Consider the following 144,179-nt stretch of genomic DNA (forward strand, 5'->3'; position numbering starts at 1 on the left):
TACAAATCCATTTGCTTTTCTAAGTATTTCTCACATACATTCTTCAAAGCAAACACCTGATCCACACATCCTCTACCACTTCTGAAACCACACTGCTCTTCCCCAATCTGATGCTCTGTACATGCCTTCACCCTCTCAATCAATATCCTCCCATATAATTTACCAGGAATACTCAACAAACTTATACCTCTGTAATTTGAGCACTCACTCTTATCCCCTTTGCCTTTGTACAATGGCACTATGCACGCACTTCGCCAATCCTCAGGCACCTCACCATGAGTCATACATACATTAAATAACCTTACCAACCAGTCAACAATACAGTCACCCCCTTTTTTAATAAATTCCACTGCAATACCATCCAAACCTGCTGCCTTGCCGGCTTTCATCTTCCGCAAAGCTTTCACTACCTCTTCTCTGTTTACCAAATCATTTTCCCTAACCCTCTCACTTTGCACACCACCTCGACCAAAACACCCTATATCTGCCACTCTATCATCAAACACATTCAACAAACCTTCAAAATACTCACTCCATCTCCTTCTCACATCACCACTACTTGTTATCACCTCCCCATTTGCACCCTTCACTGAAGTTCCCATTTGCTCCCTTGTCTTATGCACTTTATTTACCTCCTTCCAGAACATCTTTTTATTCTCCCTAAAATTTAATGATACTCTCTCACCCCAACTCTCATTTGCCCTTTTTTTCACCTCTTGCACCTTTCTCTTGACCTCCTGTCTCTTTCTTTTATACATCTCCCACTCAATTGCATTTTTTCCCTGCAAAAATCGTCCAAATGCCTCTCTCTTCTCTTCCACTAATACTCTTACTTCTTCATCCCACCACTCACTACCCTTTCTAATCAACCCACCTCCCACTCTTCTCATGCCACAAGCATCTTTTGCGCAATCCATCACCGATTCCCTAAATACATCCCATTCCTCCCCCACTCCCCTTACTTCCATTGTTCTCACCTTTTTCCATTCTGTACTCAGTCTCTCCTGGTACTTCCTCACACAGGTCTCCTTCCCAAGCTCACTTACTCTCACCACCCTCTTCACCCCAACATTCACTCTTCTTTTCTGAAAACCCATACAAATCTTCACCTTAGCCTCCACAAGATAATGATCAGACATCCCTCCAGTTGCACCTCTGAGCACATTAACATCCAAAAGTCTCTCTTATATATATATATATATATATATACATATATATATATGTGTGTGTGTGTGTGTGTGTATATATATATATGGATGGGGTGGCAGGATATGAAACCAAAAGTAGGAAAAGGTGGTGTCGAGATGGAGTGTGGCAGTGAGGTATGATGGCTAGTGGCAAGCCTGTTTGCTGATGATACTGAATGTTGTCTGAGAGTGAAGAGGAGTTGCAAAAGGTTGTGTTTTGTGATGTGTGTAAACATAGGCAATTGAAGGTAAATGCAAGTAAAAGTAATGTTGTAAGGAAACAGAGTGAAAGTATAGATTTTGCAAAACCGTATAGAGTGAAAGAAGAGTGTACCTACTTGTATTTTGGATATGGGGAGAAAGATTGGAAGAGCTGAGAGAATATAAGTACTTAGATGTCTTTGATAAGATTAGTGATATGGAAAAAGAGGAGGAAGAGAGCAGTGTGGGGTAGAAGAGTCACTGGGTCCCCAACAGAATAATAAAGGGTAAGGGTGAAATTATGGAAAAGAAGAAAGGAATTAAGAGTAAGCATAGTTATCCTTCCCTTGGAGTTATACAGCATTCAAGAATCCAGGCCATGGAAAATGAGCTATTTGAGAGGAGCATGTGGTATGACTAGATGGAATGAAGAAATGAAGAGGGGTATGAGAGATGTTTTATGGCAGGGAATGCAAAGGGAATGAATTGTGGACTGGTAAAGTGAGTGAAATGCAATACTTTTAAGGTGGTTTGGGCTTATGGAAAAATGCAAGATGGGAAATTTACAAGTTGAGTGTATGACAGTACAATAAAAGGGGTTGGTGTGAGAGGAAGACCACCTGTAACATGGGGGAAATAAAGTCAAAGAGTACTGGAGGGAAAGAAACAAGTGAAAGAATGCATGGAATGGTGTATGCAAGGGAGGCATGTAAGTACAGATAGGTGGAGACTCTTTTGCCATGGGAGTTCCTGGACGGAACGGGCATCAAAGATATAGACAGATACCTATGGTTAAGGAGCATTTCACATGTTTGTTTCAGTACTCCACTAGATTGTTACAACAGCCCAATCAGCACACTTGAGGAACCTTGCCAGGGAGACAGAGCAGTCTTAACCAAAGCTGACAGCTGGAATTTCCTTTGAATGCATTAACCATTCTCAGCTTGAAACACAAGCTTTCACTAATATACATTTTCTGCAAGAAACTCTGTCAAATACTCAAAAGAGGTGAAAGAACTGATTATCAAAAATTTACTATTCTGAAAAGGAATGCGAGATTATGATTCTGAAAATAAACATTACACTATAATCAAATAAATAATAGAAATCAAATAAAAGCAGAAAAGATTCTTTTAACTTAGTAGTGCCCTTTCTGTGCTGATAAACTGACACAGACTTCTCTTTTCCTGCTTTGTGGACTTTCTAAATCTTAACATCCAAGCCAGTGTTAGGCATTAAGTTATGCCTTGACTAGTCTTTTGGTTGCAGCATCTTACAACCAGCAAAACTACCCAAAAGATTTGTACATTTTTGGTTTTCTATTCAGATATTTCCATAATTTCCTTAAATTTTGTTATCTATCTGTCAAAAAGACATAGATATGAAGGTCATTAAATGATAAGCTGTTATCATAGAATATATTAAACAAGATTTTTAATTTGCATACAATTAGGTATGAAAGAATAATAAAGCACTGTACAGAGTAGGTATTCACATCTGAGAACAAGACAAATAATCTAGAGACAACTGCTTAAACTCAATGTGTTAGAGAGAAAGGCTTCAGGGAATAATAAATTTAGGTTTTACACCTGGTCCTCATTACCCAGTGACCCTTTATCCACTGATCCATTCATCTGTTGTTCATGAAAAAAGAAATAATGCTGCTGTTACAAAATCAAGTTTCAAAAACTGCATAAAGCAATAGATGGCAATCACTATTACATGGCAGCTTCCATCAATGAATATGAAGTATACAATAATATTGTTTTCTCTGATATATAGAATCCACCACATCTATGGTTAACAAGAGTAATATTTATGGTGGGAGGATGGAAGGCAGGAGTAAATACCACCGCTCAATTATTCATAACCTCTCCCTTCCACTTTTACTCACCACTACAGGCTCTCACCGCTGGCTTCTTTGATTGGTGAATACTGAGTAATCCTCTTCCCTTTTTTAATTTTACGTTTATTTGATGTGCTTCCTTTGTTATCATTGAACACCACAAACATGAAACACTCAATAACAGTTTTGATAAAAGATCTTGGACTTTCATGGTGTAGTGGTTAATGTTCCTGACCATAATGCAATCGTGAGCTGCCCAGGATCGAGCGCATAGGTTCAAATCCTGGTTGCGACAGTCGGTTCATAGTCAACCCAGCCATTCATCTACCCATTAGGGTTAGTCAAAAAAAATGGGTACCTGGCTCAGGCTTGGGTATATGTATGTATGTATGTATGTATGTATGTATGTATGTATGTATGTATGTATGTATATATGTATGTATGTATAGGTGGTACTTACAAGGAAGGAGTGTAAATAATTGAAAGATGTGTAAGAGAAAATGGCAGAAGGTCAAGAAGAAGGTGCAGGGGTTGAAAAAGAGGGCAAATGTTGGAGTGAGAGACTATCATCAAAGAATAAGATGTTTTGGAAGGGTGTACATAATGTGCAAAAGACAAAAGAACAAATCAGAACATCAGAGAAAGGTGCAAAAGGAGAAATTATAACAGGTAGTGATGGAATGAGGAGGAGATGGAGTGAGTATTTTGAAGGATTGTTAGATGTGTTTGATGACTGAGTGGCAGATGTAGGGTGTTTAGGTCAGGGTGGTGTGCAAAGTGAGAGAGTCAGGAAGAGTGGTTAGGTGAAAAGAGAGGTGATGGTGAAAGTCTTGCGGAGATGAAATCCGGCAAGGTGGCGGGATTGGATAGTACTGCAGTTGAATTTATTAAGAGAGGGGATGACAGTGTTGTTGACTGGTCGTTATGGATATTGAAGGGATGACAGTGTTGTTGACTGGTTGTTATGGATATTGAAGGGATGACAGTGTTGTTGACTGATCGTTATGGATATTGAGGGGATGATAGTGTTGTTGACTGGTCGTTATGTATATCTAAAACAGGCGACAATCAGGTGTGGGGAAAGAGAAGAGAATGTAAATGTAATCTCTTTTTTCCATTAAGCATTTGTGCTTTTCCTGTGGGGAAGGTTGGCGTTGGGAATAGATGAAGGCAAGGAAGCATGACTATGCAAGTGAAATGTATAAAAGAAAGAGGTAAGAGGTCAAGAGAAAGGTGACAGAGGTGAAAAAGAGGGCAAGTGAGAGTTGGGGTGAGAGAGTATCATTAAACTTTAGGGAGAATAAAAAGATGTGTTGGAAGGAGGTAAATAAAGTGCGTAAGACATGGGAACAAATGGGAACTTCAGTGAAGGGGGCTAATGGGAAGGTGATAACAAGTAGTGGTGATGTGAGAAGGAGATGGAGTGAGTATTTTGAAGGTTTGCTGAATGTATTTGATGATAAGAGTGGCAGATATAGGGTGTTTTGGTCGAGGTGGTGTGCAAAGTGAGAGGGTTAGGGAGAATGATTTCGTAAACAGAGAAGAGGTAGCAAAAGCTTTGCGGAAGATGAAAGCCGGCAAGGCAGCAGGTTTGGATGGTATTGCAGTGGAATTTATTAAAAAAGGGGGTGACTGTGTTGTTGACTGGTTGGTAAGGTTACTTAATGAATCTATGACTCATGGTGAGGTGCCTGAGGATTGGCGGAATGCTTGCATAGTGCCATTGTACAAAGGCAAAGGGGATAAAAGTGAGTGCTCAAATTACAGAGGTATAAGTCTGTTGAGTATTCCTGGGAAATTATATGGGAGGGTATTGACTGAGACGGTCAAGGCATGTACAGAGCATCAGATTGGGGAAGAGCAGTGTGGTTTCAGAAGTGGTAGAGGATGTGTGGATAAGGTGTTTGCTTTGAAGAATGTATGTTTAATGTATGTTAGAAATATTTAGAAAAGCAAATGGATTTGTATGTAGCATTTATGGATCTAGAGAAGGCATATGACAGAGTTGATAGAGATGCTCTGTGGAAGGTATTAAGAATATATGGTGTGGAAGGCAAGTTGTTAGGAGCAGTGAAAGGTTTTTATCGAGGATGTAAGGCATGTGTACAAGTAGGAAGAGAGGAAAGTGATTGGTTCTTAGTGAATGTCAGTTTGCATCAGGGGTGCGTGATGTTTCCATGGTTGTTATATTTGTTTATGGATGGGGTTGTTAGAGAGGTGAATGCAAGACTTTTGGAAAGAGGGGCAAGTATGCAGTCTGTTGTGGATGAGAGGTGTGGAAAGTGAGTCAGTTGTTGTTCGCTGATGATACAGCGCTGGTGGCTGATTCGGGTGAGAAACTACAGAAGCTGGTGACTGAGTTTCGTAAAGTGTGTGAAAGAAGAAAGCTGAGAGTAAATGTGAATAAGAGCAAGTTTATTAGGTACAGTAGGGTTGAGAGACAAGTCAATTGGGAGGTAAGTTTAAATGGAGAAAAACTGGAGGAAGTGAAATGTTTTAGATATCTGGGAGTGGATTTGGCAGCAGATGGAACCATGGAAGTGGAAGTGAGTCATAGAGTGGGGGAGGGGACAAAAGTTCTGGGAGCGTTGAAAAATGTGTGGAAGGCAAGAACATTATCTAGGATAGCAAAAATTGGTATGTTTGAAGGAATAGTGGTTCCAACAATGTTATATGGTTGCGAGGCGTGGGCTATAGATAGAATTGTGCAGAAGGTGGATCTGCTGGAAATGAGGTGTTGGAGGACAATATGTGGTGTGAGGTGGTTTGATCGGGTAAGTAATGAAAGGGTAAGAGAAAAGTGTGGTAATAAAAAGAGTGTGGTTGAGAGAGCAGAAGAGGGTGTTTTGAAATGGTTTGGTCACATGGAGAGAATGAGTGAGGAAAGATAGACCAAGAGGATTTATGTGTCAGAGGTAGAGGGAACGAGGAGAAGTGGGAGACCAAATTGGAGGTGGAAAGAGGGAGTGACAAAGATTTTGAGTGATCGGGGCCTGAACATGCAGGAGGGTGAAAGGCGTGCAAGAGTGAATTGGAATGATGTCGTATACCGGGGTGGAAGTGCTGTTAATGAATTGAACCAGGGCATAAGAAGCGTCTAAGGTAAACCATGGAAAGTTTTGTGGGGCCTGGATATGGAAAGGGAGCTGTGGTTTCGGCGCACTATACATGACAGCTAGAGACTGAGTGTGAACGAATGTGGCCTTTGTTGTCTTTTCCTAGTGCTACCTCGCGCACATGCAGGGGGAGGGGGTTGTCATTTCATGTGTGTGTGTGTGTGTGTGTATGTGGGGGGGGGCGACAGGAATGAGTAAGGGCAGACAATATGAATTATATATGTGTATATATATGCAAGGTAGTGCAAGGAAACAGATGAAAGAATGGCCCAACCCACCCACATACACATGTATATACATACACGTCCACACATGCACATATACATACCTATACATCTCAACGTATACATATATATACACACACAGACATATACACATGTATAAAATTCATAGTCTGCCCTTATTCATTCCCGTCACCATCCCGCTACACATGATATGACGACCCCTTCCCCCTGCATGTGCACGAGGTAGCACTACGAAAAGACAACAAAGGCCACATTCGTTCAAAGTCAGTCTCTAGCTGTCATGTATAATGCACCGAAACCACAGCTCCCTTTCCACATCCAGGCCCCACAAAACTTTCCACGGTTTACCCCAGACGCTTCACATGCCCTGGTTTAATCCATTGACAGCATGTCAACCCCGGTATACCAAACGTTCCAATTCACTCTATTCCTTGCATACCTTTCACCCTCCTGCATGTTCAGGCCCAGATCACTCAAAATCTTTTTCACTCCATCTTTCCACCTCCAATTTGGTCTCCCACTTCTCGTTCCCTCCACCTCTGACACATATATCCTCTCTGTCAATCTTTCCTCATTCATTCTCTCCATGTGACCAAACCATTTCAAAACACCCTCTTCTGCTCTCTCAACCACACTCTTTTTATTACCACACATATCTCTTACCCTTTCATTACTTATTCGATCAAACCACCTCACACCACATATTGTCCTCAACATCTCATTTTCAGCACATCCACCCTCCTCCGCACAACTCTATCCATAGCCCACGCCTCACAACCATATAACATTGTTGGAACCACTATTCCTTCAAACTTACCCATTTTTGCTTTCTGAGATAACGTTCTTGCCTTCCACACATTTTTCAATGCTCCGTGAACTTTCACCCCCTCCCCCACCCTATCCTTCTTGTTTCCCTTTTTAGAAATGCAAATACAAGGTGGGGGTTTCCAGTCCCCCACTCCTGCCCCCTTTAGTCACCTTCTACGACACATGGGGAATACGTGGGAAGTATTTTTTCTCCCCTATCCCCAGACCATGTGAAGTGTCTAGGGTAAACCATTGAAAGGTGTGTGGGGCCTGGATGTGGATAGGGAGCTATGGTCTTGGTGCATTACACATCACAGCAAGACATTGAATGTGAACGAATGGGGCCTTTTTGTCTGTATACCTGGTGCTGCCTCACTGAAGCAGAGGATAGCATTTTCTGAGTTATGGGGTAGCAACAGGAATGAATGAATGCAAGTATGAATACGTACATGTGTATATATGAAATGTCTTTATATGTGTATGTATATGTATGTATATGCTGAGATGTACATGCATGTATATGTGCATATATGGGCGTTTATGTACATATATGTGTATATGAGTGGATGGGCCATTCTTTTTCTGTTTCCTGGCACTAATGACTACTACTATCTAATGTTCCTACCTATTACTTCTACCTAATGTTTCTACCAAATGCTCCTCCCTAAATGTTCCTGCCTACTACTTCTACCTACTCCTCATACCATTTTGCCAAAAGGCAGGGCTAGCACATAGGGCTCATTGCAAGAAGATCTAATTACAAAGAATGAGCTGCATGAGTTAATTGTTGTCAAGTGTTATAATGATATGGAGAGATTGTATATTTGTGGATAGAATGCCAATAGTTCAAATGTTAGTGAGGCAGAAAGAAAAATCTAATAGCTTTGCATTTATTCACATTCACTCTCAACTTTCTCCTTTCACTCATTCAAACACTTGAATCAGCATTAATGGGATAATTAGAGCTTCAGTAGTCTGTGTCGTCTCAGCTAACATAGGAAAAAAATTTCTCATTCAGGCCCTCCCTGTTCTCTTGCTCCTCCAGCTTACCTGATGTACAGTACAGCTGTTATTATGTGAATCTCTCTCTTTTTTTATTTTCATGTTTGCATGTTACATGCTATTTCATTACTATACACCAAAAATATGAGAAAACCAATGTTAATAAGAGATAAGGGAGGATCTCTAACAAACTGGTAATTGCATGTTAGCTTTTGTAGTTTCATAATTTTACATTTATCACCATTTGAGTAATAAGAGGCACACTGTACAAATTTCCCTCTTATAAATATCATGAACAAGTGATAAAAATCGGTTTGAGGGCTGGTGGGATTAGAGTCAGGAATGTATCCTACTCTTACATATCATAGTGCTGAATAACTTAAATACAATATTCTGTGCTCTATTCTTTCTTAAAAACTCTGATTACTATTAAAGTAAATAAACTGCAGTATATATTTCCTGAGATTTCTCTCACCTTTTTGTGGGAAAAATAGGTTGAGAAATCCTTCCCAGGACCATGACCCCCCCCCTTATCTCATTGAATCCCATGGTATGATGTGATCCCACTAAGTTGTGATTTCAGGAATGCATCCTCAACTTTAAGCAGGGATCAGGTGCGGCAGCAAAGACAATATTCAAAAACGAAAAAGCAAAATGAACTGGATACTATTTTTCGTAGAAATGACGACAATTTGACTATTTGCATATACAAATCTGTCACCTGCAAAAGCTTTACAGGAATAATATAAATGTTTTAACAGCACAAACATCCAAATATTTGATGACCATAAAATCAGGCATTGAAATCACAATGAATTAAAGCCAATGCATAAAGATCCTTGAAGCACTAATCCTACCATCCACACAGCACTGATTTTCAGTCTATAATAGACTCAAATGATGCATTACAAAGCTTTTGTTCACGCTACCCTGGAGTTCAACATTTACTTTGCCACTAGATCATGCATTTGAACAACATGGATAAAAACATGTTAACCTAAAGCAAAAGATACTATATAAGCTGAATAGTGTAAGATCCATATATTCTACCGTATGGTAATACTTTATCCTTCGTTACCATTTCTTTATAAAATGCTACAATGACCATAAAGTTTTTCCTACAGTCAGTAAATTGACAGCTTGGTTTCCTTGTTAAAAATAGTTTCCATTAACAACATTCATGAAGCAGTATTTACATAATATGCATTAAAAGGTAGCAATGTCTAATCAAGAACATTCACCTTTAACCTCATCAATGCCATTTCATTGGCTCATCAATGACAGATGATAAGGTCTGCAATATATGCACAAGTATATGAAATCATTTTTTCACATTATAAAAGGTAATACCATACTTATGGTATCATGCAGTATAAATAACCTTCATTATCAACACCATACTTACAGAAACACTTTAATAAATAATATAATCAAAAGTATTCATCAATAAGTGCCAGTGTACTGTTACTTTTCTCAAACTTTTATTTATGGCTACAAACTTCTTCAATCACACTTCTAGTGCATAGTTTAATATTACTATATAACATTCTTTAAATTCTGCTTTGAGCAACTTGTTACCTCTACAAAAACAAAACAAGTTTAATAAAAGACTGTTTGGGAAATGGATGTCTAAAACTCTCCAGTAGGAAGATCATTAAATACTTCAAAGTTAACAGAACAAGCTTTCTTGAGTGCCCATTTTTCTAATTTTACAGCTCTCATTTCCCTGGAGCTGCTTTTAAATAATTTGAGAAAACAAGCAAACAGCACTGCATAAGGTATAGTTTTCTAATAATTTAAATTCTTATGGCTAGATCTCTTCAAAACCCTACTTATACATTTCTATAGGGATAATGTAACAAGACTGGACTGGAGTTATGCTAATGGTGAGACAACTAAAGATGCTTTACAGCCAATCTTTCCACTGCTCGTTTGATTAATGGTGACTACTGGACTGGCTGTGGCTGAGATGCAGACTGTGGATTGCTAGGGATGCCCTGGAAGGACTCAGGAGGTAGCGTGGCACTTACTGAAATATTACATCATAACTATATGCAAGGAATGGAAATCAAAGCTGACTATATACAACTCCTTTCAATAGTCATTTGAATCATCAAAGGTGTATGAAACAATCAAATTCTTCTCTAACTACTTCTGTTCCTATACTATCCACATTCATGGAATCCAAGAATAGTAATAGACATAACTGTTAAAGAGTTCTGCATTTTGCTTTATAAATGAAGTCATTAGTACAGTACAAAAAAAATATGGATGACTAACCCATTAAATAACTCAAATCTATTTCAATGAAATACAAAGGGATTTGTATGTAGCATTTATGGATCTGGAGAAGGCATATGATAGAGTTGATAGAGATGCTCTGTGGAAGGTATTAAGAATATATGGTGTGGGAGGCAAGTTGTTAGAAGCAGTGAAAAGTTTTTATCGAGGATGTAAGGCATGTGTACGTGTAGGAAGAGAGGAAAGTGATTGGTTCTCAGTGAATGTAGGTTTGCGGAAGGGGTGTGTGATGTCTCCATGGTTGTTTAATTTGTTTATGGATGGGGCTGTTAGGGAGGTAAATGCAAGAGTTTTGGAAAGAGGGGCAAGTATGAAGTCTGTTGGGGATGAGAGAGCTTGGGAAGTGAGTCAGTTGTTGTTTGCTGATGATACAGCGCTGGTGGCTGATTCATGTGAGAAACTGCAGAAGCTGGTGACTGAGTTTGGTAAAGTGTGTGGAAGAAGAAAGTTAAGAGTAAATGTGAATAAGAGCAAGGTTATTAGGTACAGTAGGGTTGAGGGTCAAGTCAATTGGGAGGTGAGTTTGAATGGAGAAAAACTGGAGGAAGTGAAGTGTTTTAGATATCTGGGAGTGGATCTGGCAGCGGATGGAACCATGGAAGTGGAAGTGGATCATAGGGTGGGGGAGGGGGCGAAAATTCTGGGAGCCTTGAAGAATGTGTGGAAGTCGAGAACATTATCTCGGAAAGCAAAAATGGGTATGTTTGAAGGAATAGTGGTTCCAACAATGTTGTATGGTTGCGAGGCGTGGGCTATGGATAGAGTTGTGCGCAGGAGGGTGGATGTGCTGGAAATGAGATGTTTGAGGACAATGTGTGGTGTGAGGTGGTTTGATCGAGTGAGTAACGTAAGGGTAAGAGAGATGTGTGGAAATAAAAAGAGCGTGGTTGAGAGAGCAGAAGAGGGTGTTTTGAAGTGGTTTGGGCACATGGAGAGAATGAGTGAGGAAAGATTGACCAAGAGGATATATGTGTCGGAGGTGGAGGGAACGAGGAGAAGAGGGAGACCAAATTGGAGGTGGAAAGATGGAGTGAAAAAGATTTTGTGTGATCGGGGCCTGAACATGCAGGAGGGTGAAAGGAGGGCAAGGAATAGAGTAAATTGGAGCGATGTGGTATACCGGGGTTGACGTGCTGTCAGTGGATTGAATCAAGGCATGTGAAGCGTCTGGGGTAAACCATGGAAAGCTGTGTAGGTATGTATATTTGCGTGTGTGGACGTATGTATATACATGTGTATGGGGGGGGTTGGGCCATTTCTTTCGTCTGTTTCCTTGCGCTACCTCGCAAACGCGGGAGACAGCGACAAAGTATAATTAAAAAATATAATAACAAAGGGAGATGATGGGTGAGGATGCAAAGATCCTAGGAGTAATGAGGAATGGGTGTAAGGAGAGGTCACTGTCTGTAAGGGTAAAGACGGGAATGTTTGATGGCACTGTAGTCCTAAAAACATTGTATGGGTGCAAACCTTGGGACCTGAATGCTAAAGAATGGATGACAGTGGATGTGACTGAAATGAAGCACCCAATGAAAACATGTGGAGTTAGTAGGGATGATTGTGTAATGAATGACAGGGTGAGAGAGATGTATAATAACAAGCAGAGTATGACCGAGAGTGGACCAATATGTACTAAAATGGTTTGGTCATGTGATGGTGCTGTGAAAGTTCTGATGAATAATTTGGGAAAGGCCAAACATTATCTATGGACAACTGGTATACTGATCAACTGCTTTTGCAGTTTCTCATTGAAAAGAAGACTCCTTTATGTACAGAAAAAAAGCTAAGCTACCTCCAAAACTATTCATTAAGTAAAGGAACATTAAAATAACCTATAATTTCCTGTTATGATGGCTGCGGCCTTTGACCTGACCCTGATAATTGCATTAACCCATACTGACACTCACCTGTAATGGGAGGCATGCCAGGCAAGTTGATTGGAGTTGTCACTGGCATTCCAGGGATAGACGGCATTGTTGGAGTTGCTAAAAAATATATTAATCTATGATTTGCAAGAGACATATGCATGTAATATATTCATATCTTAATATTCTTATGTTCTGTCTTTTAACAAGTGAATGTTCTTCATCCCTCTACGGCCTATATCATAATTTCAGGATATATTTGTAATGATATTTTGAATACAATGAACAAAATTTGGCAGTTTCATTTTCTAATAAAAAAATTTATCATATAAAAAGAGGTTAATGTACTACACAATTAACAAGGAGAAAGGCTTTACTTCAATATTCAACTGCCACAAAGTAACACAATAATAAGTATGTATCAAACAGTACCAAAATTTTCTAATGTACCTGTAAAAGTGGGAGGAGGAACTGGGGTAGGGACAACTTGAGAAGAGTAGAACTGGTTGAGTGGTGAAACTGGTTGGCTAGATGACACAGAAGCAATAGGGGCTATGGGTGCAATAGCTTCCGGGCCCACAGTAACCTGCAAAACACTGGAAACAACCGGAACAGTTGGGGTACCGCCCATTGCCAGAGGGCTAAGCTGAGGAACTGACACTGTAGGAGGATTTGGACTTGAGCAGGGAGAAAGTTTTGGAGCTTGTACTGGCACCTGCATAGTCTGAACTGGGGCCTGATCAGTTGTCTGAACTGGAGTTTCAATAGGAATCTGAACTGGTGAGTGATTTGTTGTAGGAGTATATGTACTAGTAAGAGGAACATGAGGAGTCATAGTAGGGACAGGAGAGGTAAAGCTGGCAGGAAGTTCAGCTGGAGGAGGAACAGATATTGGTGTAAAAGCTGCAGGAGGGGGAATGTTTGGGACCACAGTAGATGCAGCTGGTATAGCTGCAGTGGTAGCTGCAGTGGCAGTAGCAGTAGCAAATGCTGGATGAGAATCAGGGGCAGCAGTAAATGCAGTGGGTGGAGGAATGGTAGATCCTGCAGTCACTGTTGCTGGCGTATTTTCTGTGATGCTCATTCCTACTACACCAGATGCTACAGCCTCGATATCATTTCCAGTGGCCACCTAGAAATTAATGAATTTTCAGTATTACCTTAATCAGTCCAAAGAAAAACTAAAACATCCTTCACTATGTTTTCCCTGATTGGATATGGTTTAAAAACCAGTGGTATGTTGAACATCTGAATCTGGCTAATGTACTCATTTTTGTAACAATCATAAGTAAAAATGAAATGTAATTCCTGTTTCAGTACTTCACTACGTAACTGAAATATTATGTCAATTTACCAAGGAAGGCAAATGTAATTATACGCATAATCAAGAGAGTAAAGTGTGTATGTGCAAGTAGAAGAAGAGGGCAAGTGGTTCCAGGTGAAGGTGGGTATGCAGCAAGGGTGACTGATACCACCATGGCTGTCTAAACCTATATATGGAGAAAAACTGGAGGAAGTGAAGTGTTTTAGATATCTGGGAGTGGATTTGGCAGCAGATGGAACCATGGAAGCGGAAGTGAGTCACAGGGTGGGGTAGGGGGCAAAGGTTCCGGGAGCATTAAAGAATGTGTGGAAGGCGAGAACATTATCTCTGGAAGCAAAAATGGGCATGTTTGAAGGAATAGTGGTTCCATCAATGTTATATGGATGCGAGGCGTGGGCTATAGATAGGGTTGTGCGGAGGAGGGTGGATATGTTGGAAATGAGGTGTTGGAGGACAATATATGGTGTGAGGTGGTTTGATCAAGTAAGTAATGAAAGGGTGAGAGAGATGTGTGGTAATAAAGAGTGTGGTTGAGAGAGCAGAAGAGGGTGTATTGAAATAGTTTGGTCACATGGAGAGAATGAGTGAGGAAAGATTGACAAAGAGGATATATGTGTCAGAGGTGGAGGGAACGAAGAGAAGTGGGAGACCAAATTGGAGTTGGATGGATGGAGTGAAAAAGATTTTGAGTGATCAAGGCCTGAACATGCAGGAGGGTGAAAGCCATGCAAGGAATAGAGTGAATTGGAACGATGTGTATACCGCGGTCGATGTACTGTCAATGGATTTAACCAGGGAATGTGAAGCGTCTGGGGTAAACCATGGAAAGCTTTGTGGGGCCTGGATGTGGAAAGGGAGCTGTGGTTTTGGTGCATTATATATGACAGCTAGAGACTGGGTGTCAACGAATGTGGCCTTTGCTCTCTTTTCCTCGCGCTATGTCGCGCATGTATATATATGTATATATATGAGTATATGGGTGGGTTGGGCCATTCTTTTGTCTGCTTCCTTGTGCTACCTTGATAACGTGGGAGACAGCGACAAAGTATAATAAAAAATATCTATTTACTTATTTTACTTTGTCGCTGTCTCCCGCGTTAGTGAGGTAGCGCAAGGAAACAGACAAAAGAATGGCCAAATCCACCCACATACACATGTATATACATACACGTCCACACACGCAAATATACATACCTATACATCTCAACGTATACATATATATACATACAAAGACATATACATATATACACATGTACATAATTCATATTGTCTGCCTTTATTCATTCCTATCGCCATCCTGCCACACATGAAATAACAACCCCCTCCCCCCCGCATGTGTGCGAGGTAGCGCTAGGAAAAGACAACAAAGGCCACATTCATTCACACTCAGTCTCTAGCTGTCATGTTATGATGCACCGAAACCACAGCTCCCTTTCCACATCCAGGCCCTACAGAACTTTCCATGGTTTACCCCAGACGCTTTACATGCCCTGGTTCAATCCATTGACAGCACACCCACCTCAGTATACCACATCGTTCCAATTCACTCTATTCCTTGCACGCCTTTCACCCTCCTGCATGTTCAGGCCCCGATCACTCAAAATCTTTGTCACTCCATCTTTCCACCTCCAATTTGGTCTCCCACTTCTCCTTGTTCCCTCCACCTCTGACACATATATCCTCTTTGTCAATCTTTCCTCACTAATTCTCTCCATGAGACAAAACCATTTCAAAACACCCTCTTCTGCTCTCTCAACCACACTCTTTTTATTACCACATATCTCTCTTACCCTATCATTACTTACTCGATCAAACCACCTCACACCACACATTGTCACAAACATTTCACTTCCAGCATATCAACCCTCCTCCACACTACTCTATCCATAGCCCATGCCTCGCAACCATATAACATTGTTGGAACCACTATTCCTTCAAACATACCCATCTTTGCTTTCCAAGATAATGTTCTCGACTTCCACACATTCTTCAAGGCTCCCAGAACTTTCGCCCCCTCCCTCACTCTATGATTCACTTCCGCTTCCATGGTTCCATCCGCTGCCAAATCCAATCCCAGATATCTAAAACACTTTACTTCCTCCACATTTTCTCCATTCGAACTTACCTCCCAATTGACTTGACCCTCAACCCTATGGTACCTAATAACCTTGCTCTTCTTCACGTTAACTCTCAGCTTTCTTCTTTTACACACTTTACCAAACTCAGTCACCAGCTTCAGCAGTTTCTCACATGAATCAGCCACCAGTGCTGGCTGTATCATCAGCGAACAACAACTGACTCACTTCCCAAGCTCTCTCATCCACAACAGACTGCATACTTGCTCCTCTTTCCAAAGTTTTTGCATTCACCTCCCTAACAACCCCATCCATAAACAATTTAAACAACCATGGAGACATCACACACCGCTGCCGCAAACCAACATTCACTGAGAACCAATCACTTTCCTCTCTTCCTACACGTACACATGCCTTCCATCCTCGATAAAAACTTTTCACTGCTTCTAACAACTTGCCTCCCACACCATATATTCTTAACACCTTCCACAGAGCATCTCTATCAACTCTATCATATGCCTTCTCCAGATCCATAAATGCTACATACAAATCCATTTGCTTTTCTAAGTATTTCTCATATACATTCTTCAAAGCAAACACACATCCTCTACCACTTCTGAAACAACACTACTCTTCCCCAATCTATGCTCTGTACATGCCTTCACCCTATCAATCAATACCCTCCCATATAATTTACCAGGAATACTCAACAAACTTATACCTCTGCAATTTGAGCACTCACTTTTATCCCTTTTGCCTTTGTACAATGGCACTATGCAAGCATTCCGCCAGTCCTCAGGCACCTCACCATGAGACATACATACAGTAAATAACCTTACCAACCAGTCAACAATACAGTTACCCCCTTTTTAAATAAATTCCACTGCAATACCATCCAAACCCGCTGCCTTGCCGGCTTTCATCTTCCGCAAAGCTTTTACTAACTCTTCTCTGTTCACCAAATCATTCTCCCTAGCCCTCTCACTGTGCACCACCTCAACCAAAACACCCTATATCCGCCACTTTATCATCAAACACCATCAAGAAACCTTCAAAATACTCACTCCATCTCCTTCTCATCACCACTACCTGTTATCACGTCCCCATTAGCCCCCTTCACTGAAGTTCCCATTTGTTCCCTTGTCTTACGCACTTTATTTACCTCCTTCCAAAACATCTTTTTATTCTCCCTAAAATTTAACGATACTCTCTCAACCCAACTCTCATTTGCCCTTTTTCACCTCTTGCACCTTTCGCTTGACCTCCTGCCTCTTTCTTTTATACATCTCCCACTCATTTGCATTATTTCCCTACAAAAATTGTCAGAATGCCTCTCTCTTCTCTTTCACTAATAATCTTACTTCTTCATCCCACCACTCACTACCCTTTCTAATCTGCCCACCTCCCATGCTTCTCATGCCACAAGCATCTTTTGTGCAGGTCATCCCTGCTTCCCTCAATACATCCCATTCCTCCCCCACTCCCCTTACCTCCTTTGTTCTCACTTTTTTCCATTCTTTACTCAGTCTCTCCTGGTACTTCCTCACACAAGTCTCCTTCCCTAGCTCACTTACTCTCACCACTCTCTTCACCCCAACATTCTCTCTTCTTTTCTGAAAACCTATACAAATCTTCACCTTCACCTCCACAAGATGAGAATCAGACATCTCTCCAGTTGCATCTCTCAGCACATTAACATCCATAAGTCTCTCTTTCGCACGCCTATCAATCAACATGTAATCTAATAACGCTCTCTGGCCATCTCTCCTACTTACATACGTATACTTATGTATATCTCTCTTTTTAAAAGAGGTATTCCCAATCACCTGTCCTTTTTCAGCACATAAATCTACAAGCTCTTCACCATTTCCATTTACAACACTGAACACCCCATGTACACCAATCATTCCCTCAACTGCTACGTTACTCACCTTTGCATTCAAATCACCCATCACTTATAACCCGGTCTCGTGCATCAAAACTATTAACACACTCACTTAGCTGCCCCCAAACACTTGCCTTTCATGATCTTTCTTCTCATGCCCAGGTGCATATGCACCAATAATCACCCATCTCTCTCCATCCACTTTCAGTTTTACCCATATCAATCTAGAGTTTACTTTCTTACACTCTATCACATACTCCCACAACTCCTGTTTCAGGAGTAGTGCTACTTCTTCCCTTGCTCATGTCCTCTCACTAACCCCTGACTTTATCCCAAAGACATTCACAAACCACTCTTCCCCTTTACCCTTGAGTTTCGTTTCACTCAGAATCAAAGCATACAGGTTTCTTTCTTCAAACATACTACCTATCTCTCCTTTTTTCTCGTCTTGGTTACATCCACACACATTTAGACACACCAATCTGAGCCTTCAAGGAGGATGAGCACTCCCCGCGTGACTCCTTATTCTCGATGGGGTGGTGAGGGAGATGAATGTGAAGGTTTTGAAGAGAGAGGCAACTCTACAATCTGTTGGTGGTGTAGGGTTAAGGAAGTAAGTCAACTGCTGTCTGCTGAGGATATGACTCTGGTGGCAGATTTGAGCAAGAAACTACAGAAACTGGTTTCTGAGTCTGTGAGTGTGACAGAATACACCTGAAAGTTAATGTGAAAAAAGTAAAGCTGTTAAGTTTAGGAGAGGAGAGAAACAGGTCAGTTGGAGTGAGTCAGAATGGAGAGAACCTGGAGAAAGGGAAATGATTTAGACACCTGTAAGTTGATATGGTAAAGGATGTAGCAATGGCAGTGAAAGTAAGCCATACACCGAGTGATGTTGCTAAGGCCCTAGGTGCAGTGAGGAGTTGTGTGAAAAGAGATGTCACTGTTTGTGAGGGCAAAGACAGGTATGTTTCACAGCAAAGTGGTCCTGAAGGTATTGTATGGATACAAGACATAGGTCCTAGATAAAAAGTATGGAGGATGGTGAATGTGAAGGAAAATGACAAACATGAAGAAAACACATGGTGTGAGGTGGGTTCACCAACTAAGAAATGACAGGGTAAGAGAGAGGTGTGGAAGTAATTGGAGCGTGTGTGAGAGAACTGAAGAGGGTGTGCTGATATGGTCAGGATATATGGAGAGGATGAGTGATGTGAGAATTATTAAGATGTTATGCACATGAGAAGAAGAGGAACAAAGAGAAGGGGGAAACCCGAAAGCTAGAAGGATGGGATGAAAGATGCTTTGCAGGGCTGAGGCCGGAACATGCAGGAAGGTATGAAGCGCACTTGGGATACAGCAAAGAAATAATGTGGTATAAAGAAGGTAACAAGTTGTCCATGGGTAGAACCAGGGTATATGAAGCAGTCAGGGGAAACCAAGGAAAGGTCTGGAGAGCTAGACTAAAGATATGTGGACTCTGGTTTTGGTTCATTGTAAGTGAGCAACTAGAGACTGGATGCAAATAAACAAGACCACTCATTGCCTGTTCCTGGAACTATCTTGCTAAATGGGATATGGTGAACAAATATGAGCTAACTTGATGATTCAAGTCATTGGGTATTCTAAGAGGAGCAATGAAGAAATGATATTACTGTGTGGAAGACTGTTCAATCCAGCTAAATGGTCATCTATACCATATGAACATGTGTAAGTGATCTTATATAAAGGCTGACTGCAACAGAGTTTGCATAGTCAATATCATAAAATATTCATTTTCTTTTATAACCTTAGTTAGGTTAAATACTTCTATACAACCTTTTTAATTCCACTCTCATGCCTGACATACTTGGAGCAGAGGTTCAGTATCAGCAGCATCATTAGGTGACCGTTTGGGTGTGTCAGTAATTGGTCCAGAACGTTGCGTAGGAATGCGGTGAAGGTATCCATAGCCGATGCCGCAACCCAAGCTGAAAATATATCAATAGATAAATGAATTTATTATTTATTTATTTATAATACTTTGTTGCTGTCTCCCGCGTTAGCAAGGTAGCGCAAGGAAACAGACAAAAGAATGGCCCAGCCAACCCACATACACATGTATATACATACACGTCCACACATGCAAATATACATACCTATACATCTCAATGTATACATATATATATATATATATATACACACACAGACATATACATATAAAGAGAGACTTTTCGATGTTAATGTGCTGAGAGGTGCAACTGGAGGGATGTCTGATCATTATCTTCTGGAGGCGAGGGTGAAGATCTGTATGGGTTTTCAGAAAAGAAGAGAATGTTGGGGTGAAGAGGGTGGTGAAAGTAAGTGAGCTTGGGAAGGAGACTTGTGTGAGGAAGTACCAAGAGACACTGAGCACAGAATGGAAAAAGGTGAGAACAAAGGAGGTAAGGGGAGTGGGGGAGGAATGGGATGTATTTAGGGAAGCAGTGATGACTTGCACAAAAGATGCTTGTGGCATGAGAAGCGTGGGAGATGGGTTGATTAGAAAGGGTAGTGAGTGGTGGGATGAAGAAGTAAGATTATTAGTGAAAAAGAAAAGAGAGGCATTCTGACAATTTTTGCAGGGAAAAATGCAAATGACTGGGAGATGTATAAAAGAAAGAGACAGGAGGTCAAGAAAAAGGTGCAAGAGGTGAAAAAGAGGGCAAATGAGAGTTGGGGTGAGAGAGTATCATTAAATTTTAGGGAGAATAAAAAGATGTTCTGGAAGGAGGTAAATAAAGTGCGTAAGACAAGGGAGCAAATGGGAACTTCAGTGAAGGGCGCAAATGGGGAGGTGATAACAAGTAGTGGTGATGTGAGAAGGAGATGGAGTGAGTATTTTGAAGGTTTGTTGATTGTGTTTGATGATAGAGTGGCAGATATAGGGTGTTTTGGTAGAGGTGGTGTTAAAAGTGAGAGGGTTAGGGAAAATGATTTGGTAAACAGAGAAGAGGTAGTAAAAGTTTTGCGGAAGATGAAAGCCGGCAAGGCAGCAGGTTTGGATGGTATTGCAATGGAATCTGTAAAAAAAAGGGGGTGACTGTATTATTGACTGGTTGGTATGGTTATTTAATGTATGTATGACTCATGGTGAGGTGCCTGATGATTGGCGGAATGCACGCATAGTGCCATTGTATAAAGGCAAAGGGGATAAGAGTGAGTCCTCAAATTACAGAGGTATAAGTTTGTTGAGTATTCCTGGTAAATTATATGGGAGGGTATTGATTGAGAGGGTGAAGGCATGTACAGAGCATCAGATTGGGGAAGAGCAGTGTGGTTTCAGAAGTGGTAGAGGATATGTGGATCAGGTGTTTGCTTTGAAGAATGTATGTGAGAAATACTTAGAAAAGCAAATGGATTTGTATGTAGCATTTATGGATCTGGAGAAGGAATATGATAGAGTTGACAGAGATGCTCTGTGGAAGGTACTAAGAATATATGGTGTGGGAGGCAAGTTGTTAGAAGCAGTGAAAAGTTTTTATCGAGGATGTAAGGCATGTGTACGTGTAGGAAGAGAGGAAAGTGATTGGTTCTCAGTGAATGTAGGTTTGCGGCAGGGGTGTGTGATGTCTCCATGGTTGTTTAATTTGTTTATGGATGGGGTTGTTAGGGAGGTGAATGCAAGAGTTTTGGAAAGAGGGGCAAGTATGCAGTCTGTTGGGGATAAGAGAGCTTGGGAAGTGAGTCAGTTGTTGTTTGCTGATGATTCAGCGCTGGTGGCTGATTCATGTGAGAAACTACAGAAGCTGGTGACTGAGTCTGGTAAAGTGTGTGAAAGAAGAAAGTTAAGAGTAAATGTGAATAAGAGCAAGGTTATTAGGTACAGTAGGGTTGAGGGTCAAGTCAACTGGGAGGTAAGTTTGAATGGAGAAAAACTGGAGGAAGTAAAGTGTTTTAGATATCTGGGATTGGATTTGGCAGCGGATGGAACCATGGAAGCGGAAGAGAATCATAGGGTGGGGGAGGGGGCGAAAATCCTGAGAGCCTTGAAGAATGTGTGGAAGTCGAGAACATTATCTCGGAAAGCAAAAATGGGTATGTTTGAAGGAATAGTGGTTCCAACAATGTTGTATGGTTGCGAGGCATGGGCTATGGATAGAGTTGTGCGCAGGAGGGTGGATGTGCTGGAAATGAGATGTTTGAGGACAATGTGTGGTGTGAGGTGGTTTGATCGAGTAAGTAATGTAAGCGTAAGAGAGATGTGTGGAAATAAAAAGAGTGTGGTTGAGAGAGCAGAAGAGGGTGTTTTGAAATGGTTTGGGCACATGGAGAGAATGAGTGAGGAAAGATTGACCAAGAGGATATATGTCGGAGGTGGAGGGAACGAGGAGAAGTGGGAGACCAAATTGGAGGTGGAAAGATGGAGTGAAAAAGATTTTGAGTGATCGGGGCCTGAACATGCAGGAGGGTGAAAGGCGGGCAAGGAATAGAGTGAATTGGATTGATGTGGTATACCGGGGTTGACGTGCTGTCAGTGGATTGAATCAGGGCATGTGAAGCGTCTGAGGTAAACCATGGAAAGCTGTGTGGGGCCTGGATGTGGTAAGGGAGCTGTGGTTTCGGGCATTATTGCATGACAGCTAGAGACTGAGTGTGAACGAATGAGGCCTTTGTTGTCTTTTCCTAGCGCTACCCCCCACACATGAGGGGGGAGGGGGATGGTATTCCATGTGTGGCGAGGTGGCGATGGGAATGAATAAAGGCAGACAGTGTGAATTGTGTGCATGGGTATATATGTATGTGTCTGTGTGTGTATATATATGTGTACAGTGAGATGTATAGGTATGTATATTTGCGTGTGTGGATGTGTGTGTATATACATGTGTATGGGGGTGGGTTGGGCCATTTCTTTCGTCTGTTTCCTTGCGCTACCTCGCAAACGCGGGAGACAGCGACGATGCAAAATAAATAAATAAATACTTAATACATCTAATACGAACTGCTAAACACAAAGATCTTACCTTCCTGAGCCTCCCCACTGTGTGTCTGGTGTAACTGTAACTTCCCTACAAGAGTCAGTCTCCACATTGTAAACATAGAGCTTAAGGGGACGGCCTTCATGTGCCTCTATAAGAGAGAACAAATCTTCACTCTCGTGAAGGACAGAGTCTGCACCAATTATGTAATCCTTGTATGCTTGAAGGCCAGCAATATCAGCAGGAGAATTGGGTTCTACTTCCTGCAAAACATAAATGTCTACATTAAACAAAACTCTAAATACAGTAAAATTTGGTCAAGTTCTTTTAAGAAGCATAATAGCAACTTCAAATTACTAAGTACTTGCAACAATCAACCAGCTAATTTTCTAATCTTGTAGGCTATGAATGGTTTAGGAGGGAAGTGTCTAATACTGCTGCCTTTTGGCAATATGGTGGGAGCAAGAGACAGAAGAAGTAGGTAGGAGCATAAGGTAGTAGTAGTCAGTAGGAACACTGTACTAAACTTGCCCTCTGCCAGTGGCCTATCAAAGGGTGAGGCACTAAAGGCTAAGAAGCAGCATTAAGGTTTACTAAGGAGACTCTTTTGCCATGGTCACACCCTTGAGGGAGTTCCAGAATGGAAGAGGCATCAGATATATGATAGATAGATAGCATGTTGTGGTGCAATTTTATTAGTTATTTTTGTTTCACATGCAGGTGCTGAATTCTAGTGGCTGCCAAGCAACCAATGATTAGAACTCTAAAGATACACTGTTACATTACACATAATTTTCATGCTACCATATTTCTGTAACCTGAATCTCTAAAGGCAACAGTAACTTTTGACCAAGAAGAATCACCACAAAAAATATAGTGTCCAAATAGATACACAAAGTCACTAAGTGCTTTACCAGTTTTTGGAATGATTTCATATTGATATGCCATCATTGGATTGAACCAGGGCATGTGAAGCAGCTAAAGGAAACCATGGAAAGGTCAGTGAGGCCTGGGTGGGGATATAGGGTTGTGGTCTCGGTGCCTTGGACATAACAACTAGAGAATGGATGTGAGCAATTGCAGCCTTTGTTTGTCTGTTCCTGGCACTAACTCACTCATGTGGTAAACAGCAATCAAGTTTGGGGAAAAAACAAATCAAATAAAAATACAAAATATAGAACCTATGACCAATTTAACATAGGGAATCACGTGGCATTTCATTGGCTCCCACTATCATTCAAAATACCAGCTAATGTTTACTCCCACCAATGACCCACAGATGTCACAAGCAGTCTATTGCCACAACAGGAAAAAGTATCATGCATTTCAATCATCCATAAATCATCAAACAAAATACATATACAGTAACTATATCATTTGGGCATGATGCCACACATAGATGCTCACTACAGCACTGTTGTTTGTTTATGAATGAAAGGAAAATGAAAGTTACTCATTCATTCATTTAAGTAAATGTTTTGTCTGAGTAAATTACTCTTAAACACAAAAAATATGTGCAATGTAGAAAAAATACATACAAGATATAAAAAATATACCTAAAAAAAGTGTGTACTATGCTTACGTATATATAAAATGAAACCAGACCTTGAAAAAAGCCATAACTATAATACTCAACATTGATAAGAAGCCTCCATGCTGGAAAACTAGGCCCTCCCTAATACACTCCATCATCCTCTCACACCAACACAGAATATAGTATACTGTACTACTTTTTATGAGTATTTTCTTTCATAAAGTATAGTACAGACATATCTTAAAAAGGAAAATCTTTTTCTGTGGGGAAGGGGTGCACTGGAGAGGAAAATTTCCAAGGAATTATGCAGCTACTTAGATAATGCACTTTTTATATGCCTACAAAGCATCTCAGCCTCACCTTGTACAGTTTTCCATGTACATGTATACCTCATCTAAGTCAATTTCTCCTAGAGTTATGTTTTACCCTTGCATTCCATATCTTCACTACTTTTATCTTTCTTGTTTTTCATTCACACTTCTAGTCCTAAAGCATCCAAAATAAGAACTCCTAGATTCCATATTTCCATAATTTCAAAAGATATTTAGTAATTTCAGTTTACCTAACACAGCTGTTTCTGAATATACTTTAAATCAAATCTCACCAAAATATGCCAGACATTTTCATTGGCTCCTTCAAAGGAACAAAAACGGATGGAGACTCCAAGCAAACCCTGACCACCCCAAAGGTTGGATGGTGTTATGTTCACAGAGCGAATTGTCTGTGTCTTGCTACTATATACTGTCATCTTCAGTTCTTTCTCAATTGAGTTTTTGAGAAGCTCCTTGAGCGTGTCGTTGTCCTGGTCCTGCAAGAAGAAGGTGTCTAATACTAAATATTATTCAAACAATAACTAGTTACATATATTGGAAAGGAGCACAATTGAGCACATGATCAAGTATATTCCCACAAGTCCACGAGGAAATAAAACTCTGTAAGTCCTCAAATGCAATTTTGCATGGTAATCACATCATCATGGGAGATACAAAAAAGAAATATAACAATCAGTTGATATACAACGAGGACACGTAACTAGGACACCATTTGGTAAACAAGTGACTATTCAGTGTTGTGAATGGAAATGGTTTAGAACTTGTAGATTTGTGTGCTGAAAAAAGACTGATGATTGGGAATACTTGATTTAAAAAGAGATATACATAAGTATGCATAAGTGGGCAGGAGAGATGGTCAAAAGGCATTATTGGATTATATGTGAATTGACAGGCATGTAAAAGAGAGACTCTTGGATGTTAATATGCTGAAAAGGGCAGCCTAAGGGATGTCTGATCACTATCTTGAGGAAGCAAAGGTGAAGATTTGTAGAGGTCTTCAAAAAAGAAGAGAGAATGTTGGGGAGAAGGGAGCGATGATAGTAAGTGAGCTTGAAAAGGAGACCTGTGTGAGGAAGTACCAGGAGAGATTGAGTGTAGAACTGCAAAAGGTGAGAGCAAATGACGTGAGGGGAGTGGGTGAGGAATGGGATGTATTCAGGGTAGCAGTGATGGTTTGTGCAAAAGATGCAGGAGGCATGAGAAATGTGGGAAGTGTGCAGATTAGAAAGGGCAGTGAATGGTGGGATGAAGAAGTTGTTTGAGAAAGGGAAAAGAAAGGCCTTAAGACAATACTTGCAAGGAAGGAGTGCAAATGACTGGGAGATATATAAAAGAAAGTGGCAGGAAGTCAAGAGAAAGGTGCAAGGGTTGAAACAATGGCAAATGAGAGCTGGGGTGAGAGAGTATCATTAAGCTTTAGGAAGAATAAAAAGAAGTTTTGGAAGGAGGTAAATAACATGCGTAAGATAAGACAACAAATGGGAACATCAGTGAAGGGGGCAAGGGGGAACTAATAACAGGTAGTAATGAAGAGAGGAGTTGGAGTGAGTATTTTGAAGGTTCGTTGAATGTGTTTGATGACAGAGTGGCAAATATAGGGTGTTTTGGTTGGGGTAGTGTATGAAGTGAGAGGGTCAGGGAGATTGGTTTGGTTAAGAAACAAGAGGCAGCAGAAGCTTTGCAGAAGAAGAGATCCGGCAAGGTGGCAGTTTTGGATGGTATTTCAATAGAATTTGTTAAAAAAGGGGGTGACTGTGTTGTTGATTGGTTGGTAAGGATATTCAATATATGTATGGATCATGGTGAAGTGCCTTAGGAGTGGCAGAATGCATGCATAGTGCCACTGTCCAAAGGAAAACGGGATAAAGATGAGTGTTCAAACTACAGAGGTACAAGTTTGTTGAGTATTCCTGGGAAATTATATGGGAAGGGTATTCACTGAGAGGGTGAAGGCATGTAACGAACATCAGAATGGGGAAGAGCAGTGTGGTTTCTGAACTGGTAAAGGATGTGTGGATCAGGTGTTTGCTTTGAAGAGTATATGTGAGAAATACTTAGAAAAAACAAATGGATTTGTATGTAGCATTTATGAATCTGTAGAAGACATATGATAAGGTTGATAAGAGATGCTTTGTGGGAGGTCTTAAGAGTATATGGTGGGAGGAAAGTTGCTAAAAGCAGTGAAAAGTTTTTACCAAGGATGCAAGGCATGTGTAAGAGTAGAAAGAGAGGAGAGTGATTGGTTCCTAGTGAATGTCAGTCTGCGGCAGGGGTGTGTGATGTCCCCATGGTTGTTTAATTTGTTTATAGATGGGTTGGTTAGGGAGTTAAATGCAAGAGTTTTGGAGAGAGGGGCAAGTATGCAGTCTATTGGGGATGAGAGGGACTGGAGAGTGAGTCAGTTGTTGTGCACCAATGATACAGATGTATATACATACATTTATTTATTATACTTTGTCGCTGTCTCCCGCGTTAGCAAGGTAGCCCAAGGAAACAGACGAAAGAATGGCCCAACCCACCCACATACACATGTATATACATAAACGCCCACACACGCACATATACATACCTATACATTTCAACATATATATACATATACATACACAGACATATACATATATACACATGCACATATACTTGCTGCCTTCATCCATTCCCGTGCCACCATGCCACACATGAAAATGGCACCCCCTTCCCCGTGTGAAGTAACACTAGGAAAAGACAACAAAGGCCACTTTCGTTCACACTCTAGCTGTCATGTGTAATGCACCAAAACCACAGCTCCCATTCCACATCCAGGCCCCACAAAACTTTCCTTGGTTTATCCCAGACGCTTCACATGCCTGTTTCAATCCATTGACAGAACACTGACCCCGGTATACCACTTCGTTCCAATTCCTTGCATGCCTTCCACCCTCCAGTATGTTTAGGCCCCGATCGCTCAAAATCTTTTTCACTCCATCTTTCCACCACCAATTTGGTCTCTCACTTCTCGTTTCCTTCACCTCTGACATATATATCCTGTTTGTCAATCTTTCTTCACTCATTCTCTCCATGTGTCCAAACCATTTCAATACACACTCTTCTGCTCTCTCAACCACACTCTTTTCATTACCACAAATATCTCTTACCCTTTCAGTACTTAATCGATCAAACCACCTCACACCACATATTGTCCTCAAACATCTCATTTCCACCCTCCACCATACAACTCTATCCATAGCCCACGCCTCGCAACCATATAACATTGTTGGAACCACTATTCCTTCAAACATACCCATTTTTGCTTTCTAAGATAATGTTCTCGATTCCCACAAATTCTCCAACGCTCCCAGAACTTTCGCCCCCTCCCCCACCCTATGATTCACTTCCGCTTCCATTGTTCCATCCACTGCCAGATCCACTCCCAGATATCTAAAACACTTTACTTCCTCCAGTTTTTCTCCATTCAAACTTACCTCCCAATTGACTTGACCCTCAACCCTACTGTACCTAATAACCTTGCTCTTATTCACATTTACTCTTAACTTTCTTCTTTCACACACTTTACTAAACTCAGTCTCTAGCTTCTGCAGTTTCTCACATGAATCAGCCACCAGCTCTGTATCATCAGCGAACAACAACTGACTCACTTCCCAAGCTCTCTCATCCACAACAGACTGCATACTTGCCCCTCTTTCCAAAACTCTGCATTTACCTCCCTAACAACCCCATCCATAAACAAATTAAACAACCATGGAGACATCACACACCCCTGCCGCAAACCTACATTCACTGAGAACCAATCACTTTCCTCTCTTCCTACACGTACACATGCCTTACATCCTCGATAAAAACTATTCACTGCTTCTAACAACTTGCCTCCCACACCATATATTCTGAATACCTTCCACAGAGCATCTCTATCAACTCTATCATATGCCTTCTCCAGATCCATAAATGCTACATACAAATCCATTTGCTTTTCTAAGTATTTTTCACATACATTCTTCAAAGCAAACACTTGATCCACACATCCTCTACCACTTCTGAAACCACACTGCTCTTCCCCAATCTGATGCTCTGTACATGCCTTCACTCTCTCAATCAATACCCTCCCATATAATTTCCCAGGAATACTCAACAAACTTTTTCTTTTTTTTTTTTTTTTCAAACTATTCGCCATTTCCCGCATTAGCAAGGTAGCGTTAAGAACAGAGGACTGGGCCTCTGAGGGAATATCCTCACCTGGCCCCCTTCTCTGTTTCATCTTTTGGAAAAAAAAAAAAAAAAAAAAAAAAAACAAGAGGGGAGGATTTCCAGCCCCCCGCTCCCTCCCCTTTTAGTCGCCTTCTACGACACGCAGGGAATACGTGGGAAGTATTCTTTCTCTCCTATCCCCAAACTTATACCTCTGTAATTTGAGCACTCACTTTTATCCCTTTTGCCTTTGTACAATTACACTATGCAAGCATTCTGCCAATCCTCAGGCACCTCACCATGAGTTATACATACATTAAATAACCTTACCAACCAGTCAACAATACAGTCACCCCCTTTTTAAAATATTCCACTGCAATAACATCCAAACCCGCTGCCTTGCCGGCTTTCATCATCCGTAAAGCTTTTACTACCTCTTCTCTGTTTACCAAATCATTTTCCCTAACCCTCTCACTTTGCACACTACCTCAGCCAAAACACCCTATATCTGCCACTCTATCATCAAACATTCAACAAACCTTCAAAATACTCACTCCATCTCCTTCTCACATCACCACTACTTGTTATCACCTCCCCATTAGCCCCCTTCACTGAAGTTCCCATTTGTTCCCTTGTCTTATGCACTTTATTTACCTCCTTCCAAAACATCTTTTTATTCTCCCTAAAATTCAATGATACTCTCACACCCAAACTCTCATTTGGCCTCTTCTTCACCTCTTGCACCTTTCTCTTGACCTTCTGCCTTTCTTTTATACATCTCCCACTCATTTGCATTATTTCCCAGCAAAAATTGTCCAGATGCCCCTCTCTTCTCTTTTACTAATAATCTTACTTCTTCATCCCACCACTCACTACCTTTTCTAATCTGCCCACCTCCCACGCTTCTCATGCCACAAGCATCTTTTGCACAAGCCATCACTGCTTCCCTAAATACATCCCATTCCTCCCCCACTCCCCTTACGTTCTTTGTTCTCACCCTTTTCCATTCCGCACTCAGTCTCTCCTGGTACTTCCTCACACAAGTCTCCTTCCCAAGCTCATTTACTCTCACCACTCTTTTCACCCCAACATTCTCTCTTCTTTCCTGAAAACCTCTACAAATCTTCACCTTAGCCTCCACAAGTTAATGATCAGACATCCCTCCAGTTGCACCTATCAGCACATTAACATCCAAAAATCTCTCTTTCAAACGCCTATCAATTAACATGTAATCCAATAACGCTCTTTCCACCAAATTGGAGGTGGAAAGATGGAGTGAAAAAGGTTTTGAGTGATTGGGGCCAGAACATGCAGGAGGGTGAAAGGCATGCAAGGAATAGAATGAATAGGAATGACGTGGTATACTGGGGTCAACGCGCTGTCAATGGATTGAACCAGGGCATGTGAAGCATCTGGGGTAAACCATGGAAAGTTTTGTGGGGCCTAGAGGAAAGGAAGTACTGGTTTCGGTGCATTATACATGACAGCTTGAGACTGAGAATGAATGCGGGGGGGGGAAGGGGTTGTTATTTCATGTCAATGTGTATATATGTATATGTCTGTGTTTGTACATATATGTATACATTGAGATGTATAGGTATGTATATTTGCGTGTGTGGACGTGTAGGTATATACATGTGTATGTGGGTGGGTTGGGCCATTCTTTCGTCTGCTTCCTTGCGCTACCTCGCAAACGTGGGAGACAGCGACAAAAAAAAAAAAAAAAAAAAAAAAAAAATCATACTATTCGCCATTTCCCGCGGTAGCAAGGCAGCGTTAAGAACAGAGGACTGGGCCTTTGAGGTAATATTCTCACGTGGCCCCCTTCTCTGTTCATTCTTTTCGAAAATTAAAAAAATAATGAGAGGGGAGGATTTCCAGCCCCCTGCTCCCATATATATATAAATATATTTTTTTTTTTTTTTTTTTTTTTTTTTTTTTTTATACCTTGTCGCTGTCTCCCGCGTCTGCGAGGTAGCGCAAGGAAACAGACGAAAGAAATGGCCCAACCCCCCCCCCCATACACATGTACATACACACGTCCACACACGCAAATATACATACCTACACAGCTTTCCATGGTTTACCCCAGACGCTTCACATGCCTTGATTCAATCCACTGACAGCATGTCAACCCCTGTATACCACATCGCTCCAATTCACTCTATTCCTTGCCCTCCTTTCACCCTCCTGCATGTTCAGGCCCCGATCACACAAAATCTTTTTCACTCCATCTTTCCACCTCCAATTTGGTCTCCCTCTTCTCCTCGTTCCCTCCACCTCCGACACATATATCCTCTTGGTCAATCTTTCCTCACTCATTCTCTCCATGTGCCCAAACCATTTCAAAACACCCTCTTCTGCTCTCTCAACCACGCTCTTTTTATTTCCACACATCTCTCTTACCCTTACGTTACTTACTCGATCAAACCACCTCACACCACACATTGTCCTCAAACATCTCATTTCCAGCACATCCATCCTCCTGCGCACAACTCTATCCATAGCCCACGCCTCGCAACCATGCAACATTGTTGGAACCACTATTCCTTCAAACATACCCATTTTTGCTTTCCGAGATAATGTTCTCGACTTCCACACATTTTTCAAGGCTCCCAAAATTTTCGCCCCCTCCCCCACCCTATGATCCACTTCCGCTTCCATGGTTCCATCCGCTGACAGATCCACTCCCAGATATCTAAAACACTTCACTTCCTCCAGTTTTTCTCCATTCAAACTCACCTCCCAATTGACTTGACCCTCAACCCTACTGTACCTAATAACCTTGCTCTTATTCACATTTACTCTTAACTTTCTTCTTCCACACACTTTACCAAACTCAGTCACCAGCTTCTGCAGTTTCTCACATGAATCAGCCACCAGCGCTGTATCATCAGCGAACAACAACTGACTCACTTCCCAAGCTCTCTCATCCCCAACAGACTTCATACTTGCCCCTCTTTCCAGGACTCTTGCATTTACCTCCCTAACAACCCCATCCATAAACAAATTAAACAACCATGGAGACATCACACACCCCTGCCGCAAACCTACATTCACTGAGAACCAATCACTTTCCTCTCTTCCTACACGTACACATGCCTTACATCCTCGATAAAAACTTTTCACTGCTTCTAACAACTTGCCTCCCACACCATATATTCTTAATACCTTCCACAGAGCATCTCTATCAACTCTATCATATGCCTTCTCCAGATCCATAAATGCTACATACAAATCCATTTGCTTTTCTAAGTATTTCTCACATACATTCTTCAAAGCAAACACCTGATCCACACATCCTCTACCACTTCTGAAACCGCACTGCTCTTCCCCAATCTGATGCTCTGTACATGCCTTCACCCTCTCAATCAATACCCTCCCATATAATTTACCAGGAATACTCAACAAACTTATACCTCTGTAATTTGAGCACTCACTCTTATCCCCTTTGCCTTTGTACAATGGCACTATGCACGCATTCCGCCAATCCTCAGGCACCTCACCATGAGTCATACATACATTAAATAACCTTACCAACCAGTCAACAATACAGTCACCCCCTTTTTTAATAAATTCCACTGCAATACCATCCAAACCTGCTGCCTTGCATATATATATATATATATTTTTTTTTTTTTTTTATACCTCGTCGCTGTCTCCCGCGGTTGCGAGGTAGCGCAAGGAAACAGACGAAAGAAATGGCCCAACCCCCCCCATACACATGTACATACACACGTCCACACACGCAAATATACATACCTACACAGCTTTCCATGGTTTACCCCGGACGCTTCACATGCCTTGATTCAATCCACTAACAGCACGTCAACCCCTGTATACCACATCGCTCCAATTCACTCTATTCCTTGCCCTCCTTTCACCCTCCTGCATGTTCAGGCCCTGATCACACAAAATCCTTTTCACTCCATCTTTCCACCTCCAATTTGGTCTCCCTCTTCTCCTCGTTCCCTCCACCTCCGACACATATATCCTCTTGGTCAATCTTTCCTCACTCATTCTCTCCATGTGCCCAAACCATTTCAAAACACCCTCTTCTGCTCTCTCAACCACACTCTTTTTATTTCCACACATCTCTCTTACCCTTACGTTACTTACTCGATCAAACCACCTCACACCACACATTGTCCTCAAACATCTCATTTCCAGCACATCCATCCTCCTGCGCACAACTCTATCCATAGCCCACGCCTCGCAACCATACAACATTGTTGGAACCACTATTCCTTCAAACATACCCATTTTTGCTTTCCGAAATAATGTTCTCGACTTCCACACATTTTTCAAGGCTCCCAAAATTTTCGCCCCCTCCCCCACCCTATGATCCACTTCCGCTTCCATGGTTCCATCCGCTGACAGATCCACTCCCAGATATCTAAAACACTTCACTTCCTCCAGTTTTTCTCCATTCAAACTCACCTCCCAATTGACTTGACCCTCAACCCTACTGTACCTAATAACCTTGCTCTTATTCACATTTACTCTTAACTTTCTTCTTCCACACACTTTACCAAACTCCGTCACCAGCTTCTGCAGTTTCTCACATGAATCCGCCACCAGCGCTGTATCATCAGCGAACAACAACTGACTCACTTCCCAAGCTCTCTCATCTCTCTTTTTTTTTCTTTTAAACTATTCGCCATTTCCCGCGTTAGCGAGGTAGCGTTAAGAACAGAGGACTGGGCCTTTGTGGAAGGAAGGAAGGAAGGATATATATATATATATATATATATATATATATATATATATATATATATATATATATATATATATATATATATATTTTATCGAGGATGTAAGGCATGTGTACGTGTAGGAAGAGAGGAAAGTGATTGGTTCTCAGTGAATGTAGGTTTACGGCAGGGGTGTGTGATGTCTCCATGGTTGTTTAATTTGTTTATGGATGGGGTTGTTAGGGAGGTGAATGCAAGAGTTTTGGAAAGAGGGGCAAGTATGAAGTCTGTTGGGGATGAGAGAGCTTGGGAAGTGAGTCAGTTGTTGTTCGCTGATGATACAGCACTGGTGACTGATTCATGTGAGAAACTGCAGAAGCTGGTGACTGAGTTTGGTAAAGTGTGTGAAAGAAGAAAGTTAAGAGTAAATGTGAATAAGAGCAAGGTTATTAGGTACAGTAGGGTTGAGGGTCAAGTCAACTGGGAGGAAAGTTTGAATGGAGAAAAACTGGAGGAAGTAAAGTGTTTTAGATATCTGGGAGTGGATCTGGCAGCGGATGGAACCATGGAAGCGGAAGTGAATCATAGAGTGGGGGAGGGGGTGAAAATCCTGGGAGCCTTGAAAAATGTGTGGAAGTCGAGGACATTATCTCGGAAAGCAAAAATGGGTATATTTGAAGGAATAGTGGTTCCAACAATGTTGTATGGTTGCGAGGCATGGGTTATGGATAGAGTTGTGCGCAGGAGGGTGGATGTGCTGAAAATGAGATGTTTGAGGACAATGTGTGGTGTGAGGTGGTTTGATCGAGTAAGTAATGTAAGGGTAAGAGAGATGTGTGGAAATAAAAAGAGCATGGTTGAGAGAGCAGAAGAGGGTGTTTTGAAATGGTTTGGTCACATGGAGAGAATGAGTGAGGAAAGATTGACCAAGAGGATATACATGTCGGAGGTGGAGGGAACGAGGAGAAGTGGGAGACCAAATTGGAGGAGGAAAGATGGAGTGAAAAAGATTTTGAGTGATCGGGGCCTGAACATGCAGGAAGGTGAAAGGTGGGCAAGGAATAGAGTGAATTGAATCGATGTGGTATACCGGGGTTGACGTGCTGTCAGTGGATTGAATCAGGGCATGTGAAGCGTCTGGGGTAAACCATGGAAAGTTGTTTGGGGCCTGGATGTGGAAAGGGAGCTGTGGTTTCGGGCATTATTGCGTGACAGCTGGAGACTGAGTGTGAACGAATGGGGCCTTTGTTGTCTTTTCCTAGTGCTACCTCGCACACATGAGGGGGGAGGGGGATGGTATTCCATGTGTGGCGAGGTAGCAATGGGAATGAATAGGGGCAGGCAGTGTGAATTGTGTGCATGGGTATATATGTATGTGTCTGTGTGTGTATATATGTGTGTACATTGAGATGTATAGGTATGTATATTTGCGTGTGGGCATGTGTGTGTGTACATTGTGTATGGGGGTGGGTTGTGCCATTTCTTTTGTCTGTTTCCTTGAGCTACCTCGCAAACGCGGGAGACAGTGACAAAGCAAAATAAATAAATAAATAAAATATATATATATATATATGGTATTGCAGTGGAATTTATTAAAAAAGGGGGTGACTGTATTGTTGACTGGTTGGTAAGGTTATTTAATGTATGTATGACTCATGGTGAGGTGCCTGAGGATTGGCGGAATGCATGCATAGTGCCATTGTACAAAGGCAAAGGGGATAAAAGTGAGTGCTCAAATTACAGAGGTATAAGTTTGTTGAGTATTCCTGGTAAATTATATGGGAGGATATTGATTGAGAGGGTGAAGGCATGTACAGAGCATCAGATTGGGGAAGAGCAGTGTGGTTTCAGAAGTGGTAGAGGATGTGTGGATCAGGTGTTTGCTTTGAAGAATGTATGTGAGAAATACTTAGAAAAGCAAATGGATTTGTATGTAGCATTTATGGATCTGGAGAAGGCATATGATAGAGTTGATAGAGATGCTCTGTGGAAGGTATTAAGAATATATGGTGTGGGAGGCAAGTTGTTAGAAGCAGTGAAAAGTTTTTATCGAGGATGTAAGGCATGTGTACGTGTAGGAAGAGAGGAAAGTGATTGGTTCTCAGTGAATGTAGGTTTGCGGCAGGGGTGTGTGATGTCTCCATGGTTGTTTAATTTGTTTATGGATGGGGTTGTTAGGGAGGTGAATGCAAGAGTTTTGGAAAGAGGGGCAAGTATGAAGTCTGTTGGGGATGAGAGAGCTTGGGAAGTGAGTCAGTTGTTGTTCGCTGATGATACAGCGCTGGTGGCTGATTCATGTGAGAAACTGCAGAAGCTGGTGACTGAGTTTGGTAAAGTGTGTGAAAGAAGAAAGTTAAGAGTAAATGTGAATAAGAGCAAGGTTATTAGGTACAGTAGGGTTGAGGGTCAAGTCAAATGGGAGGTGAGTTTGAATGGAGAAAAACTGGAGGAAGTGAAGTGTTTTAGATATCTGGGAGTGGATCTGGCAGCGGATGACACCATGGAAGCGGAAGTGGATCATAGGGTGGGGAAGGGGGCGAAAATTCTGGGAGCCTTGAAGAATGTGTGGAAGTTGAGAACATTATCTTGGAAAGCAAAAATGGGTATGTTTGAAGGAATAGTGGTTCCAACAATGTTGTATGGTTGCGAGGCGTGGGCTATGGATTGAGTTGTGCGCAGGAGGATGGATGTGCTGGAAATGAGATGTTTGAGGACAATGTGTGGTGTGAGGTGGTTTGATCGAGTAAGTAACGTAATGGTAAGAGAGATGTGTGGAAATAAAAAGAGCGTGGTTGAGAGAGCAGAAGAGGGTGTTTTGAAATGGTTTGGGCACATGGAGAGAATGAGTGAGGAAAGATTGACCAAGAGGATATATGTGTCGGAGGTGGAGGGAACGAGGAGAAGTGGGAGACCAAATTGGAGGTGGAAAGATGGAGTGAAAAGATTTTGTGTGATCGGGGCCTGAACATGCAGGAGGGTGAAAGGAGGGAAAGGAATAGAGTGAATTGGATCGATGTGGTATACCGGGGTTGACGTGCTGTCAGTGGATTGAATCAGGGCATGTGAAGTGTCTGGGGTAAACCATGGAAAGCTGTGTAGGTACGTATATTTGCGTGTGTGGACGTATGTATATACATGTGTATGGGGGTGGGTTGCGCCATTTCTTTCGTCTGTTTCCTTGCGCTACCTCGCAAACGCGGGAGACAGCGACAAAGCAAAAAAAAAAAAAATATGGCAGCGGATGGAACCATGGAAGCGGAAGTGGATCATAGGGTGGGGGAGGGGGCGAAAATTCTGGGAGCCTTGAAGAATGTGTGGAAGTCGAGAACATTATCTCGGAAAGCAAAAATGGGTATGTTTGAAGGAATAGTTGTTCCAACAATGTTGTATGGTTGCGAGGCGTGGGCTATGGATAGAGTTGTGCACAGGAGGATAGATGTGCTGGAAATGAGATGTTTGAGGACAATGTGTGGTGTGAGGTGGTTTGATCGAGTAAGTAACGTAAGGGTAAGAGAGATGTGTGGAAATAAAAAGAGCGTGGTTGAGAGAGCAGAAGAGGGTGTTTTGAAATGGTTCGGGCACATGGAGAGAATGAGTGAGGAAAGATTGACCAAGAGAATATATGTGTCGGAGGTGGAGGGAACGAGGAGAAGAGGGTGACCAAATTGGAGGTGGAAAGATGGAGTGAAAAAGATTTTGTGTGATCGGGGCCTGAACATGCAGGAAGGTGAAAGGAGGGCAAGGAATAGAGTGAATTGGAGCGATGTGGTATACCGGGGTTGACGTGCTGTCAGTGGATTGAATCAAGGTATGTGAAGCGTCTGGGGTAAACCATGGAAAGCTGTGTAGGTATGTGTATTTGCGTGTGTGGACGTATGTATATACATGAATATGGGGGTGGGTTCGGCCATTTCTTTCGTCTGTTTCCTTGCGCTACCTCGCAAACGCGGGAGACAGCGACAAAGCAAAAAAAAAAAAATATATATATATATATTTTATTTATTTATTTATTTTGCTTTGTCGCTGTCTCCCGCGTTTGCGAGGTAGCGCAAGGAAATAGACGAAAGAAATGGCCCAACCCACCCACATACACATGTATATACATACATGTCCACACATGCAAATATACCCTACCTATACATCTCAATGTACACATATATATACATACACAGACACATACATATATATCCATGCACACAATTCACACTGTCCGGCTTTATTCATTCCCATCGCCACCTCGCCACACATGGAATACCATCCCCCTCCCCCCTCATGTGTGCGAGGTAGTGCTAGGAAAAGACAACAAAGGCCCCATTTGTTCACACTCAGTCTCTAGCTGTCATGCAATAATGCCCGAAACCACAGCTCCCTTTCCACATCCAGGCAACACACAACTTTCCATGGTTTACCCCAGACGCTTTACATGCCCCGATTCAATCCACTGACATCACGTCAACCCCAGTAAACCACATCGATCCAATTCACTCTATTCCTTGCCTGCCTTTCACCCTCCTGCATGTTCAGGCCACGATCACACAAAATCTTTTTCACTCCATCTTTCCACCTCCAATTTGGTCTCCCACTTCTCCTCGTTCCCTCCACCTCTGACACATATATACTCTTGGTCAATCTTTCCTCACTCATTCTCTCCATGTGCCCAAACCATTTCAAAACACCCTCTTCTGCTCTCTCAACCACGCTCTTTTTATTTCCACACATCTCTCTTATCCTTACATTACTTACTCGATCAAACCACCTCACACCACACATTGTCCTCAAACATCTCATTTCCAGCACATCCACCCTCTTGCGCACAACTCTATCTATAGCCCACGCCTCGCAACCATACAACATTGTTGGTAACCACTATTCCTTCAAACATACCTATTTTTGCTTTCCGAGATAATGTTCTCGACTTCCACACATTCTTCAAGGCTCCCAGGATTTTCACCCCCTCCCCCACCCTATGATTCACTTCCGCTTCCATGGTTCCATCCACCGCCAGATCCACTCCCAGATATCTAAAACACTTTACTTCCTCCAGTTTTTCTCCATTCAAACTTACCTCCCAATGGACTTGACCCTCAACCCTACTGTACCTAATAACCTTGCTCTTATTCACATTTACTCTTAACTTTCTTCTTTCACACACTTTACCAAACTCAGTCACCAGCTTCTGCAGTTTCTCACATGAATCAGCCACCAACGCTGTATCATCAGCGAGCAACAACTGACTCACTTCCCAAGCTCTCTCATCCACTACAGACTTCATACTTGCCCCTCTTTCCAAAACTCTTGCATTCACCTCCCTAACAACCCCATCCATAAACAAATTAAACAACCAAGGAGACATCACACACCCCTGCTGCAAACCTACATTCACTGAGAACCAATCACTTTCCTCTCTTCCTACACGTACACATGCCTTACATCCTCGATAAAAACTTTTCACTGCTTCTAACAACTTGCCTCCCACACCATATATTCTTAATACCTTCCACAGAGCATCTCTATCAACTCTATCATATGCCTTCTCCAGATCCATAAATGCTACATAAAAATCCATTTGCTTTTCTAAGTATTTCTCACATACATTCTTCAAAGCAAACACCTGATCCACACATCCTCTACCACTTCTGAAACCACACTGGGGATAGGGGAGAAAGAATACTTCCCACATATTCCCTGTGTGTCATAGAAGGCGACTAAACGGGGAGGGAGTGGGGGGTTGGAAATCCTCCCCTCTTGTTTTTTTTTTTCAATTTTCCAAAAGAAGGAACAGAGAAGGGGGCCAAGTGAGGATATTCCCTCAGAGGCCCAGTCCTCTGTTCTTAACGCTACCTTGCTAACGTGGGAAATGGCGAATAGTTTGAAAGAAAGATATAAAATAATAAATAATAATAAAATATATATATATATAAAACCTGACAAATACTGAAATATACAAGAGTGCTTTATGATGTAACATTTCCCAATTCTCTATCAACAGACTTAAAGGGCAATTTCATTTTTTTCATTTTGAAAATTCTTCTTACTTGTCCTCTATATGAAAATGAAATTATGAGTTGAAACACTAAATTCATTCTGTATTTCAGAACTTGAATGACACATGCTTTTAATTATCTAGTTAGAAAAGTTGAGAATTTGACAAAGAGCCCAGCTATCAAAAGGATGTACCAACACTCCTGCTAAGGATCAGCCTTCTATGGCCCTAGAAACAAATGAAATCCTTAATTCATTCTCATCCCAGCTAAGGTTAACAGAGAGCTGAAATATCAACCAATTGTTAAAAACCTACTCGCCTGATAGGGTCTGGTTCAATAGCACCATACACTTGGGTGAGTGGCAGATACCCCTAGATACATGCTTCATCTGTCACAGAGTAATGAATTATCAGTTTCATAGCTCAAAACCAGTTTTCTGACCTTTTCATAGCCTGGAGGACAAACGTGTTAGGAAATGCGAGAGCAATATATACAAAAGTTGATGGATACGACCTGTCCTACTGCCAAAGTGTCTTTAAGCATATCTTAGTAAAATCACTACAACTCACATCAAAAGTTAATGTTGAGGACTCATCCAACCCATTCTAATGTTGACATTTAGTTTAACTTTCTTATTATCTGGGCTGTGACTGGTTGACCCACACAAGTCAGTTAAGCCACATCAAATATTTTGCTTGGGCTTCCTTGGTTTAGGGTATCATGCACTGGAAGATATGACTGACCAGGGCTTAAAAGCATGTGTTTTTCAAAAGTTCTGTAAAGTGTAAAAAGGTAAGAATCTTCATAAGTACATTGTGGAACACTATAGATGCTAGGGCACACACCCACTATGTTGCACACCACAAAAAAGTCACATTCAAATACTTAACATTACATTTTTTTTCCAGTAATATCAAAATCCCTTGTGCATCAATGAATCATGATCCTGCATTTCAAAGGGGATTCATTCTTCAAACAAGGGCAAACACTATATCAATGCAACTACTAAACCAAAGCTTCTTAAACATAACAGCTGTAGCCAGGAATTACATGAAGTTCAGGGGATAAGCCATAAGAATGTAAAAGGTTTAGGGAACAACTATTTATTGGTATTACTACACACTGCATGCATTGTCATGGTAAGTTCCAAACTGAGATATTCTCAAATGGGAATTGAAAAAAAGGACTATCAAAAATTCATATTCTAGAGAATATTTACTAACCAGTCTTGTGTTGCCAATAGAGACAATAAAGTCAAAAAAAGCTTCCAAACCAGCAAGTTGACCGGGTGAGTTCTCCTGGACCTGTGAATATGTACATCAAGAAGTTACTGTAACTGTAATCTATTAAGACATAACATGATTCTCAAAGGCCATAACAATGAATCATTACTTGATAAGATGGACCTTGTGAATCGTGAATCTTGTATCAAATAAAACATAAACACCCTAAATCATTTATAAGGACCCCAAAATTGTCAGGACTGATATTACTTAGAAAAATGAAATCTTCATTCAGATATCCAGTAACCAGTTTGCAATTTTGCAAATAAAAATACTTTTGCATACAATAATTTCCTAAGATATGATACTTAAAGCCATTCTAAAGCTGACTGTGAAATATTCAGTTGTTTTCTTTCAGATGTTTTGGCATTGTACCAATTCTGCAAATTTAGCTGTCAAACTCAATGAAAAAATCTAAATTCTCTTCCAATAAAGTTTATAATGCAAAGGATTGTATTTCAAATTCCAAGAGCAGAACAGCTCCTTCTGCACTATCGAGCATACGCTGACAACTAACTGCATGTAAACATCCTCTTTAAGTATGAAATAAGATGCAGACAACAGCTACCTAAATAAGTATCAACATTTTGACTTTTAACAAAGGTGTCAGTGCAATTATGCTTCTGCAATCATTTATCGTGGCAGTACTGGGAGAGAGTTCTACAGTCATTGCATCCCATCTCCTGAACTTTTTTTTTTTTTTTTTTATACTTTGTCGCTGTCTCCCGCGTTTGCGAGGTAGCGCAAGGAAACAGACGAAAGAAATGGCCCAACCCCCCCCATACACATGTATATACATACGTCCACACACGCAAGTATACATACCTACATAGCTTTCCATGGTTTACCCCAGACGCTTCACATGCCTTGATTCAATCCACTGACAGCACGTCAACCCCGGTATACCACATCGCTCCAATTCACTCTATTCCTTGCCCTTCTTTCACCCTCCTGCATGTTCAGGCCCCGATCACACAAAATCTTTTTCACTCCATCTTTCCACCTCCAATTTGGTCTCCCTCTTCTCCTTGCTCCCTCCACCTCCGACACATATATCCTCTTGGTCAATCTTTCCTCACTCATCCTCTCCATGTGCCCAAACCACTTCAAAACACCCTCTTCTGCTCTCTCAACCACGCTCTTTTTATTTCCACACATCTCTCTTACCCTTACGTTACTCACTCGATCAAACCACCTCACACCACACATTGTCCTCAAACATCTCATTTCCAGCACATCCATCCTCCTGCGCACAACTCTATCCATAGCCCACGCCTCGCAACCATACAACATTGTTGGAACCACTATTCCTTCAAACATACCCATTTTTGCTTTCCGAGATAATGTTCTCGACTTCCACACATTCTTCAAGGCCCCCAGAATTTTCGCCCCCTCCCCCACCCTATGATCCACTTCCGCTTCCATGGTTCCATCCGCTGCCAGATCCACTCCCAGATATCTAAAACACTTCACTTCCTCCAGTTTTTCTCCATTCAAACTCACCTCCCAATTGACTTGACCCTCAACCCTACTGTACCTAATAACCTTGCTCTTATTCACATTTACTCTTAACTTTCTTCTTCCACACACTTTACCAAACTCAGTCACCAGCTTCTGCAGTTTCTCACATGAATCAGCCACCAGCGCTGTATCATCAGCGAACAACAACTGACTAACTTCCCAAGCTCTCTCATCCCCAACAGACTTCATACTTGCCCCTCTTTCCAAAACTCTTGCATTTACCTCCCTAACAACCCCATCCATAAACAAATTAAACAACCATGGAGACATCACACACCCCTGCCGCAAACCTACATTCACTGAGAACCAATCACTTTCCTCTCTTCCTACATGTACACATGCCTTACATCCTCGATAAAAACTTTTCACTGCTTCTAACAACTTTCCTCCCACACCATATATTCTTAATACCTTCCACAGAGCATCTCTATCAACTCTATCATATGCCTTCTCCAGATCCATAAATGCTACATACAAATCCATTTTGCTTTTCTAAGTATTTCTCACATACATTCTTCAAAGCAAACACCTGATCCACACATCCTCTACCACTTCTGAAACCACACTGCTCTTCCCCAATCTGATGCTCTGTACATGCCTTCACCCTCTCAATCAATACCCTCCCATATAATTTACCAGGAATACTGAACTTTTTATACCGTCAATTATTCGCATACTTACTAGACAGTTTAATCCAACCATCCACCACCACACAAAAACACTACAGTACTTCTTAACATTCTATCTTTTTGGTTAGCTTCTAGTCATGGCTCCTGATAACTCTGGTGCTGCACTTCTTGAAGATCTGTTCCCAATCAATATTGTTCAACTAATTTAGAAACTTCAAGGTTGTTATCAGGTCATCCCATTCTCCCTTTCCCTCCATCATACACAATTTTATAGTCATCTTCTCACTGTAACTCAGTCCTCTTAATTCAGGTACCATCTTAGATGCTCTTCACTACACCCTCCCAATCAAAGCTCTGTGCTTCTTTTGGTGACATGACCAGCCCTACATTGACAGTCCAATTTTGCCATACATTTTGATTAGCTTATCTTACCAAACAAATCTTTATCTATATACTTCACCATGATTCGGTTTTGGTGCATTGCATAAGACAGCTAAAGAATGGATGCGAACAAATAACGCCTCTCTTTGTCTTCCTGGAGCTACATTGTTAAGGCTGGAAACAACAATCAAATATGAAAAAAAAATTCTTATACATGCTAGCAAACAGTTCACCTTTCACAATTCTCCCTATGTGCAGCTCTGGCAACCGACTAGGAATAATGTCAACCCACTAGCTCTTTCCACAAAGATTCCTGTCATCTATTTCCAATTTAGTAATAATCCTCATTATCTAGAACAAAATTGGACTAAATTCCATCATCCATTCCTCTGATGAAGTGTGGAGTTTGTCTAGGTTTCCCTCTAAGCTGCTGCAATCATCATTATCATTTCTCTCATGACCTTAGCAGCATCTGCAAGCATGTTTAAGCAGAGTTCAAATACCAAGAGTAGCAATGTGCAAGTTCAGCAAAGGAGGGAAGAATATGTGTAAGTGGAATGTTAAGCTGATAAAGGAAAGCAAAAAAAAGAGTAGATGAAGATTTTGGAAGAAAGTTAAGTGAAAATACTTTAGGGAAAATAAGTAACTGTGCTGGAAGGAGGCAAAAAGAGGAAAGAGGTGAATGTAAGAGAGGAAACGTTAATGTGAGAAGTAGGGAATGACAGTTGCTGAATCAAGAGGAGAAAGTGAAAGGTAGATGGAGACTATTCTAATACACTGATAAATGTGAAAGAAGGTGAGGCAGCAGCTGTTGCATGCATGGGTATATGGGATGGGAAGAAGAGGATACATGTGCAAGGGCCTACAGCAAAAAGGTAGGTAAAAAGGGGCAACAATGATGAGGCTGCAGCTAAGAAAGGCACCTGGAGTGAATAGGATTTTGGCTGAAATGCTGAAGTATGGAGGAGAATGTGTGATAGAATGGATGCATATGATAAGCAATTGAGCATGGAAACAGGTTGTGTCCATGGATTGAGTGAAAACTACTACTGTTCCTTTATTCAAAGGAAAAACTGCTACGGATGTATGCAGAGAAGTATGTGGTATGACTAGATGGAATGAAGAAAGAAGTGAAAGGGCATATGAGAGATGTGGTATGACAGGGAATGCAAAGGGAATGAACTGTGGAGTGGTAGAGTGGGTGAAACATAATGCTCTAGGGTGATTTGGGCATGTGGAAGGAATGTAAGACTGGGAGTTTACAAGGAGAGTGTAGGATAGAACAGTTAAAGGGGATCGAGTGAGAGGAAGACCACCTGTGACACGGGCAAATAGACTAGAAGAATACTGGAGGGAGAGAAATGGAAGAACGCATGGAATGGTGCATGAGAGGAAGGCATGTAAGGACAGAAATATGTGGAGACTTTTGCTGTGGCCACCCGTGGCCACCCCCTAGGTGGAAGTCCCTCGGGGGGGAACAGTCATCAGATATATAGATAAAAAGATAGGTTTGAGCATGAGGAAAGCATGCAAGACTGAGAGCTTAACAGGGGAGTGTATGATAATACAATTAAAGGAGTTGGTGTGAGAGGAAGACCACCTATGAAATCGGGATATAAAGTAGAACAATACTAAAGGGAGAGCAACGGTGGAAGAATGCGTAAAATAGTGTATGCAGGGAAGGCACGTAAGGAGGGGGATAAAAAAAACTTTTGCTATGGCCACTATATCAGAGATAAAAATAGATAGCAATGTGCCCATGATGGAGCACTGTAGCACGCACTTGTGGCCCAAGCCCACATCGAGGATGCCTCTCTCACATGTCCTTTGCTTCATTCCACTAACATAAGCTTCTATGCAATGAAACAATCTGCTCATGGTGTACAGTGTTAGGGGTATAGATGTGACAGGTTTATTGCAGCTAGAATATTGTACATTATAATAAATCCTGTCCGTTAAGGAGGTAAGGTGTGGTTTTCATTTGTTCTGCTGATTTTCTACATTAATCAATACAACATTTTCCCTGATGTACTGCTATCGTCGTACTTATTATCGTTCAGTAAATATGCTCAAATTCATACTCAAGTGTTATTGTGTTCTCTACACATTACACTAGACTGTAGAACAAATTAATTCAATATCCAAGGCTAAATAGTATGGAGGCTAAACTAAACATAGATAACAGATTCTAAAAAAATATAGTGTCGGCGCTAAAATGAAAATGTACCAGCTTGACATTCGACCAATTTAGAACTAGATAATTCCTTTCCGTTACGGTAACAGTTACATAGCAATTATCACATATCACAGTCTTCATATGAGCTTATAAAAATGTAATATATTTCTAACCTTTTACGCGATGATATTAAGGCAACACAACAGCCAAGTCAAACACAGACCAATGAACCGATCAGTTGACTCCCAACAATGCAACTTCATATATGACTTTTCAACTTACCCTAAGCACATGGTAGCCTTCCATGCCTCCTCCAGGTATCTGAACACTCTGTGATCCTCCCATGGTGGCACCTACTACCTGGTGACCTTTAACTTAATTCACTCTTGTCTCTAGAACTAGTTTTGACAAGAGCATCCAGCAAGCCAAAACAGACGTGGCACCCGGGAATTGTGGGTAAACAGCTGATGTTTAAGATGTATGTACGGAGGAATTATATCCATCTTTATTACCTACTCAAAAAGTAAGTAATTCTAAATATTTTGATCAGATAACGGGTATTTTGGAGTAATTTAGTAAAAGTTGACATTAAACACAAAATGTATACGGTATTATGTTCTCCATTCTCTATCCTACATCATTTGATCCTCATAATGCTGAAGGAAATTTGTTAACTTATGGTGCTGTAAAGTGAAGTGTCTTTTACCAATTCAATTTAATAAGAATAGGACTTTCATCATATTTTTTTAGAGTTGTTTACAATAAATGTAATATGCCGCACTTTGGTTAGGTAATTCTCTTTTGGATCGATGGCAGGCTCCTTAACTAATTCAAATACCTTCTGACTGCCCTGAAGACATATTTATACATACAAAAATATCTAATCATCAAACTGTATCTGTCTTCTGTGCAATATCCCAGTTACATGAGATGACATGCATACATCCCAAAAAGACGTTGATCGCGCTTAAACTGACGGGGTAGTTTCTTGATTGTCATTACCATCTTTTAATGAGAATAACTCTACTATCGCGTTAACTTTCCTATAGATTATGATGCACAATAAATTTAGATCAACGCAGTGAAACGAAACAATTCAGAATTGGAATTACTATCTGAAGTATACCAAAAAAAAAAAAATACTCATAAATCCGGTATTCTTTTTCAATTATTTTGTGACTTTAAGTTCAATACATGTGTTATAACTTTAGTATGACTGAAATTAATCCTTAAAATTCTTAATAAAAACCTATTTTTTATTAGTTTTACTCTGAAGTTATATCTAGGTGATATTTTTTGTCTCCATAACATAACATTTATCTAAGAAGTCTGTTTACTACCACGCTACATCCCTTTAACGTTTAGGTATTACTGTGAACAGCATGACACCTCCGGTCCCTGACAGAATCCTTATAAGGAAGATTAAGAAGAGTCAGGGGAAAAAATTGAAGATGCTAAAGGCTAAAGAAAAGAGGAAAGAAAAGGACTTTACGGGTAAGATGTTTGCTGGAAGGAAGTGAGGACAGTCTGTCATCCAGTTCAGTCCTGTATTGTCACCACACTTTGATTTCCGAGTTTAAGGTCACCAAAATTTGTGATTTAGATGTTGATGCTTCAAGGAAAAGAATCCTTGCCATCTTCCACGACTCCGGTTTTTGCTTGGAAATTACTGTATTACAGGAGGGAAGGATTTCCAGCGTTCCTCTCCCAAATTTCTTTTCCTGCCATAGTTGGTAAGTAGATAGAGGTGAGGGCATTGAACATTAGGGAAAATATGGGTAAGGGAATGTTTGAGTTTTTGAATTTCTCTTTGATTTCAAGGGAACTTACGAAAACTTCCCTTAGCATCTCGCATACATCTTATCTTCAGTGATATCTGGAAAAAAGGTTATGGTTTTGTGCTTGCATCTAGTTGCTGATGCTAAAGCACTTTGTGTTTTCAGAATATGACAAGAGTCTGTTTATCTCCACATCACTATTAACTTTGGATATGTAGTGACTTTGTCCTGTAGTGTTAATGTGATGTTTAAGAGTGCAACAGCAGTTGAGGAGCAGAAAAATGAACATTTTATATGGTATTTTATTAGGGCCTGATCATACAGGAAGGTGAGAGGCATGCAAGGAATAGAGTAAATTTGAACGATGTGGTCCTCCACCAGGGTCGACATTCTGTCAGTGGACTGAACCAGGGCATATGAAGCATTTGGGGTAAACCATGAAAAGGTTTGTGGGGCCAGGATGTGGATAAGGAGCTGTGGTTTTGCTACATTACACACGACAGGTAGAGACTGAATGTGAACAAATGGGGCCTTATTGTCTGTATTCCTGGCGCTACCTTACTGAAGCAGGGGATAGTGATGCTGTTTTCCTGTAGGGCAGGGTAGCGACAGGAATGGATGAAAGCAAGCAAGTATGAATATGTACATGTGTATGTATGTAAAGTCTGTTTATGTGTATGTATGTAAAGTCTGTTTATGTGTATGTATTTATACAGTCCTCTGTTCTTAACGCTACCTCGCTATCGCGGGAAATGGCGAATAGTATGAAAAAAAAAAAAAAATTTATATGTTGATATGTGTATGTATGTATATGTATGTTTGTAGGCATTTATGCACATATATGTGTATATTAATGGCTGGGCAATTCTTCGTCTGTTTCTTGGCACTTCCACACTGATGCAGGAAACAGCAATTATACATAATAGAATATATATATTGTATAACAACCCTTGCACACTATCATGTGAATATCATGTTAATTTCTAGTTTCATCTTTGGAGGGATGCTGAAGGTTGAAGATCTCAGTATCATCATATACTACAAGAACAAGTAAACCAGTGACTACATTATGAGAAACAACCTTACACACAGTGCAAAACCTTTGCAGTCTGCCAATATAGTTTACAAGTATTCCTGACGAGCTTAAGGTTGTAAACTTAAAAACAATGTAAACTACATTGGTATGATTACATCACTCAACCAATGTTTAACATTTCATCTTTAAAGCTGAAGCCCCATACTTCATATGTAACAGCAACTTAGTATAAATCTCACCTGCCAGAGTCTTACTGAAAACATGATAATACTGAAACATTGTCATAACCTTACGAGACTTCAAGTAACAGAAGCCATGTACATAAGAGAGTGAATATAACCCCTTCATAAATTATCAAAGTACAGGACAAGCAAAGGCCCTACCATGATTATTCAAGACACTACCGTGCTAAGGCAGGTGAAAATCAGTTAGGATTTGAAAATGATAGATATGTAATTATACTAAAAGAATAAGTATGAAATTATACTATATTGTAGGTGAAATACGAAAATGAATCTGCTGTTGCCAAGATCCTGTTCTTAAAGTTAAGTATTTGCTGTGATGTGATAAAAGAATATTGAAGCATTTCATATTATTTAGTGAGCTTTAACCAACAGAAAATGGGTCTTATACAGATTTCATACATTGATTAAACCTTTAGCAGGATGGGTTTTTTAGGTGTTTGGAAGTAGAATAATTAGATGAACTGATAACCATCCTTACTTTCTTTGTGTAGACTAAATAGTATGCTATGATTCTCTCATTTGAAAGAATCCAGTGAATGTATTCTTGAATGCCAAGTGAAATATGGTATATCAGCATAAAATTTTATGAAATTTATTTGAGAATTATTTTTTTTTAGATTGCTATGCCCAATGCTGGTGTTTGAAAAATATTTTGTTAAAAAGAAATGAAATGTTCTGAATGAAGAACTAATTAAGGTAAATCTTGATTGCTGTGTTGTAGATGAAATACTAATAAGTTAACTCATAAATTTTATGCACTAATATGTGTTGACAGTGAAAAGATTCATGTGCATATTTTACTTTTCATTTAAACTGTACTGTAGATTTATGTTTACAATTCTCTTGCAGTAGAGGAACAGTTACCAGATGAAACTGAACAGTTGATTCACTGTCACCCAGCCCTAAGCAAATGCCTTACCGAAGATGATGAACCTATTCCCAAAAATAGTAAGAAATGTATATATTCTTTGTTTCATGTGAGGTTCTTAACCCTTAAACAGTGGCCAACATCAGTTGATGTTCTCATAGGGAATAGCAGGCAGCATCAACTGATCAAATGCCTCTTTGAATATTCAGCTGATTTATTGTACCAGCTGTATTTATTGTATTGTAAAGGTCTTTTTCAGTGCTGCTAAGAAGGCATCTCAGCTGGCAAAACTGTTCCTTTAGCAAGGAAAGTCAGTTAAGAAGCCATGCATGGATGAACACTGAAGTATACCAAAGTGCCAAAGTTGGCATTTTGAAGGGGGGGGGGGGACAGAAGGAGCGTGTGCCCATTAAAAATTAATAGATACAGTATAAGATTGCAGTTAGAGGGCCTTAAGGGGACAGAAATAGTGAAACTCTAGTGAAAGGGTTCAGAAGTATAAAAAGAGATCATGTGTGTTGTAAGAGTTGTAATGGGCAGGAACTCATGATGAGTGTTTGATTATCATTAGCTCCAGGTCTCTGTGGGCAGAGAAAGAAAAGGCTTCAGCTCAACTGGGATCATCCCAGGTAGAGCCTAAGCAGTCCTTGTGGTGTACATTTTAATCCCCTGCATAGAGGAATTCAGCATGTGGATGTGAAGAAAGCAACCAATAACCAGGGAGGTATTTCACCAGTACTCTCCTCATGGGTATCGGGAGGGTTAGTGATATCTGCTTAGTGAGCCAGCACTTCAATGGTTGTTGCACTCGTCAGACCGAGATGGCTGTCTTTTCTTTCTGCCTCACTAAAACATGGACTATTCACAGGAAATCATAGTTTAAGGAATTAGAGGGTAGATATGAAATATATCAACAATTGTATAGGTAGAAGAGAATTTTTAAAACAGATGGCATCAAAGTTAGGAGACTTAAAATGCATGAGGTGAGCAATGGGAGTTTTTGTATCACAGTAGGTGCCAATACCAAATTTGGAGTGGAAATATGGTAGATATTGAGGTTAAAGATGTAATACTGCACTGTAGATGTAGAGCAACCTCGAACAGTAGGGTTTTAGAGTGAAGATTGAGGGCAGAGTGAAAAGATGGTGGTAAATATTTTTAAGCTGTTTTTAGTTGTGGTGAAGTCACCTCTACATAGCACGGTTGCACATCTTTCATAATTATTGTCCATTTGAAGTCTGCAGGGGCTGAGATTGATTAATATTCTTGGCTTGTCATTTGCATGCTCAGAAACTGGCGTAAAGTGTGATCTTGTATGGATTTAGCTAATTTTGAGGAATAATTTTGTTTATATCCTTTGGGATTAAAGTCAAAGTGAGGGTTGTAGAGATTAAGTTATGCTTTTATCTTTACAAATATATAATTCTCTCTCCAGAAAAAAAGAAGTTGAAGGCTTTAGAAGAAATCCTTGATGCAGGAGCTGATAATGAAGTTACATCTGAATTTGATCAGAAAAAGTTGATGACTGTAAAGGAAACCATTGCTGCTGGAGCTGGTAATGAGGTTTCTCCAGATATTGAAGAAAAAGAGACAAAGGCAACGGATAAGAGGAAATTTGATGCTTCTGGTTTGTTACAAACAGAGGATATAAATAAAGCAGAAAATTCTGAAGAGGGAGAAGAGACTGGGTATGAAAGTATTGACATCAGAAATGGTTAGTCAAGAGTTTTTATTTTCAATGTAGTATTAATGTCAAGTAGGTAGTAGTCGGTAGGCAGCGAATGACCAGGGAGGTATTTTACCAGTACTACCCACATGGGTATCGGGAGGGTTAGTGATATCTGCTTTGTGAGCCAGCACTTCAGTGGTTGTCAAGTTGCTCTTGTCAGACCGAAGTAGCTGTCTTTTTCTTTCTGCCTCTCTAACACATGGACTGTTGGCATTTTGTCCACAAATGTACAATCTTTCCTTGTCATACTTAACACTTGACAAAACTTAACTCACACAGCTCATATTTCATAACTAGATTTTCCTGTGGTGAGCACTATGTGCTCTACCTGCCTTTTGGCAAAGTGGTTGGAGCAGTAAATAGAAGTAGTATGTAGGAACATTTAGACAGAGCATTAGGTAGAAATTATAGGTAGAAGTAGTTGGAAGGAGCATTAGATAGAAGTAGTCAGTAGGAACATTAGGTAGGGGCCTCAGCAAACACTGCAATAGAGTTGTCCTCTGCCTGTGGCTTGTTAAGGATGAGGCACTAAAGGCTAAGGAGAGGCACTAGAGTTCACTAGTTAAGGAAACTCAATTGCCATGACCACCCCTGTGAAGGATTTCCAGTTGGAACAGGTATCAGAGATATAGATGGGTAGGTAGATGATAATGCCTGGATTAGAATTGCTACATGAGAGTGACTGAGGTCTTCAGTTTGGATCATCATTAAATTCCAGCATGCTGAAATGGCATATGCTGATATTGGTCATGTATTGAAGCACTTCTGTGAAAAGGTTGTTATCCTTCCTTCGACAAATAGCACTTAAGTGAATTGATGATTTTTTTTGGAGGGAAAGTGGAAAATGCTGCTCAATTTCATAGACTGGCCAACCTTGAAAACTTATTTAATGTTTAACTAGTAGATATTCCAGAGTATTTTGCATTGTTAACTTTCTTCAGTTTGGTGGATCATCTTGTAATGGTAGCCAGAGTAAGCAAAGTTATCAGAAGGAAAGAGAAAAGATACAGTCTATTAATTGATGTATTCGCTGATTATGACTCAAAATTACAAGGATTATTCTCTTGCTTCTCTTATATGCATTAGCTTGCTAATAGTCCACCATGTTTTGCATAACCTCTTTTAACTTTGTCATATAGAGCCCATGCCACACATCAGTACACCACTCTTGGAACTGCTATGCAGTTAGAGTATCTGTCATCAGAAAAAATCGGGACCAAGAAACTTTCACTAATTACAGAAAATGAATACTGTCATGAACATGTGCCCAAGGAAAGTATGAGATAGATAAAAATACTTTTATCAGTTTGGTTATTTAGGGTGAGCCTTTATCAGCTTCTTAACATTCCTTTTCCATACTTGATATTCTTCCCATCTCCTTTGCTGAACTTCCACTAGTGCATTCCTATTGAGCAATCAACCATATGCCTTTTTCTTCTCTTCCACAGCATTTCCATTGTGTTCTGTCTACCATGCATTGCCCTTTTTATTCCTGTATCTCACTACATTATATCCAACTCCTGATTCTACAACCTTTACTTGGATTTCTCTAAAAATTTTAAAGATCTCATTCACACATGGCTGCATTCCTGCATTCACTGCACTCCCATCTAAGCTTTCAGTTACCCTCCTTTCATACTCTTCCCTGTACTTTTCCTGATTCATCTTCTTGCTTGCCAACACTTCTACCTCTCCATTCTTCCGTACACTATACCTCCACTTCTCCCTGATCCTCATCCCCGCAAGAACTGTGAAATGGTCAGAATCTCCAAACAATCCTCTCATGACTCTAGCATCCAGCACAGCCTTTCTCAATCTTTCATCCACTGCCACATAGTCAATCAAAGCCTTTTGCTTTCCTCATCCATGTATATCTGTGGATCATCATGTGCTAAAAAAAAGGTGTTTTCAAGGAATATACCCCTCTCAGCATAAATATCCATAAGATAGCTTCCATTATTATTTAGTTCAGGCACTTCCCATTTACCAGCTATCTCACCAATTTCACTATCCCACTTTCACATTCATATCACCAATACAACCATGTTTCTCTCATTCTCAAAACGGTTTACACAGTCATTCAAATTTCTCCAGAAAAGCTTCATTTCATCCTTACTTTGAACAGTCTTCATATTAACAAGTGCACATACACATTCCCATGCATACTTCACACTCATAATCTTTCCTTTTACCCATACTATTCTTGAACCATTCCATCTATGCTCAGTAACACCCTCCTGTACTCGTGGTGATAGCAGAATCACACAATCACACATCCTTCTTTTCTGCTTCCCTGATAATTTTCACGCATTTCCATCCATACCACACCTACCATGTCCTCTATAACTTGCATTCATCATTTCCATTTTCCCTCCACACACCCTGCCCAAGGATATGGGTTTCCCCAGTCCTTAGCACATCCACACTACAACTTTTGAACCTTTCCACAATCTCCCACCTTTTACTCTCACCTGTCATCCCATTCACATACAGTGCCATCACCCTCAATATCTCATTTCTTTTGACCCTCAGCATGACTGGTAGACTCCAGTGCCCTTCTTAGCCTTTTGTGCCTCACCCTTGACAGGTCGCTGGCAAAAGGCAATTCCGGCACAGTGTTTCCATAGGCAGTGAGGCTCCAAAATTGTGAAAAATGAAAAGTAACAGTACACCTCAGGCATTTGTCCAAATCTAGAAATATTGCCCTGATGTAATTGGGCAACACCTTCCCCTTTAGTTTCACCCCTAAGGGGTGTACTAGTGAGGTCACAATGAGAAGGCGGGGTGAGGCTTGGCTACTCCAGTAGAACTAGAGTATCACTTCAAGGTGTTGAAACTCAATACTTTTCTCAATTTCAAGCTTATTTACTTTCCACAGTAGCAGCTCCTCCTACCTCATTAGTTATGATACTGCCACTGAGTGAAACGAATCTAATTACTCTTCGTTCAAGTGTTTGTACAAAATGTGCATGCATTTCTCCCAACCATTTTTACACTTATTTTTCTGATTATATGAATTGTGTAGATAGACATTTATACAATGATAAGATATTCCGTATGATTTACTGACAGATAGAGATGCCTTGTGGAAGTCCTTATGAATATATGTTTTGGGAGGAATGCTACTTGAAGCAAAGAAGTTTTTATCAAAAGTGTTAGGTGTGTGTGTGCCAGTAGGTAGAGAGGAGAGTGAGTAATTCCAGGTGAAGATTAGTCTGTGGCAGGGTTGTGTGATGTCCCCATGGCTGTTTAAATTTTTTTGGATGAAGTGGTGAGAGAGGTGATTGCAAGAGTTTTGGAGAGCTGGACATGTATGCTGTCTGTAGGTGGCAAGGTGGCCTGGGAAGTGAGTCATTTGTTTTTTGATGATAACACAACCCTGGTGGCAGATTCTGCCGAGAAGCTGCAGAAGTTGGTGTCTGGGTTTGGGAGAGTGTTTGAAGGGAGGAAGTTGAAGGTAAATATTCATATGAATAAGAACAAGTTATTAGTTTAAGCTGGGCAGAGAGACAGGTAAGGTGGGATGTGAGTTTGATTGAAGAAAATTTGGAGGAATAGATACTTTATATACTTAAGAATGGACATGGCAGGAAGTAGAACACTGGAAGCAGAAGTGAGTCTTGGATGGGTGATGGGTTGAAGGTTCTGAAGGCACTGAGAAATGTGTGGAAAGATAAGTTGTTATCTGGGAGAGCAAAAATAGGTGTTTGAAGGTAAAGTGGTCCCATTGATGATGTATGGATGTGAGACAAGGGCTGTAGGGATGTGCTGAGGAGGGTGGATGTGTTAAAAATGTTTAAGGACAGTATGTGATATGAGATGGTTTGATAGATTAAGTAATAAAAGATTAAGAGAGAGATGTGGGAATAAGAAGAATGTGGTGGCTTGATAGATTAAGTAATAAAAGATTAAGAGAGAGGTGTGGTAATAAGAAGAGTGTAGTTGAGAGAGCTGAATAGGGGATGCTAAAATGGCTCGGGCATATGGAGAGAATGAGTGAGGAGAGGTTGACATAGAGGATATACTTCTCAGAATTGGAGTGGGACAAGAAGCGGAGACCATTTTGGAGATGGAAGGATGGAGTGAAAAATACTTTTAAGTGGTCAGAGCCTGAACATGCAGGTGTATGAAAGGCATCCTTGGGATGTAATGAATTGGAGCAGTGTGGTACACAAGGGGAACATGCTACCAGTGACTGAAACAGAGCATGTGAAGCATCCATTGGTACCCATGGAAAGGCCTTTGGGGTCTGGTTGTGGATAGGAGGATGTGGTTTCTGTATATTGTACAGGACTACAAGAGAATGGATGTAAGCAGATAGGCCCTTTCTTAGTATGTTCCTGGCACTATCTCATTAATGTGAGATCTAGCAACCAAGTATGAAAGGAAAATGAAAATTATTTACCTAGTGTAATTTGAATTTTACCATGGGTGCTGGCTTCTCCTACTTGCGTGTTCTCCTGTCTCATTAGCTCTTCCATATGCTGTATTGCAGTAAGTAAGAACCTACTGAAGAGAAATGTTTAGAGAAACTGCTTGAAAAATACAATTCTTTGTATCATTCACATGGTATAAGTTAAATGTTTTTAACTGAAGGCAATGCTAGCCTTACTGGGATCACAAGCATTCCTTTTCCATGTAGCAGTACAATACATCATTTTTTTAATATATGTATTATTGTTAGTTCAAGTATTATATAGGAACCTACTGAAGAAAAGTGTGTAGAGAAAATAAGTGGAAATTACAATTTAGTGTATCATTTACCAATTATAATGTGAACCTTTTGAATGCAAGTCTATCTCAGGTAGGTAAGAATTATAACAATTTTTTCCTCTATTGTACTGAATGTGTATATAATTATGAGTCATGCATTAATTAAGAACCTATGAAGAGTACTGTATAGAAAACATATGTGAAAAATATGATTTATTGTACCATTTATCAATTATGATTTAAATGTTTTGAACTGGTGATTGCACGCTAGGTATGGATTCTGTTTTCACTATTTTATCCTGTATTTTCTAGAATGTGAGTTTATTAATTCTTGCAGTAGGTAAGAATCTGAAGAGAGATGTGTACAAAAAAATACAAAAAATACAATTTAAGCTAACACTTATGAAGAATAGATTTAATTTTCTAACCAAAGTCAATGGTATCCTCCCTTGGATCTCAAGTATATATGATCATTGAGGCCTTTCCAGATGTAAACCATTTTTATTCTTATTTTCTCTTGAGTTTGTTCATGATTATTAGTTCATGAATTAAGGAAGAACTGACTGGAAAGAACTGTGTAGAAAAATGCATGAAAAATAGAATTTTCTATTCTGTTAACCAAGTTTAAGTTGGACGTATTGAACAAATGGACTGGAGATAGGTAAGAGTTCCATCTCTTTCAGCAGTTTTCTCGTAAATGTTACAGAATATATATATAATCATTGATTCATTAATTAGGTAAGAACGTTTTGAAGAAAATTATTTAGAAGAAATATATGAAAGTTTAGTTTGCCATACCATTCACTGGTTTTATATTGAATGTTTGAAGCAGATGTTGATTGTGATATAGGATAATTCTGTTCCACTTATCTCTTCCAATATTCTTCTGAATATCTACATATTTATTAATTCATGCAGTAAGCAAGAACCAACTGAAGAGGATTCTTTTTTATATACTTGATCGCCTTTTCTGCATTATTGAAGCAGTTCCAGGAACAGACTGAAAAGTACCTAAAATACTTTGCTTCCAATTTTTTTTTCCATTCAAACTCATCCTCCAATTGACCTGTTTCTCTCCCTTGCTAAACCTGATAACCTAGCTTTTATTTACATTTACCCTCAACTTTCTCCTTTCACACACTCACCTAAACTCAGAACTCAACTTCTGCTGTTTCTAATTCGTGCTTAGGTGCCAAATTTATTGATGAACATCTGTGTACACTGTGCCACTTCATTAGTCAATGAAAGAAACTGATCAGTGTATATGTGTTTCATTTTTCTTTCTTAGGTTCTAGCACACTTGGGTTTGATGCAACAGTGAACAGATCATTTGAGGGTCTCCGCAGTGTCATCTCAGCAGAAACTATGAAAGCAGTTGACAATATGGGGTTTACAGAAATGACAGAGATTCAGGCTAAAGCCATTCCTAAACTCTTAGAAGGACGTGATTTACATGGGACAGCTAAAACTGGTGCTGGGAAAACACTTGCCTTTGTCATTCCTGCAGTGGAGTTGTTATATAAATTAAAATTCAAGCCCAGAAATGGTAAGTAAATTGAGTGAATATTGTTTTTTATAAATAGAAAGATTAAATGTTTTGTAATTCACTTAACTGAAAATTTGATTGGTTTGAGATGTGTGAGGTGGTTTGATCGAGTAAGTAATAATAGGGTAAGAGAGATGTGTGGTAATAAAAAGAGTGTGGTTGAGAGAGCAGAAGAGGGTGTTTTAAAATGGTTTGGTCACATGGAGAGAATGAGTGAGGAAAGATTGACAAAAAGGATATATGTGTCAGAGGTGGAGGCAACGAGAAGTGGGAGACCAAATTGGAGGTGGAAAGATGGAGTGAAAAAGATTTTGAGTGATCGGGTCCTGAACATGCAGGAGGGTGAAAGGCGTGCAAGGAATAGAGTGAATTGGAACGATGTGGTACACCGGGGTCGACATGCTGTCAATTGATTGAACCAGGGTGTGTGAAATGCCTGGGGTAAACCATGGAAAGTTCTGTGGGGCCTGGATGGAAAGGGAACTGTGGTTTCTGTGCATTATTCATGACAGCTAGAGACTGAGTGTGAACGAATGTGGCCTTTGTTGTCTTTTCCTAGCACTATCTCGCACACATGCGGGGGGAGGGGGTTGTTATTTCATGTGTGGCGGGGTGGTGATGGAAATGAATATGGGTAGACAGTATGAATTATGTACATGTGTGTATATGTATATGTCTGTGTGTGTATATATATGTATACGTTGAAATGTATAGGTATGTATATTTGCGTGTGTGGACGTGTATGTATATACATGTGTATGTGGGTGGGTTGGGCCATTCTTTCGTCTGTTTCCTTGCACTGCCTCGCTAACGCAGGAGACAGCGACAAAGCAGAACTGAATAAATAATAAATACTTTAGAAAGTTTTGGGTTTTCATAATGTACATGAAACACCTTATGAATACTCTCAAGAGCTTCTATAATGGAAATGGCATTGCTGGACTTCACTTGCTTATGGTTACTTCACGAATGAAATCACTGTCTTCAAGGTTGTGTCACCTGAATACAATTTTTGATGATGGAAGTTTTAACTCCAGAGGAGTCTGTCCTTTCCCCCTGTAGCATATCCTTGAAGCTACAGGAACTCCTGGAGAAGGGATCCTGATATTGTATGATGACAGTAATGATATTTCTTAAAAGGGAAGCAGAAGGAGTCAAGCGGGGAGTGCTCAACCTCCTCGGAGGCTCATATTTTGGTATCTGCACGTGTGTGGATGTAACCAAGATGAGAAGAAAGGAGAGATGTGTAGTATGTTTGAAGAGAGAAACCTGGATGTTCTGGCTCTTGAGTGAAACAAAGCTCAAAGGGAAAGGGGAAGAGTGGTTTAGGAAAGTCTTGGGAGTAAAGTCAGGGGTTGGTAAGAGGAGAAGAGCTAAGGAAGGAGTAGTGCTACTCCTGAAGCAGAAATTGTGGGAGTATGTGTCTAAAGTGTAAGAGAGTAAATTCTCGATTGATGTGGGTAAAACTGAAAGTGGATGGAGATGGGTAATTATATATTGGTAATGAGAGGCAAGTGTTTTGGGAGCAGCTGAGTGAGTGTGTTAGCAGCTTTGATGCACGAAACTGGGTTTTAGTGATGGGTGATTTAAATGTGAAGGTGAGTAATGTGGCAGTTGAGGGTATAATTGGTGTGCATGGGTTTTCAGTGTTGTGAATGGAAAGGATGAAGAGCTTGTGAATTTGTGTGCTGAAAAAGGACTGGTGATTGGGAATACCTGGTTCAAAAGGAGAGATAACATTTTTTTTTTTTTTTTATACTATTCGCCATTTCCCGCAATAGCGAGGTAGCGTTAAGTATACGTATTTGAGTAGGAGTGATGGCCGGAGGACATTATTGAATTACATGTAGATTGATAGGCGTGTAAGAGAGAGACTTTTGGATGTTGACGTGCTGAGAGGGGCAGCTGAAGGGATGTCTGATCAATGTTTTGTGGAGGCGAAGGTGAAGATTTGTAGATGTTTTCAAAAAAAGGTGAATGTTGAGATGAGAGAATGTTGGGGAGAAGAGAGTGGTGAGAGTAAGTGAGCTTTGAAAGGAGAGTTGTGTGAGGAAGTCCCAGGAGAGATTGAGTGTAGAATGGCTGAAGGTAAGAGCAAATGATGTAAGGGGAGTGGGTGAGGAATGGGATGCATTTAGGGAAGCAGTGTTGGCTTGTGCAAAAAATGCATGTGGCATGAGAAATGTGAGAGTCATGCAGATTGAATAGAGTAGTGAGTGGTGGGATGAAGAAGTAAAGTTGTTAGTGAAAGCGAAGAGAGGCATTTGGACAATACGTGTAAGGATGGAGTGCAAATGACTGGGAGATGTATAAAAGAAAGCGGCAGGAGGTCAAGACAAAGGTGCAAGACTTGAAAAAGAGGGCAAATTAGAGTTGGGGTGAGAAAGTATCATTAAATTTTAGGGAGAAGAAAAAGATGTTTTGGAAGGAGGTAAATAACATGCGTAAAGCAAGAGAACAAATGGGAACATCAGTGAAGGGGGCAAATGGGGAAGTGATAACAGGCAGTGATGAAGTGAGAAGATAGAGTGAGTATTTTGAAGCTTTGTTGAATGTGTTCGATGATAGAGTGGCAGATAAAGGGTGTTTTGGTCAGGATGGTGTGCAAAATGAGAGGGTCAGGGAGAATGGTTTGGTTAAGAGAGAGAGGTAGTGAAAGGTTTATGGAAGATGAAATATGGCAAGGCTGCAGGTTTGGATGGTATTGCAGTGGAATTTATTAAGAAAGGGGGTGACTGTGTTGTTGATTGGTTGGTAAGGATATTCAGTGTATGTATGGATCATAGTGAAGTGCCTGAGGATTGGTGGAATGCATGCATAGTGCCATTGTACAATGGCAAAAGGGATAAAGGTGAGTGTTCAAACTACAGAGGCATGATGTTGTTGAGTATTCCTGGGAAATTATGTGGGAGGGTATTGATTGAGAGGGTGAAGGCATGTACAGAGCATCAGATTTGGGAAGAGCAGTGTGGTTTCAGAAATGTTAGAGGGTGTGCGAATCAGTTGTTTGCTTTGAAGAATGTGTGAGATATACTTAAAAAACAGATGGATTTGTGTGTAGCATTTATGGATCTGGAGAAGGCATATGATAGAGTTGACAGAGATGCTTTTTGGAAGGTCTTAAGAGTATATGGTGTGGGAGGTAAGTTGCTAGAAGCAGTGAAAAGTTTTTACCAAGGACATAAAGCATGTGTACAAGTAGAAAAAGAGGAGAGTGATTGGTTCTCAGTGAATGTTGGTCTCGGAAGAGGTGTGTGATGTCTCTGTGGCTGTTTGATTTGTTTATGGATTGGATGGTTAGGTAGGTAAATGCAAGAGTTTTGGAGAGAGGGGTGAGTATGAAGTCTATTGGGGATGAGAGAGCCTGGGAAGTGAGTCAGTTGTTGTTCACCAATGATACAGCTCTAGTGGCTGATTCGAGTGAGAAACTGCAGGGATTGGTGGCTGAGTTTGGAAAAATGTGTGAAAGGAGAAATATGAGAGTAAATGTGAATAAGAGCAAGGTTCACAGGGTTGTGGGACAAGTTAGTTGGGATGTAAGTGTGAATGGAGAAAAACTGGAGGAAGTGAAGTGTTTTAGATATCTGGGAGTTGGACTTTGCATCAATTGGAACCATGGAAATGGAAGTGAGTCACTAGATGGGGGAAGGGCAAAGGCTCTGGGAGCGATGAAGAATGTGTGGAAGGAGAGAGCGTTATCTTGGAGAGCATAAATGGGTATGTTTGAAGGAATAGTAATTCCAAGAATGTTATATGGTTTGGAAGCATGGGCAATAGATAGGGTAGTACGGAGGAGGTTGGAGGTGTTAGAAATGAAATGTTTGAGGACAGTATGTGGTGTGAGGTGGTTTGATCTAGTAAGTAATGAAAGGATGAGAGAGATGTGTGGAAATAAGAAGAGTGTGATTGAGAGACCAGAAGAGTGGGTGTTGAAGGGGTTTAGACATATGGAGAGAATAAGTGAGGAAAGATTGACAAAGAGGATATTATGTATCAGAGGCAGTTGTTCATCCATTCCTGATGCTGCTTTGCTAGGGTGAAAGAAGTAGTGTGGAAGAAAGATAGATTTGAATATTGTAATCAAGTAAATCTTTATTTTCACATACTTTGTTTCGGAGAATATTGAAATGAAATTGAAGTAGTCATGAATAATTCTCATTCAGGTACAGGTGCCATCATTGTGTCCCCAACACGTGAACTATCAATGCAGACTTTTGGTGTGTTACGAGAAGTTATGCAGGACCACACCCAGACCTATGGACTTGTTATGGGAGGTACTGACCGCAGGAGCGAAGGAGTCAAGTTAGCCAAAGGTAACACCATTGAACACAATACATTGGATGTTTGTTACTTATGTACATTGAAGAATATAGAAGTAGGTAATATATTTCTAGAGAAGTCAGAGGTTGAACAGAGACTGAACCTTTCTATGGCATCCCCTGACTACTTCACATGCCATGGTTTAGACCATTGACAGCATTCTCCATTTTAGTGTCATTTTTGTATCATTATGAGGAAGTAAATACGAGATATGAAAGACATGTAGAAGAATTAAAAGGATAATTGCTGAAGGAAAGATACATCTCTTACACTTTGGTCTGTGATTAATAGTGATATGTTTATTTTCCCTGGGGATAGGGGAGAAAGAATACTTCCCACGTATTCCCTGCGTGTCGTAGAAGGCGACTAAAAGGGAAGGGAGCGGGGGGCTGGAAATCCTCCCCTCTCTCTTTTTTTTATTTTTTTTTTTTTCCAAAAGAAGGAACAGAGAAGAGGGCCAGGTGAGGATATTCCCTCAAAGGCCCAGTCCTCTGTTCTTAACGCTACCTCGCTATCGCGGGAAATGGCGAATAGTATGAAAAAAACAAAAAAAAAAAAAGTTTATTTCAATATAATTGATATAGAAGGAATCACAAAGAGAGCGTTAGTGACAGTAAATGTAGAGATTGACCAAATCATAAGGTGATAAACTTCCATTTGTACATGGAATGCATAGTCACATTGATTAAAGCCATTCGCTTCTGTGTTATTATATATTTGTGTTCTTATGAAGGCTTGTCATTTTAGGGGTAAACATCTTAGTGGCCACTCCAGGAAGACTGTTAGATCACCTGCAAAATACTCCTCATTTTATGTACAAGAACCTCGTGTGTCTGGTCATTGATGAGGCAGATCGAATCTTTGATGTAGGATTCGAGGAGGAGATGAAGCAGATTTTACGACTACTACCTAGTATGTTTTTCTTCTGTCTGTGCATGTACCTTATATGTAGATTATAATTTCTTTAGGTATCTGGGAGTGGACTAAGAAACAGATGGAACCATGGAAGTGGAAGTGAGTCTTAGGGTGGGGGAGGGGGCATAGGTTCTGGGAGCATTGAAGAATGTTTGGAATGCAAGAATGTTATCTCGGAGAGCAAAAATGGGTATGTTTGAAGGAATAGTGGTTCCAACAATGCTGTATGGTTGCGAGGCATGGGCTGTAGATAGAGTTGTGCGGAGAAAGGTTGATGTATTGGAAATGAAATGTTTGAGGACAATGTGTGGTGTGAGGTGGTTTGATCGAGTAAGTAATGAAAGGGTAAGAGAGATGTGTGGTAATAAAGAGTGTGGTTGAGAGAGCAGAAGAGGGTGTGTTGAAATGGTTTGGACACATGGAGAGAATGAGTGAGGAAAGATTGATGAAGAGGATATATGTGTCAAAGGCGGAGGGAACAAGGAGAAGCAGGAGACCAAATTGGAGGTGGAAGGATAGAGTGAAAAAGATTTTAAGCGAGCAGGGCCTGAACATACAGGAAGGTGAAAGGTGTGCAAGGAATAGAGTGAACTGGAATGATGTGGTATACCGGGGTGGACGTGCTGTCAATGGATTGAACCAGGGCATGTGAAGCTTCTGGGGTGAACCATGGAAAGGTCTGTGGGGCCTGGATGTAGAAAGGGAGCTGTGGTTTTGGTGCATTACACATGACAGCTAGAGACTGAGTGTAACCAAATGTGGCCTTTTTTGTCTTTTCCTGGCGCTACCTCACTGGAGAGGAAGGATGCTATTTCATGTGTGGCAGGGTGGCGACGGGAATGGACGAAGGCAGCATGTATGAATATGTAAATGTGTATATATTTATATGTTTATTTTTATTTATTTTGCTTTGTCGCTGTCTCCAACATTAGCGAGGTAGTGCAAGGAAACAGACGAAAGAATGGCCCAACCCACCCACATACACATGTATATACATACACGTCCACAGATGCAAATATACATACCTATACATCTCAATGTGTACATATATATACACACACAGACATATACATATATACACATGTACATAATTCATACTGTCTGCCTTTATTCATTCCCATCGCCACCTTGCCACTCATGAAATAACAATTCCCTCCCCCCTCATGTGTGCGAGGTAGCGCTAGGAAAAGACAACAAAGGCCCCTTTCGTTCACACTCAGTCTCTAGCTGTCATGTAATAATGCACCAAAACCACAGCTCCCTTTCCACATCCAGGCCCCATAGAACTTTCGATGGTTTACCCCAGACGCTTCACATGCCCTGGTTCAATCCATTGACAGCACATCGACCCTGGTATACCACATCGTTCCAATTCATTCTATTCCTTGCACGCCTTTCACCCTCCTGCATGTTCAGGCCCCGATCACTCAAAATCTTTTTCACTCCATCTTTCCACCTCCAGTTTGGTCTCCCACTTCTCCTCGTTCCCTCCACCTCTGACACATATGTCCTCATGGTCAATCTTTCCTCACTCATTCTCTCCATGTGACCAAACCATTTCAAAACACCCTCTTCTGCTCTCTCAACCACACTCTTTTTATTAGCACACATCTCTCTTACCCTATTATTACTTACTTGATCAAACCACCTCACAACACATATTGTCCTCAAATATCTCATTTCCAGCTCATCCACCCTCCTGCGCACAACTCTATCCATAGCCCACGCCTCGCAACCATACAACATTGTTGGAACCACTATTTCTTTAAACATACCCATTTTTGCTTTCCGAGATAATGTTCTCGACTTCCACACATTCTTCAAGGCTCCCAGAATTTTCGCCCCCTCCCCCATCCTGTGACTCACTTCCGCTTCCATGGTTCCATCCGCTGCCAAATCCACTCCCAGATATCTAAAACACTTCACTTCCTCCAGTTTTTCTCCATTCAAACTTACCTCCCAGTTGACTTGACCCTCAACCCTACTGAACCTAATAACCTTGCTCTTATTCACATTTACTCTCAACTTTCTTCTTTCACACACTTTACCAGACTCAGTCACCAGCTTCTGCAGTTTCTCACATGAATCAGCCACCAGTGCTGTATCATCAGCAAACAACAACTGACCCACTTCCCAAGCTCTCTCATCCACAACAGACTGCATACTTGCCCCTCTTTCTAAAACTCTTGTGTATGTGTGCGTGTATGGGCATTTATGTATATATATGTGTATGTGGGTGGTTGGACCATTCTCCATATGTTTTCCTTGCACTACCTCGCTGATGCGGGAAACAGTGATCAAGTATGATAAATGAATGAATAGATTATTTCTTTTACTTTATCCTATGTATAACAAAGGAATTTTGGTAAAAGTTTGTGTATGCCACACTTTACATTAATGGTGAGAAATGTATTTTGAAGCCTTGTTGGATTTTTAAGAAAACATTTAAGAAACAATGTCATCATATTTTGTCAAAGAAATTATAAGATTTTGAGGATCTGTAATTGATTTTGATATCTGATTTGCTTTCCTGTTTTGGTAAGGTAGCATTAAGAACAAATAATGGCTTTCTTTGCACACATGTTTAACTCATTGATTGCAGCTACACTAGACATTTAGTGTGCCCTCACAGCATCAGTTTCTGTATGTTTAAAAAAGATCCTAATAATTTTTTGTTACCATCTGAAAGAGCTTTTTTCTGAAAAAGATGACTTTTATTCACATGACTGCTAGAGAATGTATATGAATGCTTGAGGCTTTTTCTTTGTGTGTTCCTAGTGCTGCCATGCTGACATGTGAAATATCAAACAAATATCAAAGAAAAGAAAGAATATATCAGTATGGTAACAGGGGCGAGTGTGCAGTTTATGGGGGATGAGAGGGCTTGGGAAGTGAGTGAGTTGTTGTTTGTTGATGATACAGCACTGATGGCAGATTTGAGTGAGAAATTGCACAATTTTGGTGACAGAGTTTGAAAGCTCGTGTTAATAAAAGCAGGGTCATGGGACGAGTTGGGGTGTAAATTTGAATAGAGAAAACTTGGAAGTAGTGAAGTCTTAGATACCTTGGAGTGGACATGACAGCAAGTGAAACTATAAAAGTGAAAGTGAGTCACATGTTAGGTAAGGGGACAAAGATTCTGGAAGCCTTGAAGATTGTGAGGAAAGAAGAGCATTAACTGGGAGGGCAAAAATGGGTATGGTTAAAGATAGTGTAGTCCCAACAAATTATGTGGATGCAAGAAGCAGGCTATAGAGCAGGTTGTTTGGAAGAGGGTGGATGTGTTGGAAATGAAATGTTTAAGAACAATATGTGGTGTGAGGTGCTTTCATCGAGTAAGGAATAAAAGGGTAAGAGATGTTTGGTAAATAGAAAGAGTGTGGTTGAAAGAGCTGAAAAGGGTATATGGAAATGGTGTGGACATGTGGAGAGAATGAGTGAGGAAAGGTTGACAAAGAGGATACATATGTCAGAAGTAGAGAGAACAAGGAGAACAGGGAGACCAAATTGGAGATGGAAAGATGAGGGAAAAAGATTTTGAGCAATTGGGACCTGAACATAGAGAAGAATGAAAAGTGAGCAAGGGACAGAGTGAACTAGAACGATGTGATATATTGGGGTCAACGTTCTGTCACTTGACTGAACCTGGGCATGTGAAGCATTTGTGGTAAACCATGAAAGGCCTGTGAGGCTTTGGTGGGGATAGGGAGCTATGGTTTCTGTCCATTACGCATGACATATAGAGAATCGAGAATGGATGTGAGCATATGCAGGCTGTCTTTGTTCCTGGTGCTACCTGGCTAATATGGGAAACGATGATCAAGTATTAAAAGAATAAGATTATTCATGTGCATGGTGAAATTATTAAATGAATACATGTTCAAGCTACAACATTACCAGGAATATAATTTGTTCCCATGAATGATGTGATATATGCATATCTCTGCGCAGTCATGTTATTATTACCGTTGATATTTTTTTTCACCTTTGCTATTTTCTATGTTAGCAAGGTAGCATCAGGAACAGACAAAGAAATGGCTTCATTTTATCACATCCACTTTTCAGCTCTCATGTATAATGCCCTAAAACCAGAGTGTTCCTGCCACTACCAGGCCACACAAACCTCTCTGTGGTTTTTCCCCCATCCACCACATATACCCTGGTTCAACCCATTGACTGCAAATGTTATTTGTGACAAAGAGAGATTGTATGTTTGTGGATAGAATACCAGCAGTCCATGTGTGGTTAAGGCAGAAAGGAAAGACAGCTATCTAGGTCAAAGGAGTGCAGCTTGACAACCCCTGAAGTGCTGGCTCACTATGCAGCCATCACTAACCATCTCAGTGCTGAGGCGGATGGTATTTGTAATATACCTCCCTAGTCTCATCGGTGGCTGCCTATCAACTACTACCTACTGGATAGATATTAGATAGAAATGCTTTATGCTGAAAGTATGGATTTGATGTGATTATTGCCTTAATTAACATCCATAGAACTTCATTTACTGATTCTTAGCTTTTAATGCCATTTCAGAACGGAGGCAGACATCGCTCTTCAGTGCTACTAAAGACAACAAGACCAATGAACTCGCTAAGCTTGCCCTCAAGACTGAGCCCATAGAAGTGGATGTTGATTCTGGAAAAGTCAGTGCAACTGTGGAGGGTTTAGAGCAAGGTACAGTTAGAGAAAATTCAGTTGAGTTAGCTTTGAAGAATATTTCCATTTGTAATAGTGTAGCATGGATGTGCTGCAAATCCCACTAGCATTCTTTATGTTTGTGCGAGTATATTACCCATTAGAAGGAGAGGTGAGTGAGGCAAAGTGATAAGTAGAGGAATAGCTTGTTACAGGTGTGATATCTGAAATACAGAGACTTTGGGACTATTATATAATTACCTATTTGTAATTTCCTGTTTGTATTGTATGAGAAGGGAGCTTCACACACTTAGGGCCCCATCTGTCAAATATTCTCTGCTGTCATACAACTTTTTAGATATATGTATGCTTTCTGCATTATCCATGTCCTTAGTCATTCTCTTCCATTGATCCGCCACTCTTATACTATAAAAGTTCTTTACATCTTTTTTAAAACATTTCTTGCTTTGTTTCATTTTGTGTTCTCTGGTTGCTCTATCTGAACATCTTTCAAAAAACTGTTCACATCATCAGTCTGTCATAAAAATTTAAAGGTTGTGATCAGGTCACTCCTCACTCTCCTCTCTTCTGTCATTTGTTATATCCAGACCAGCTTGTAGAATAGTTTGTATTTTCATGTTTTTGTTGTTCTCTTTCATCAGCAGTTGAAAGTGAGAAGATGACCATTTTTTAGAAAAGTTTTGTATGCACAATCCTGCTTTAGAATTATGGAAACATCACCCATGACATATAGTAGTGATGATTACCAGTATATTTATTTATTTTTTTTTATTTATACTTGATCACTGTTTCCTGCATTAGTGAGGTAGCGTCAGGAAATAGACGAAGAAAGACCCTTCCACTCATATACACATACAGATGCTCCCTGAATTATGATGGTTCAGTTTCAGATATTTTACTTTACGATGATATGTTAGCAATATGCATTCAGTAGAAACCGTACTTTGAATTTTGATCTATTTCCAGGGTAGCGATATTCAGTACAATACTCTCTAATGTTACTGGGCAGCGGCATTGAGCTGCAGCTTCCAGTAAGCCACACAATCATAAATGTAAAATGAACTGGTACTCCACAGTGTACTGTGTTGCCAACATTTCTTGGATATGTGCTTTGTGTTTTTGCATCCCATCATGATTACAAGACACCCATCTGTGTCTCCTACCTCTGGTGAGAAGAGGAAGGCAAATACTCTCGAGATGAAATTAAAGATACTTGCCCGGCATGAAGGCGGCAAGCCGTAATGGCCATCACACGTGAGTTAGGACTTTTGCTATCGAAGATCTCAACTATCTTGAAGCCTAAGAGGCGAATCAGTGATGCAGCGAAATATTCAGCATTAGTTAGATTCAGTCATCATGATAAAAAGAGCTGGGCTGATTGATGATATGGAAAAATTTCTTGTCAAATAGATGGAAGACCAGATACAGAAGTGCATACTGCTTAGCCTATTGACAATCCAGGCTAAGGCAAAAGTCTTTTCGATGTGCTAGAACAGCATGCCAATGATCCTACTTATACAAAAATGTTTACAGGAAGTCATGGGTGGTTCCAGTGCTTAAAAAGAGTTCATAATTTTCATAATATAAAGGTTATCGGCGAGGCAGCAAGTGCCAATACTAAAGATGCTGAAGCTTATAAGAAAAAGCTGCATATGATAGTTGTGGATGAGAAATGTAAGTATTCTGAGATTTAAGGTAGGATAGTTTAAGTAATGAAGTTTGTGCGGTTAGATGTACTGTATACAATGTATTTTGGATGTGATATTTTCAACTTACAATGGCTTTATCAGAACGTAACCCCTTTGTAAGTCATGGAGCACCTTTACACACCCACACATGCACATATGCATACATATGCATATACATATCAGCATGTACATGTATACATATATATACGTACACATATATCCCTGGGGATAGGGGTGAAAGAATACTTCCCACGTATTCCCTGCGTGTCGTAGAAGGCGACTAAAAGGGGAGGGAGCGGGGGGCTGGAAATCCTCTCCTTTCGTTTTTTTTTTTTTTATTATTATTATTTTCCAAAAGAAGGAACAGAGAAGGGGGCCACGTGAGGATATTCCCTCAAAGGCCCAGTCCTCTGTTCTTAACGCTACCTCGCTAACGCGGGAAATGGCGAATAGTTTGAAAGAAGAAAGAAATATATACACATTTACATATTCATACTTGCTTGCCTTCATCCATTCCCAACATCACTCTGCTCCACAGGAAGCACCATCACCGCCTCGTGCATTAGTGAGGTAGCACCAGGAAACAGACAAAGAAAAGGCCACACCTGCTCACACTCATTCTCTAGCTGTCATGTAATGCACCGAAACCACAGCCCCCATCCACATCCAGGCTCCAGACCTCTCCATGGTTTACCCCAGACATTTCACATGCCCTGGTTCAGTCTGTTGACAGCATGTCAACCCTAGTAAACCACATCTTTTCAATTTAATCTATTCCTTGTATGCCTTCCACCCTTCTGTTTGTTCAGGTCCTGATCACTCATAATCTTTTTCACTCCATCCTTCCACCTCTAATTTGGTCTCCTGGTTCTCCTTGTTCCCTCCACCTCTGACACACACCCTTTTTGTCAACCTTTCCTCACTCATTCTCTCCATATGTCCACATAATTTCGACACAATCTCTTCTGCTCTCTCAACCACATTCTTTTTATTACCACACATATCTCTAACCCTTTCATTGCTTACTTCATCAAACCACATCACACCACATATTGACCTTAACATTTCATTTCCAGCGCATCCACCCTCCTTCATACAACCCTATCTATACCCCATGCCTCGCAACCATATAATATTGTTGGAAATACTATTCCTTCAGACATGCCCATTTTTGCTCTCCGAGATAAGGTTCCCTCTTTCTGCACAGTCTTGATTGCTCCCTGAACCTTCGCCCTCTCACCCAACTTGTGCCTCACTTCTGCTACCATGGTACCATATGCTGCCGAGTCCTCTCCCATATATCTAAAACTCTTCACTTCCTCTAATTTTTCCCAATTCAAACTTAAGTCCTGGGTAACTTACCCATCATCCCTGCTGATCTGAATAACCTTGCTTTTATTTACATTTACTCTCAACTTTCTCCTTTCCCTTACTTTTCCCACACTTTTCCAGACTATCACCAAATTCTGCAGTTTCTCACTCAAATCAGCCGTCATTTCTGTATCATCAGCAAACAAGAATCGACATCACATCCCAGGCCCTCTCATTCCCAATAACCTGCATACTTGCCCCTCTCCAAGACTTTTGCATTTACCTCCCTAACCACCCTATTCATAATCAAGTTAAACACCCATGATGACATCCCACTCCCTTGCTGCAAACCAGCCTTCACTGGGAACCACTCACTCTCCTCTCTTCCTACTCTTACACATGCCGTACACCCTTGATGAGTACTTCTCACTGCTTGTAGCAGCCTGCCTCCCACACCATATATTCTGAAGATCTTCCACAAAGCATCTCTATCACCTCTTTCATGTGCCTTCTCTAGATTCATAAATTCCACGTACAAATCCATCTGCTTTCTAAGTATTTTTCACATACATTCTTCAAAATTAACACCTGATCCACACTTCCTCTGCCACTTTTGAAAGCACCCTGCTCTTCTCCAATCTGATGCTATGTACATGTCTTCACCTTTTCAGTCAATACTGTCTTATACAATTTTCCGGTATACTCAGAAAACTTATACCTCTGTAGTTTGAACGCTCACTTTTATCCCCTTTGCCTGTGTACAGTGGCACTGTATATGCATTCCGCCAATCCTCAGGCCCTTCACCATGATCCTTACATACATCAAATATCCTCACCAGCCAATCAACAACACAGTCACCCCCCCCTTTCCTAATAAATTCAACTGCAGTACTGTGCAATCCCTCCGCCTTGGTGGATTGCATCTTCCACAAAGCTTTCACCATCTCTTCTCTCATCAAACCACTCTCCCTGACTCACCTTGCTCACCAACCTGACCAAAATTCCTTTCATCTGCCAGTCTATCATCAAACACATACATTCAGCAGTCCTTCAGAAAACTCACTCCATCACTACCCGTTACCATTCCCCCCTTTGCCCCCTTCACTGATGTTCCCATTCTCCTCTTGTCTTTTGCACATTATTTACCTCCTTCCAAAACATTGTTTTATTCTCCCTTAAGTTTAATGATGCTATCTCATTCCAACTCTCAGTTGCCCTCTTTTTCAACCCTTGCACCTTCCTCTTAGACCTGCTGCTTTCTCTTATACATATTTCAGTCATTTGCACTCCTTCCTTGTAGGTACCATCCAAATGCCTCTCTTTTCTCTTTTACTAACAACTTACTTCTTTGTCGTACCACTGACTGCCCTTTCTTATCCATCCACCTCCCACCTTTCTCATGCCACGTGCTTCTTGTGCACGTGCCATCACTGCTTCCCAAAATACCTCCAATTCTTCACCCTCTCCCCTCACTTCATTTGTTCTCACCTTTTTGCCATTCTACACTCAATCTTTCCTAATATTTCTTCACGCAAGTCTCTTTTCCAAGCTCACTCTCACCATTTGCTTCTCCCTGACATTCTCTCCTCTTTTTTGAAAACCTTTTTCCTCCACAAGATATTGATCTGACATTCCACCAGCTGCCCCTCTCAGCATATTTGCATCCAAAAGTCTCTCGTTTACATGCCTATCAGTTAATACATAATCTGATAATGCCCTTTGACCATCTTTCCTACTTACATATGTATACTTGTGTATATCTTTCTTTTTAGACCAGGTATTTGCAATCAACATTCTTTACCAGGATATATGACAATTTTTGTTTCACTTTTGCAGCATACCTGGTGTGCCCAGCAGAGAAAAGATTTCTTGTTTTGTATACATTTATCAAGAAGAATCGGAGAAAGAAGGTTATGATATTCTTTAGTTCATGCATGACCGTCAAGTTTTACCATGAACTCCTTAACTACATTGACCTCCCAGTTATGTGCATACATGTGAGTTATTTTTCATTATCTATTCTTTTGTACTTTGTGAAATAGCTCAGGGTCATATAGTTTGGTATATGTTGACACAGTAAGTTTGTAGCATCTAGCATTGGATGTTATGCTAGTCAAGTATGACTTTTCACAGTCTTATGCTTCATTTAGGAAAGTATATCTGGTTGATTTTTTTTTTTTTTTTTTTTTTATACTTTGTCGCTGTCTCCCGCGTTTGCGAGGTAGCGCAAGGAAACAGACGAAAGAAATGGCCCAACCCCCCCCCCATACACATGTTTATACATACGTCCACACACGCAAATATACATACCTACACAGCTTTCCATGGTTTTCCCCAGACGCTTCACATGCCTTGATTCAATCCACTGACAGCACGTCAACCCCGGTATACCACATCGCTCCAATTCACTCTATTCCTTGCCCTCCTTTCACCCTCCTGCATGTTCAGGCCCCGATCACACAAAATCTTTTTCACTCCATCTTTCCACCTCCAATTTGGTCTCCCTCTTCTCCTTGCTCCCTCCACCTCCGACACATATATCCTCTTGGTCAATCTTTCCTCACTCATCCTCTCCATGTGCCCAAACCACTTCAAAACACCCTCCTCTGCTCTCTCAACCACGCTCTTTTTATTTCCACACATCTCTCTTACCCTTACGTTACTCACTCGATCAAACCACCTCACACCACACATTGTCCTCAAACATCTCATTTCCAGCACATCCATCCTCCTGCGCACAACTCTATCCATAGCCCACGCCTCGCAACCATACAACATTGTTGGAACCACTATTCCTTCAAACATACCCATTTTTGCTTTCCGAGATAATGTTCTTGACTTCCACACATTCTTCAAGGCCCCCAGAATTTTCGCCCCCTCCCCCACCCTATGATCCACTTCCGCTTCCATGGTTCCATCCGCTGCCAGATCCACTCCCAGATATCTAAAACACTTCACTTCCTCCAGTTTTTCTCCATTCAAACTCACCTCCCAATTGACTTGACGCTCAACCCTACTGTACCTAATAACCTTGCTCTTATTCACATTTACTCTTAACTTTCTTCTTCCACACACTTTACCAAACTCAGTCACCAGCTTCTGCAGTTTCTCACATGAATCAGCCACCAGCGCTGTATCATCAGCGAACAACAACTGACTCACTTCCCAAGCTCTCTCTTCCCCAACAGACTTCATACTTGCCCCTCTTTCCAAAACTCTTGCATTTACCTCCCTAACAACCCCATCCATAAACAAATTAAACAACCATGGAGACATCACACACCCCTGCCGCAAACCTACATTCACTGAGAACCAATCACTTTCCTCTCTTCCTACACGTACACATGCCTTACATCCTCGATAAAAACTTTTCACTGCTTCTAACAACTTTCCTCCCACACCATATATTCTTAATACCTTCCACAGAGCATCTCTATCAACTCTATCATATGCCTTCTCCAGATCCATAAATGCTACATACAAATCCATTTGCTTTTCTAAGTATTTCTCACATACATTCTTCAAAGCAAACACCTGATCCACACATCCTCTACCACTTCTGAAACCACACTGCTCTTCCCCAATCTGATGCTCTGTACATGCCTTCACCCTCTCAATCAATACCCTCCCATATAATTTACCAGGAATACTCAACAAACTTATACCTCTGGTTGATACTTCATTGTATTTGGTTGAGAGAGCTGAAACGCTTTGGACATAATGGAGAGAATGAAGGAGAAGGGGAGACCAAATTGGAGATGGAAGGAGTAAGTGAATACGATTTTGAGTGCTCTGTATTAGTACATGCAGGAGAGTGAAAGGTTTGTTTAGGATTAAGTGTATTGTGGTGATGTGGTATACAGGAGTTGATGTGTTGTCACTGGACTGAACCAGGACATATAAAGCAAATGGGGAATCCGCAGAAAAGTTTGTGTGGCTTGGTTGTGAATAAGGGGCTGTGATTTTTGGTGTATTACACATGGCAGATAGAGAATGGATTAGAGCAAATGAAGCCTTTTCCTTGTCTGGTCCTGTTGTTACCTTGATAATAGTGAAAATGGCAGGCATGTATGAAAAGAAACTATGGATTTAATTTGATGTTAAAGATAGTGGTAATGAGTTGCAGTTTTCTCGTATCTAAGGTAAATACGCAAGAGTTTTGGAAAGAGGGGCAAGTATGAAGTCTGTTGGGGATGAGAGAGCTTGGGAAGTGAGTCAGTTGTTGTTCGCTGATGATACAGCGCTGGTGGCTGATTCATGTGAGAAACTGCAGAAGCTGGTGACTGAGTTTGGTAAAGTGTGTGGAAGAAGAAAGTTAAGAGTAAATGTGAATAAGAGCAAGGTTATTAGGTACAGTAGGGTTGAGGGTCAAGTCAATTGGGAGGTGAGTTTGAATGGAGAAAAACTGGAGGAAGTGAAGTGTTTTAGATATCTGGGAGTGGATCTGGCAGCGGATGGAACCATGGAAGCGGAAGTGGATCATAGGGTGGGGGAGGGGGCGAAAATTCTGGGGGCCTTGAAGAATGTGTGGAAGTCGAGAACATTATCTCGGAAAGCAAAAATGGGTATGTTTGAAGGAATAGTGGTTCCAACAATGTTGTATGGTTGCGAGGCGTGGGCTATGGATAGAGTTGTGCGCAGGAGGATGGATGTGCTGGAGATGAGATGTTTGAGGACAATGTGTGGTGTGAGGTGGTTTGATCGACTGAGTAACGTAAGGGTAAGAGAGATGTGTGGAAATAAAAAGAGCGTGGTTGAGAGAGCAGAAGAGGGTGTTTTGAAATGGTTTGGGCACATGGAGAGAATGAGTGAGGAAAGATTGACCAAGAGGATATATGTGTCGGAGGTGGAGGGAACGAGGAGAAGAGGGAGACCAAATTGGAGGTGGAAAGATGGAGTGAAAAAGATTTTGTGTGATCGGGGCCTGAACATGCAGGAGGGTGAAAGGAGGGCAAGGAATAGAGTGAATTGGAGCGATGTGGTATACCGGGGTTGACGTGCTGTCAGTGGATTGAATCAAGGCATGTGAAGCGTCTGGGGTAAACCATGGAAAGCTGTGTAGGTATGTATATTTGCGTGTGTGGACGTATGTATATACATGTGTATGGGGGGGGTTGGGCCATTTCTTTCGTCTGTTTCCTTGCGCTACCTCGCAAACGCGGGAGACAGCGACAAAGTATAATAAATAAATAAAATATCTTTTTTCATGAAATAGAAATGTAGTATTACATTTTATTCCTTATACCAGGGAAAACAAAAGCAGGTCAAGAGGACCAACACTTTTTACCAGTTTTGCAATGCTGAGTCGGGCATCCTACTCTGCACAGATGTGGCTGCTCGAGGTTGGGATATTCCTGCTGTGGACTGGATTGTGCAGTATGATCCTCCTGATGATCCCAAGTGAGTGCTTTGTCTATTGTAATAAACCAAAATTTTGGTTCACTATTCCCTTTTTTATTATTGCATAACCTCCTTCTCGGTGATCCAGCATCCCTTGTAGCTCTAGGCTTTGCTACATTCATTAGCATGGACATCTTTAAAAAGTTTTTGAAGAGGCTGTACTCCATTTTGACAACCGTTGAAATTTCAGCCTCACCAAAAATGGCATTTCGCTTGCTGTGTAACCTGAATCAGGGGAGTTTGGTAACATTTCACTCACCCTTGCTTGGTTAAACAGACTGAATTCTCTGTTTTCTGAAGTTTCAATCTGTATGACCAAGAAGAAGTCATCTACTAGAGGTTGTTGTTGCTGACATCATTGTCTTTATCATATTTACCTCCTTGAATGATGTCACTAATAATTTTTGAATTAATGTAGCAGTATTATTAAAGAGCAACAGATAAGGTGATAGTTAAGCTGAGGTAGTATAAGACTTATAGATTCCAGAGAGAACAAGACGAGAGGGATTGTTTGGATGAATGCATACTTTGAGGGTAAAAATGGTGAAAAATTGGCTGTGGGTAATGTTCCATAAGTGATGATTGTCAATTAGCTTATATCTTGTGGGAAATTATGACAGATGGAAATAAGTTTAGTCATGGGAATGTAGTGTAAGAAGGCTTTTAGGTTGAGGCTCAGTACCAAAGATTTCTTTGAGTAAAGAAATGCTGTTAGACAAGGTGGTGGAGTTTAGAAGGACGTATGCTCAGAAGGCCGGACCAGAACAGCAGCCGAGCTAGGTGGTTAGAGTGTGACTGCCCCACCCAGCATTGGTGATGCTTCCTTGGGTTTTTGAAGCTTTGATCAAGAGACAACATGGTGTGGTCATGAGGCAATTATTCAACAACTGTAATGACTTATCAAGAAAACACAGAGAAAGGCATGCTTGGAAATGCCTAGCTCTTACTTGAGTGATTGAAGAAAAGTGCAGCTTGCTTAGAAAATACTGTATAGATTCACTGAAGTCATCATCAACAGAGGTTTTATGGTTTCTGTCATGCTCCTAGTAAAATCAAGTCAAAGCTGAACTGCTGATAAGCAGTTTGATTGTAAGGCAAAAATTTATTTTTAATTTCTAAACATATTAACTATCTGGGAGTGGATCTGGCAGCGGATGGAACCATGGAAGCGGAAGTGGATCATAGGGTGGGGGAGGGGGCGAAAATTCTGGGAGCCTTGAAGAATGTGTGGAAGTCGAGAACATTATCTCAGAAAGCAAAAATGGGTATGTTTGAAGGAATAGTGGTTCCAACAATGTTGTATGGTTGCGAGGCGTGGGCTATGGATAGAGTTATTCGCAGGAGGATGGATGTGCTGGAAATGAGATGTTTGAGGACAATGTGTGGTGTGAGGTGGTTTGATCGAGTAAGTAACGTAAGGGTAAGAGAGATGTGTGGAAATAAAAAGAGCGTGGTTGAGAGAGCAGAAGAGGGTGTTTTGGAATGGTTTGGGCACATGGAGAGAATGAGTGAGGAAAGATTGACCAAGAGGATATATGTGTCGGAGGTGGAGGGAACGAGGAGAAGAGGGAGACCAAATTGGAGGTGGAAAGATGGAGTGAAAAAGATTTTGTGTGATCGGGGCCTGAACATGCAGGAGGGTGAAAGGAGGGCAAGGAATAGAGTGAATTGGAGCGATGTAGTATACCGGGGTTGACGTGCTGTCAGTGGATTGAATCAAGGCATGTGAAGCGTCTGGGGTAAACCATGGAAAGCTGTGTAGGTATGTATATTTGCGTGTGTGGACGTATGTATATACATGTGTATGGGGTGGGTTGGGCCATTTCTTTCGTCTGTTTCCTTGTGCTACCTCGCAAACGCGGGAGACAGCGACAAAGCATAATAAATAAATAAAATATCTTTTTTCATGAAATAGAAATGTAATATTACATTTTATTCCTTATACCAGGGAAAACAAAAGCAGGTCAAGAGGACCAACACTTTTTACCAGTTTTGCAATGCTGAGTCGGGCATCCTACTCTGCACAGATGTGGCTGCTCGAGGTTGGGATATTCCTGCTGTGGACTGGATTGTGCAGTATGATCCTCCTGATGATCCCAAGTGAGTGCTTTGTCTATTGTAATAAACCAAAATTTTGGTTCACTATTCCCTTTTTTATTATTGCATAACCTCCTTCTCGGTGATCCAGCATCCCTTGTAGCTCTAGGCTTTGCTACATTCATTAGCATGGACATCTTTAAAAAGTTTTTGAAGAGGCTGTACTCCATTTTGACAACCGTTGAAATTTCAGCCTCACCAAAAATGGCATTTCGCTTGCTGTGTAACCTGAATCAGGGGAGTTTGGTAACATTTCACTCACCCTTGCTTGGTTAAACAGACTGAATTCTCTGTTTTCTGAAGTTTCAATCTGTATGACCAAGAAGAAGTCATCTACTAGAGGTTGTTGTTGCTGACATCATTGTCTTTATCATATTTACCTCCTTGAATGATGTCACTAATAATTTTTGAATTAATGTAGCAGTATTATTAAAGAGCAACAGATAAGGTGATAGTTAAGCTGAGGTAGTATAAGACTTATAGATTCCAGAGAGAACAAGACGAGAGGGATTGTTTGGATGAATGCATACTTTGAGGGTAAAAATGGTGAAAAATTGGCTGTGGGTAATGTTCCATAAGTGATGATTGTCAATTAGCTTATATCTTGTGGGAAATTATGACAGATGGAAATAAGTTTAGTCATGGGAATGTAGTGTAAGAAGGCTTTTAGGTTGAGGCTCAGTACCAAAGATTTCTTTGAGTAAAGAAATGCTGTTAGACAAGGTGGTGGAGTTTAGAAGGACGTATGCTCAGAAGGCCGGACCAGAACAGCAGCCGAGCTAGGTGGTTAGAGTGTGACTGCCCCACCCAGCATTGGTGATGCTTCCTTGGGTTTTTGAAGCTTTGATCAAGAGACAACATGGTGTGGTCATGAGGCAATTATTCAACAACTGTAATGACTTATCAAGAAAACACAGAGAAAGGCATGCTTGGAAATGCCTAGCTCTTACTTGAGTGATTGAAGAAAAGTGCAGCTTGCTTAGAAAATACTGTATAGATTCACTGAAGTCATCATCAACAGAGGTTTTATGGTTTTTGTCATGCTCCTAGTAAAATCAAGTCAAAGCTGAACTGCTGATAAGCAGTTTGATTGTAAGGCAAAAATTTATTTTTAATTTCTAAACATATTAACTATCTGGGAGTGGATCTGGCAGCGGATGGAACCATGGAAGCGGAAGTGGATCATAGGGTGGGGGAGGGGGCGAAAATTCTGGGAGCCTTGAAGAATGTGTGGAAGTCGAGAACATTATCTCAGAAAGCAAAAGTGGGTATGTTTGAAGGAATAGTGGTTCCAACAATGTTGTATGGTTGCGAGGCGTGGGCTATGGATAGAGTTATTCGCAGGAGGATGGATGTGCTGGAAATGAGATGTTTGAGGACAATGTGTGGTGTGAGGTGGTTTGATCGAGTAAGTAACATAAGGGTAAGAGAGATGTGTGGAAATAAAAAGAGCGTGGTTGAGAGAGCAGAAGAGGGTGTTTTGGAATGGTTTGGGCGCATGGAGAGAATGAGTGAGGAAAGATTGACCAAGAGGATATATGTGTCGGAGGTGGAGGGAACGAGGAGAAGAGGGAGACCAAATTGGAGGTGGAAAGATGGAGTGAAAAAGATTTTGTGTGATCGGGGCCTGAACATGCAGGAGGGTGAAAGGAGGGCAAGGAATAGAGTGAATTGGAGCGATGTAGTATACCGGGGTTGACGTGCTGTCAGTGGATTGAATCAAGGCATGTGAAGCGTCTGGGGTAAACCATGGAAAGCTGTGTAGGTATGTATATTTGCGTGTGTGGACGTATGTATATACATGTGTATGGGGGTGGGTTGGGCCATTTCTTTCGTCTGTTTCCTTGTGCTACCTCGCAAACGCGGGAGACAGCGACAAAGCAAAGAAAAAAAAAAAAAAATTACATACTAAGAGGATGGCAGCATCATTACCATGAGCACCAAGTCTTGGAGAATCCAGTTACATACTAAGAGGATGGCAGCATCATTGCCATGAGCACCAAGTCTTGGAGAATTCATAGTAAAGATCCATTTAGAGTGTATTGGAGTTATGTGGTGCATAGAGGACAGTGTGCAGTCACTGGGATTAAGCAGTCATGGAAAACCAAGGAAAGATCTGTAGGGCCTGGCTGTGTATAAGAGGCTCTGGTTTTGATGCATTATACATGACAGCATGGTAGCTAGAGAGTGGATGTGAGCACATGAGGCCATTTCTTCATCTGTTTGTGACACTTCCTTGCCAACACAGGAAATTGCTAGCATTGTATGAAAAATAAAAATTCATGATGTTCTGTCATTTTGTTGTATGTTTATTGTCATGATATTAGAATGACAGTTTGGTAGTTACTGTGTTGGAATATAAATTTTAGAAGTTCAGCACATCATATTTTATATTGTACCTTGTACAATGATAGAGTTGAGTCAAAAGCTTAGTATTGAAGGTCTTATGGTAAAGGTTTTATGATTGGTCTCTATCAGTAATGTCTAAACTTTATCTTGTTACATTTCACCTTCTTGTCATTCTTGTCTTCACAAGTTTGCATTAGGAACAGATGACCAAGCCTTTGAGGGTAGGTCACACTTGACTTCTTTAGTTCTTACTTTTAGAAAGTCATAAAACAGGATTGGAACATTTCCGTACCCAAGCTCTGTCCCTCATAGGTGCCTAGGATTAAGAAGAATTTGATGATATCCAGATCATCAAGCAGAATTTTCAAACATTTGCTTCTTGTATTATGTTTGAAAAGATTATGTTTAAGAGGTACAGAATAGGCAAAAGAAAATTGATTGTATGATATTACAGTAAGTGTGCATGTTTTCTGTTTAGAGAATACATCCATCGTGTTGGAAGAACAGCCCGTGCTGGTGGTCGTGGTAATGCTCTGCTATTTCTGCGGGAGGAGGAGATTGGGTTTGTGCACTACCTAAAGACTCACAAGGTTAATGTGGATGCTATGGATATCACATGGGGAAAAGTGTCTAATATCCAACCTCAGGTATGTTGTGTCCATATGTTTTGAGTCACTGTAACATGTGATTTGTGTAACTAATGTTGGAGTAAGCTTTTGTTATCAATGCTGATGAAGGAATTATTGCACTGTTCATATTTTTTGTACATGTTTTGAGGTAGGATGACTTTCTAAGAGTCTTTCCTTCTCATCCTTGTTCTCTGGTATTTTTGTTCTCTGCCAAAACTTGTTATCTCTCTCTCATGTGTGAACTGCTTTATTTTTCTACCTGTATGTCTGATGCCCATTCACTTTGGGAATTCCCCTAAGGGGGTGACCTTGGCAAGAGCATCTCCATAACTGTTGCACTCCAGTGCTGTTTCTTAACCTTTAATGCTTCACCCTTAACAGTCAAGTAGCAGAGGGCAACTGTAGTGCAGTGTTTTCAGAGGCTCCAACCTAATGTTCATATGAATTTCTTTTTACCTTTTATAGCCGCTAAAAGGTACCTCATTCTTGTGGTTATTTCTTCATGGTGCATTGTCTTTTTATGGTGATACAGTGAAAATTACATTCTTGAGCTTATCTATCACACATTGTTTTCTTCAAGTTATTGAACTTCAGATAATCCAAGTCCTCATGTAATCTTGATTTTATCCATTATTGGCCATCTGCTGAATACATTTATGTGATTCATGCAAAATTATTGTAAACTGATGGAACTGACTTGGTTAATAGTACATTGTGTAGAGAACTTGAAAAAGTTGAGAAAATGGATCTGGAGGAGAAACTTAAGGTTATTGTAATAGATGATAAGAATGGCTGGGTTAGCCAAGTAAATAGGAGTAGAAATGTAAGGTAGGAATGAGGGTTTATGTGAAAAGGAAATTTGGAAATGGGTTATGGAATGCATCACTGGTTAGGTAGGTAGGGCAGAAGATTGATGTGTTTTGCGATAGAGAATCTTGTTGGTTGCTTATGTAGAATAAGGTGTATTAGAACGATAGATGGGATGAGAACTCTGCTTTGAATGTTTAGAAATAGAAATGAGAAAAAGAAAGCAAGGAAATTGAGCAATAAAGGATTCAGCATTTGATACGTAACTTTGAGGAGAAGAATAATGAGATGAAGATTACAACAATGACATAGCAGATAAGGTTGAGATGATGTAAAGGCACAAGGCCACTGAAGTCGGGACTGGTACTGGTGTGTGTTGGACTCGAAGGATAAGTTATGGACAGAGAGGAACTGTGTAGTTGAATGAAGCTGTAGGGAGGTTGTATAATGAGAGAGAACATTTAGAAGGAGAAGGGACTCTTCAGATTATAGTGAATGAAAGGCAAAAAGTGAAAAATCTAAAGTTTTTGAGAAAAATGTAAATAGAAGTGATAGTGAAGCAAACGATAATCTTAAAAGGAGGGAAATCTTAGGGAGAATAAGCTGTTTTGGAAAGATGTAGTAGGTGTAGGAGGGAGGTATGTGTAAAATTTGAGGGTGTACCAGGCAAGGACAGGAGATTGTTTATGAGAAGGGTAAAGTGTTTGAGAGGTGGAGAGAACACTTTAAAAACTAATTTAGGGTGTTAACATTGAAGATATGGGTATTGCATTTTTTCAATTGGAAAGCCAGATTGTGGGATAGGGAGTGGTATAGATAAGGAGAGCAACAGAATAAGAAATGAGAAGACTGTTAATGCACATATTCAAAGAAAGAGTATTTGTGATAAGATTTACTGAGAGTTATGTTATACTGAGAGTTATGTTATACTTTCAGTTTGTTGCGAGTGCAAAATATCATATACCTCTTCATCTTTCTTGGCTATATAGTTGCAGTTCTTTCAGCCTCTCATGATACTTCACATATGTCATCCCATCAGTTTGGCTTGTGAAGTGTTTCTCAGTTCTCTCTGTTTTGTTTATTTCTCTTTGTTTCATTGGTGACTATACAACACGTCAGTAGTCAGTTTTGTTTCTTATATGTACATCAAAGTTTTTATCGAGGATGTAAGGCATGTGTACGTTTAGGAAGAGAGGAAAGTGATTGGTTCTCAGTGAATGTAGGTTTGCGGCAGGGGTGTGTGATGTCTCCATGGTTGTTTAAATTTGTTCATGGATGGGGTTGTTAGGGAGGTAAATGCAAGAGTTTTGGAAAGAGGGGCAAGTATGAAGTCTGTTGGGGATGAGAGAGCTTGGGAAGTGAGTCAGTTGTTGTTCGCTGATGATACAGCGCTGGTGGCTGATTCATGTGAGAAACTGCAGAAGCTGGTGATTGAGTTTGGTAAAGTGTGTGAAAGAAGAAAGTTAAGAGCAAATGTGAATAAGAGCAAGGTTATTAGGTACAGTAGGGTTGAGCGTCAAGTCAATTGGGAGGTGAGTTTGAATGGAGAAAAACTGGGGGAAGTGAAGTGTTTTAGATATCTGGGAGTGGATCTGGCAGCGGATGGAACCATGGAAGCGGAAGTGGATCATAGGGTGGGGGAGGGGGCGAAAATTCTGGGGGCCTTGAAGAATGTGTGGAAGTCGAGAACATTATCTCGGAAAGCAAAAATGGGTATGTTTGAAGGAATAGTAGTTCCAACAATGTTGTATGGTTGCGAGGCGTGGGCTATGGATAGAGTTGTGCGCAGGAGGATGGATGTGCTGGAAATGAGATGTTTGAGGACAATGTGTGGTGTGAGGTGGTTTGATCGAGTGAGTAACGTAAGGGTAAGAGAGATGTGTGGAAATAAAAAGAGCGTGGTTGAGAGAGCAGAAGAGGGTGTTTTGAAGTGATTTGGGCACATGGAGAGGATGAGTGAGGAAAGATTGACCAAGAGGATATATGTGTCGGAGGTGGAGGGAGCAAGGAGAAGAGGGAGACCAAATTGGAGGTGGAAAGATGGAGTGAAAAAGATTTTGTGTGATCGGGGCCTGAACATGCAGGAGGGTGAAAGGAGGGCAAGGAATAGAGTGAATTGGAGCGATGTGGTATACCGGGGTTGACGTGCTGTCAGTGGATTGAATCAAGGCATGTGAAGCGTCTGGGGTAAACCATGGAAAGCTGTGTAGGTATGTATATTTGCGTGTGTGGACGTATGTATATACATGTGTATGGGGGTGGGTTGGGCCATTTCTTTCGTCTGTTTCCTTGCGCTACCTCGCAAACGCGGGAGACAGCGACAAAGTATAAAAAAAAAAAAAAAAAAATCAAACATTCTTATCGATAGGTTTCAGTCTTTTGTAAAGTTTTGAGAATCGTACAATTTATTAATGAATTAATAGTATTATTTTCTCTCTGGAATATATTTTATCATTTATGATACATCCAAATATTTTTTATTTGTTTCATTTAATGTCACTTTCTATGTTAGGCATATATATGGTAATACTAATGTATTCTTCTTTATTCCATAATTTATTTTCTTAAATTCATCTTCATTAAATTCATTCAGGTTCACTTTTGCCTCTTTGTGAATTGTGTCAAATTCTTTTTGCCTCTCCCTTTGACCAGTTTCTCATGCAATCATTTGCTTATTCTGGTGTCATGAGCAATGCCCCTTACTATGCTTTTATTTACTCCACTGTTGGTGTTGTATTAATTTATTTATTTTCTTATACATAAATGCTGTTTCCTACGTGAGTGAGGTAGATCCAGGAAACAGACGAAGAATGGCCCATCCTCTCATATACACATATATATACATAAATGCCAACATATGCACATATACATTTTTTTTTTTTTTTTTTTTTTTATACTTTGTCGCTGTCTCCCGCGTTTGCGAGGTAGCGCAAGGAAACAGACGAAAGAAATGGCCCAACCCCCCCCCCCATACACATGTACATACACACGTCCACACACGCAAATATACATACCTACACAGCTTTCCATGGTTTACCCCAGACGCTTCACATGCCTTGATTCAATCCACTGACAGCACGTCAACCCCTGTATACCACATCGCTCCAATTCACTCTATTCCTTGCCCTCCTTTCACCCTCCTGCATGTTCAGGCCCCGATCACACAAAATCTTTTTCACTCCATCTTTCCACCTCCAATTTGGTCTCCCTCTTCTCCTCGTTCCCTCCACCTCCGACACATATATCCTCTTGGTCAATCTTTCCTCACTCATTCTCTCCATGTGCCCAAACCATTTCAAAACACCCTCTTCTGCTCTCTCAACCACGCTCTTTTTATTTCCACACATCTCTCTTACCCTTACGTTACTTACTCGATCAAACCACCTCACACCACACATTTTCCTCAAACATCTCATTTCCAGCACATCCATCCTCCTGCGCACATCTCTATCCATAGCCCACGCCTCGCAACCATACAACATTGTTGGTACCACTATTCCTTCAAACATACCCATTTTTGCTTTCCGAGATAATGTTCTCGACTTCCACACATTTTTCAAGGCTCCCAAAATTTTCGCCCCCTCCCCCACCCTATGATCCACTTCCGCTTCCATGGTTCCATCCGCTGACAGATCCACTCTCAGATATCTAAAACACTTCACTTCCTCCAGTTTTTCTCCATTCAAACTCACCTCCCAATTGACTTGACCCTCACCCCTACTGTACCTAATAACCTTGCTCTTATTCACATTTACTCTTAACTTTCTTCTTCCACACACTTTACCAAACTCAGTCACCAGCTTCTGCAGTTTCTCACATGAATCAGCCACCAGCGCTGTATCATCAGCGAACAACAACTGACTCACTTCCCAAGCTCTCTCATCCCCAACAGACTTCATACTTGCCCCTCTTTCCAGGACTCTTGCATTTACCTCCCTAACAACCCCATCCATAAACAAATTAAACAACCATGGAGACATCACACACCCCTGCCGCAAACCTACATTCACTGAGAACCAATCACTTTCCTCTCTTCCTACACGTACACATGCCTTACATCCTCGATAAAAACTTTTCACTGCTTCTAACAACTTGCCTCCCACACCATATATTCTTAATACCTTCCACAGAGCATCTCTATCAACTCTATCATATGCCTTCTCCAGATCCATAAATGCTACATACAAATCCATTTGCTTTTCTAAGTATTTCTCACATACATTCTTCAAAGCAAACACCTGATCCACACATCCTCTACCACTTCTGAAACCGCACTGCTCTTCCCCAATCTGATGCTCTGTACATGCCTTCACCCTCTCAATCAATACCCTCCACATATACATATATATACTTTTTTTTTTTTTTTTTGCCGCTGTCTCCTGCGTTTGTGAGGTAGCGCAAGGAAACAGACAAAAGAAATGGCCCAACCCACCCCCATACACATGTATATACATACGTCCACACACGCAAATACACATACCTACACAGCTTTCCATGGTTTACCCCAGACGCTTCACATGCCCTGATTCAATCCACTGACAGCACGTCAACCCCAGTATACCACATCGATCCAATTCACTCTATTCCTTGCCCTCCTTTCACCCTCCTGCATGTTCAGGCCCCGATCACACAAAATCTTTTTCACTCCATCTTTCCACCTCCAATTTGGTCTCCCACTTCTCCTCGTTCCCTCCACCTCCGACACATATATCCTCTTGGTCAATCTTTCCTCACTTATTCTCTCCATGTGCCCAAACCATTTCAAAACACCCTCTTCTGCTCTCTCAACCACGCTCTTTTTATTTCCACACATCTCTCTTACCCTTACGTTACTTACTCGATCAAACCACCTCACACCACACATTGTCCTCAAACATCTCATTTCCAGCACATCCATCCTCCTGCGCACAACTCTATCCATAGCCCACGCCTCGCAACCATACAACATTGTTGGAACCACTATTCCTTCAAACATACCCATTTTTGCTTTCCAAGATAATGTTCTCGACTTCCACACATTCTTCAAGGCTCCCAGGATTTTCGCCCCCTCCCCCACCCTATGATCCACTTCCGCTTCCATGGTTCCATCCGCTGCCAGATCCACTCCCAGATATCTAAAACACTTTACTTCCTCCCAGTTGACTTGACCCTCAACCCTACTGTACCTAATAACCTTGCTCTTATTCACATTTACTCTTAACTTTCTTCTTTCACACACTTTACCAAACTCAGTCACCAGCTTCTGCAGTTTCTCACATGAATCAGCCACCAGTGCTGTATCATCAGCGAACAACAACTGACTCACTTCCCAAGCTCTCTCATCCACAACAGACTTCATACTTGCCCCTCTTTCCAAAACTCTTGCATTCACCTCCCTAACAACCCCATCCATAAACAAATTAAACAACCATTGAGACATCACACACCCCTGCCGCAAACCTACATTCACTGAGAACCAATCACTTTCCTCTCTTCCTACACGTACACATGCCTTACATCCTCGATAAAAACTTTTCACTGCTTCTAACAACTTGCCTCCCACACCATATATTCTTAATACCTTCCAGAGAGCATCTCTATCAACTCTATCATATGCCTTCTCCAGATCCATAAATGCTACATACAAATCCATTTGCTTTTCTAAGTATTTCTCACATACATTCTTCAAAGCAAACACCTGATCCACACATCCTCTACCACTTCTGAAACCACATTGCTCTTCCCCAATCTGATGCTCTGTACATGCCTTCACCCTCTCAATCAATATTTTTTTTTTTTTTATTATACTTTGTCGCTGTCTCCCGCGTTTGCGAGGTAGCGCAAGGAAACAGATGAAAGAAATGGCCCAACCCCCCCCATACACATGTATATACATACGTCCACACATGCAAATATACATACCTACACAGCTTTCCATGGTTTACCCCAGACGCTTCACATGCCTTGATTCAATCCACTGACAGCACGTCAACCCCGGTATACCACATCGCTCCAATTCACTCTATTCCTTGCCCTCTTTTCACCCTCCTGCATGTTCAGGCCCCGATCACACAAAATCTTTTTCACTCCATCTTTCCACCTCCAATTTGGTCTCCCTCTTCTCCTCGTTCCCTCCACCTCCGACACATATATCCTCTTGGTCAATCTTTCCTCACTCATCCTCTCCATGTGCCCAAACCACTTCAAAACACCCTCTTCTGCTCTCTCAACCACGCTCTTTTTATTTCCACACATCTCTCTTACCCTTACGTTACTCACTCGATCAAACCACCTCACACCACACATTGTCCTCAAACATCTCATTTCCAGCACATCCATCCTCCTGCGCACAACTCTATCCATAGCCCACGCCTCGCAACCATACAACATTGTTGGAACCACTATTCCTTCAAACGTACCCTCTCAATCAATACCCTCCCATGTAATTTACCAGGAATACTCAACAAACTTATACCTCTGAAATTTGAGCACTCACTCTTATCCCCTTTGCCTTTGTACAATGGCACTATGCACGCATTCCGCCAATCCTCAGGCACCTCACCATGAGTCATACAGACATTAGATAACCTTACCAACCAGTCAATAACACAGTCACCCCCTTTTTTAATAAATTCCACTGCAATACCATCCAAATCTGCTGCCTTGCCGGCTTTCATCTTCCGCAAAGCTTTTACTACCTCTTCTCTGTTTACCAAATCATTTTCCCTAACCCTCTCACTTTGCACACCACCTTGACCAAAACACCCTATATCTGCCACTCTATCATCAAACACATTCAACAAACCTTCAAAATACTCACTCCATCTCTTTCTCACATCACCACTACTTGTTATCACCTCCCCATTTGCGCCCTTCACTGAAGTTCTCATTTGCTCCCTTGTCTTGCGCACTTTATTTACCTCCTTCCAGAACATCTTTTTATTTTCCCTAAAAGTTAATGATACTCTCTCACCCCAACTCTCATTTGCCCTCTTTTTCACCTCTTGCACCTTTCTCTTGACCTCCTGTCTCTTTCTTTTATACATCTCCCACTCAATTGCATTTTTTCCCTGCAAAAATCGTCCAAATGCCTCTCTCTTCTCTTTCACTAATAATCTTACTTCTTCATTCCACCACTCACTACCCTTTCTAATCAACCCACCTCCCACTCTTCTCATGCCACAAGCATCTTTTGTGCAATCCATCACTGATTCCCTAAATACATCCCATTCCTCCCCCACTCCCCTTACTTCCATTGTTCTCACCTTTTTCCATTCTGTACTCAGTCTCTCCTGGTACTTCCTCACACAAGTCTCCTTCCCAAGCTCACTTACTCTCACCACCCTCTTCACCCCAACATTCACTCTTCTTTTCTGAAAACCCATACAAATCTTCACCTTAGTCTCCACAAGATAATGATCAGACATCCCTCCAGTTGCACCTCTCAGCACATTAACATCCAAAAGTCTCTCTTTTGCGCGCCTGTCAATTAACACGTAATCCAATAACGCTCTCTGGCCATATCTCCTACTTACATACGTATACTTATGTATATCTCGCTTTTTAAACCAGGTATTCCCAATCACCAGTCTTTTTTCAGCACATAAATCTACAAGCTCTTCACCATTTCCATTTACAACACTGAACACCCCATGTATACTAATTATTCCCTCAACTGCCACATTACTCGCCTTTGCATTCAAATCACCCATCACTATAACCCGGTCTCGTGCATCAAAACCAGTAACACACTCATTCAGCTGCTCCCAAAACACTTGCCTCTCATGATCTTTCTTCTCATGCCCAGGTGCATATGCACCAATAATCACCCATCCCTCTCCATCAACTTTCAGTTTTACCCATATTAATCGAGAATTTACTTTCTTACATTCTATCACATACTCCCACAACTCCTGTTTCATGAGTACTGCTACTCCTTCCCTTGCTCTTGTCCTCTCACTAACCCCTGACTTTACTCCCAAGACATTCCCAAACCACTCTTCCCCTTTACCCTTGAGCTTCGTTTCACTCAGAGCCAAAACATCCAGGTTCCTTTCCTCAAACATACTACCTATCTCCTTTTTTCACATCTTTGTTACATCCACACACATTTAGACACCCCAGTCTCATATGCAGACATTACATGCACACACATGTACTTACTTATTCATACATGCTTCCTGTCACTACCCCGCCCCACAGGAAAGCAGCATAGCTATCCCCTGGTTCAGAGAGGCAGCACCAGGAATATAGACAAAAAGGCCACGTTCGTTCACACTCAGTCTCTAGCTGTCATGTGTAATGCACTGAAACCAGAGCTCCCTATCCACATCCAGGCCCCACAGACCTTTCCATGGTTTACTCCAGATGCTTCTCATTCCCTGGTTCAGTCCATTGACAGCATGTCGACCCTGATGTACCAGATCGTTCCAATTCACTATATTTCTTGCACGCATCTCACCCTTCTGTATGTTCAAGCCCCGATTGCTTAAAATCTTTTTCACTCCATCCTTCCACCTCCAGTTTGCTGTCCTACTTCTCCTTCTTCCCTCCACCTCTGATACATATATCCTTTTTGTCAATCCATCCTCACTCATTCTCCATATGTCTAAACCATTTCAGCACACCCTCTTCTGCTCTTTGAACCATATTCTTTTTTTTTTCCCCACATCCCTCTTACCCTTACGTCACTTACTTGATCAAATCACCTCACGCCACATATTGTCCTCAAACATTTCATTTCTAACACATCAACCCTACTCCATACACCCCTATCTATAGCCCATGCCTCTCAACCATATAACATTGTTGGAACTACTATTCCTTCAAACATACCTACTTTTGCTCTCCAAGATAATGTTCTCTCCTTCCACACATTCTTCATCGCTCCCAGAACCTTCACTCCCTCCCCCACCATGTGACTCACTTCCACTTCCATGGTTTCATTCACTACTCAGTCCACTCCTAGATATCTAAAACACTTCACTACCTCCAATTTTTCTCCTTTCAAACTTACATCCCAGTTGACTTGCCCCTCAACTCTACTGAACCTAATAACCTTGCTCATGTTCACATTTACTCTCAACTTTCTTCTTTCACACACTTTTACAAACTCACTCACCAGCCTCTGCAGTTTCTCAGACGAATCAGTCACTGGAGATGTAGCTCCGGTGAACAGCAACTGGCTCACTTCCCAGGCCCTCTCATCCACAACAGACTGCATACTATCTCCCCTCTCCAATACTCCTCCATTTACCTCCCTAACCACCCCATCCATAAACAAATTAAACATCCTTGGTGTTATATATCGTTATTATAAAAAGTACTGAGCCTGATACAATTCCTTTTGGTACCCCAGGTAGGACATCTTCCTCATCAGAAATGGTTCCATTTGCTACTACTTTGAACTCTCTCTCATTTAGAAATTCTTTAATTCATCTTCCAGTCTTACTGTTAATGGTTTGTTTAGCTACTTCCTCTTGTCAAAGTCTGTGATTTACTTTGTTAAATGCTTATGCAAATTGAAGAACAACAGTGTTCATTAGTTTTCCATGGATTAAGCTTTGGTATATATCATTGATTGAGAGGGTGAAGGCATGTACAGAGCATCAGGTTGGGGAAGAGCAGTGTGGTTTCAGAAGTGGTAGAGGATGTGTGGATCAGGTGTTTACTTTGAAGAATGTGTGTGAGAAATACTTAGAAAAACAGATGGATTTGTATTTAGCATATATGGATCAGAAGGCATATGATAAGAGTTGATAGGGATGCTCTGTGGGAGGTATAAAGAGTATATGGTGTGGGAGGGAAGTTGCTAGAAGCAATGAAGTTTTTATCGGGATGTCAGACATGTATACGAGTAGGAAGAGCGGAAAGTGATTGGTTCCCAGTGAATGTTGGTTTGCAGTGGGGGTGCATGATGTCTCTGTGGTTGTTTGATTTGTTTATGGATGGGGTTTTTAGGGAGGTGAATGCAAGAGTTTTGGAGAGCGTGGCAAGTATGCAGTCTTTTTTGGATGAGAGAGCTTGGGAAGTGAGTCAGTTGTTGTTCGCTGATGATACAGCGCTGGTGGCTGATTCGGATGAGAAACTGCAGAAGCTGGTGACTGAGTTTTGTAAAGTGTGTGAAAGAAGAAAGCTGAGAGTAAATGTGAATAAGAGCAAGGTTATTAGGTACAGAAGGATTGAGGGACAGGTCATTTGGGAGGTAAGTTTGAATGGAGATAAACTGGAGGAAGTGAAGTGTTTTAGATATCTGGGAGTGGATTTAGCAGCAGATGGAACCATGGAAGCGGAAGTGAGTCACAGGGTGGGGAAGGGGGCGAAGGTTCTAGGAGCATTGAAGAATGTGTGGAAGGTGAGAATATTATCTCGGAGCGCAAAAATGGGTATGTTTGAAGGAATAGTGGTTCCAACGATGTTATATGGTTGTGAGGCATGGTGTGAGGTGGTTTGATCGAGTAAGTAATGTAAGAGTAAGAGAGATGTGTGGTGGCAAAAAGAGTGTGGTTGAGAGAGCAGAAGAAGGTGTTTTGAAATGGTTTGGTCACATGGAGAGAATGAGTGAGGAAAGATTGGCCAAGAGGATGTATGTGTCAGAGGTGGAGGGAACAAGGAGAAGTGGGAGACCAAAGTGGAGGTGGAAAGATGGAGTGATAAAGATTTTGAGTGATCGCGGCCTGAACATGCAGGAGGGTGAAAGGCGTGGAAGGAATAGAGTTAATTGGAATGATGTGGTATACCAGGGTCGATGTGCTGTCAATGGATTGAACCAGGGCATGTGAAGCGTCTGGGGTAAACCATGGAAAGTTTTGTGGGGCCTGGATGTGGAAAGGGAGTTGTAATTTCAGTGCATTATACATGACTGCTAGAGAGTGAGTGTGAACGACTGTGGCCTTTGTTGTCTTTTCCTAGCGCTACTTCGCGCACATGTGGGGGGAGGGGGTTGTTATTTCATGTGTGGCAGGGTGGCGACGGGAATGAATAAGGGCAGACTATGAATTATGTACATGTGAATATATGTATGTCTGTGTGTGTATATATATGTATGCGTTGAGATGTATAAGTATGTATATGCTCTGTGGAAGGTATTACGAATATATGGTGTGGGAGGCAAGTTGTTAGAAGCAGTGAAAAGTTTTTATCGAGGATGTAAGGCATGTGTACGTGTAGGAAGAGAGGAAAGTGATTGGTTCTCAGTGAATGTAGGTTTGCAGCAGGGGTGTGTGATGTCTCCTTGGTTGTTTAATTTGTTTATGGATGGGGTTGTTAGGGAGGTAAATGCAAGAGTTTTGGAAAGAGGAGCAAGTATGAAGTCTGTTGTGGATGAGAGAGCTTGGGAAGTGAGTCAGTTGTTGTTCGCTGATGATACAGCGCTGGTGGCTGATTCATGTGAGAAACTGCAGAAGCTGGTGACTGAGTTTGGTAAAGTGTGTGAAAGAAGAAAGTTAAGAGTAAATGTGAATAAGAGCAAGGTTATTAGGTACAGTAGGGTTGAGGGTCAAGTCAATTGGGAGGTAAGTTTGAATGGAGCAAAACTGGAGGAAGTAAAGTGTTTTAGATATCTGGGAGTGGATCTGGCAGCGGATGGAACCATGGAAGCGGAAGTGGATCATAGGGTGGGGGAGGGGGCGAAAATCCTGGGAGCCTTGAAGAATGTGTGGAAGTCGAGAACATTATCTCGGAAAGCAAAAATGGGTATGTTTGAAGGAATAGTGGTTCCAACAATGTTGTATGGTTGCGAGGTGTGGGCTTTGGATAGAGTTGTGCGCAGAAGGATGGATGTGCTGGAAATGAGATGTTTGAGGACAATGTGTGGTGTGAGGTGGTTTGATCGAGTAAGTAACGTAAGGGTAAGAGAGATGTGTGGAAATAAAAAGAGTGTGGTTGAGAGAGCAGAAGAGGGTGTTTTGAAATGGTTTGGGCACATGGAGAGAATGAGTGAGGAAAGATTGACCAAGAGGATATATGTGTCGGAGGTGGAGGGAACGAGGAGAAGTGGGAGACCAAATTGGAGGTGGAAAGATGGAGTGAAAAAGATTTTGTGTGATCGGGGCCTGAACATGCAGGAGGGTGAAAGGAGGGCAAGGAATAGAGTGAATTGGATCGATGTGGTATACCGGGGTTGACGTGCTGTCAGTGGATTGAATCAGGGCATGTGAAGCGTCTGGGGTAAACCATGGAAAGCTGTGTAGGTATGTATATTTGCGTGTGTGGACGTATGTATATACATGTGTATGGGAGTGGGTTGGGTCATTTCTTTCGTCTGTTTCCTTGCGCTACCTCACAAACGCGGGAGACAGCGACAAAGCAAAAAAAGAAACAAAAAAAAATGTTCGTGTGTGGATGGACGTGTATATGTATACATATGTATGTGGATGGGTTGGGCCATTCTTTCATCTGTTTCCTTGCGCTACCTTGCTGATGCAGGAGACAGCGACAAATTGTAATAGTGATAATAATAATAATGATAATAATGATAATGATAATAATAATGATAATGATAATAATAAAAAATCTATTTGTTTTTCTAAGTATTTCCCACATACATTCTTCAAAGCAAACACCTGAGGCACACATCCTCTACCATTTGTAAAACCACACTGCTCTTCCCCAGTCTGATCCTCTGTGCATGCCTTCACCCTCTCAATCAATACCCTCCTATGTATTTTCCCGGGAATACTCAACAAACTTATACCTCTGTAATTTGAACACTCACCTTTAACCCTTTGCCTTTTTACAATGGCACTATGCATGCATTCCGCCAATCCTCAGGCACTTCACCATGAGCGAGCCATATATACATTGAATATCCTTACCAACCAGTCAACAACACAGTCACCCCCTTTTTTGATAAATTCCACTGCAATACCATCCAAAACCGCTGCCTTGCCGGCTTTCCTCTTCCGCAAAGCTTTCACTACCTATTCTCTGTTTACCAAACCATTCTCCCTGACCCTCTCACTTCACACATCACCTCAACCAAAACACCCTATATCTGGGTAGAGTTGAAAGTGGATGGCAGTAAATGGTTGATTATTAGTGTGTATGCACGTGGCCAAAAGAAGAATGATAATGAGAGGCAGGTGTTCTGGGAGCAGTTGAATGAGTGTGTCAGCAGCTTTTATTTAATAGACCATGTATTAGTGATTTAATTGCGTAGGCGAGTAATGTGGCAGTTGAGGATATAATTTGGGAGCAAGAGGTACAAAGCGTTATTAATGGAAATGGTGAAGAGCATTTGGAGTTGTGTGCCGATAAAGGACTTGTGATTGGGAATACCTGGTTTGAAAATAGGAATATACACAAGTGAGTTGGATAGATGGTCATTGGGCATTATTGGATTACATTTTAAGTGATAAGCATGAAAGAAAGAGACTTTTGGATGTAAATTTGCTGAGATGTAGCTGGTGGCATATCTGACCACTATCTTGTGGGGGTGAAGTTGAAGACTTGTAGAGATTTTCGAAAAAGAGGAATTAAAGTCAGTGTTACGCAACGATCCTATCCTGGCAAGGATAGCCAATTCCTTTTTATTACACAACACAGGATAACTTTATCTAAAAGTCATGGAATTATATCAAACACCAGCATTAAAACTACTTATATTAAAAGAACTAAAGAGTACAAAATAGCAGAAACACATGAATCAGGCACAGATCATTTACGTTGACACTGAACATGAGTTTAACATTCCAGGTAAGATTTCAAACCAGGAGATCTCTTTCCTTTATGACAATTTACCTTCAGTAACATGATTCAAGATTCACTTATTGTTCAAGTTACGATACTCTATGACACTTGAAACTAAATGACAGAGGCAGTTCAACACCATAGAGTTTGTATCGCGCACTTCACTCAGGCTACGAGCTTGGGACACTCAAAACTAGATGACAGAGGCAGTTCAACACCTTAGAATTTATATCGTGCACTTCACTAAGGCTATGAGCTTTGGGACAGAGGGAAAACCTCTTACCTCGCTGGGCTGGAGGGGATCCGAGGCTCAGCAGGTGTCAGAGGCTTTTATTACAGGTAGGAACGACTTGTGTCCGCCCTGTTACCCTATAGTGCCACCCTTGATAGGCTATGGGCCTAAGGTCCAGTTGTGATTGGTGGAGGGTGGCTCCTAAGTGCCACTCCTACTTTGCCTCAGGTCTGGCAGTTATTGGAGGAAGGGCTATCCATGAAATTGCTGGTTGGCTGGAGGATCCTAAGTCCGTCCCACATCTTGCCTAAGGCTCAACCTCCTCTTGTCCTGACAGTGATGACAGTGTACAGGAGGCCATATGCTGAAGGCTGACCTCTCACCATCCTGGTGCCTTGGATGAAAGGTCCAAGTGTTGTGGTTAACTGGCCGCGCGACCTTCTTGTCCCCACGTGGCCATCTGGAAACTCCAGAGGTGTGGGAACACAGCAAGCCTAATGGTCCTGCTCTCCCCTTGGTCATCCTGCCCTAAAATATCACTTACACCATAACCACAAAGACACACACACATACATATATACATGAACATGTGGGCACACACACATTACCTATATACATGAACATATGGGCACACACACACACACACACACACACACACGTTTGTAACAGTCAGGGAGAAGAAATTGGTGATAATTAGTGAGCCTGGAAAAGAGACTTGTGTGCAGCAATACCTGGAAAGATTAAGTGTAGAATGGCAAAAGGTGGGAGTAAATGAAACAAAGGGATGGGAGAGGAATGGGAGGTGTTTAGGGAAGTGGTGATGGCATGTACATGAGATGCATGTGGCATGCTAGAAGTGGGAGGTGAGCAGATCAGAAAGGGTAGTGAGGGGTGGAATAATGAAGTAAAGTTAGTGAAAGACAAGGGAGGCATTTGAAAAGTACTTTTGGGGAAGGAGTGCAAATTATTGGGAGATGTAAAAGTGGCAGGAGGTCAAGAGGAAAGTGCAGGGGTTGAAAAAGAGGACAAATGAAAGTTGGTGATTAGCAGTGAAGCAAAGAAATGGAGTGAGTATTTTTAAGTAATGTTAAATGTGTTTGATAATAGTGGCAGATGTAGAATGTTTTGGTCAGGGTAGTATGCAAAGTGAGAGAGTCAGGAGAATGGTTTGGTATAGAGAGGGGAGTTTGTGAAAGCCTTGCATAAGATGAAATGTGGCAAGGGAGTTGAAGTGGCTTGTTATTGCATTTATTAAGAAAGGGGGTGACTGTGTTGATTTGTTGGTAAGAATTTTCAGTGCATGTATGGATGATTGTGAGGTGTCTGAAGTTAGCAGAATGCATATATAGTGTTACTGTACACAGGCAAGGAGGATGAAAGTGGGTGGTCGAACTACAGAGGTAAAGTTTGTTTAGTATACATGGCAAGTTGCATAGGAGGATATTGATTGAGAGGATGAAGGCATGTACAGAGCATCAGACTGGGAGGAGCAGTGTGGATTCAGAAGTGGTAGAGGATGTGTGGATCAGTTGTTTGCTTTAAAGAATGTGTGTGAGAAATGCTTAAAAAACAGATGGATTTGTATGTGGCATTTATGGATCCGGAGAAGGCATATGATAGGGTTGATAGAGATGCTTTGTGAAAGGTCTTAAGATTATACATTGTGGGAGGAAAGCTGCCAGAATCAGTGAGAAATTTTTATCAAGGGTTTAAGGCTTGTGTACGAGTAGGAAGAGAGGAGAGTGAATGGTTCAAAGTGAATGGTCATCTGTGGCAGGGGTGTATGATGTCACCATGGTTGATCACTTTGTTTATGGATGAGGTAGTCAGGGAGTTCAATGCAAGAGTCTTAGAGAGTGGTGCATGTATGCAGTCTGCAGGATGAAAGGGCCTGGGAAGTAAGTTATTTGTTGTTTGATGTTACAGCACTTTGGTGGATTCGAGTGAGAAACTGCAGAATTGGTGAATGAGTTTGGAAGTGTGTGTGAAAATAGAAAGTTAAGAGTGAATGTGAATAAAAGCTAGGTTATTAGGTTCAACAGGGATGAGGGACAGGTTAGTTGGGGTGTGTGTTTGAACGGAGAAAAATTGGAGGAAGTGAAATGTTTTAGAGATCTGCAAGTGGACATGGCAGCAAATGTAACCATTGAAACAAAGATGAGTCATAGGGTGGGGGATGGGGCAAGGGTTATGGGAGCCTGAAGAATATTTGGAAAGAAAATGTTATCTGGGAGAGCAAATATTGGTATGTTTGAAGGAACAGTAGTCCCAACAATATTATGTGGATGTGAGGCTTGTGCTAAAGATAAGGCTGTGTGGAGGAGGGTGGATGTGTTGGAAATGAAATGTTTGAGGACAATGTCTTGTGTGAGGTGATTTGATTGATTATGTAATGAAGGGGTAAGATAAATGTGTTGTAATAAAAAGAGTGTAGTTGAGATAGCAGAAGAGGTTGTGTTTAAATGTTTTGGACATCTGGAGAGAATGAGTGAGGAAATGTTAAGAAAGAGGATTTATGTCAGAAGTGGAGGAAAGAAGGAAACCAATTTTATAATAAAAGGATGGAGTGGAAAAGATTTTGAGTAATCAGAGTTTGAAGATGCAGGAGGGTGAAAGACATGCACAGGATAGAGTGAATCAGGATGGTATTATATACTGGGGTCAATGTGCTATTAATGGACTAAAGTAGGGCATGTGAAGCCCGAGTTAAATCATGGAAAGGCATGTGTGGTTCCTGGTTGTGGATGGAAAGCTGTGGTTTTGGTGCATTACGCATGACAGCTAGATAATGGATGTTAGTGGATGTGGCCTTTCTTCTGTTCCTAGCACTATTTTGTTAATGTGGGAAATGGCGATCAGCTTTGAAAAAATTACCCTTACAGAATAACTTGAATAAGTGGTGACATATAAGTCAGGAAATAATTATGGTTAAAATGCTTTTGACTAATGAAACTTACCATTTATTTTCTACCCTTGGCAGTTGGAGAAACTGATGACACAGAACTACTTTCTCCATGCCAGTGCTAAAGAGGCTTTCAAAGGTTATGTGCGGGCATACAACTCCCACCAGCAAAAGGATGTTTTTGACATCAGCACTCTTGACTTGAAAAAGGTAATTACATTTTGCTGTGATAGATTGTTTGGAATATAGATTTGAAAGAGTATATGATAACCATTTTATTCTTTGTGTGAGATTGTTTGAGAGGTATCACTTTGGTGTGTTTCCTATATCATCTTAAGTCCCCAAGGGCAGTCAGAAGTCCCTATCAAAGCCTGACCTTTAAAGAAAAAAAAAGGAACAGAAAGATCAATGAGTTTTCAAGGAAGCAGAGTCTGGTTTTTAAAAAGAGGTAGGTTAAGGTGTTGGAAAAAACATGAGAAAACAGGTAATTTGAGAAAAAGTGAAGTAGGGTGAAAATGAGAAGGATTGAAGCATTTTGCATATTGAAAGATAGTAACACTAGCCCAGCTGCTTGAATTTAGTGTAACAGAAAATAGATGAATTCTTACCAGCCCAGTTGCTTGAATTTAGTGAAACAGAAAATAAGATGAATTCTAACATGGTGTGTATAAGATGGCTTTAGGTTGCAGTTTAACACTCCTAGTTCAGGACAGTACAGGATTCCCTTGCTTTAAACATACTCAATTTAAGTGAATTTAAGGGTAAATTTTTTTTCATAGGAAAGATGAATCAGTATAACCAGTGTGGAGATTTTTTGTTTAAAAAAAAGATGAATCAGTATGACCAGTGTGGTTCAGGGTTAAACAATTTGATAAGAACAAGATATTTAGTGCTTTAGTTCAAATTTTGCACCACATGCCTTATGTGCCACCTTACATAATGAGAAATCCCATCCAAACATCCAAAGAAACTCCCATGCAAATTATGCCATTACACTGATTGCTGTGGCATATTGTTGATGCTCACTCCCACTGCCGATGTTTTTGTGACTTACCAGCCCGAGGCTTCCTGAAAGTGGTTGTTCATTTCCTCAAAAGCCCTATGAAGAGACAAGGGATGGCTGTGTGGCAACAGGAGCAAGTCACATGTATGGTTCATTTATAGGAATACAGCCAGATTAATGAGTCAGTTGCCCAGTCGCTTTCACTTTTAGCAAGTATAACAGCCAGAGTAAGAAATATTTAAATTGCATTACTGAATACTGAGTTTTTGTTATTTGTATTTGCACTGTCACATAGTGAGGAAACAATGTTTAGTAGTGGGTCTGGACCATATATCCCTTTGTGCTATGTATATTTTTTTCTCTCTTACATTGGAGGCTCCAGTCTTGGACAAAAGTCCACACAGGGCCAGGTCTTAATTTGATTTTAGCGAAGATTATGAATGGGAGGAGATAAGGGAAATTATATATGAATTTTGGAGGAAGAGAAAAATGTCTTTTAATATTTTTTTTTTTTTTTTTTTTTTTTTTTCTCCCGCGTTTGCGAGGTAGCGCAAGGAAACAGACGAAAGAAATGGCCCAACCCACCCCCATACACAATGTATATACATACACGTCCACACACGAATTATATATACCTTTACATCTCAATGTACACATATATATACACACACAGACACATACATATATACCCATGCACACAATTCACACTGTCTGCCTTTATTCATTCCCATCGACACCTCGCCACACATGGAATACCATCCCCCTCCCCCCCTCATGTGTGCGAGGTAGCACTAGGAAAAGACAACAAAGGCCCCATTCGTTCACACTCAGTCTCTAGCTATCACGCAGTAATGCCCGAAACCACAGCTCCCATTCCACATCCAGGCTCCACACAACTTTCCATGGTTTACCCCAGACGCTTCACATGCCCTGATTCAATCCACTGACAGCACGTCAACCCCAGTATACCACATCGATCCAATTCACTCTATTCCTTGCCCTCCTTTCACCCTCCTGCATGTTCAGGCCCCGATCACACAAAATCTTTTTCCATCTTTCCACCTCCAATTTGGTCTCCCACTTCTCCTCGTTCCCTCCACCTCCGACACATATATCCTCTTGGTCAATCTTTCCTCACTCATTCTCTCCATGTGCCCAAACCATTTCAGAACACCCTCTTCTGCTCTCTCAACCACACTCTTTTTATTTCCACATCTCTCTTAACCTTACATTACTTACTCGATCAAACCACCTCACACCACTCATTGTCCTCAAACATCTCATTTCCATTACATCCACCCTCCTGCGCACAACTCTATCCATAGCCCACGCCTCGCAACCATACAACATTGTTGGAACCACTATTCCTTCAAACATACCCATTTTAGCTTTCTGAGATAATGTTCTCGACTTCCACACATTCTTCAAGGCTCCCAGGATTTTCGCCCCCTCCCCCACCCTATGATTCACTTCCGCTTCCATGGTTCCATCCGCTGCCAGATCCACTCCCAGATATCTAAAACACTTTACTTCCTCCAGTGTTTCTCCATTCAAACTTACCTCCCAATTGACTTGACCCTCAACCCTACTGTACCTAATAACCTTGCTCTTATTCACATTTACTCTTAACTTTCTTCTTTCACACACTTTACCAAACTCAGTCACCAGCTTCTGCAGTTTCTCACATGAATCAGCCACCAGTGCTGTATCATCAGCGAACAACAACTGACTCACTTCCCAAGCTCTCTCATCCCCAACAGACTTCATACTTGCCCCTCTTTCCAAAACTCTTGCATTCACCTCCCTAACAACCCCATCCATAAACAAATTAAACAACCATGGAGACATCACACACTCCTGCCGCAAACCTACATTCACTGAGAACCAATCACTCTCCTCTCTTCCTACACGTACACATGCCTTACATCCTCGATAAAAACTTTTCACTGCGTCTAACAACTTGCCTCCCACACCATATATTTTTAATACCTTCCACAGAGCATCTCTATCAACTCTATCATATGCCTTCTCCAGATCCATAAATGCTACATACAAATCCATTTGCTTTTCTAAGTATTTCTCACATACATTCTTCAAAGCAAACACCTGATCCACACATCCTCTACCACTTCTGAAACCACACTGCTCTTCCCCAATCTGATGCTCTGTACATGCCTTCACCCTCTCAATCAATACCCTCCCATATAATTTACCAGGAATACTCAACAAACTTTTTTTTTTTTTTTTTTGCTTTGTCGCTGTCTCCCGCGTTTGCGAGGTAGCGCAAGGAAACAGACGAAAGAAATGGCCCAACCCACCCCCATACACATGTATATTCATACGTCCACACACGCAAATATACATACCTACACAGCTTTCCATGGTTTACCCCAGACGCTTCACATTCCTTGATTCAATCCACTGACAGCACGTCAACCCCGGTATACCACATCGCTCCAATTCACTCTATTCCTTGCCCTCCTTTCACCCTCCTGCATGTTCAGGCCCCGATCACACAAAATCTTTTTCACTCCATCTTTCCACCTCCAGTTTGGTCTCCCTCTTCTCCTCGTTCCCTCCACCTCCGACACATATATCCTCGTGGTCAATCTTTCCTCACTCATTCTCTCCATGTGCCCAAACCATTTCAAAACACCCTCTTCTGCTCTCTCAACCACGCTCTTTTTATTTCCACACATCTCTCTTACCCTTACGTTACTTACTCGGTCAAACCACCTCACACCACACATTGTCCTCAAACATCTCATTTCCAGCACATCCATCCTCCTGCGCACAACTCTATCCATAGCCCACGCCTCGCAACCATACAACATTGTTGGAACCACTATTCCTTCAAACATACCCATTTTTGCTTTCTGAGATAATGTTCTCGACTTCCACACATTCTTCAAGGCTCCCAGAATTTTCACCCCCTCCCCCACCCTATGATCCACTTCTGCTTCCATGGTTCCATCCGCTGCCAGATCCACTCCCAGATATCTAAAACACTTCACTTCCTCCAGTTTTTCTCCATTCAAACTCACCTCCCAATTGACTTGACCCTCAACCCTACTGTACCTAATAACCTTGCTCTTATTCACATTTACTCTTAACTTTCTTCTTTCACACACTTTACCAAACTCAGTCACCAGCTTCTGCAGTTTCTCACATGAATCAGCCACCAGCGCTGTATCATCAGCGAACAACAACTGACTCACTTCCCAAGCTCTCTCATCCCCAACAGACTTCATACTTGCCCCTCTTTCCAAAACTCTTGCATTCACCTCCCTAACAACCCCATCCATAAACAAATTAAACAACCATGGAGACATCACACACCCCTGCCGCAAACCTACATTCACTGAGAACCAATCACTTTCCTCTCTTCCTACACGTACACATGCCTTACATCCTCGATAAAAACTTTTCACTGCTTCTAACAACTTGCCTCCCACACCATATATTCTTAATACCTTCCACAGAGCATCTCTATCAACTCTATCATATGCCTTCTCCAGATCCATAAATGCTACATACAAATCCATTTGCTTTTCTAAGTATTTCTCACATACATTCTTCAAAGCAAACACCTGATCCACACATCCTCTACCACTTCTGAAACCACACTGCTCTTCCCCAATCTGATGCTCTGTACATGCCTTCACCCTCTCAATCAATACCCTCCCATATAATTTACCGGGAATACTCAACAAACTTATACCTCTGTAATTTGAGCACTCACTCTTATCCCCTTTACCTTTGTACAATGGCACTATGCACGCATTCCGCCAATCCTCAGGCACCTCACCATGAATCATACATACATTGAATAACCTTACCAACCAGTCAACAATACAGTCACCCCCCTTTTTTAATAAATTCCACTGCAATACCATCCAAACCTGCTGCCTTGCCGGCTTTCATCTTCCGCAAAGCTTTTATTACCTCTTCTCTGTTTACCAAATCCTTTTCCCTAACCCTCTCACTTTGCACACCACCTTGACCAAAACACCCTATATCTGCCACTCTATCATCAAACACATTCAATAAACCTTCAAAATACTCACTCCATCTCCTTCTCACATCACCACTACTTGTTATCACCTCCCCATTTGCACCCTTCACTGAAGTTCCCATTTGCTCCCTTGTCTTACACACTTTATTTACCTCCTTCCAGAACATCTTTTTATTCTCCCTAAAATTTAATGATACTCTCTCACTCCAACTCTCATTTGCCCTCTTTTTCACCTCTTGCACCTTTCTCTTGACCTCCTGTATCTTTCTTTTATACATCTCCCACTCAATTGCATTTTTTCCCTGCAAAAATCGTCCAAATACCTCTCTCTTCTCTTTCACTAATAATCTTACTTCTTCATCCCACCACTCACTACCCTTTCTAATCAACCCACCTCCCACTCTTCTCATGCCACAAGCATCTTTTGCACAATCCATCACTGATTCCCTAAATACATCCCATTCCTCCCCCACTCCCCTTACTTCCATTGTTCTCATCTTTTTCCATTCTGTACTCAGTCTCTCCTGGTACTTCCTCACACAAGTCTCCTTCCCAAGCTCACTTACTCTCACCACCCTCTTCACCCCAACATTCACTCTTCTTTTCTGAAAACCCATACAAATCTTCACCTTAGCCTCCACAAGATAATGATCAGACATCCCTCCAGTTGCACCTCTCAGCACATTAACATCCAAAAGTCTTTCTTTCGCGCGCCTGTCAATTAACACGTAATCCAATAACGCTCTCTGGCCATCTCTCCTACTTACATACGTATACTTATGTATATCTCGCTTTTTAAACCAGGTATTCCCAATCACCAGTCCTTTTTCAGCACATATATCTACAAGCTCTTCACCATTTCCATTTACAACACTGAACACTCCATGTATACCAATTATTCCCTCAACTGCCACATTACTCACCTTTGCATTCAAATCACCCATCACTATAACCCGGTCTCATGCATCAAAACCACTAACACACTCATTCAGCTGCTCCCAAAACACTTGCCTCTCATGATCTTTCTTCTCATGCCCAGGTGCATATGCACCAATAATCACCCATCTCTCTCCATCAACTTTCAGTTTTACCCATATTAATCGAGAATTTACTTTCTTACATTCTATCACATACTCCCACAACTCCTGTTTCATGAGTACTGCTACTCCTTCCCTTGCTCTTGTCCTCTCACTAACCCCTGACTTTACTCCCAAGACATTCCCAAACCACTCTTCCCCTTTACCCTTGAGCTTCGTTTCACTCAGAGCCAAAACATCCAGGTTCCTTTCCTCAAACTTACTACCTATCTCTCCTTTTTTCACATCATGGTTACATCCACATACATTTAGACACCCCAGTCTGAGCCTTCGAGGAGGATGAGCACTCCCCACGTGACTCCTTCTTCTGTTTCCCATTTTAGAATGTTAAAGATACAAGGAGGGGAGGATTTCTGGCCCCCCGCTCCCGTCCCCTCTAGTCGCCTTCTTTTAATATGTGCCATGTCATATTAATTGGGAAAGACATATCATGGTAGAGTTCCAAAGCTTCAAGTTGTAGGGAAAGAAAGTTACCAAAATGGCCCACCCTTGAGTTTCTCATTGCTACACAGTAATCATGTGACATAGGAGCTTGCTGAGTATTGCATGGTCTAGCTAAGTGGTAGGGGAACACAAGTGGCCAGCTCTTGGGAGCAAAGACCAAAGTATTACCTATAGAAGAGGAAAGGTGATCCAGCATTTTGCCCTAGGGCAAGCGGGTCAAGTTTTGAAGTTATCCTGGGCTGCTTTTGACTCATCTCTTTCAAATGATGATGCAGAGCTGGAATTACCCTAGATGTGAGAGAAGTACATAAAAAACGGAGGGATCAATTTTTTGTATAAATGGAGCAACTGTTCAGAAGAAAAGAAATTTCAATATCTAAACAGGACTCCCAATTTCATAGAGGCATACTTAACTGTATGTGTATTGTAGGGTTTCCAAGAAAGAGTAGATGTTACAGTAATACCAGTATCTTCATTGAGTTAAGAGGTAGAAGTACGGAACTGTCAAAGGAGAGGGTAAAGTTGTGAGGAATTTTTGACTGAAAGATACGTAGAAACTGGGTCTTGGAGGCATTATACTTAACCAGATTTCCTCTACTCCATTGAGATATCCTGTCCAAGTCTGAATTTATTGAGGAAGTTGTGTCGAAATGAGATGCTGATCAAGTGAGAAAGGAAGGAATAGAATTGAAGTACATGGAGGATCTTGCTTTATTGAAGCCATACCGATGATCAGATGGAAGAGTGTGAGATTCAAGATGTCTAAGAATGTGGGAGCTGAGGAGGAATTCAAAGACTTTGGAAATGGTAGATGTCAAAGCAACAGGATGGTAGGTCAAGGGATTAGAATGGTCACCCTTCTTAGGTATGGGATATACCAACACATGCTCCCAAGAAGGAAAAGTTCTGGCTTTTAAGCAGAATTAGAATAGATGAGCAAGTGCAGGTGCAATTCCAGCAGTACAGTCTCAGTACATGGGGTTGGATGCCACCAGGACCAGAGATAAGCCTTGCTTGTGCCCAAAGAGTGAAGTGCGTTTGTGACTCCAAAAAGAGATTATGGGGAGGGGCATAGGATTAGTAAGATGAGTATCAGGGGATGTTAGTCATCCCAAGATAGAATTAGAGGAGGAATGGGAACCAAGGAGAGTGGCTTTGTTTACGGGAGAGATAGATAGTATTATCAGAATGGAAAAATGAAGGAAAGGTGGAGTCACAGAAGTTGTTAGCGATGCCCTTAGCCAAAGACCAATCACTGGATGATGAGGAAATGTTATTGCACTTCCTTTATGGGCAGTGGTAAATGCTGAATGTGATTCAGAGGAAGGAGAGTTTTTTCAAGCCTCATAAGCCTGATCCTTTGCCTGAATGGCCCCAGAACAGGAGTGGTTGAACCATGGATTGGTAGCAGAGGTCATCTTGGAGGAATGGGGGATAAAAACTTCCCTTCTCCAAACAATAATTTTGCTATTGTTTGTTGGAAACAGAAGCATCACCACAAAAAGAGTGTTATTTATCCATAGAAAGGCAGAAAAGAATTTCGATAATGTTATTCCAGTCAGCTTTGTTGAAGTGCTGATATTCGCATTTAGATGGGGCTGCTTGATGAGAAGGTGCCATTAGAATAGATCCATTTATGAGAGTGTGATCAGGTGAACCAATTGGGGGTGAGATTGCAGACTGGATTAGAGGTGAAAAACAGATCCAGAATATTAGGAGAGTGGTCAGATATGGGTAGGGTTGGAGATAATTTGATCTAGATCATATAGAATGGAGAACATGAGGGTTTCAATCCCCCACCATCTGTATGGGAGGAATTAAACCATTCCCTACAGTAGGTTGTTTTTTTACTTTGCTTTGTTGCTGTCTCCCGCGTTAGCGAGGTAGCGCAAGGAAAGAGACAAAAGAATGGCCCAACCCACCCACATACACATGTTTATACATACATGTCCACACAAGCAAATATACATACCTATACATCTCAACATATACATATATATACACACACAGAACTATACATATATACACATGTACATAATTCATACTGTCTGCCTTTATTCATTCCCTATGGTGAAAGTTGAAATCCTTTAAGTAGAGGATCTCAGCTTGCTGGAGTCTAGATAGTCGAAGAAATATATAGAATTTGTAGAATTAGGAAAGCAATAGGTTATTATTCTTATTATACTTTGTCGCTTTCTCCTGCATTAGCAAGGTAGCGCAAGGAAACAGACGAAAGAATGGCCCAACCCACCCACATACACATGTATATACATACACGTCCACACATGCACATATACATACCTATACATTTCAACGTATACATATATAGACATACACAGACATATACATATATACACATGTACATAATTCATACTTGCTGCCTTTATTCATTCCCGTCACCATCCCGCCACACATGAAATGACAAGCACCTCCCCCGCATGCGTGCGAGGTAGCGCTAGGAAAAGACAACAAAGCCCACATTCGTTCACACTCAGTCTCTAGCTTTCATGTATAATGCACTGAAACCACAGCTCCCTTTCCACATCCAGGCCCCACAAAACTTTCTATGGTTTACCCCAGACACTTCATATACCCTGGTTCAATCCATTGACAGCATGTTGACCCCGTTATACCACATCGTTCCAATTCACTCTATTCCTTGCATGCCTTTCACCCTCCTGCATGTTCAGGCCCCAATCGCTCAAAATCTTTTTCACCCCATCTTTCCACCTCCAGTTTGGTCTCCCACTTCTCGTTCCCTCCACCTCTAACACATATATCCTCTTTTAATCTTTCCTCACTCACTCTTTCCATGTGACCAAACCATTTCAAAACAGGTAAAACAGAGAAAAGTGTGGTGTCCCCTGGTTTAGTCCATTAACAGCATGCTGGCCCCACTAAACCACATTGGTTTTTTGCATTACACATGTTAACTGGAGAATGGATGTGAGTGGATGCAGCATATCTTTTGTCTGTTGCTGGTTCCACCTCACTAATGCGGGAAATGGCGACAAAGTATGAACAGATATGTATATATTAAATCTTTCTTGTTAGTTGTTTCCTCCATAGGGAGGTATCACGAGGAACAGACAAAAAATGGCCTCATTTTCTCACATTCATTCTCTAGCTGTCATGTATAATGCACCAAATCCAGAGCCCTTTCTCAACAACTAAACCTCACAGGCTTTCCCATGGTTTCTCCTGACTACTTCACATGTCCTAATTCAGCCCATTGATAGCATGTTGCCCCTTGTATACTGTAAAGCTCCAATTCACCCTGTCCCATGCATGCTTTACCTTCTCTTACATGGTCAGGCAATGATCACTCAGAGCATCTAACTTCACCCTTCGACCTCCTCCTTGGTTTCTGCCTTCTCTTTTTTTCCCTCCACTCTCAACTTATATATACTCTTAGTCAGCCACTCTTCACTTGTCCTTTCCACATGTCCAGATCATTTTAGCATTCCCTCATCAGCTCTCCCATATGTGCTCTTCTTACTGCCACACCTCTGTGTATTTAGGCACTTCTTATTCAGTCAAATCTCCTCTTGCTGCATATATTCCTCAAGTATCTTATTTCCTGCAGAACTACCTTCTTCTATGATTTTCAATCTAGTTCCCATGCCTTGCATTCATCATACAGCATAGTTAGTACTACTATGCCATCAAACACATCCATCTTTTCCCCCAGACAATGATACCTCTTTCCAAACACTTCTCTTTGTACCCAGGACCTTCCTCACCCAACTTATGGCTTGGTTGATATCCCTTTGTTCCATCTGCTACCATATATACTCCCGGGTATCTAAAACTTTCCACATTGTCCAAGTTCTCAACTCAGATTTACACTCCAGCTGACCTGTCTCCCATTACTGCTAAACTTGATAACCTTACTTTTATTCACATTTACTTTAAAATTTCTCCTTTCATGCACCCTTCCATACGTAAAAACCAGCTTTTACAGTTTTTTGCTTGAATCTTTCACTAGAGCTATGTCATTAGCAAGCAGCAGCTGACTCAGCTATGAGGCCCTCAACCCCAGCAATCTGCAGAACTGCCCATCTCTCTCCAAGACCTTTGCATTTACCAACTTAACCACTCCACCCATGATCAAACAGACATGGTGTTATAATAAAACCTTGTCATAGACCCACCTTCACATGTAACCACTCATCCTTTCCCCTTTCTACTTGCAAATGTACTTTACTCTTTTGATGGAAACTCCTTAGCACCTCTAGTAGCTGTCCTCCTTCACCATGTATTTATAACACCCTCCACAAAGCATCTGTTTTCTCCAGATCCATAAGTGCCACATACAAATTCTATTTCTCACAAAATTTTTAAGAAAATATTTGATGCATACCTCCTCTGCTGCTCCTGAAACCACATTGTTCCTCCTCATTTTGTTGCTCTCTGTATGCTGCCCCTTCGCAGTCACATCTCGTGTACATCTCAACAGGTACACCCAACACATTTACACCTATGTAATTCAAACCTTCACTTTTGTCCCCTGCCTATATAGAATGACAGTATACAAGGATCCTGCTAGTCCTCTAGTGCCTCACCTTGAGCAATACATGCATTGAAGTTCGTAACTAACTAATCAACAATGCTGCCACCCTCTTTCTTGAGAAATTCAGCTGAAGGTTGCTTTACAACACTTCTTAAACGAGGCATTCATCACCTCTTTTTTTTTCACAAATGGTTTTCCTTAACTCTCTTGCTTTGCATTCCTCCACTTCCCAAACACCCATTACTACAACCCTATCACTGAACATATTTAAGTCATTCAAAATACTCATTCCATGTTTTCATCACCTTTTCTTTGCCTCTTACATTTCCCCTTCTGCTCCCTACATTGATACTCCCATTTGCTCTCTTGTTCTCACTTTTCATCACCTTTCAGAACATTTTTCCATTTTCCATGAAGTTTTCTGATACTCCCTTATCCCAAATCTAATTTGCCCATTTTTTCAGCCCCTACACCCTCCTCTTGATTTCCTGCCACTCCTCTTGTACATCTCCCAATCACTTATACTCCTTCCTTGCAGTTAGTTCCAATACACCTCCCTTTTCTCTTTCACTAACAACTTATCTTCATCATCTTACCACTCACCACCCTTTCTCACATGCTCAAGTACCACCTCCCACATGTCACATACTACTACTCTTGCACATATGATTACTGCTTCCCTAAATACCTCCCATTCCTCACCTGCCTGTTAGTTTTGTTTACTCTCACCCTCTGCCATTTTTCCCCCAGTCTCTTCTGGTATCTCTGCACACAAAGCTCTTTTCCAAGCTCACTCATTTTCACTACCCATATCATTTCATCTTTTCCTAAAATCTCTACAAACTTTCACCCTCATCTCCATCATGAAGAACAGTCTCATTTGTGCACTTTTGCTTTCTTGCTGTCACATATAATGCCTTGAAACCAAAGTGCCCAGTCAGAAACCTCTTTGTAGTTTTCCCTGACCACTTCATGTACCCTGGTTCAGCCTGTTGATATCATATGGTCCTCTGTATAAAACATCATGTTGCTCCTCTTCTTTGTATCCCATGCATGCTGGGCCAGACCTCTTGAACTCAAACCCTCTTTCACTCCATAATTCTATCTCCTTTTGGTCTTTCATTCTCCTTTACTCCTGCCTTTTCTAACATGCTTATGCTCTATGCCAGTCCCTCTTAATTCATACTCTTTACATGTCCAAAGCATTTCAGCACACCCTGTTCAGTTCTTTGAATTACTACCACACCACTCTTATATGTCATAATTTGCATGATCAGTCCTCCTCATACCACATAGTGTGCTCAGGCATTTGATTTCCAACACATCCATTTTCTTTCTTTTGCATTTAGGACCCAAGACTCTCACCCATACAGCATCATCAGCACTACTATACCAACAAACATACCCATCTTTCCTCTCACCAATAGTAACCTCTCTTTCCACACACTTCGAAATGCACTCAGGACCTTTACCTTCCCTCACCCACCGGATCATTATTATGTTTTTAGTTATTTATTTATCTATTATACTTAGTCGCTGTCTCCCATGTTAGCAAGGTAGCGCAAGGAAATAGACAAAAGAATAGCCCAACTCACCCCCATACACATGTATATACATAAATGCCCACACACACACACATATACTTACATTTCAACATTTTTTTTTTTTCCAAAAGCAGGAACAGAGAAGGGTTCCAGGTGAGGATATTCCCTCAAAGGCCCAGTCCTCTGTTCTTAACGCTACTTCGCTAACGCGGGAAATGGCGAATAGTTTGAAAGAAAAAGAAAGAAAGACCTGTACATATATACACATGTACATATTCATACTTGCTACCTTCATCCATTCCCGTTGCCACCCCACCACACATGAAATGGCACCCCCTCCTCCCGCGCGCACACGAGGTAGCACTAGGAAAAGACAACAAAGGCCACATTCGTTCATACTCAAGCTCTAGCTGTTGTGTGTAATGCACCGAAACCACTGCTCCCTTTCCACATCCAGGCCCCACAAAACTTTCCATGGTTTACCCCAGATGCTTCACATGCCCTGGTTCAATCCATTGATAGCACACCCACCCTGGTATACCACATTATTCCAGTTCACCCTATTCCTTGCATGCCTTTCTCCCTCCTGTATGTTCAGGCCCAGATCGCTCAAAATCTTTTTCACTCCATCCTTCCACCTCTAATTTGGTCTCCCACTTCTCCTCGTTCCCTCTACCTCTCACACGTGTATCCTCTTTGTCAATCTTTCCTCACTCATTCTCTCCATGTGACCAAACCATTTCAATACACCCTCTTCTGCTCTCTCAACCACACTCTTTTTATTACCACACATCTCTCTTAAACTTTTATTACTTTCTCGATCAAACCATGTCACACCACGTATTGTCCTCAAGCATTTCATTTCCAACACATCCACCCTCCTCCGCACAACCCTACCTATAGCCCATGCCTCGCAACCATATAACATAATTGGAACCACTATTCCTTCAAACATACCCATTTTTGCTCTCTGAGCAAAGCCATGACCAGTAATTATAGGACTTGCAGCTTCATTATACTTAGACATTTCAAACTGTCATAAGCTATGGCTAGTTTTTAAGTATTCAAACTCAATCCATTTGCAATTTTCTCTTCCAGGTTGCCAAGTGCTTTGGTTTTCATGTACCTCCATTTGTTGATTTGGGCTTTTCAAAAAGCAGACGACTGCTATCCAGACGTGGTGGTGGTGGTGGCTATGGGGGGCTGAAGAAGAAACAGATCCAGAAAACAAAGATTTTCAGAGAACACAGGAGGAGGAAGACAGATTAGTGTTTTAAAGATGGAAAATGACAACAAGATATACCCCATAAAATCAGACATCAACATTTTCACCCCATCTTGAGAAACTGAGGTTTAAGTCTGACAGAAAGATCTTGTTCTTCAACAAGGGGTACTGTATAGTTGAAAATAGGAACAGTGCAGTTCACTGCATCATAAACATTAATTGCAAATTGACCACATTTTCTTCACCAATCAACAACTGGAAGGAAATCTCCTAGGTGATTTTCCTATGGTATTGGAACCAAATGTGATCATTATTGTTTACCTTAATAGTTCAGTTTAGTAACATTTGGTGACATGTATGTCATTCTTGTGTGAGTCATTCATTTTGTTCTTAGGTGAAAACTATTCCAACCTAGTAAACCTGGTTTTAGCTGGATAAGAAAATAGTTTTAAGGAATAATAAATTTTTCCTTCCATTTGATTACCCTGATCACATCTGCCATCTGATTACCCATATCACATCTGATATCTTTTGTGTGTGAGGTTTAGGCTTGACTGCTTTAGTAGCAAACTATTTGGAATTGGGCAGACTTTACATACTGAAGGTATGATCAAATATGTGCATATTTGCCACATCATCATTATAGAAGCCCTAATGGCTGTTGAACTTGAGTGTTCATTAGGAACTTAACTCTATGGTGTAATACGTTCCAAGGTGAGTAGATTCCCCTGGTGAAGAATTAAATCAGTAATGGTTAGTGAAAAAAGGAAAGTTTGTTTATTAATATGATTTCCTTTACTCTCTTATATTGAGTTTAATTTGATACTTTACATAAGGGCAGATGTAAATTCCAAAGGGCAGAGGTATTGACTTAAACAGTGAGGAAGGAAAACCCAAATGGAGGAGTCACAGGGAGCCATAAAATTGAAGTAATGGAAAAGATTTTGCAATAATTTTAGGCTCTTGTAATTGTTCCTTTTGTGATAAATAATTGTAAATCTATAAAGAGTACTGCTATGTACCATAATGTGTCTACCTATCTATCTCTTATCATTACTTTAACTACTGTTATGTACCATAATGTGTCTACCTATCTATCTCTTATCATTACTTTAACTACTTTAACCCAGATTTAATGGGATGGATCAGTTTTACCCTATGTATATATCTTTATCTCCGATGCACATTTCCTCTGGGAACTCCCATTGATGGGATGGCCATGGCAAAAATGTCTCCACTTATCCCTCTCCTTCCATGCCTCCCTCGCATACACCATTGCATGCTTTCTTCCACCATTTCTCTCCCTTTAGCACTTCCACTCTATTTCTCCATGTCACAGGTAGTCTTCCTCTCACACCAAACCCTTTAATTGTACTATCATGCTTTCTCTTTGTAAATTCCCCATCTTGCATTGTTTCCACATGCCCAAACCATCTCAAAGTATCGTGTTTCACCCACTCTGCCACTCCATAATTCATTCCCTTTGCATTCCCTGCAATACTGCATCTCTCATACACCTCCTCATTTCTTTCCTCATTCCATCTAGTCATACCACATTTATATATCTATCTATATCCCTGATGCCTGTTCCCAATTTGAACTCCCTCAAGGGGGATGGCCACGGCAATAGATTCTCCTTAACGAGTGAACTCTAGTGCCACTTCTTAGCCTTAGTGCCTTACCCTTGAAAGGCCACTGGGAGAGGGCATCTCTAGTGCATTGTTTACAGAGGCACCTACCTAATATTCCTACTAACTACTTTCACCTAATGCTCCTTAGTAATGTTCCTACCTACTTTCTTATTCTTTTAAACTATCCGCCATTTCCCGCATCAGCGAGGTAGCGTTAAGAACAGAGGACTGGGCCTTTGTGGAATATCCTCACCTGGCCCCCCTCTGTTCCTTCTTTTGGAAAAAAAAAAAAAAACGAGAGGGGAGGATTTCCAGCCTCATGCTCCCTCCCCTTTTAGTCGCCTTCTACGACACGCAGGGAATACGTGGGAAGTATTCTTCATCCCCTATCCCCAGGGATATATGTGTACGTATATATATGTATACATGTACATGCTGATATATATATGCATATGTATGCATATGTGCATGTGTGGGTTTGTAAAGGTGCTCCATGACTTACAAAGGGGTTACCTACACATGCCTTACATCATCGATAAAAACTTTTCACTGCTTCTAACAACTTGCCTCCCACACCATATATTCTTAATACCTTCCACAGAGCATCTCTGTCAACTCTATCATATGCCTTCTCCAGATCCATAAATGCTACATACAAATCCATTGCTTTTCTAAGTATTTCTCATACATTCTTCAAAGCAAACACCTGATCCACACATCCTCTACCTCTTCTGAAACCACACTGCTCATCCCCAATCTGATGCTCTGTACATGCCTTCACCCTCTCAATCAATACCCTCCCATATGATTTCCCAGGAATATGCAACAAACTTATACCTATGTAATTTGAGCACTCACTTTTATTCCCTTTGCCTTTGTACAATGGCACTATGCAAGCATTCCGCCAATCCTGAGCCACCTCACCATGAGTCATACATACATTAAATAACTTTACCAACCAGTCAACAATACAGTCGCCCCCTTTTTCATAGATTCCGCTGCAATAACATCTAAACCCGCTGCCTTGCTGGCTTTCATCTTCCGCAAAGCTTTTCCTACCTCCTCTGTTTTTTTTTTATTATTATTATACTTTGTCGCTGTCTCCCGCGTTTGCGAGGTAGCGCAAGGAAACAGACGAAAGAAATGGCCCAACCCACCCCCATACACATGTATATACATACGTCCACACACGCAAATATACAAACCTACACAGCTTTCCATGGTTTACCCCAGACGCTTCACGTGCCTTGATTCAATCCACTGACAGCACGTCAACCCCGGTATACCACATCGCTCCAATTCACTCTATTCCTTGCCCTCCTTTCACCCTCCTGCATGTTCAGGCCCCGATCACACAAAATCTTTTTCACTCCATCTTTCCACCTCCAATTTGGTCTCCCTCTTCTCCTCGTTCCCTCCACCTCCGACACATATATCCTCTTGGTCAATCTTTCCTCAATCATTCTCTCCATGTGCCCAAACCACTTCTGCTCTCTCAACCACGCTCTTTTTATTTCCACACATCTCTCTTACCCTTACGTTACTCACTCGATCAAACCACCTCACACCACACATTGTCCTCAAACATCTCATTTCCAGCACATCCATCCTCCTGTGCACAACTCTATCCATAGCCCATGCCTCGCAACCATACAACATTGTTGGAACCACTATTCCTTCAAACATACCCATTTTTGCTTTCCGAGATAATGTTCTCGACTTCCACACATTCTTCAAGGCCCCCAGAATTTTCGCCCCCTCCCCCACCCTATGATCCACTTCCGCTTCCATGGTTCCATCCGCTGCTAGATCCACTCCCAGATATCTAAAACACTTCACTTCCTCCAGTTTTTCTCCATTCAAACTCACCTCCCAATTGACTTGACCCTCAACCCTACTGTACCTAATAACCTTGCTCTTATTCACATTTACTCTTAACTTTCTTCTTCCACACACTTTTCCAAACTCAGTCACCAGCATCTGCAGTTTCTCACATGAATCAGCCACCAGCGCTGTATCATCAGCGAACAACAACTGACTCACTTCCCAAGCTCTCTCATCCCCAACAGACTTCATACTTGCCCCTCTTTCCAAAACTCTTGCATTTACCTCCCTAACAACCCCATCCATAAACAAATTAAACAACCATGGAGACATCACACACCCCTGCCGCAAACCTACATTCACTGAGAACCAATCACTTTCCTCTCTTCCTACACGTACACATGCCTTACATCCTCGATAAAAACTTTTCACTGCTTCTAACAACTTTCCTCCCACACCATATATTCTTAATACCTTCCACAGAGCATCTCTATCAACTCTTATCATATGCCTTCTCCAGATCCATAAATGCTACATACAAATCCATTTGCTTTTCTAAGTATTTCTCACATACATTCTTCAAAGCAAACACCTGATCCACACATCCTCTACCACTTCTGAAACCACACTGCTCTTCCCCAATCTGATGCTCTGTACATGCCTTCACCCTCTCAATCAATACCCTCCCATATAATTTACCAGGAATACTCAACAAACTTATACCTCTGTAATTTGAGCACTCACTCTTATCCCCTTTGCCTTTGTACAGTGGCACTATGCACGCATTCCGCCAATCCTCAGGCACCTCACCATGAGTCATACATACATTAAATAATCTTACCAACCAGTCAACAATACAGTCACCCCCTTTTTTTAATAAATTCCACTGCAATACCATCCAAACCTGCTGCCTTGCCGGCTTTCATCTTCCGCAAAGCTTTCACTACCTCTTCTCTGTTTACCAAATCATTTTCCCTAACCCTCTCACTTCGCACACCACCTCGACCAAAACACCCTATATCTGCCACTCTATCATCAAACACATTCAACAAACCTTCAAAATACTCACTCCATCTCCTTCTCACATCACCACTACTTGTTATCACCTCCCCATTTGCGCCCTTCACTGAAGTTCCCATTTGCTCCCTTGTCTTACGCACTTTATTTACCTCCTTCCAGAACATCTTTTTATTCTCCCTAAAATTTAATGATACTCTCTCACCCCAACTCTCATTTGCCCTTTTTTTCACCTCTTGCACCTTTCTCTTGACCTCCTGTCTCTTTCTTTTATACATCTCCCACTCAATTGCATTTTTTCCCTGCAAAAATCGTCCAAATGCCTCTCTCTTCTCTTTCACTAATACTCTTACTTCTTCATCCCACCACTCACTACCCTTTCTAATCAACCCACCTCCCACTCTTCTCATGCCACAAGCATCTTTTGCGCAATCCATCACTGATTCCCTAAATACATCCCATTCCTCCCCCACTCCCCTTACTTCCATTGTTCTCACCTTTTTCCATTCTGTACTCAGTCTCTCCTGGTACTTCCTCACACAGGTCTCCTTCTCAAGCTCACTTACCTTCTTTTCTGAAAACCCATACAAATCTTCACCTTAGCCTCCACAAGATAATGATCAGACATCCCTCCAGTTGCACCTCTCAGCATAAAAGTATAATAAAAAAAAAAATATATATATATATATATATATATATAAAAATTTTTTTTTTTTTTTTTTTTTTTTTTATACTTTGTCGCTGTCTCCCGCGTTTGCGAGGTAGCGCAAGGAAACAGACGAAAGAAATGGCCCAACCCCCCCCATACACATGTACATACACACGTCCACACACGCAAATATACATACCTACACAGCTTTCCATGGTTTACCCCAGAAGCTTTACATGCCTTGATTCAATTCACTGACAGCACGTCAACCCCTGTATACCACATCGCTCCAATTCACTCTATTCCTTGCCCTCCTTTCACCCTCCTGCATGGTCAGGCCCCGATCACACAAAATCTTTTTCACTCCATCTTTCCACCTCCAATTTGATCTCCCTCTTCTCCTCGTTCCCTCCACCTCCGACACATATATCCTCTTGGTCAATCTTTCCTCACTCATTCTCTCCATGTGCCCAAACCATTTCAAAACACCCTCTTCTGCTCTCTCAACCACGCTCTTTTTATTTCCACACATCTCTCTTACCCTTACGTTACTTACTCGATCAAACCACCTCACACCCCACATTGTCCTCAATATATATATATATATATATATATATATATATATATATATATATATATATATATATATATATATATATTATCCACTTCCGCTTCCCTGGTTCCAGCCGCTGCCAGATCCACTCCCAGATATCTAAAACACTTTACTTCCTCTAGTTTTTCTCCATTCAAACTTACCTCCCAATTGACTTGACCCTCAACCCTACTGTACCTAATAACCTTGCTCTTATTCACATTTACTCTTAACTTTCTTCTTTCACACACTTTACCAAACTCAGTCACCAGCTTCTGCAGTTTCTCACATGAATCAGCCACCAGCGCTGTATCATCAGCGAACAACAACTGACTCACTTCCCAAGCTCTCTCATCCACAACAGACCTCATACTTGCCCCTCTTTCGAAAACTGGGAGCCTTGAAGAATGTGTGGAAGTCGAGAACATTATCTCGGAAAGCAAAAATGGGTATGTTTCAAGGAATAGTTGTTCCAACAATGTTGTATGGTTGCGAGGCGTGGGCTATGGATAGAGTTGTGCGCAGGAGGATGGATGTGCTGGAAATGAGATGTTTGAGGACAATGTGTGGTGTGAGGTGGTTTGATCAAGTAAGTAACGTAAGGGTAAGAGAGATGTGTGGAAATAAAAAGAGCGTGGTTGAGAGAGCAGAAGAGGGTGTTTTGAAATGGTTTGGGCACATGGAGAGAATGAGTGAGGAAAGATTGACCAAGAGGATATATGTGTCGGAGGTGAAGGGAACGAGGAGAAGTGGGAAACCAAAGTGGGGGTGGAAAGATGGAGTGAAAAAGATTTTGTGTGATCGGGGCCTGAACATGCAGGAGGGTGAAAGGAGGGCAAGGAATAGAGTGAATTGGATCGATGTGGTATACCGGGGTTGACGTGCTGTCAGTGGATTGAATTAGGGCATGTGAAGCATGTAGGGTAAACCATGGAAAGCTGTGTAGGTATGTATATTTGCGTGTGTGGACGTATGTATATACATGTGTATGGGGGTGGGTTGGGCCATTTCTTTCGTCTGTTTCCTTGCGCTACCTCGCAAACGCGGTAGACAGCGACAAAGCAAAAAAAAAATAAGGAAAAAATATATATATATATGTATATATATATATATATATATATATATATATATATATATATATATATATATTATTTTTTTTTTTTTTTATACTTTGTCGCTGTCTCCTGCGTTTGCGAGGTAGTGCAAGGAAACAGACGAAAGAAATGGCCCAACCCCCCCATACACATGTACATACACACGTCCACACACGCAAATATACATACCTACACAGCTTTCCATGGTTTACCCCGGACGCTTCACATGCCTTGATTCAATCCACTGACAGCACGTCAACCCCTGTATACCACATCGCTCCAATTCACTCTATTCCTTGCCCTCCTTTCACCCTCCTGCATGTTCAGGCCCCGATCACACAAAATCCTTTTCACTCCATCTTTCCACCTCCAATTTGGTCTCCCTCTTCTCCTCGTTCCCTCCACCTCCGACACATATATCCTCTTGGTCAATCTTTCCTCACTCATTCTCTCCATGTGCCCAAACCATTTCAAAACACCCTCTTCTGCTCTCTCAACCACGCTCTTTTTGTTTCCACACATCTCTCTTACCCTTACGTTACTTACTCGATCAAACCACCTCACACCACACATTGTCCTCAAACATCTCATTTCCAGCACATCCATCCTCCTGCGCACAACTCTATCCATAGCCCACGCCTCGCAACCATACAACATTGTTGGAACTACTATTCCTTCAAACATACCCATTTTTGCTTTCCGGGATAATGTTCTCGACTTCCACACATTCTTCAAGGCTCCCAAAATTTTCGCCCCCTCCCCCACCCTATGATCCACTTCCGCTTCCATGGTTCCATCCGCTGCCAGATCCACTCCCAGATATCTAAAACACTTCACTTCCTCCAGTTTTTCTCCATTCAAACTCACCTCCAATATATATATATATATATATATATATATATATATATATATATATATATATATATTTTTTTTTTTTTTTTTTTCAAACTATTCGCCATTTCCCGCGTTAGCGAGGTAGCGTTAAGAACAGAGGACTGGGCCATTGAGGGAATATCCTCACCTGGCCCCCTTCTCTGTTCCTTCTTTTGGAAAATTAAAAAAAATTGAGAGGGGAGGATTTCCAGCCCCCCGCTCCCTCCTCTTTTAGTCGCCTTCTACGACACGCAGGGAATACGTGGGAAGTATTCTTTCTCCCCTATCCCCAGGGATATATATATATATATATATATATATATATATATATATATATATATATATATATATATATATATATCACTATTTTCTTGTCAAAGCACCATGTATGAATACTATCACTCCAGTAACACAACTATAAACATTTACTTCCCCTTTAAAAAAGTTCTGGGGAAGTCTGTCTCGATACACTGACAGACTTCCCCAGAAATTGGAAAAAATTTAGCTTAGACATTGAAGCTTATTGATACAGTGGTTAAATTGATGAGAACTACTATTGACTTTTGTGTAAATAAATTAAACATTTCCTTTTTCCATAGCCAGAGGTTGAACCATTATGTGACATTCATTTTTTCTCTTCATTTCAAGCTAGAAGTTTCAGTTTTCTAAATTGTTTCTTACATTTTTCATATGTATATATGTGTGTGTGTGTGTGTGTGTGTGTGTGTGTGTGTGTATGTGTATATATATATATGTATATTATCCCTGGGGATAAGGTTGATAAGGTTATTTAATGTATGTATGACTCATGGTGAGGTGCCTGAGGATTGGCGGAATGCGTGCATAGTGCCATTGTACAAAGGCAAAGGGGATAAGAGTGAGTGCTCAAATTACAGAGGTATAAGTTTGTTGAGTATTCCTGGTAAATTATGTGGGAGGGTATTGATTGAGAGGGTGAAGGCATGTACAGAGCATCAGATTGGGGAAGAGCAGTGTGGTTTCAGAAGTGGTAGAGGATGTGTGGATCAGGTGTTTGCTTTGAAGAATGTATGTGAGAAATACTTAGAAAAGCAAATGGATTTGTATGTAGCATTTATGGATCTGGAGAAGGCATATGATAGAGTTGATAGAGATGCTCTGTGGAAGGTATTAAGAATATATGGTGTGGGAGGAAAGTTGTTAGAAGCAGTGAAAAGTTTTTATCGAGGATGTAAGGCATGTAAGTGGTGATGTGAGAAGGAGATGGAGTGAGTATTTTGAAGGTTTGTTGAATGTGTTTGATGATAGAGCGGCAGATATAGGGTGTTTTGGTCGAGGTGGTGTGCAAAGTGAGAGGGTTAGGGAATATGATTTGGTAAACAGAGAAGAGGTAGTAAAAGCTTTGCGGAAGATGAAAGCCGGCAAGGTAGCAGGTTTGGATGGTATTGCAGTGGAATTTATTAAAAAAGTGGGTGACTGTATTGTTGACTGGTTGGTAAGGTTATTGAATGTATGTATGACTCATGGTGAGGTGCCTGAGGATTGGCGGAATGCGTGCATAGTGCCATTGTACAAAGGCAAAGGGGATAGGAGTGAGTGCTCAAATTACAGAGGTATAAGTTTGTTGAGTATTCCTGGTAAATTATATGGGAGGGTATTGATTGAGAGGGTGAAGGCATGTACAGAGCATCAGATTGGGGAAGAGCAGTGTGGTTTCAGAAGTGGTAGAGGATGTGTGGATCAGGTGTTTGCTTTGAAGAATGTATGTGAGAAATACTTAGAAAAGCAAATGGATTTGTATGTAGCATTTATGGATCTGGAGAAGGCATATGATAGAGTTGATAGAGATGCTCTGTGGAAGGTATTAAGAATATATGGTGTGGGAGGCAAGTTGTTAGAAGCAGTGAAAAGTTTTTATCGAGGATGTAAGGCATATGTACGTGTAGGAAGAGAGGAAAGTGATTGGTTCTCAGTGAATGTAGGTTTGCGGCAGGGGTGTGTGATGTCTCCATGGTTGTTTAATTTGTTTATGGATGGGGTTGTTAGGGAGGTGAATGCAAGAGTTTTGGAAAGAGGGGCAAGTATGAAGTCTGTTGGGGATGAGAGAGCTTGGGAAGTGAGTCAGTTGTTGTTCGCTGATGATACAGCGCTGGTGGCTGATTCATGTGAGAAACTGCAGAAGCTGGTGACTGAGTTTGGTAAAGTGTGTGAAAGAAGAAAGTTAAGAGTAAATGTGAATAAGAGCAAGGTTATTAGGTACAGTAGGGTTGAGGGTCAAGTCAATTGGGAGGTGAGTTTGAATGGAGAAAAACTGGAGGAAGTGAAGTGTTTTAGATATCTGGGAGTGGATCTGGCAGCGGATGGAACCATGGAAGCGGAAGTTGATCATAGGGTGAGGGAGGGGGCGAAAATTCTGGGAGTCTTGAAGAATGTATGGAAGTCGAGAACATTATCTCGGAAAGCAAAAATGGGTATGTTTGAAGGAATAGTGGTTCCAACAATGTTGTATGGTTGCGAGGCGTGGACTATGGATAGAGTTATGCGCAGGAGGATGGATGTGCTGGAAATGAGATGTTTGAGGACAATGTGTGGTGTGAGGTGGTTTGATCGAGTAAGTAACGTAAGGGTAAGAGAGATGTGTGGAAATAAAAAGAGCGTGGTTGAGAAAGCAGAAGAGGGTGTTTTAAAATGGTTTGGTCACATGGAGAGAATGAGTGAGGAAAGATTGACCAAGAGGATATATGTGTCGGAGGTGGAGGGAACGAGGAGAAGAGGGAGACTAAATTGGAGGTGGAAAGATGGAGTGAAAAAATTTTGTGTGATCGATGCCTGAACATGCAGGAGGGTGAAAGGAGGGCAAGGAATAGAGTGAATTGGAGCGATGTGGTATACCGGGGTTGATGTGCTGTCAGTGGATTGAATCAAGGCATGTGAAGCGTCTGGGGTAAACCATGGAAAGTTGTGTAGGTATGTATATTTGCGTGTGTGGACATATGTATATACATGTGTATGGGGGTGGGTTGGGCCATTTCTTTCGTCTGTTTCCTTGCGCTACCTCGCAAACGCGGGAGACAGCGACAAAGCAAAAAAAAAAAAATATATATATATATATGTATATATATATATATATATATATATATATATATATATATATATATATATATATATATACCCACACACACACACATAAATGTAATGTATATGGTGTATATATGCCTGAAATGTTATTCGGAGAAAATATGATGTATCTCATTAGTTTTAAAGGAAAAGTAATGAAGATGAAAAAATTAAATGTCCTTGTAACGACAAAAATTAAAATTTCATGCATCGGAAATATTGCATTAATTGACGAAATTGTTGAAATTCCTTTTATGAATGAATTCAGAGGATGGGTTGGGGGCGGGGGGGGTTTTAGGGGAAGTAATTAGCCTTTATGAAAGGGGTGAGCGGTGTGATTGAGTTGGCGGAACTCAAAAACTTAGGGAGACGGGGTCGGGGTAGATGAACTGTAGTGACCTATTGTGCCTCTGATGCAGGGAATGCTGTGCTAGGGTGGTAAGAGAAACCTTTGTTGTAGGAGGATTCCTCTGTCAGTGTGAAAGGCTTCGTTATGCTACACTGGAGTAATGGCTTGGTTATGCTAGACTGTAGTAAAGGCTTGGTTATGCTACACTGGAGTAATGGCTTGGTTATGCTAGACTGTAGTAAAAGTCTTGTATGATAACTGGAGTGAAGGCTTGGTTATGCTAGACTGTAGTAAAGGTTTGTATGATAACTGGAGTAAAGGCTTGGTTATGCTACACTGGAGTAATGGCTTGGTTATTCTAGACTGTAGTAAAGGCTTGTTTATGATAACTGGAGTAAAGGCTTGGGTATGATAGACTGGAGTAAAGGCTTGGTTGTGCTCAACTGGAGTAAAAGCTTGGTTATGCTAGACTGGATTAAAGGCTTGGTTATGCTAGACTGGAGTAAAGGCTTGGTTATGATAAACTGGAGTAAAGGCTTGGTTGTGTGTCAACTGGAGTAAAGGCTTGGTTATGCTGACTGGATTAAAGGCTTGGTTATGCTAGTCTGAAGTAAAGGCTTGTTTATGATAAACTGGAGTAAGGCTTGGTTATGCTAGACTGGAGTAAAGGTTTGGCTATGCTAGACTGTAGTAAAGGCTTAGCTTTGGTAGACTGGAGTAAAGGCTTGGTTATGATAGAACCAGGCTGATGGTCTGGAAGATAACAAAGTTCTGCTGAGAAAAAAATTAGTCACAAACGAATTCAGTCTCTGCAATTTATCGTGTGCCTCATTTGATCCTGCCACTTCAACAACTCTGACTTTGTCCTCAAAATATCGGACTGTAATTTTATTTTATTTTTTTGGTTCATGATACCATTAAATCGGTAGTGATGCTGCTACCCTTTCTTCTAGCATTATTGATTTAAGCTTATCAGTTTTGATGTGTCATAATTCATCAAAGTCGATATTGATGATTTATAGGAGTTTTTGGCGGAAGAGCTTGACAGACATATTTTACCACTGCGTACAAGTACAATTTTAGGGTTAATTAAACTGTGTTAAATATTGTAAGTTTCAGTTTAATGATAGTGTTTGTACACTAGTTTTATATAAGTATGGGAATCCTTTCTCAGCCCTCTTAAGTAATTTATATATATGGATATTTTGAAACCAAAATAATAACATCCTACCCAAGTAATGTCAAATGGTACAGGTATGTTGATCATAATCTTTGTTTGTGGCCAGTTGATTAAGATTAAGATATATTTCTTTTTTTTTTTTTTTTTTTTGCTTTGTCGCTGTCTCCCGCGTTTGCGAGGTAGCGCAAGGAAACAGACGAAAGAAATGGCCCAACCCACCCCCATACACATGTATATACATACGTCCACACATGCAAATATACATACCTACACAGCTTTCCATGGTTTACCCCAGACACTTCACATGCCCTGATTCAATCCACTGACAGCACGTCAACCCCGATATACCACATCAATCCAATTCACTCTATTCCTTGCCCTCCTTTCACCCTCCTGCATGTTCAGGCCGCAATCACACAAAATCTTTTTCACTCCATCTTTCCACCTCCAATTTGGTCTCCCACTTCTCCTCGTTCCCTCCACCTCCGACACATATATCCTCTTGGTCAATCTTTCCTCACTCATTCTCTCCATGTGCCCAAACCATTTCAAAACACCCTCTTCTGCTCTCTCAACCACGCTCTTTTTATTTCCACACATCTCTCTTACCCTTACGTTACTTACTCGATCAAACCACCTCACACCACACATTGTCCTCAAATATCTCATTTCTAGTACATCCATCCTCCTGCGCACAACTCTATCCATAGCCCACGCCTTGAAACCATACAACATTGTTGGAACCACTATTCCTTCAAACATACCCATTTTTGCTTTCCGAGATAATGTTCTCGACTTCCACACATTCTTCAAGGCTCCCAGAATTTTCGCCCCCTCCCCCACCCTATGATCCACTTCCGCTTCCATGGTTCCATCCGCTGCCAGATCCACTCCCAGATATCTAAAACACTTTACTTCCTCCAGTTTTTCTCCATTCAAACTTACCTCCCAATTGACTTGACCCTCAACCCTACTGTACCTAATAACCTTGCTCTTATTCACATTTACTCTTAACTTTCTTCTTTCACACAGTTTACGAAACTCAGTCACCAGCTTCTGCAGTTTCTCACATGAATCAGCCACCAGCGCTGTATCATCAGCGAACAACAACTGACTCACTTCCCAAGCTCTCTCATCCCCAACAGACTTCATACTTGCCCCTCTTTCCAAAACTCTTGCATTCACCTCCCTAACAACCCCATCCATAAACAAATTAAACAACCATGGAGACATCACACACCCCTGCCGCAAACCTACATTCACTGAGAACCAATCACTTTCCTCTCTTCCTACACGTACACATGCCTTACATCCTCGATAAAAACTTTTCACTGTTTCTAACAACTTGCCTCCCACACCATATATTCTTAATACCTTCCACAGAGCATCTCTATCAACTCTATCATATGCCTTCTCCAGATCCATAAATGCTACATACAGATCCATTTGCTTTTCTAAGTATTTTTCACATACATTCTTCAAAGCAAACACCTGATCCACACATCCTCTACCACTTCTGAAACCACACTGCTCTTCCACAATCTGATGCTCTGTACATTCCTTCACCCTCTCAATCAATACCCTCCCATATAATTTACCAGGAATACTCGACAAACTTATACCTCTGTAATTTGAGCACTCACTCTTATCCCCTTTGCCTTTGTACAATGGCACTATGCACGCATTCCGCCAATCCTCAGGCACCTCACCATGAGTCATACATACATTAAATAACCTTACCAACCAGTCAATAATACAGTCACCCCCTTTTTTAATAAATTCCACTGCAATACCATCCAAACCTGCTGCCTTGCCGGCTTTCATCTTCCGCAAAGCTTTCACTACCTCCTCTCTGTTTACCATGTCATTTTCCCTAACCCTCACTTTGCACACCACCTCGACCAAAATACCCTATATCTGCCACTCTGTCATCAAACACATTCAACAAACCTTCAAAATACTCACTCCATCTCCTTCTCACATCACCACTACTTGTTATCACCTCCCCATTTGCGCCCTTCACTGAAGTTCCCATTTGCTCCCTTGTCTTACGCACTTTATTTACCTCCTTCCAGAACATCTTTTTATTCTCCCTAAAATTTAATGATACTCTCTCACCCCAACTCTCATTTGCCCTCTTTTTCACCTCTTGCACCTTTCTCTTGACCTCCTGTCTCTTTCTTTTATACATCTCCCACTCAATTGCATTTTTTCCCTGCAAAAAGTCGTCCAAATGCCTCTCTCTTCTCTTTCACTAATACTCTTACTTCTTCATCCCACCACTCACTACCCTTTCGAATCAACCCACCTCCCACTCTTCTCATGCCACAAGCATCTTTTGCGCAATCTGTCACTTATTCCCTAAATACATCCCATTCCTCCCCCACTCCCCTTACTTCCATTGTTCTCACCTTTTTCCATTCTGTCCTCAGTCTCTCCTGGTACTTCCTCACACAAGTCTCCTTCCCAAGCTCACTTACTCTCACCACCCTCTTCACCCCAACATTCACTCTTCTTTTCTGAAAACCCATACAAATCTTCACCTTAGCCTCCACAAGATAATGATCAGACATCCCTTCAGTTGCACCTCTCAGTACATTAACATCCAAAAGTCTCTCTTTCGCGCGCCTGTCAATTAACACGTAATCCAATAACGCTCTCTGGCCATCTCTCCTACTTACATACGTATACTTATGTATCTCTCGCTTTTTAAACCAGGTATTCCCAATCACCAGTCCTTTTTCAGCACATAAATTTACAAGCTCTTCACCATTTCCATTTACAACACTGAACACCCCATGTATACCAATTATTCCCTCAACTGCCACGTTACTCACCTTTGCATTCAAATCACCCATCACTATAACCCGGTCTCGTGCATCAAAACCACTAACACACTCATTCAGCTGCTCCCAAAACACTTGCCTCTCATGATCTTTCTTCTCATGCCCAGGTGCATATGCACCAATAATCACCCATCTCTCTCCATCAACTTTCAGTTTTACCCATATTAATCGAGAATTTACTTTCTTACATTCTATCACATACTCCCACAACTCCTGTTTCAGGAGTACTGCTACTCCTTCCCTTGCTCTTGTCCTCTCACTAACCCCTGACTTTACTCCCAAGACATTCCCAAACCACTCTTCCCCTTTACCCTTTAGCTTCGTTTCACTCAGAGCCAAAACATCCAGGTTCCTTTCCTCAAACATACTACCTATCTCTCCTTTTTTTCACATCTTGGTTACATCCACACACATTTAGACACCCCAGTCTGAGCCTTTGAGGAGGATGAGCACTCCCTGCATGACTCTCTTCTTCTGTTTCCCATTTTAGAAAGTTAAAAAAATACAAGGAGGGGAGGATTTCTGGCCCCCCACTCCTGTCCCCTCTAGTCGCCTTCTACGACACTCGAGGAATACGTGGGAAGTATTCTTTCACCCCTATCCCCAATTTGAATTGTTTGGTAGATTCATTAAAGTTCACTCTTGAAACTGAGATAGACAGTACATTGGCATTCTTAGACTGTGAAATTCATAAGCTGGGAACTCTAATCGCTTGGCTATGATCATCCCCAATAGGGAAACGAATATTCAGTTATATCCTTCGTCTCGCATCCATGAGCAACAAGGTCTAGACCAGTCAAAGCCCATCAGGTTCATATCACCAGCAGCTTGCATTTTATAAAACCTTACCGTACAAGGTCGCATTTACATAGACCGGTGTAGACCCCATTGCTCATGCATGTGAGACGAAGGGTACTCGATTACTTATAGCTGAATAGTCGTTTCCCTATTAGGGGTGATCATAGCCGAGTGGTTAGCATTCCTGATTACCACGCAAAGGTCCTGGGTTTAAGTTCTTAACTGTTGGAGAGAATTATGTGTTCTATGAAAGTGTGCATCATTATGTACTATATTCGCCTAGGCAGCGGGTTTGGATGGTATTGCAGTGGAATTTATTAAAAAAGGAGGTGACTGTATTGTTGACTGGTTGGTAAGGTTATTTGATGTGTGTATGACTCATGGTGAGGTGCCTCAGGATTGGTGGAATGCTTGCATAGTGCCATTGCTCAAAGGCAAAGGGGATAAAAGTGAGTGCTTAAATTACAAAGGTATTGATTGAGAGGGTGAAGGCATGTACAGAGCATCAGATTGGGGAAGAGCAGTGTGGTTTCAGAAGTGGTAGAGGATGTGTGGATCAGGTGTTTGCTTTGAAGAATGTATTTGAGAAATACTTAGATATGCAAATGGATTTGTATGTAGCATTTATGGATTTGGAGAAGGCATATGATAGAGTTGATAGAGATGCTCTGTGGAAGGTATTAAGAATATATTGTGTGGGAGGCAAGTTGTTAGAAGCAGTGAAAAGTTTTTATCGAGGATGTAAGGCATGTGTATGTGTAGGAAGAGAGGAAAGTGATTGGTTCTCAGTGAATGTTGGTTTGTAGCAGGGGTGCATGATGTCTCCACGGTTGTTTAATTTGTTTATGGATGGGGTTGTCAGGGAGGTGAATGCAAGAGTTTTGGAAAGAGGGGCAAGTATGCAGTCTGTTGTGAATGAGAGAGCTTGGGAAGTGAGTCTATCAATTAACACATAATCCAATAACGCGCTCTGGCCATCTCTCCTACTTACATACGTATACTTATGTATATCTCGCTTCTTAAACCAGGTATTCCCAATCACCAGTCCTTTTTCAGCACATAAATCCACAAGCTCTTCACCATTTCCATTTACAGCACTGAACACTCCATGTATACCAGTTATTCCCTCAACTGCCACATTACTCACCTTTGCATTCAAATCACCCATCACTATAACCCGGTCTTGTGCATCAAAACCAGTAACACACTCATTCAGCTGCTCCCAAAACACTTGCCTCTCATGATCTTTCTTCTCATGCCCAGGTGCATATGCACCAATAATCACCCATCTCTCTCCATCAACTTTCAGTTTTACCCATATCAATCTAGAATTTACTTTCTTACACTCTATCACATACTCCCTCAACTCCTGATTCAGGAGTAGTGCTACTCCTTCCCTTGCTCTTGTCCTCTCACTATCCCCTGACTTTACTCCCAAGGCATTCCCAAACCACTCTTCCCCTTTACCCTTGAGCTTCGTTTCACTCAGAGCCAAAACATCCAGGTTCCTTTCCTCAAACATACTACCTATCTCTCCTTTTTTCTCATCTTGGTTACATCCACACACATTTAGACACCCCAATCTGAGCCTTCGAGGAGGATGAGCACTCCTCGCGTGACTCCTTCTTCTGTTTCCCCTTTTAGAAAGTTAAAATACAAGGAGGGGAGGGTTTCTGGCCCCCCGCTCCCGTCCCCTTTAGTCGCCTTCTACAACACGTGAGGAATGCGTGGGAAGTATTCTTTCTCCCCTATCCAATATATATATAATATATATTGCACGTGTCCATGACAGATAAGTGGAAGGGTGGAGTGATGAAACACGCAGTAAGTAAGGAAGTGTATATTCTTTAACGTTTCACTACATAAGCTTATTCCACATTTTGAAGAAGCTCATGAATTGAATTATAGAATATACGATTCCTTGCTTACTCGTGTGTTCATCATTCCACCCTTCCACACGCGCGCGCGCACACACACACACACACACACACACACACACACACACACACACACACACACATATATATATATATATATATATATATATATATATATATATATATATATATATATATATATATATTTTCTTTTAACCTTCTAAAATGGGAAACAGAAGAAGGAGTCACGCGGGGAGTGCTCATCCTCCTCGAAGGCTCAGATTGGGGTGCCTAAATGTGTGTGGATGTAACCAAGATGTGAAAAAAGGAGAGATAGGTAGTATGTTTGAGGAAAGGAACCTGGATGTTTTGGCTCTGAGTGAAACGAAGCTCAAGGGTAAAGGGGAAGAGTGGTTTGGGAATGACTTGGGAATAAAGTCAGGGGTTAGTGAGAAGACAAGAGCAAGGGAAGGAGTAGCAATACTCCTCAAACAGGAGTTGTGGGAGTATGCGATAGAATGTAAGAAAGTAAATTCTCGATTGATATGGGTGAAACTGAAAGTTGATGGAGAGAGATGGGTGATTATTGGTGCATATGCACCTGGGCATGAGAAGAAAGATCATGAGAGGCAAGTGTTTTGGGAGCAGCTGAATGAGTGTGTTAGTGGTTTTGATGCACGAGACCGGGTTATAGTGATGGGAGATTTGAATGCAAAGGTGAGTAATGTGGCAGTTGAGGGAATAATTGGTATACATGGGGTGTTCAGTGTTGTAAACGGAAATGGTGAAGAGCTTGTAGATTTATGTGCTGAAAAAGGACTGTTGATTGGGAATACCTGGTTTAAAAAGCGAGATATACATAAGTATACTTATGTAAGTAGGAGAGGTGGCCAGAGAGCGTTATTGGATTACGTGTTAATTGACAGGCGCGCGAAAGAGAGACTTTTGGATGTTAATGTGCTGAGAGGTGCAACTGGAGGGATGTCTGATCATTATCTTGTGGAGGCTAAGGTGAAGATTTGTATGGGTTTTCAGAAAAGAAGAGTGAATGTTGGGGTGAAGAGGGTGGTGAGAGTAAGTGAGCTTGGGAAGGAGACTTGTGTGAGGAAGTACCAGGAGAGACTGAGTACAGAATGGAAAAAGGTGAGAACAATGGAAGTAAGGGGAGTGGGGGAGGAATGGGATGTATTTAGGGAATCAGTGATGGATTGCGCAAAAGATGCTTGTGGCATGAGAAGAGTGGGAGGTGGGTTGATTAGAAAGGGTAGTGAGTGGTGGGATGAAGAAGTAAGAGTATTAGTGAAAGAGAAGAGAGAGGCATTTGGACGATTTTTGCAGGGAAAAAATGCAATTGAGTGGGAGATGTATAAAAGAAAGAGACAGGAGGTCAAGAGAAAGGTGCAAGAGGTGAAAAAAAGGGCAAATGAGAGCTGGGGTGAGAGAGTATCATTAAATTTTAGGGAGAATAAAAATATGTTCTGGAAGGAGGTAAATAAAGTGCGTAAGACAAGGGAGCAAATGGGAACTTCAGTGAAGGGCGCAAATGGGGAGGTGATAACAAGTAGTGGTGATGTGAGAAGGAGATGGAGTGAGTATTTTGAAGGTTTGTTGAATGTGTTTGATGATAGAGTGGCAGATATAGGGTGTTTTGGTCGCGGTGGTGTGCAAAGTGAGAGGGTTAGGGAAAATGATTTGGTAAACAGAGAAGAGGTAGTAAAAGCTTTGCGGAAGATGAAAGCCGGCAAGGCAGCAGGTTTGGATGGTATTGCAGTGGAATTTATTAAAAAAGGGGGTGACTGTATTGTTGACTGGTTGGTAAGGTTATTTAATGTATCTATGATTCATGGTGAGGTGCCTGAGGATTGGCGGAATGCGTGCATAGTGCCATTGTACAAAGGCAAAGGGGATAAGAGTGAGTGCTCAAATTACAGAGGTATAAGTTTGTTGAGTTTTCCTGGTAAATTATACGGGAGGATATTGATTGAGAGGGTGAAGGCATGTACAGAGCATCAGATTGGGGAAGAGCAGTGTGGTTTCAGAAGTGGTAGAGGATGTGTGGATCAGGTGTTTGCTTTGAAGAATGTATGTGAGAAATACTTAGAAAAGCAAATGGATTTGTATGTAGCATTTATGGATCTGGAGAAGGCTTTTGATAGAGTTGATAGAGATGCTCTGTGGAAGGTATTAAGAATATATGGTGTGGGAGGCAAGTTGTTAGAAGCAGTGAAAAGTTTTTATCGAGGATGTAAGGCATGTGTACGTGTAGGAAGAGAGGAAAGTGATTGGTTCTCAGTGAATGTAGGTTTGCGGCAGGGGTGTGTGATGTCTCCATGGTTGTTTAATTTGTTTATGGATGGGGTTGTTAGGGAGGTGAATGCAAGAGTTTTGGAAAGAGGGGCAAGTATGAAGTCTGTTGGGGATGAGAGAGCTTGGGAAGTGAGTCAGTTGTTGTTCGCTGATGATACAGCGCTGGTGGCTGATTCATGTGAGAAACTGCAGAAGCTGGTGACTGAGTTTGGTAAAGTGTGTGGAAGAAGAAAGTTAAGAGTAAATGTGAATAAGAGCAAGGTTATTAGGTACAGTAGGGTTGAGGGTCAAGTCAATTGTGAGGTGAGTTTGAATGGAGAAAAACTGGAGGAAGTGAAGTGTTTTAGATATCTGGGAGTGGATCTGGCAGCGGATGGAACCATGGAAGCGGAAGTGGATCATAGGGTGGGGAAGGGGGCGAAAATTCTGGGAGCCTTGAAGAATGTGTGGAAGTCGAGAACAATATCTCAGAAAGCAAAAATGGGTATGTTTGAAGGAATAGTGGTTCCAACAATGTTGTATGGTTGCGAGGCGTGGGCTATGGATAGAGTTGTGCGCAGGAGGATGGATGTGCTGGAAATGAGATGTTTGAGGACAATGTGTGGTGTGAGGTGGTTTGATCGAGTAAGTAACGTAAGGGTAAGAGAGATGTGTGGAAATAAAAAGAGCGTGGTTGAGAGAGCAGAAGAGGGTGTTTTGAAATGGTTCGGGCACATGGAGAGAATGAGTGAGGAAAGATTGACCAAGAGAATATATGTGTCGGAGGTGGAGGGAACGAGGAGAAGAGGGAGACCAAATTGGAAGTGGAAAGATGGAGTGAAAAAGATTTTGTGTGATCGGGGCCTGAACATGCAGGAGGGTGAAAGGAGGGCAAGGAATAGAGTGAATTGGAGCGATGTGGTATACCGGGGTTGACGTGCTGTCAGTGGAGTGAATCAAGGCATGTGAAGCGACTGGGGTAAACCATGGAAAGCTGTGTAGGTATGTATATTTGCGTGTGTGGACGTATGTATATACATGTGTATGGGGGTGGGTTGGGCCATTTCTTTCGTCTGTTTCCTTGGGCTACCTCGCAAACGCGGGAGACAGCGACAAAGCAAAAAAAAAAAAAAAAAATTATATATATATATATATATATATATATATATATATATATATATATATATATATATATATATATATATATATATATCTTTCAAACTATTCGCCATTTCCCGCATTAGCGAGGTAGCGTTAAGAACAGAGGACTGGGCCTTTGAGGGAATACCCTCACCTGGCCCAATTCTCTGTTCCTTCTTTTGGAAAATTGAAAAAAAAAAAAAAAAAAAAAAACGAGAGGGGAGGATTTCCAGCCCCCCGCTCCCTCCCCTTTTAGTCGCCTTCTACGACACGCAGGGAATACGTGGGAAGTATTCTTAATCCCCTATCCCCAGGGGATATATATATATATATATATATATATATATATATATATATATGGGGTGTCTAAATGTGTGTGGATGTAACCAAGATGTGAAAAAAGGAGAGATAGGTAGTATGTTTGAGGAAAGGAACTGGATGTTTTGGCTCTTGGTGAAACGAAGCTAAAGGGTAAAGGGGAAGAGTGGTTTGGGAATGTTTTGGGAGTAAAGTCAGGGGTTAGTGAGAGGACAAGAGCAAGGGAAGGAGTAGCAGTACTCCTGAAACAGGAGTTGTGGGAGTATGTGATAGAATGTAAGAAAGTAAATTCTCGATTAATATGGGTAAAACTGAAAGTTGATGGAGAGAGATGGGTGATTATTGGTGTATATGCACCTGGGCACGAGAAGAAAGATCATGAGAGGCAAGTGTTTTGGGAGCAGCTGAATGAGTGTGTTAGTGGTTTTGATGCACGAGACCGGGTTATAGTGATGGGTGATTTGAATGCAAAGGTGAGTAATGTGGCAGTTGAGGGAATAATTGGTATACATGGAGTGTTCAGTGTTGTAAATGGAAATGGTGAAGAGCTTGTAGATTTATGTGCTGAAAAAGGACTGATGATTGGGAATACCTGGTTTAAAAAGCGAGATATACATAAGTATACGTATGTAAGTAGTAGAGATGGCCAGAGAGCGTTATTGGATTACGTGTTAATTGACAGGCGCGCGAAAGAGAGACTTTTGGATGTTATGTGCTGAGAGGTGCAACTGGAGGGATGTCTGATCATTATCTTGTGGAGGCTAAGGTGAAGATTTGTATGGGTTTTCAGAAAAGAAGAGTGAATGTTGGGGTGAAGAGGGTGGTGAGAGTAAGTGAGCTTGGGAAGGAGACTTGTGTGAGGAAGTACCAGGAGAGACTGAGTACAGAATGGAAAAAGGTGAGAACAATGGAAGTAAGGGGAGTGGGGGAGGAATGGGATGTATTTAGGGAATCAGTGATGGATTGCGCAAAAGATGCTTGTGGCATGAGAAGAGTGGGAGGTGGGTTGATTAGAAAGGGTAGTGAGTGGTGGGATGAAGAAGTAAGAGTATTAGTGAAAGAGAAGAGAGAGGCATTTGGACGATTTTTGCAGGGAAAAAATGCAATTGAGTGGGAGATGTATAAAAGAAAGAGACAGGAGGTCAAGAGAAAGGTGCAAGAGGTGAAAAAGAGGGCAAATGAGAGTTGGGGTGCGAGAGTATCATTAAATTTTAGGGAGAATAAAAAGATGTTCTGGAAGGAGATAAATAAAGTGCGTAAGACAAGGGAGCAAATGGGAACTTCAGTGAAGGGCGCAAATGGGGAAGTGATAACAAGTAGTGGTGATGTGAGAAGGAGATGGAGTGAGTATTTTGAAGGTTTGTTGAATGTGTTTGATGATAGAGTGGCAGATATAGGGTGTTTTGGTCGAGGTGGTGTGCAAAGTGAGAGGGTTAGGGAAAATGATTTGGTAAACAGAGAAGAGGTAGTGGGGGCTTTGCGGAAGATGAAAACCGGCAAGGCAGCAGGTTTGGATGGTATTGCAGTGGAATTTATTAAAAAAGGGGGTGACTGTGTTATTGACTGGTTGGTAAGGTTATTTAATGTATGTATGACTCATGGTGAGGTGCCTGAGGATTGGCGGAATGCGTGCATAGTGCCATTGTACAAAGGCAAAGAGGATAAGAGTGAGTGCTCAAATTACAGAGGTATAAGTTTGTTGAGTATTCCTGGTAAATTATATGGGAGGGTATTGATTGAGAGGGTGAAGGCATGTACAGAGCATCAGATTGGGGAAGAGCAGTGTGGTTTCAGAAGTGGTAGAGGATGTGTGGATTAGGTGTTTGCTTTGAAGTATGTATGTGAGAAATACTTAGAAAAGCAAATGGATTTGTATGTAGCATTTATGTATCTGGAGAAGGCATATGATAGAGTTGATAGAGATGCTCTGTGGAAGGTATTAAGAATATATGGTGTGGGAGGCAAGTTGTTAGAAACAGTGAAAAGTTTTTATCGAGGATGTAAGGCATGTGTACGTGTAGGAAGAGAGGAAAGTGATTGGTTCTCAGTGAATGTAGGTTTGCAGCAGGAGTGTGTGATGTCTCCATGGTTGTTTAATTTGTTTATGGATGGGGTTGTTAAGGAGGTGAATGCAAGAGTTTTGGAAAGAGGGGCAAGTATGAAATCTGTTGTGGATGAGAGAGCTTGGGAAGTGAGTCAGTTGTTGTTCGCTGATGCTACAGCGCTGGTGGCTGATTCATGTGAGAAACTACAGAAGCTGGTGACTGAGTTTGGTAAAGTGTGTGAAAGAAGAAAGTTAAGAGTAAATGTGAATAAGAGCAAGGTTATTAGGTACAGTAGGGTTGAGGGTCAAGTCAATTGGGAGGTAAGTTTGAATGGAGAAAAACTGGAGGAAGTGAAGTGTTTTAGATATCTGGGAGTGGATCTGGCAGCGGATGGAACCATGGAAGCGGAAGTGGACCATAGGGTGGGGGAGGGGTCGAAAATTCTGGGAGCCTTGAAGAATGTGTGGAAGTCGAGAACATTATCTCGGAAAGCAAAAATGGGTATGTTTGAAGGAATGGTGGTTCCAACAATGTTGTATGGTTGCGAGGCGTGGGCTATGGATAGAGTTGTTCGCAGGTGGATGGATGTGCTGGAAATGAGATGTTTGAGGACAATGTGTGGTGTGAGGTGGTTTGATCGAGTAAGTAACGTAAGGGTAAGAGAGATGTGTGGAAATAAAAAGAGCGTGGTTGAGAGAGCAGAATAGGGTGTTTTGAAATGGTTTGGGCACATTGAGAGAATGAGAGAGGAAAGATTGACCAGGAGGATATATGTGTCGGAGGTGGAGGGAACAAGGAGAAGTGGGAGACCAAATTGGAGGTGGAAAGATGGAGTGAAAAAGATTTTGTGTGATCGGGGCCTGAACATGCAGGAGGGTGAAAGGAGGGCAAGGAATAGAGTGAATTGGATCGATGTGGTATACCGGGGTTGACGTGCTGTCAGTGGATTGAATCAGGGCATGTGAAGCGTCTGGGGTAAATCATGGAAAGCTGTGTAGGTTTGTATATTTGCGTGTGTGGACGTATGTATATACATGTGTATGGGGGTGGGTTGGGCCATTTCTTTCGTCTGTTTCCTTGCGCTACCTCGGAAACGCGGGAGACAGCGACAAAGCAATATATATTTATATATATATATATATATATATATATATATACATATATATATATATATATATATATATATATATATATATATATATATATATATATATATATATATATTCCTATGAGTCCACGGGGAAAATGAAACACGAAAAGTTCCCAAGTGCACTTTCGTGTAATAATCACATCATCAGGGGAGACAAGAAAGAAATATAACAGTCAGTTGATATGCATCGAAGAGACGAAGCTAGGACGCCATTTGGTAAACGTGATTGTCCAAAACATACAACGAGCGTTCATAAACTTATCATTTTGCAAATCTTATCAACAATAAAGTTATATAATTTGTACAGACCATCACTAATATTAAGATTATAATTCTTTGTGTAAGTGAGTGACTGTGTTGTAGATGGGTTGGTTAGGATATTTACTGTGAGAAATACTTAGAAAAGCAGATGGATTTGTATGTAGCATTTATGGATCTGAAGAAGGCATATGATAGGGTTGATAGGTGCTTTTCAGAAGGTTTTAAGAGTATATGGTGTGGGAGGTAAGTTGCTAGAAGCTGTGATAAGTTGTTACCAAGGATGTAAGGCATTTGTACGAGTAGGAAGAGAGGAAAGTGATTGGTTCCCAGTGAATGTCGGTTTACGGCGGGGGTGTGTGATGTCTCCATGGTTGTTTAATTTGTTTATGGATGGGGTTGTTAGGGAGGTGAATGCAAGTTTTGGATAGAGTGGCAAGTATGCAGTCTGTTGTGGATGAGAGGGCTTGGAGAAGTGAGTCAGTTGTTGTTTGCTGATGATACAACGCTAGTGGCATATGAGGGTTGATAGATGCTTTTCGGAAGGTTTTAAGAGTATATGGTGTGGGAGGTAAGTTGCTAGAAGCTGTGAAAAGTTGTTACCAAGGATGTAAGGCGTGTGTACGAGTAGGAAGAGAGGAAAGTGATTGATTCCCAGTGAATGTCGGTTTACGGCGGGGGTGTGTGATGTCTCCATGGTTGTTTAATTTGTTTATGGATGGGGTGGTTAGGGAGGTGAATGCAAGTTTTGGAGAGAGTGGCAAGTATGCAGTTTGTTGTGGATGAGAGGGCTTGGAGAAGTGAGTCAGTTGTTGTTTATTGATGATACAACGCTAGTGGCTGATTCGGGTGATAAACTGTAGAAGATGGTGACTGAGTTTGGTGGAGTGTGTGAAAGAAGAAAGTTAAGAGTAAACGTGAATAACAGCAGGTTATTAGGTTCAGTATAGTTGAGGGACAAGTTAATTGGGAGGTAAGTTTGAATGGAGAAAAACTGGAAGAAGTGAAGTGTTTTAGATATCTGGGAGTAGACTTAGCAGTGGATGGAACCATGGAAGCGGAAGTGAGTCACAGGGTGGGGAGGGAGCGAAGGTTTTGGAGGCGTTGAAGAATGTGTGGAAGGCGAGAACGTTATCGCGGAGAGCAAAAATGGGTATGTTTGAAGGACTAGTGGTTCCAACTTTGTTATACGGTTGTGAGGCATGGGCTATTGATATGGTTGTGCGGAGGAGGGTGGTTGTGTTGGAAATGAAATGTTTGAGAACAATATGATATTAGATAATTCCCTTAGATTGTGTTCGTCTCTGTGAATCTGTTAATGACAGCACTACAGACAATAACTTGAGCCCTGAACCAGAGGCGGACCACTGAACCTGCTGCTGGGGATGGTGAACCAGTGGGTGACAACCCTTACTGAGTCAGGTAGCTGCCCAGGCTTATGGTCTTCAAGTTGACTGTAAACTGCTGACGACACTCATTGTCCTTTAAATCAGCTCTACCAGAACCATAACTACTCATGAACGAAATATGATCTGAATTTCTTTGATTCGTTAAGCACTGGTTATTTGGTAAGCAACTGGTTATTTAGTATAACTATCGAGTTCTTCAGTTGTTCAGTCTTTACTCATTCTAGACATAACTGTTTACCTTTCCAGTTATTCTACCAACGTTATGCATGTAACACGCTCTACTTAACCAGTTCTTCATTACCACAAATTTCACCATGTTGAAACATAGGATAAGGTGAAAACATTACGATTATCAACTATGCCACAGGTTTGAGATATGTCAGTGTACAAAAGTTCAGATCAAAAATAATATCATTAAGAGCAGAAATGAGACTTGCGCGGTAGACTGACATCAGATAACAATAGGACAGAATAAGGAAGGTTAATCTGCACATGAAGACGTTGACAAGCAAGGGAACAAAAAATGTAAGAAATATCTTCCACATGTTCGACCCTGAGAGAGGTGCAGCAGTGTCACCTCCAGCAGGATGCATACCGCTTATCAGAGATACAACCTGTCACATCTGTACAACTTTGAGGAAGCATATCAGGAATCACATAAACAACGATGACAGACAGAGAAAGATTCACATCCAGCTGAACGAGAGAATCTCTGTTGGTTTCATTCTTAATGTTTATCTTGCACTTGGTGTCAAGGGGGATGTTTTCCTGGCTTCACTAGGTCAGTGTTGTTCTTCCTCCCAACCTTTGGTCCACCATGTTGTTCCCTGCGGCATCTTCACCCGCTCCCTGGAGCCACCTGGACACTGTATATTAAGAAGCCTTTTCTGGAAACCTTCGTTCACAAGGCTCAGCTTTTAAAGAATATTATTGTACATATCTGCATGAGATTCCGGCTAAAGAAAGTATTTCACTTACACTTTCTCTCGCGGGCAAATGTTTCGCTGTCCTGATCCTGACGCTGAGGATAAACGATTTCTTACACTCCCAGGAGAGGCCATCATAAATGACTGCAGGAATTTTAGTCGTAAATAGTTGTGATATTTTATGGCTTTAGTTCTTTCTTCAAGAACTTCGAACGCCATAGACAGATTTCTTACGTGGAACCAAGCAGAGTTTCACTTCTGAGATGAGTATATACGCTTTATGAATCTCTTTAATCATCCTCTGAAGGGCTAGAGTCTTCATGTTGCTTGTGCTGTCTCCATCCTTCCTAGGATCCTTGACCCACAGGTAAAAATCCTCTGGCAGGATTCTGGCTGCCATTCTCTGAGGGAGATCCTCAGGGCTTCTGTGTATCTATTTTGATGTATTTTTTTTTTTTTTTTTTTGCGAAATTTTGTAGTTTCCTTAATATACGTAAACCCGTTCAAAGATAGAACTAATTTTAAAGGTTTAGGTATATTTCCAGGTGGTATGTTTATGGGGAAAAAATACGTTCCATATAGTCTGAATTCCTGGGCGTTGTGGGAACTTTGTTTCTTGTGGAACAAACAAGGCTTCTCGGAAACACACCAGGCTTCTTGAAGCACAAAAATCTCTCTGCAGTTCCCATACAGTAAAATAGAATATGCTTGCACTACAGACATATCACAATAAAACAAAGACATTTATATACATATTCATATTCTAAACAATCGAGAGGTGGTATTGATCGGGGAATCAGTCCTCGATCTCCATGTGCTCTAAGACATAACTGAGACCGTTTCTGTTCGACGTCTCGATTACTCTTTTAGTGGAAGTGGTGGAGAGCTCTCTGGTTCTTTTAAGAATGTTGGAGTTGTTGGAGAGCGGGAGGTGGCCATGGGTGGTGGAGAGGTAGACCTGCCGGCGAGCCCACTCCTTTCCCCCACACAGTGACCGGCGGAAGGCCATGCGGAACCGAACTGACATGACGGAGTACAAGATGGGGTTGACGGCCGAGTTGAGGTAGTAGCAGATTCCTGGTGGAGAATAGGCATTGTTACTGACGGGGAGTGTTATTGGCAGGTTGTGCCACTTGTGGGGAGTAGGGAGTGTTACTGGCAGGGAGTGCCACTGGTGGAGAGCAGGGAGTGCCACTGGTGGGGAGTAGGGAGTGTTACTGGCAGGGAATGCCACTGGTAGGGGGCAGAGAATGTTATTGGAAGGGAGTGCTACTGACTGGGATTAAGGAGTGTTATTGGTAGGGAATGCCACTGATGGGGAGCAGGGAGTGCCAGTGGCAGGGATTGTTGCTGATGGGGAGCAAGGAGTTCCACTTGTGGGGAGCACGGAGTGCCTTTGGTAGGGAACAGGGAGAGTTACTGGTAGGAAGTGTTGCTGGTGGGGAGCAAGAAGTGTTAGTCTAGTGCGGAGAGAGTGTTAGCGGCAGGGAGCGGGGAGTGTTACTTGTGAGGAACAGGGAGTGTTACTGGCAAGGAACAGCATGTTACTGGCAGGGAGCGGAGAGTATCACTGCTGGGTAGCAGGAAGTGTTACTTGTGGGGAGCAGGGAGTGTTACTGGCAAGGAACCATGCATATTACTGGTAGGGAGCAGGGAATTTTGCTGGCCGGGAGGAGGGAGTATCAGTGGTAGGGAGCAGGGAGTGTTACCGGCAGGGAATGTTACTGATGTGTAGCAGGGTGTTTTAATGGTAAGGAGCAGGGAGTGTTACTGGCAGGCTGCACGAACTATTACTGGTGAGAAGCAAAGGAGTGTTTCTTAGGTGGAGAAGGTAGTTTTATTGATGGAGAGCAAGGAGTGTTACTGGCAGGGAGCAAGGAGTATTACTGGTGGGGAGTAGGGAATGTTATTGGCAGAAAGGAGGGATTGTTACTGGAGAGGAGCAGAGAGTGTTACTAGCAGGGAGCATGAGTGTGCTGACGGAGTTTTACTGGTGTGGAGTAGGGAGCTGGGATTTTTACTCGTGGGGAGTAGGGAGTGTTACTGGTGGGGAGCAGGGGGTTTCGCTAGTTGGGAGGAGGAAGTGTTTCTGGTGGGGAGCTGGGTGTTTAACTAGTGTGGTGCAGGAGGTTTACTAGTGGGGCGCAGGAAGTTTTGTTGATAGGGAGCATGATGTTTCACTTATAGGGATTAGGGAGTGTTACTGGTGGGATACAGGGAGTGTTACTAGTAGGGAGCGAGGAAAATTACAAACAGGCAGTGCAACTGGGGGGGGGGACTAGTTGTGTTACTCACAGGAAGCATTAGATCTTACTGGTGGGGAGCAGAGGGTTACTGGTGGGAAGCTAGGAATGTTACTAGTGGGGAGTATGGGGAGTGCTTCTGGTTGGAGGTAAGGTGTGTTAGTGGTGGAGAGATGCTACAGGAATACTGAAGGAAAGTCTTTTAGAATATTTGCTAGATCGTGAGGTAAGGATGGGGCTGATTGAGGCGGGTGATTGGTAAGCGATATGGTTGGTAAAGGGATACCAAGGTGACGGTAGGAGAACAGAGTAGAACATCACCTTGTTAACCACACAAGTGAGCCTCAAGTCTGACATCACATGGGCCACCATGATAACCTCAACCTCTCTTATCAGGTGAGCCATCATGATAACCCCTGCATTTTGGTTCCAGGCACATCCCTGTACTGTGGCTCCAATCATTCTCCTGCACTCTGGCTCCTGGCATATACGTGTACCCTGGACCCAACCACACCTGCTGTCTGGCTCCAGCGTGACACCAACTCTCTAACTGCATTCTGTGAGCGTTCCTCCGACTTCCGGTTAAAATCTTATTACATAAAATGTCACAACTTGAAAATAGAACTGTAAAGAGACATACCCTTGCGCCTGTACCACTTACTGGGCCTTCCCAGCCATCAGAAGTCGAGTGTAGGTTACAGGGATACTTGTTAATACGTTACAGGGATAGTTGTTGATACGTTACAGAAGTAGTATACATGTTACAAAAGTAATTGTTAATGTTACAAGGATAGTTGTTAATACTTACAGAAGTGGTTGTACATAAGTTACAGAAGTAGTTGTTAATACGTTACAAAAGTAGCAGTTGTTAATACGTTACAGAAGTAGTAGTTAACACATTACGAAGGTAGTTGTTAATACGTTACAGAAGCGGTTGTTAATACGATATGAATCAAACAGGCAGCTTTACCTTAACGAGGAGAAATGAAAGACAAAACTTGACTTTAGAAGACAATGATTTTACTTGGGAATTGGGCGGGCATGTGCACAAGCCGATGTGTTCCCGGCAGAACCAGAGGTGCACTTGCAACACCACTTGCAAATCATCGAGGCCAGACTCATATGAGTTGCCCAGGAGAACTTCCGGGTGCAGCACCAGAACTTCCTAAAACGTATTACTTCCCTTTACAAGATGAACGAACAAAGTTTGGTATTTTACAACAGCTGGAGCTTATCTGTACAGCAGGAAAACTGTAGCTTACTGTTGCAATAATAATACCGTAGCTTGCTGGTACAGCAGTAGAGCTGTAGGTTACCGGTACAGTAATGATACTGTAGCCTACCGGTACAGCAGTAGAACTGTAGCTTACCGCTTCAGCATTAATATAGCTTACGGGGACAGTAGGTGGCTAGAACTGTGGCTTACAGGTACAGTAGGTGGCTAGAACTGGCTTACAGGTACAGCAATATGTTAGAGATGTAGCTTACCGGTACAGTAGTAGAAGTTGGTGTTGACGGTGCGGAGGCTGGGAGTCCAGTTGCCGTAGCCGGTCACGATGACGAAGAGGAGCCTTTGAGCGTGGAAGGGCGCCCAGCATAGGAAGAAGGCAGCCACCACTGCTACTGCGGGAAACATGCGGGCAGACCCTGAGGACAGGTGGGCCACTGCACCTCAGCAGCCACATAGCCAGGAACATGGACTCAAAGTTAGGGATATGATGCGGGCTAGTTCACGGACAGGAGTTAGAGGTACGAACAGGACAAAATGAAAGGCATCTTGAACTGGAAATAAGCCAACTCCAGGGACGCCGTCGCAACCACCAGCCACAAGGACACAGACACGGAACATAGCTTGGGGTGGGATAAGGGAAAGCACACATGCACACCCAGGTACATACGAAAGAGATGTGCACATAAGCAAGGATAACCAGATCAGGAACTTGGTGCAAGGAGAAGAAATTGTAATGAGACATGAAACGTAAGACCTGGAGGAAGGGACATATCAAGGCGGAAAATATGGCTATGAAGAAGGTAGTCGCTGTAAAAGTATTGGACGTATCAAGAACGGGAAAATAAACACAAAAAAGGACAACATTACTCATGATAACTAGCAGAATAACAGGTAGAAGGAGTGCAGGACATAGTGCTCTTGCAGGACAATAATAAGAACCAGACTGCACCGCACCGATGTGATGGTGATTTCTGTGACGGTAACTATGATTTTTATTAGTATACACCACGCAATAGGATTGTCAGAATTTCTGTGTTATTTTCCAGTCCTTACCTCTTGAATTATATTCTTATAAGTAGAAACTGAATTGCTGGCCACGGAATACCTAAAATGGCA

General features: G+C 41.4%; 3 protein-coding genes across 3 annotated transcripts in view; 1 reads left to right on the plus strand and 2 right to left on the minus strand.

Moving 5' to 3' along the window:
* Positions 1-9,486: 9,486 nt before the first annotated feature.
* Grasp65 (Golgi reassembly-stacking protein 2) lies at positions 9,487-45,969 on the minus strand. The gene is made up of 8 exons (XM_071660085.1): positions 45,784-45,969; positions 40,735-40,815; positions 24,927-25,130; positions 22,834-23,051; positions 19,701-19,821; positions 13,021-13,702; positions 12,613-12,690; positions 9,487-10,433 (listed from the first exon to the last, which is right to left on the minus strand). The coding sequence occupies exons 1-8, from the start codon at positions 45,844-45,846 to the stop codon at positions 10,351-10,353; spliced, it is 1,530 nt and encodes a 509-aa protein (XP_071516186.1). The 5' UTR covers positions 45,847-45,969; the 3' UTR covers positions 9,487-10,350.
* An 862-nt stretch (positions 45,970-46,831) lies between these two features.
* On the plus strand, positions 46,832-112,457 carry pit (probable ATP-dependent RNA helicase pitchoune). The gene is made up of 12 exons (XM_071660315.1): positions 46,832-46,995; positions 49,410-49,508; positions 50,864-51,142; positions 57,159-57,416; positions 61,580-61,729; positions 62,484-62,648; positions 67,185-67,325; positions 72,143-72,303; positions 75,555-75,706; positions 80,631-80,799; positions 98,469-98,600; positions 112,105-112,457. The coding sequence occupies exons 1-12, from the start codon at positions 46,884-46,886 to the stop codon at positions 112,273-112,275; spliced, it is 1,989 nt and encodes a 662-aa protein (XP_071516416.1). The 5' UTR covers positions 46,832-46,883; the 3' UTR covers positions 112,276-112,457.
* Positions 112,458-137,091: 24,634 nt separating this feature from the next.
* LOC139747662 (neuromedin-U receptor 2-like) overlaps positions 137,092-144,179 on the minus strand; it is a 41,772-nt gene continuing 34,684 nt past the window's right edge. Inside the window, exons 6-7 of the mRNA XM_071660228.1 lie at positions 143,321-143,455; positions 137,092-140,666 (exon numbers count right to left, since the gene is read on the minus strand). Coding sequence (XP_071516329.1) covers positions 140,386-140,666; positions 143,321-143,455 — 416 coding nt within the window. The 3' untranslated portion in view covers positions 137,092-140,385. The remainder of the gene's footprint in view (positions 140,667-143,320; positions 143,456-144,179) is intronic.

Source organism: Panulirus ornatus, chromosome 69 (genome assembly GCF_036320965.1).
Source record: "Panulirus ornatus isolate Po-2019 chromosome 69, ASM3632096v1, whole genome shotgun sequence".
Lineage (NCBI taxonomy): Eukaryota > Metazoa > Arthropoda > Malacostraca > Decapoda > Palinuridae > Panulirus > Panulirus ornatus.

What these genes read in the sequence shown, in the direction of transcription:
- Grasp65 (XM_071660085.1), bottom strand. Translation starts at nt 45,846, where the DNA reads ATGGGAGGATCACAGAGTGTTCAGATACCTGGAGGAGGCATGGAAGGC. An exon ending in CTATTGGCAACACAAGACTG is followed by an intron (nt 25,131 to 40,734) that starts GTTAGTAAATAT and finishes TTCTTCTTGCAG; the next exon opens with GACCAGGACAACGACACGCT. An exon ending in ATACTGAACCTCTGCTCCAA is followed by an intron (nt 13,703 to 19,700) that starts GTATGTCAGGCA and finishes ATTAATTTCTAG; the next exon opens with GTGGCCACTGGAAATGATAT.
- pit (XM_071660315.1), top strand. Translation starts at nt 46,884, where the DNA reads ATGACACCTCCGGTCCCTGACAGAATCCTTATAAGGAAGATTAAGAAG. An exon ending in TGAACCTATTCCCAAAAATA is followed by an intron (nt 49,509 to 50,863) that starts GTAAGAAATGTA and finishes TTCTCTCTCCAG; the next exon opens with AAAAAAAGAAGTTGAAGGCT. An exon ending in AGGAGTCAAGTTAGCCAAAG is followed by an intron (nt 61,730 to 62,483) that starts GTAACACCATTG and finishes TTGTCATTTTAG; the next exon opens with GGGTAAACATCTTAGTGGCC.